The sequence below is a fragment of the Lytechinus variegatus genome, chromosome 3 (genome assembly GCF_018143015.1).
Source record: "Lytechinus variegatus isolate NC3 chromosome 3, Lvar_3.0, whole genome shotgun sequence".
Lineage (NCBI taxonomy): Eukaryota > Metazoa > Echinodermata > Echinoidea > Temnopleuroida > Toxopneustidae > Lytechinus > Lytechinus variegatus.
This window is the reverse complement of record NC_054742.1, coordinates 26,589,945-26,709,391: the sequence shown is the minus strand read 5'-3', so window position 1 is coordinate 26,709,391 and position 119,447 is coordinate 26,589,945. Positions and strand designations below refer to the sequence as shown.

General features: G+C 35.1%; 5 protein-coding genes across 9 annotated transcripts; 2 read left to right on the top strand and 3 right to left on the bottom strand.

The window, feature by feature from the left end:
* Positions 1 to 2,506: 2,506 nt before the first annotated feature.
* LOC121410646 lies at positions 2,507 to 17,139 on the bottom strand. Its single transcript, XM_041602868.1, has 5 exons — positions 17,023 to 17,139; positions 8,491 to 9,897; positions 7,752 to 7,830; positions 6,158 to 6,388; positions 2,507 to 5,115 (listed from the first exon to the last, which is right to left on the bottom strand). The coding sequence occupies exons 1-5, from the start codon at positions 17,047 to 17,049 to the stop codon at positions 2,834 to 2,836; spliced, it is 4,026 nt and encodes a 1,341-aa protein (XP_041458802.1). The 5' UTR covers positions 17,050 to 17,139; the 3' UTR covers positions 2,507 to 2,833.
* Positions 17,140 to 22,628: 5,489 nt separating this feature from the next.
* On the bottom strand, positions 22,629 to 44,269 carry LOC121410645 (DNA-directed RNA polymerase I subunit RPA34-like). Of its 2 annotated transcripts, none has more exons than XM_041602867.1 (8): positions 44,136 to 44,269; positions 36,059 to 36,135; positions 34,421 to 34,538; positions 33,818 to 33,940; positions 32,652 to 32,706; positions 30,038 to 30,178; positions 28,006 to 28,184; positions 22,629 to 23,190 (listed from the first exon to the last, which is right to left on the bottom strand). In XM_041602867.1, exons 2-8 carry the CDS (start codon positions 36,073 to 36,075, stop codon positions 23,086 to 23,088), a joined length of 738 nt encoding a protein of 245 aa, XP_041458801.1. In that variant the 5' UTR covers positions 36,076 to 36,135; positions 44,136 to 44,269; the 3' UTR covers positions 22,629 to 23,085. The 2 variants fall into 2 exon arrangements, with proteins under 2 accessions (XP_041458801.1, XP_041458800.1); XM_041602866.1 differs by having other exon boundaries at positions 28,006 to 28,229; positions 44,136 to 44,267.
* Positions 44,270 to 47,890: 3,621 nt separating this feature from the next.
* On the top strand, positions 47,891 to 71,885 carry LOC121410644 (MFS-type transporter SLC18B1-like). Of its 4 annotated transcripts, none has more exons than XM_041602864.1 (14): positions 47,891 to 48,271; positions 49,222 to 49,734; positions 51,618 to 51,713; positions 53,213 to 53,286; positions 53,595 to 53,742; positions 54,994 to 55,062; positions 57,273 to 57,360; positions 58,095 to 58,237; positions 64,566 to 64,664; positions 65,722 to 65,813; positions 67,590 to 67,685; positions 68,172 to 68,246; positions 68,867 to 69,010; positions 70,910 to 71,885. In XM_041602864.1, the coding sequence occupies exons 2-14, from the start codon at positions 49,423 to 49,425 to the stop codon at positions 71,160 to 71,162; spliced, it is 1,689 nt and encodes a 562-aa protein (XP_041458798.1). In that variant the 5' UTR covers positions 47,891 to 48,271; positions 49,222 to 49,422; the 3' UTR covers positions 71,163 to 71,885. The 4 variants fall into 4 exon arrangements, with proteins under 4 accessions (XP_041458798.1, XP_041458795.1, XP_041458797.1 ...); XM_041602861.1 differs by having other exon boundaries at positions 47,891 to 48,513; XM_041602863.1 differs by having other exon boundaries at positions 47,891 to 48,517.
* A 7,189-nt stretch (positions 71,886 to 79,074) lies between these two features.
* Positions 79,075 to 95,684, bottom strand: LOC121410643 (solute carrier family 41 member 1-like). The gene is made up of 10 exons (XM_041602860.1): positions 95,555 to 95,684; positions 89,802 to 90,366; positions 89,228 to 89,335; positions 88,778 to 88,849; positions 88,241 to 88,385; positions 84,511 to 84,657; positions 83,914 to 84,061; positions 82,805 to 83,013; positions 81,924 to 82,072; positions 79,075 to 81,621 (listed from the first exon to the last, which is right to left on the bottom strand). Exons 2-10 carry the CDS (start codon positions 90,306 to 90,308, stop codon positions 81,436 to 81,438), a joined length of 1,671 nt encoding a protein of 556 aa, XP_041458794.1. The 5' UTR covers positions 90,309 to 90,366; positions 95,555 to 95,684; the 3' UTR covers positions 79,075 to 81,435.
* Positions 95,685 to 98,860: 3,176 nt separating this feature from the next.
* Positions 98,861 to 118,956, top strand: LOC121410642 (protein FMC1 homolog). Its single transcript, XM_041602859.1, has 3 exons — positions 98,861 to 99,024; positions 117,810 to 117,962; positions 118,451 to 118,956. Exons 1-3 carry the CDS (start codon positions 98,941 to 98,943, stop codon positions 118,544 to 118,546), a joined length of 333 nt encoding a protein of 110 aa, XP_041458793.1. The 5' UTR covers positions 98,861 to 98,940; the 3' UTR covers positions 118,547 to 118,956.
* Positions 118,957 to 119,447: the final 491 nt, after the last annotated feature.

Sequence of the window (119,447 nt, the reverse complement as noted above, 5' to 3'; positions counted from 1 at the left end):
ATTATCTCCATTGTGAGCTACTAAAACCAATGTTTCATTGATGGAAGATAAGAAAACACAAATGATGTACATATACATGTCTGTGTATATAATTAAATTCTTAAAAACTTGTTTTTTTTCCCAGAACTACTAATAGTGAGTGGCAGTGGAAATACATACTGCATGTTGTGTGGGCTGTTAAAAGTAGAAGTTACTGGGACTGCTTTATAAAGTTGATTTTAAAATTATTCATGAGTTTACTAATAACTGGGACCAAGCACCAAATGAGATGCCACAAGATGAAGTGTGAATATTGGTCTTGATAGATAACATTTAGTAGACATGATTCATAATGTTCAGGTGACTTGCCCATGACTGGCCAAATGTAAGTCATTGAAGTCATGTCTCACAATTTTATGTAACATTCCCTAACATTTACATTTATTTTAAAAAACCACAAATATCTTTAACATAAGTTGTAAATCTCTTGGCGTGTTGCAAGAAACTATTGTACAATAAAATTGCACGTATGAACTTGTAATCAAAGTCAATTGCAAGACTAAGGATTAACTTTTATTCGCAATTTGCATGATTTTGGATTGAATCTGGACCTACTTTAGACTTGATTGAGAATGTCTAGTAAAGCCCCCTTAGCTTGTAAAATATATTCTTAACGACAAACCACAAGTCAGCAAAATTTAAAAACCTCTAAAAATGATATACAAAGCAAAAGAATACAATTGTAATGGTGATTTTTCAAGTACTGTCTTTTGAAAATAGTATACATGCATAATTATACAGTCAACAGAGCAGTAATTCATATTTTACACTAAGTGTTCATAATTGAACAATGCTCTTTCTACATCATACATGGTACAATCAACATTGATCATCAAAAGTCCAATCTAATGGAATGTACAAATTGGTCAAAAGCAATAGATAATACAGAGGGATTTATCTGATTCTTTTATTCATACATGGTTGATTGCATGATGGTAATACGTTATTGAAACCTATAACACATTAGTCCTAGAAAACATTGGTGTAGTGGATCAAGAGAGAGACAAGAATTCTAACATTAAATGTATATGTTAATTGAAAAGAAGAAATAAAGAGTAGAATAGAATACACTGGTTATGCAAGTTATGATGCCATCTAGTTGATGCTTGACATACTGATAAATTGTGTTCATTCCATGTTGTATGATTAAAAAATAAATGACACATTTTAGGTTGCAAAACAGTATTCTTACCTCTCCTGTAATAGGCAGGGAAACTAAATTATGATAGGGAAAAATAGTATTTTCAAAGAACATTAGACTATGTACACAACAGAGTGGGAAAACATCTAAGAAAACAATTCTGGACTGGGAAACAAAAAACAGTTGGAAACTTGGCATCTCTACATATACAATATACATAGTATACATAAGTTAAATGTACATGCATTTGATATCAAGAAAACAACATCACTTTCAACAATGCACCTATGTTAAAAGAAATAAAGAACTATAAAATGCATAACAGAGGAATGCCATCTGGGCACCGTTACATAAATATTACTATTATCATGGTAGACACCCAATGGTAACTTCTTAATATACTATATTCTGATTCTCTGTTCCACATTGTTACCATGGAAGCTACCATTGGATTACATTTTACCAGAATAGTATAATGCAATGGGCCCTGGGTCTCTGAGGAAAAAAATATCTGAAATTTATTAGTGACAATTTTTGAAAATAAGTACCATAGCTTGAATTTTCAATATCTGCTTAAGCCTGTCATCTCTTACATGTACTTCAAACTTATGTTCTTTTCTGCAAATCAGAAAAAGTAGGGGCTGATTTTTTCGATTTCCTTATTTTTCTGATTTGCAGAAAAAGAGAGTCAGAAGATGGCAGAAAATGAAGGATTAGTATCCCTGAAAAAAAATGTACAGAATGACAATCTCATAATACACAAATTGAAATCAGCTCTCTGTCCTAAAACAAAAACGAAAAAAATCACGAGTAGAAATACCAGCATTACATCATCAGACTTCCTCTGATATTGCCAGGCCTCCGAGGAGTGGGCAATGCCAAAATTGAAGCTAGTTGATACAAATAATTCAAAGAAAACGGTCTCCTTGAAAAACTCTTGACAACATTCATCGGTACTGTCACGAAACAACATTTCTTATCAAGTTAATTATGTTAAAACATTGATTCAGCATGGGACCAGAACGTAAAGATTTGTGATGTATTGCAAATATTAAAAAAAAAACACTCCGATTGGATCTTGGTCAGTGTTTGATCAATGTGCCCATGCAACAATCATTTTAATTGGTCATTGGCATTTAACATTTGCAAACCTGTATGTTACAGTCTAGGAGCCTTGTTCCAGAAACTCTTTGACATTATAACTACAGCACTTGGAAACCTTCATTTTGATTAGCACTCCTGGTGCCCGTTTCATAAAGGACTTGCAACTGTTGTTACTTTGCCAATATGGCAACTACCATAGTAACAGGGCTCAGCAGCCAATCAGAATCAAGGTTGCCATGTTAGTTGCCATAATGGCAAAGTTACAACAGTTGTATCTTTTTATGAAACGGGCCCCTGACCATGTAAACTCTCTCCATGGTTGCTGTACCTCACACTCACATATCAACCCTTTCTGCACAATGAATCAAATTTTATGGCTTTCATCTTCATAATACCTGATATAAACTTGATCAAATTGCCATGTGAACCAAGTTAAGTATTTGTCACACATATTCATGGATCTGTCACACTCTTTAATACTACACAGCTGACAATGTCAAGTCTTTGATGATCACCTTGCCTAACCATAACTAGTTTGGCATATTGATTCTAATGGCTCATGTCTTCATGCTGCTTGATGTGATAATTCAGATCAACTTGCCGTGTGAACTGAGCCGAGCATTTGTCACACTCTAGATACTGTCCATGAACACTGACCATATGAACCATCAGGTCACCTTGCCTGGAATATTCAGCTCTACATTCTGTGCATTCCAACAGACATGAGGTGTTTGTGGAGAGCACATGTTTTCTTGCTTCCATCATATTCTGGAAGTCCCTGCCACAAAACTGACACTTGTACACCACGTTGGACACATTGTAGGAACTACCAGCCTTTTTTGAGGAAACGCATATGTGCTCCTCAATCTCATACATGTCCCCAAAGCACTGCTGACATGCATTGCACTGGAAACGAGATCTTACATCCAGGTGGGTCCGAGCATGTTTGCTCAAGTCTTTGGCTGGTAAGTCTTGCTTCCCACACTTCATGCAGACATCATAATTACGATGGGCATGTTTCAATGGATGTACAGTTTGGACTGTAGGTGCTTCTAGTTTCGAACAACCACCCTTGGATCTAGTCACACGATGAAAATTAAGAGTGGCAGATGCCTTTGCATCGGTAGTGGGTTTTTCTGTGAGCAGTGATTTACCGTATGCCCTGGTATAATGCTTTATAACTGGACTATCCTTTTCCTTAGATGGAGGAGGATTTTTTTTAACTGAAGTATGGGGCAAATTCTGAAATTTGGAGTCCAAATTCACCACCGAGGTCTTTTGGGCCATTCTAACTGTGGATTCTCCTCCATATTCATCATGAGTCAAAATATGACAGGTTAGATCTGAGGGGTTAGCAAACTCTGTCTTACATATGCTGCACTTCAGTGCACTACCTCGTTTTCTTTTGTTACAGTCAATACATAGCCTTTTATCCTTGCTTGCAATTAAACAGAAGCACTTTTTGCAATAAGATGCTTCCTTATGAACTCTATCCATGTGAGCTGTAATGGACGACTTCAGATAGAAGATCTTAAAGCAGATATAGCAATGCCAAGGATCAGTGTCCGTATGTGTTATTTCATGCTTAGCACACAGATATTCAAACTCAAATGTCTTTTTACAATGCTTGCATTTGAATCCCCCACTGATTTTGGCTCTTTTGTTACCGGAATGATGTTCATTAGAACTTGATGACCCTCTTTTTCTCTTCCTAGATTCTGTAGATCCTAAGTGTTCCTGTATATGCATAGCACAATCTACTTTCTTCTCAAAATGTTTGTAGCACACATTACACTGGAAGAGTTTCTCACATTTTTTCTTCCCCCTAATTGTACTTTTATGACGATTAAAGAGGAACCGTGATCGGAAAGACTCTTTACATTTTATGCAATAATAGATGAGATGAATAGCCTCTTCCTTTGGCAGTATTCTAATTTCCTCCCCTCTGTACTCCATACTGGTTGTGTTGTGTGTCATGTGCATATGCCTCTTAGCTTTAAACATGCTAGTGAAAGTGCCATGACATCTGGGACAGACATAAACTAAAGATTCACTCTTTGTATTTTTACTATCTTTCAGATTTTCATCTTTGAGATTTTTCTTTCTAGTCTTTTGATTGTTCAGTTCTTGTTTGACTTGAACCTTTGAATTTTTGACATCTTTTTTTCCCTGCCCATGCTTCCTTGATGAGGGCAATACTGTATTACAAATTTTACCCTTGATGTCAGGTTTTGTATTCTGCTGGTTTGGATATTCTTTCTTAACAGATGTAAATTCCAGCTTCCTACGCTCTTTTTCAGGAGTAGAGGGATCTACTTCCTCCTTCTGAATCTTAGAGACATCACTAAGCACCTTCTTATTTGGACTCTTCTTCATTTTCCTCTTCCAGTAGCAGCGCTTTATATGTTTTTCAAGACCTTTCATATTTCGATATGAAGTGTTGCAATACTTACACATGATACGTGTGACTTTTGGGTGACTGACAAGGTGTTTTTCCAGTAACTTCTTCTTGTCGAATGACTGAAAACAAAGGTGACAATTAAAGACTGGATTATCACGTGTGTGTTTTTTAACTGACTTTCCACTGGGAGTTTCATTCTCCTGTAGGCTTTTCATCAAAGTGTTGGATAAGCATGATCTAAGCTTGCTCCTGGTAACTGAAGATCTTATAGTCTGCTCTGCCTCTTTAGTCAGATTATCATCCATACGACCAGCAGAAGCAAGAGAGACACTGCCCTGAGGAGGTTTATGGTCAGAAGCTACTCCACACGACTCCAAGGGTACATCGATCTCGCTTCCTATTGGTGGCACAGACTCGGCTGTATCAAACACTGCAACAACAACAACAAATATCATTATACATCATTATCAATACCATTTAATTGTCTAACATTTATTTTTATCTTTAAGAATTCAGTCATGTCCTCACTTTCCTTTTTATTACATGAAATTGTCATTTGTTAATATTTGCATGAAAGTGTGTAAAAACATTTTTCCCTTTCAAGTTTCAACAATCATTATTTTACACAGTAAATCAGAAGTCAACCTATTTAAACTTTCTATACGGAGGAATTAGATAAATATAATAAATCTTTTTAAAAAGATGGCACTATCAGCTAAGCTAACCCACTGCATATTCATGAAACATACATGAAACTGTTTCACAATTATAATGCAAAACTTTGTTGTCATATCTTCATGATACCTCATCCAATTTTGTTGAACTCTCAGTGTTTTATTCATCTCTGCTAAAATCACATAATTTTCAGCCCAGAGTACCCCTTTAAGCTTTATAATGGTATATAATTTGTTAAAATTAGATTAATTGACTTGATTTAGTGCAGGCATTGTCAGATTCAAAGAACAGAAAGAAAGCAGGATTTTGATTTTTGTAGTTTGCTCTAGCATAAGATGTACAGTATGTAATCTGCAAGGTCTTATCAGAGAAAGAAATTGTCTTGCATCATTATTGCTCGTATCTTGTTCAGGTATATTTCACAACTCTATACTTTGACACAAGGTAGAGAAAGAAATACTCTTTAAGATTAAAGAGTTTATTTCCTAAATTAGAATTTAGGATTTAAGGCTAAATAACCTTGCCATTGATTATGAATTTTCAGCCGGGTGGTCACATATCATAGGTTGAAAACAGAGGAAAAAAATAACTCAATTTTAGCTAAATTGTCATATGAGTAACAAAATAATGCCATAAAGCCTAAAAACAAGTTAAAATTTTCTTTATTGCCTATCGGCAAATTTACAAATATATTCGGCTTTCAAATATAAAGTTATCAAAGATCATTTTTTCTTAAAATCACTTTTTATTAGTTAAGACCTTTTGCTTGTCAACCCTTGACAGTGTCTTACACATACCTTCAGTGTCCACCCTTGATTCTGGAATCATCTCTGAAGCTATAGGAATTATTCCAATTGGTACAAGACTATTGTCTTGACTGGAGGTAGGGATCGGAATCACCGGATCCACTGGAGTTATACCAACTGGTACAAGACTATTGCCTTTTCCGGAGGCCCGGACCAAATTTGTTGGAGTTATTTGAACTGTTTCAGAGTTGGCATCGACAGTATCTTGTCTTATAGTCAGGTCTGTATCAATTTAATTTGAAATGAGAAAAGAAAAATCACAATTGAGAAGGAAAAGTGCAAGGATCGTTGCATATTATGTTAAAAAACCAAAATTATCATGTTATTATACAAATAAAACAAGGTGGTTGGTGAACGAGTCTCACCCTAGATCCTCAACATCACCATGGTATTACCCAAGGATCATTTGAACCATGTGTGATCAAAACTGATGTAAATATAAAGTGGAGCGATTCACTATAACACCACTGCTGACTTTAAAAACGACTATAATCATTAACAAAAAAAAAACACCATTCATTTGAATAAATGCTAAATATATTGACCGTAAATGACATTAGAATTGTGCAAGGGGATAAGTGATACTTGATTACCCATGAAATATATTCATAAATTTTCAAAGTTATGAGAATTCATCAAATAACCCCAATATGGCCAAAATCCATTGACCTAAAATGACCTTTGTCATGTGACCTGAAACTTGGGCAGCATGTTTACTGACACTTGCTTGCTCAAACCCTAAACTTTCAAAATTTTGACAATTTACAAAAAAAAATCTAGGTTAAGACTTTGTTTTGATTCCGCCAACATAAAGTTCATGAACTCTAAAAGACCTTTGATCTTATTCATGTGATCTGAAACTTGCACAGGATGTTCAGTGATACTACATGTAGATTATTTTAATGTCCAAGTTTCATAACACAGATCATAAATTTTCAGAGTTATTAACAATTTAACAATACCCCCATATGGCCAGAGTTGATTGACCCTAAATGACCTTGGACCTTTGTCATGTGACCTGAAACTCACGCAGGATGTTCAGTAATATTTGATTTCCCTTATGTGATTAACTAGGTCCATATACTTTTAAGTAATGATATTTCAAAAAGTTAACCTTAGGTTAAGATTTCAATGTTGATATCGCCGCTGTTGAAAAAGCGGCGCCTATAATCATCTTGCTCTGCTATGCAGGCAAGACAAAGAGGATGGACTTGTCAGTTGTGACTTCATGCAACTTTTTCTTTGCAACACGAACCTTGCCAAACTTAAATCAAATTGAATTGAATTTTTTAAACTCTGGTTTAACTCTGTTGTCTAATTATGTGTCAAAACTGTTGGGAGAGCAAATGTCAATCTTTAAATAATTTTCAATGTATGATTTTCAATACCGGTATTGGGCAATTCCATTGTTCAGCCTTATTCAGCTTTGTTGCCAAATGTGTTGATATATTGTTGATATCTAATGTTCATGATTAGCGTTGTATTTGGATTAACATAGCTCAATCACAGATCTAATGTGTACATCAAACAGTTGAAAATACAATGATTAGCCTACATGTTGTTGTTAAGGTAAGGTGTTACTTACCACTTTCCTTCACATTCTGCTCAGAATCAGTTCCAGTGTTTGTATTTGTCTTCTCATTATCTAAGTCATCACTACCAACCTGGAAACAGTGCACAAATTTTCATTTTGAGCTAAAAATTACAAATTTTCTAAATTCTTTTAATACCCATTTCTTTAATTAACCAGAAGATATGTGAGAAATATACAGCAGTAAGTTATAATTTTTTTTTCCAAACTAGGGTATCTGCAAATGAAAAGCCATCTTAATTTCACACAATACATCAAACAAAATCTTACATAAGCTTTCTTTGACATGAACATTATGCTTGTTCATTTATTGGCTTTTATTGTCAATAAGTAGCCATATCATTCATTTAAATTTACATGTCATTAAATGGAGCTCATTGTTGATGAAAGAAATACCCACTTTAGTTGACAATAAATCAGACTTCAAATCCTAATTGAGTACAGCATTTCGAGAGCATCATATTTTTCCATATGAAGAAAAGCATCTCCATGCCCATTCAATAGATTAGCAATCAAACAAAATGTCATCTTCAACCAATCAGAAGTGCACATATCAGACATTACATCCTATTTTGCAATGGGCACCTCATGAAGCCTTCCAGTAAGGTCCCAGACATAGAAAGTCAAATGTTCAATTTTATGAAATTCCCCACAAAATACATTTCAAATGGAGATGACTGATTTTTATAAACCTTCAAGAATAGAAATTGTGATGGAAACCTTGTTTACTAACCTCCCATCCATCACTGTCAAAGCCATCACTCATCATCTCACTGTCATCTTCAGGTCCTGGATCCACATCATCATCAGGTCCTCGATCCACATCATCTTCAGGTCCAGGATCCACATTCTCTTTAGGTCCTGGATCCACATCACATTCAGCTTGAACACCAATTAGATCCCTTTCTTTACCAGGTTCAGGGACAGATATGTCTTTGTCCTCTGTCCAACCTAGGGCTGCATCCTCAGGAGCATCAATATCATCTGAAGAGCTTGAGTAAACAGCATTTGCTTCTGATAAAATGGAAGATTCATCATGAACATCATTTGGGCGAGGAGGGTTAGGATTTGCAAGTTCTTTGACAACTTCACAAACAGTTTTATCGATAGGATCTACAATCTCATTAGGAAGATTATTTAAGGAAGGCGGGGCATCTGGAAGAGTCTTCACTTGCTCCAGTTGAACATGACTAAAATCAGCAGTCGAGCTTGAGGAAACAGCATTTGCTTCTGTAAGTTCTGTTAAAATGGAAGATTCATCATGACCATTACTTGGGCTAGGAGGGTTAGGATTTGCAAGTTCTTTAACAACTTCACAAACAGCTTTATTGATAGGATCTGCTACCTCATTAGGAAGTTTATCTAAGGAAGGCAGGGCATCTGAGAGAGGCTTCACTTGCTCCAGTTGAACATGATCTGAACTTGGCGAAGGGTCGGTTACCTGTTCTGCTACAACTGTTTCTTGGGGTGTTTGATTTTGAGAAGTAATACTGGTAGAAGGTTTATCTCCCTTCTCATCATCTTCATCATCACTGATAATAACAATATCTGTTACATCAGAAGCAACTTTAGGTTTCTCTTTTCTTGTTTTATCACCTGGGATTACATCAAGTAGTATGATGCAGTCATCATCATCGTCATCATCAGAAATAATATGACTCTGATTATTAATTGTATCATCCAAATCTATTGGTTCTTCTTTCACTTTGAAATCTACTGGCTCTTGCTTGATGTTTTTGGAAATCGATAATGCTGTTTTCTCTTTGGCTCCTTCAGTCTGTTGATCATTCTGCTTCTCAACAGTATGAACAGTCAAAGAGGGATGATTATTCTCTTTCTCAACAGGATGCTCTGCTCCACATGCAGATGATGAACAAACACTCTGTTTCTCAACAACAGGGCTAGTTACTAGTAGTTGATAATGCTGCTTATCAGGAGAAGGATCAGCTGAATGAATGTAAGTTTGCCTCTCATCTTGAGGACCTGTCTTTGCTTGGGGATGAGCCATATCTATAGAAGGGCTTGCTGACTGCTCATAATCATCTACATGCTCAAGCTGTGGAGAAGTACTGGGCGTCTGTTTGAGTTGACCACGCAAGTCTTCAGAACTTGGTCCCTCCAGGACAATTTTTGCTGCAGACTACAAAGGGAAAAAAGAATAACCTACACTTGAAATCAGAAGTACACCAAGTATAGTGATTGAATTACTGACCAACTTTGTATTTTTAAACATACAAATAATAAAGGGTATTTATATTGTGCACATATCCACCTTGTTAGGTGCTGAAGGCGCTCCTTTATTACTCAGCTAAGATAAGCGTTCACAGCGCACACAGCTTCTTGAGGAATTACTTCCTAGCGGTACCCATTTACCCCACCTGGGTTGAGTGCAGGCTGTGCAGCACATTGTGGATCGGCTTCTTGAAGGAAATTATGCCATGGCTGGGATTCGAACCCATGACCCTTTGTTTCAAAGTCCGGAGACTAATCGACTTAGCCACAACGCTCCACAAATAACATGTCAGAAAGTAATAAATAAGGCTTTAATAGGAGAAATTATAATTTGTAAACAAACATAAGAATATCTTGGTGATTAAGTCGCTGTCCGGCAAGCAGTACATGTAGATGGCAGGTTCGAATCCCTTTGGTTCCAATTTTTTCTGACTTATGACTTTCATTACAGATCGAGCATGCGATTTTTCCTTGACACATAGGATTAATGCCGAAAATTTGTTTACAAAAATAATTTCTCTTAATGCCTCTTTATTTACTATTTTTCACGGCAGACTCAATTTGCATATTAATGAGTCAGAAAGAAGAGTGTCGAGGGTATATGAATTCCAGTTCATCATGATTTAGCGATTTAGCCGTGAACCAGAATAGCCTGGTTAAGTCGCTGCACAGCAAGCGGTAGATGGCAGGTTGGAAACCCTCTGATTTCATTTTTTTTACTGATTTTCATTACAGACAAAGCATGCGATCTTGAACACAGGAGTATTGCTGAAAATTTGTTTTCTTCAAATTGTACGCTCAGAACTTTGTAACATTATATCAAAGAAAGATAACACATTTTTAAAGGGGCAATTGGGGCCAAACATTAATTTACATAACAAAGAGTACTACTAACATACTGGAGAACTTGGCTGATAACAATCTGATAACAAGGCAAAAGCGATTTTGTGTCTCGCCCACTTATGAAAATAACCAGAAATATCGTGATTTGCGAGGGCATGCAACAGAATTGCATCAAAACTTCATTGTGATTGGGATGGAATTAAGATCATGGAATAATATTTGTCATAAGAGCCTTGCACATAAACTTTAATGTTCACCTGAAAAAGACCTTTGACCTTACCATGTGATCTCCGACTGCAATGCAGGTCACCTAAGTACATCTACCATCCAAGTTTTGTTGAAAAGTGACTGATAGTGTTAGGTGTCATAAGAGAGTCTCGCATGCATAGGCGGCGGAAGCGGGGGGGACGTGTCCCCCCCCTAATTTTTGTTTTGATAACTTTTTTTTTTTTTGCTTGTCAAAAAATTCTTGGTTACCAACTCATAAAATGTCAGGTGGACCCCCTCTAAATTTTCTGGCTTCCGCCGCCAATACTCGCATGTTAACTTTAACGTTGACCTGAAAATGACATTTGACCTCACCATGTGACTTCCAACTGTAGCATACAATGCAGGTCCCCCAATTTCATCTACCACCCAAGTTTGTTTGAAAAGTGACTTAAGGTTAGAGATAGGTGTCGTAAGAGAGTCTTGCATGTAAACTTTAAAGGGCAGTGAAACCTTTAAAATAAGTAGTCTTGTGTTGAAACAGAAAAATCAAAGAATAAGAACAAAGAAAGTTTGAGAAAAATCGGACAAATAATGAGAAAGTTATGAGCATTTGAATATTGTAATCACTAATGCTAGGGAGATCCTCCCATTGGCAATGCGACAAGGATGTGTGATATCACATGTGAACTGTTTGATGGACTATAAAATACCCTCAAAATGTCTCTGCTTTATCTTGTGGTGATACAAACTCTTTATCCATGATGTATTCTTTAAAAATCTGTATTTCATGCCCTCCTATAGAAAGAACACATGATCTACTGATAGATGTGATAAAAGAGGCAATTTAAGTGAAATATACACTAAAGTAACGGTGAGTACCAAGAAGGAGTTTTGGCAAATATTACTTATACAATGAAGCAATGTTTGCCAACTACTTTGAAATCCAGGGGCGGTATTCTGAACATCACCAAATACAGAGACCAAAGTTCTAGCGCAATCTGTACAGGGGACTCAATGGCCATGTTATGTACTGGTACTATAAGTTCAGATAAAGGGCAAGTCCAAGAAAAGGTCACCCTAGAAGGCATAATTTCATCTTTAATTTAAGAAGTTATCTTTGGTGGGGTAAGAAAGCCCAAATGTTGAATTTTATAATTTCATTAAGAAAAATGTGATAATATGCATATTTATGCTAATTTGGGGCACCTAATTTGCATAATTGGTAAAATGGGCGTTACGTATGGGACAATTATAAAACTCATAGAAAATAAAAACAAAACTTGTGAGATTTAGTCCAAGGTGGGACATGGACCCCCTAACATCTTATTACTTTTGAGGGAAAAAAAGTGGTGCCATCTAATTAAATATGCAAATTAGATCTTGTCCAAGGATGGAATGTCCCATACGTAACATTTTGAGGATTTTTTTTATGTTATTTCTCATAATACAATACTTGTATTGTTGCATCTCTGGGAAGTTCTAATTTATTAAGTATGAAAAGTTATACCCCAAAAAGTTTTCAAAAATAGAGTTTACTTTTTAATTAAAAGTTAATTAAAAAATTGTTACGTATGGGACAACATGTTACGTATGGGACATTTACACACAATGTCAATGGGGAGATTTGTGTACAAAGTGAATGGAGAAAAACAAATTTCAAGAGTGCTATAAAAGGTGAATATTTACCTTTTCTTTAGTTTTTAAAGACTGATTTGTTATGAATACTGATTAATGAAAACAATTGAAGCAAAAAAATTGTGAAAATGGAAAATATGAAAAGAATAAAAAAACAATAGAAATACATAAGAAATTCGCGAAACCATGAAAAACAAGAAAAAAAAAGTTGAAATGGCTGATTTCCTTTTCAGTCATATCAAATATGTCTCAATAGAACATTTTAAAAGACAGAAACTCCTTTGTTATTTCCATATTTTAAATTATTTCAATTTTTTTAATTATGGGGAAAATTGTGTACGTTCTCTATGGGGACAAAATGTCCCATACGTAACTGTCCCATACGTAATATGTCATTAATTTCTTTAATTAGAGTCTGTAACTAGAGGGATTTGGTTTATGACATGAAACTTGCCTTAGATATACTAGATTATTGTGACTTCTATCACACTAAATTACAGGTTGTCAAATGAAATACTTTCAGAGAATTCTCAACTTGAAAAAATGTTTTTAAAATTGTCTTTTTTCTGTGTCCCATACATAACGGCCCATCTTTTCTCTCTAAAAGGTCAAGGTCATACGTCACCATTTTTTCCATGATTATTCTTCTCCTATATGTCTACCATCATGAGGGTATTCAATCTAATCAAAGTCAATTAACAGTATTTTTCAGGTCATTAAAGCCTCTGAAAATACGCATTTCTAGTTCAGTGGTTGAAGCGGGACATTTTAGCACTTTTTAATCTAGCACCGCTCATGATTTTGCCGCCTTCTATACGCGTCACGTAACTAGGTAACCAAGGGGGCTCCCAGAAGCGTAGCGGTCGGGAGCCCAGGATCGTACGTGCAATTTGGCATACTCACCTGACTCAAAATAATTCTCCGAATAAATAGTTAAAACAGAAATCAAGCACTTACCACGATTATATGGATGATGGTCTAATGTCAATGAGTGGCAGTTTTTCTGACATCTGGGCACAGACTGGAACCTCAAAAAACGAAAAGTTCTCTCCTTCTACTAGGTATGTGACAAAAAAAATGAAAATCCTCAAATCTCAATGAATTTGGTATCATTTGAAAGCCCTTAAAAAGACCTTTCAAATGATACCAAGAACTCAAATTTTCATCAAGAAATTATAAAGTTATTCCAGTTTAAGTCGCGCATATTTATCCAAATTTGTGGTCATTGTCTTAATGTAAAGTCAATGGAGTGCATAACCGATTTTTGTGACCATTTTGTGACCATTTTGAACCCAAGTCTTCAACGGGCTCTAACTTCTTTGTTTTTGAGCCCTTTGAAGTAATTTAGGTATCAATGGAAAGGTGAAAGAAAACTCAATTGATGTGTAATCATTTCACTTGGTAATTTTTCTTCTTATTATGTGTAAAATAATTTCTTTTAATTAATTCTAATTAATTATGCAAATTACAATTACTCGCCTCTTTTTTTTGCCAAAAGAAGGTGATAATGAGAGATAATTTGTATATAATTTAGTTGGCATCAAAACAGCATCATGTAGATTAATTTCCTAAATGAATTTGTTTAAAGTATTGTTTTTGTAATTTCTAATGTATTTCTTTGTTTTTCTGATATAAATTACAATTAGCTCTTTTTCAACTTTAGTATTGTGTACATGTATGTATGGGGTCTTTTTTTTACAAATGAAAAATATCATTCCTTTTGTACATGTACTTTGTATGGTATAAAAATACAAGTGTGCTTTTCTGATGTATTTGATTGTTTCACCAATTCTTTATGTATTTTATTGTTTCAACAATTTGTTTATAGATGGATAATGTAGCTTTCATGTTGGAGACCGTGGGCATTCGATTACAATTTTTTTAGGAAGGATGAGCAGCAGAGTCTGAGGGTGTAAAGATGTAGCATTGCATGTAATTCAAGTATCAAGAAGGAAACATAAAAATTAAGCTTTAATATATGCATTTCTTGGATATGTATGATTACAACAAAGGCCATGTTCGAGCACTCCTTTTTTAATGAAAAATAAGTTCATATTCTAGCGTGAAATCACTGCACATAAATAAAGCTCTGAACAGCAACAAAAACAGGCATCAAAGCCCCAACACTCAAAACAAGAGAACAAAAGTGACACAAAAACTTATACAAATCCCATCCCCATTTCAACTTATGAACACAACCCTCCCCCCCTGCACCCTTCTTGAAAAAAAAAAATAATTATAATAAAATAGAAAAAAATGAATAACATAGAAAAAAAAATAGACAATAGAGCCACCAAATTATTTTGATAATCAAAAAAATACACCAAAGGTTATCAACCAAAAATTATAGGGGGACGCAGAAAACTAAATTTGACAAGCAAAAAAAAAAGAAAAGAAAAAAAAAGGTTATCAAAAAAAAAAAATTGAGGTGGGGGGATCGTCCCCCACCTCAAATTAAGGGCGGGGGGGTACACTTCCCCCAGCTTTCGCCGCCTATGGATGCTGGCAACTCTGACAAGTTAAAAAAAAAAGTTTATCCCCAAACTGTTGTAAGGTCATTTTCACCCCAAAAAGTTTGACCAAAAAAGAAAAAAAGAAAGAAAAAAAATGTATTATTGTTACATGTCCCCCTATTATTTTGGGTAGGGGGACGTGTCCCCCTGGGATTTCCACCCATGAATTTAATTTTAGAAAAGTCAACATTGATATTCCACTGTCAAAAGCAAATCCAGTTTCCAAATGAAACGATAATCAACCACCTAGACTCTCGAGTCACATAACCTTGGGATGATAAAATCTTTCTGTGACAAATGTATGTATTAAAATCAATATCAGAATAATTATCTACGGTATAATGACAGAGATTTCCCAAAAAAGGCACAACATAATCATCAAGTAAGCAATTTACGATCTAGTTCAATCCAGCATGAACGACTCACTATCGACCGCTCCCATCACCCTGCCAACCGCAGGCGCATCGGGCAGCTCGACTGCCGAGAGACCGGCTGTGACAAGGGTAGCATCGCCCTGCCAACCGCAGGCGCATCGGGCAGCTCGACTGCCGAGAGACCGGCTGTGACAAGGGTAGCTGGCATCTCTTATATCTGGACTGCGCAACGTCAGAATCGCGTAAGTTTGGATTTTTTTGATAATTCAAATATATTTCCAGTCAAATTGTATACCTAATCGGATTCTTGTTTTACTTACCATAAAAAAATTTCGAACATTTACGCGTCCAAAAATTTGATGAACTTTCAAGCTCCGATATCCACACTTTAGAGGCGAGTATCCACATTGAAACTTATATGTACAGAAAGAGCACATCGTCAGCTGTCTGTTAAAAGGCACGAGATTGCACCTACTATGTGCGCATGCGCATTAAACCCCATTTTCAATGAGCCGCCCAGACAGAGGCGATGCCACTCGTAGCAAAACCCGCGCGAAAACCGTGCCACCAAAACCAGCGCTCGCGATGCCCCGTATTCGCACATAGCTACTTCTACCCCCGTCTCGATCGGCCATTTTTGTTATGAATTGTAACAAAATGGCCGATCGAAATGGGGGTAGAAGGAGAGAACTTTTTATTCGGAGAATTATTTTGACCATACTTCACGCTTGTCAGGTGAGTATGCCATATTGCACGTACGATCCTACGCGGCCGGGAGCTAGCCCCCCGGGTTAGTAACTAGGTTGCATTAAGTGGATCAAAGATGGCGATGACAACAAATGTGAGTAGACATCCTAAACTCTCTTCTACTTTTATTTCTTCATCGCATTTCTGCGATATTTTTTAACCATAACTATCCATTTTTTGCCAAACGTTGCCAACCAATATTTTTACCCATGTACAGAAGTGTTAACCTCAGATTCTAAACATAACTAGCAGTTTGGTGCATTTGTATAGTTGCCTTTTCGCTCGGTGCATGGGAGCCTATAATATAGACCAGCGCCAGGCATTAGGGGAGTAAAGGTACGATAGTAGACCTACTACGATTTTTACTCCCCAGATGCCTCGGGCTCCAGACTATGCGATCCCAGATGTCCACAACAGCTTCCATGGCTTGATTTTTCTGTGCGCGGCGGCATGTAATGAAACCTTGAGAGTGGAAGCTGGTCAAACTCACACTGACAGTTCACACAGTACAAGGCAATCACAATTGATACTACATGTGTACTACTCACTATTATTACTACATGTAACTTAGTTACGTACCGTACTGTCATTGCACGGGAAGCGACGTCGGGAGGTTACTTAATCGCCAGCCCGCGCCCGGGAAGCTAAACAAAACAAGGGCTGTGTTACGAATTAATTTGATTAAGTTTAACTCAAGTTTGATTCACTTACCATGTCGCGATCGTTCAAAGCGGCCATACTATGAGCCAAACAAATATCTCCAAAAACACTCCGAGTCCAAATAAATATGAAAATCTTGATCCACACTAACCACAAACTGCCCAAACCTAGGGCCCAATGGCAATACATGTAAATGCACGTGCTCAGAGCCTAGCCAAGGTTAGCGCGCGCTGGCGGTAGCAGCACGTCCTCTACGTTGAATCATCCTTATCAGAGGGGGAATTCCCTTTTAAAGGCGGTAAGGCCGATTTTCATAAATGAAAATTCGTATCAATGAAGTTATTTGCTCTAAAGTTAGACAATAATTTGTGAAAATGGTGCATGTAATCATGAATTTTCAATAATTGGGCTAATGTATCGAACCCCCACTTTCCTTTTTCTTATTTTGTGACATGAAATCAAATTTTGTTTCATATTTCATGAATAAATGTCTCCCCTGTAACAAAATGATATTCATCAATTATTATTTTGCATAGTAAATCAGCAATAAATCTTATTTTAAATTCTTTGAGGGCAATAATTCCTTGTCCACTTTTTATAAAATTTCAGAGTTTGGTTTTTACTTTATCTGTTAACATAAAATCATATTCAGCATATTGAGTATCCCTTCAGAGGGGGTACCGACAATAGACAATAAAAAAATTATAACAATTAAAGGGGAATGAAACCTTTGGAACAAATAGGCTTGTGTAGAAACAGAAAAATCACAGAATAAGAATAAAGAAAGTTTAAGAAAAATCGGACAAATAGTGAGAAAGTTATAAGCATTTGAATATTGCAATCACTAAGGCTATGGTGATCCTCACATTGGCAATGCGACAAGGATGTGTGATGTCACTGATGAACAACTTTCCCTTTGGTGGACTTAGTGTTTCTTTTTGCTTTTTCTTATGATGATACAAACTCTTTATCCATGATGTATTCTTAAAAAATATGTATTACATGCCCTCATGTAAACAGAACACATTATTTATGGATAGATGTGATAAAAGAGGCAATTCTTGTGAAATATACATACTAAAGTAATGGGAGAGTTGTTCACAAGTGACATCACACATCTTTGTCGCATTGCCAATTTGTTATCTCCATAGCATTAGTGATCGCAATATTCAAATGCTCATAACTTTCTCATTATTTGTCCGATTTTTCTCAAACTTTTGTTGATCTGTTTCTTTGATTTTTCTGTTTTCACACAAGCTATCTTGTTCCAATGGTTTCATTCTCCTTTAATGATGAAGAAAATGACAATGATGATATTCATTTTAATGTTATGCATAGGGAGCTTATTGGAGTAAAATATTTATGTTTATGAAATGATTTACACAGCATTTGGAGTATATTGTTTAAAAACACAACCCAATATAACTAAGGTGTGGGGAAAAGAACAAAGAATATTGGTTTAAACAATATTCAATCTTTCTAATGAATTCACAATGTTTCAGAAAATCATCTTCAAGGATGGTCAGCCACGATACCAAAATCCTTCTTCTTTACCCATGCTGTTATACTTAGATTCAATGATTATCAACATCTATAAACATCCAAGGTAACCATCTTTTTCACTGTAAAATTTTGTTATATTTTACCATTTTATTTTTTTGTCCATGATTTTATGCTTTCTTAAATTAATGTTTTTAATTATTGAAGTAGAATGAAGTCCAAATCAATCAAATTGATCAGTTTGGTCCCTCTCTCAGTGATTTTTTTAATTTAATTTTTGCTTCTAAAAATACTCTTGGAGCATTTATCTTACAAATTCAGTGATTGTATATCAGAAAGCTTGAGATAAAGATTATATACCCCCAAATTTCAACCCATTCCATGCTCTCTCTCTCTCTCTCTCTTATATCTTACAGTTTCATGCATTCACTTCAATGATTGATCAATTGAAGTTCAACAACATTATCAACACAATGTGTAAGATAAGTGTTGGAATATTAATCTGTAGTTATATTAGAAGTTAGAATGTCTTCTTAATGCACTGATATGATCTGTGGATCAAATTGCAAAGTAAATAGAGTAAAAATTCCTTACTCTTTTCTAATAACAAATGGTAATGCTGAAAGTTATAGAACTATTTGCAAATCAAGTATATATTGTAGGAAAATACTCAAATTTTGGACGTACTTTGTCTTTATCAGGATTTCATTATCGAGTATGATAATCTAGTACTGGATTGAAATAGTTATAAACATTCTTTTAATTTTTATCTCTTCTAAATATCTGGATTTTATTATTTCATTTCAAAAGGGACTAAATCCCCACAAAATCATACAAGTAGTAAAACTCTATTTTATATCAGAATTGTTGGCTGATGATGTCAACTGCTGTAATACTAGAAGCCAATATCAATATTGGTGCATGCAATTCTGATGCATGCATCTCCAATGGGGATATCATTATTCTGTTCTTTAGTCATTCAAATGGCAAAGGAGCTAAAGGACTATTAGAATTTTATGATAATCATTTGAACAGGAGCTTACCAGTTATCCCAGAGTGTGTATGTTGTACAAGATTAGTAACTTACTAGCCTCACATTGGTGCAAGTGGTATATGGCTAGCCACAATATATGCTAAGAAAGCTGAATGCATAGCTTCAGGTAATATGATTGAATAACCACACTTTACTTAGCCCCCTTTGGAATGCAAAATAATAACAAAAATGGTCTAAAGTTCTGTAACCAGATTTGTACCTGGAAATCAGGAGTGGCCAGATTTACCTCAATCTCACAGCAATCACCCCTCACTTCAGTTTACATGATTTAGTACACCTCCACACACTCACCCTCAACCACCTGCTTCTTCCATGTCTTCTTTGACCATCTCCTACTCCTCCTCCTCAACCCATCCAACCTTAAAACAAATACATTCAATGTAACATGGTGCACTTAATTCCCATGTATGAGAAACACATATTTATATCTAAAAATAAATCTTAGTCAAAACTTAATTTAGCCCCACGTGTGAATATTCAAGCTTTTCAACTAGATAAAATCAAGCAAGCACAAACCTGAAAATTTCACCTAAATTGAATGGAAATTGGGAAGGGTATGACATTTCAAAGTTTCACAATTTTCACAAAACAAAGCAAATATTATTCTTATGGCCACTTGGGTTTATTAGAATATAGTCTATGCATCCCTCACTTTCACTTAACCATAATAACTTGAACATCTTGCACTCTTCTTTCAATACACTGGTTTACTCACATATTCAAATTTCTCTGGACAAAAGATGTCCAAATGCATGCATCATATAACACCAATGTGAGGAAATTGTACTTTAGGTTTTCATTCCATGAGAATCCCTCTTGATTTCTTGAATAGATTTAAAATAACAAAACATCTATACATTTTAAAGTTTGAATAGTTTGGTAAACCAGTCTTTTTATTGACCCTTTCTTCCAGAAAATCTCTGAAAAAATGACAACATTTAGGAAAATTATCACCTCTCATTTGTTTCTGATTCACCTAGATAAGGAAAAAATATATTTTGGCCAGCTAAAAATAAACAAGTGCCTCTGGCAGTCTCGCCTGCATTACGCCATTCAATATAGCAGCAGTGCTGACTTTCAAAAAACAACTTTTGCCTAGTTATTAAAAAAAAAAAAATTCATATGATAATAAAATACCATGTCAACTGACCCTAAAAGACCTTTGACCTTGATCATGTGACCTGAAACTCCAGCAGGATGTTCAGTAATACTTGATAACCCTTATGTTGAAATTGCATCAACTGGGTCCATTGTACTTCCTTAGATATGATGACATTTCAATAACTTTATCTTGGTTAAGATTTCAATGTTGACAATGCCGCCGCCGTCAGAAAAAGAGCGCCTATACGGTACTTTCGCTCTGCTATGCAGGCGAGACAAAAACTGTATTTCATTATTTATGAAGCATAACTTTAATAGTTCTCAAGTTTCTTTGACATGAACCTTTTCCTTTTAAATAAATACTGAAGGAATTCACGTGACACAAGCAACATTTGAAGTTTTATTTATAGTCGCATAACTTTAATTTTAGTGTCGGACCAGGCAGATCCGTGTGAAGTGCTCTGTCAAAATTGGCACTCAAAGGCACTACAGCTCAGGAGTCATAATGTACCCGGTACTCTCAAATTCTTAATATAATGGCACATTTTAATAAATCATTGTATTGTATTTTCAACATCATGATTTTCTCCAATATCCTAAAACATACATCTGGGCTAGAATGACACGACTGTATATTTCAAATAATAATTCAGCACTTTTAGAAACAGTGCTCTATACCCAAAACTCAACCTCCCGATATTTCTTCCCTTTTTAGCATCACTTCACTATTGTTGAAAAGGAAATTGTGAGAGAACAAAATGAATATTTATGAGCAAACTTTAATTATGACATACATATTGCAGCTTGTACAAGGATTTAATGGACCTGATTTTTTAAAATAAATTATATTACATTCAAATTGTTTCATACTTTTTACACAAAAGCTTTTCTTGACAACCTGAAAGCTTAAAGGAGGCCAGACAGAAACACCTAATGTTTGCTTACTGGATCACTAACAGATTTAAACAGCTCTATTGTGATAAAACAGATACATACTGCAAGTACAGTTGTGGACAAGGACAGTTGAATTCAGGTGGATGTTTCATAAAGCTGCCTGTAAGTTTACAAATGGCTGAAATACAAAGGGCAAAAATTCAACCTCAAATCTTTTTTAATGTTTTTTTTTTAGCCTGTGGGGGGGGGGGGTTAGCCCCCTAGCCCCCCTGACACTTCTTCATGATAATACTGTGGATTAAAAAAGAACAAGATCAAGGGTTTTTTTTTTTTTGGGGGGGGGGCAATGCAATTTCAAAATATCCCTGGCTACATTGGGTTAATGTTTTGTGAAAGTTTAACCATATTTCAAATAAGTTGGATAATTACAATTAACAGGATGGTCTAGGCTGAAAATATTTATATCTAGATAAATAGAGTAAAATTCACAGAGCAAAATGCTGAATATTTCATCAACATCAGATAAAAAATAACAATTATTGAATTTTAAAGTTAATCAATATTTTCTGAAAACAGTTATATGCATATCGTCATGAATAATCATTAGGTGGGCTGATGATGTCACATCCCCACTTTCTATTTTCTTATGTTATTACATGAAATCAAGAATGTTTTATTTTTTCATACATGTGTAAATGATGTGTCTCCATTATGATGAAATAAATTCTGGCAATAAATAACTAATGCACTTTATCAGTTGTCAATCCAATTGTTTTAGTTCTTCTTAGAAATTTTTTGAATAAACCTAATTTCATATAATAGAATACAAAAGAACAAGTGGGGATATGACATCATCAGCCCACCTCATGAATATTCATGAAGACATGCCTAGAACTGTTCCACCGGAATAATGCAAATCTTTAAAATTCAATAAGTTTGTTATTTGTTATCCGATTTTGATTAAATTTTCAGCAATTCGCTCCATGAATTTTACTCTATTTCTTGAAATATAAATATTTCCAGCATGGGCCATCCCTTTAAATATGGCAAATGACAAGTATATTTAACTAAAATAATATTTATTTACAGACAGAATATTTTTATTTTCAAATGTGCTACTGATCAATGCTGTAAATACTACTGATGTAATGAGAATATGTTATGCCAGCAGGGCTGTTATGGAAAGCAAATATGTTACTGACAATGCTGCGATATGCAAACAAACCTACAAATAGATGAATAACTTTCTAGCTAATGCTATCTGAATATGAGCGAGAATCCCATTCTGAATTTCCATATACCAGCTGTTCTTGATATCATCTGTTATTTTAACAGCATCAAGAAATATCCTACTGAACATTTACAATGTTTGAAATTGTAAAAAAATAAAAAAACGTTCCAACAAGTAATATTCATACTTGTGCTAACTTTTGTTCATTTCCAAACTACCTTTATTTTTAAAATCATAAGATTAAGGCTTCTATCCATCATGTAATTCATGAATAAGATATCAAATAACAATTAATTATCTACCATGATGACCCTTTACAAGCATATTTTTCTATTTATTTGTCTTTACTCTTCTTTTTCTTCTTCTTCTTCCTTGGACTTCCTTCACTTTCATCTAAGACATCATCTGCTTGATCAAGTTTAGAATTTTCTTCTGAAACCTGTAGAAAAACAATGAGAAAAGACTTGTGTCAAAGATAAAAGCAATCACCCATACATTAACCAATCTTAAAGAAATGTACTGTACTGTTTTGTTATGTCACTACCCCTTTGGCATCACTGACTGAATCAATAATAAACAAAATGATTATCAGGGTGCTACATAACTTTTTAGAAGCACTTGCCCAGTTGGGCAAGTAAATTATTAAATAGTTGGAATATACTTGCCCAAAAATCTATTTCACTTGCCTCCAAAATAAATGAAAAAAAAAGTTTTGTAGTTTTATAAACCATTGACCTTTTTTCACTTTGACATGAACTGAACTACTTTGTTATTGCATTTTTTTTTCCAAAGTGATTATGACCAAAATTAGGGTAAATTTATCATATCGACCCTTATTTTGGTTATTCTAATGTGAGAATTGTGCTTGCCCAATTCAGGCAAGTAGTTTTGGTCTTTACTTCAAAACACTTGCCTGACTCTAACTTTTACTTGCCCTGGGCAATCGGGCAAGTGCTTATTTAGCACCCTGGGATTAGTTAACAAAATTAAAATAAACAAAAGGAATAACAAAGTGAATACATCTATAGATTTCTTATGAATTGATAACCATGTATCCTATCTTAATATATCTTTTTAATTCAACCATCCAAGTTCTATTATCCACAGGAAAGGAGATTCGGAAAGAAAAGTGACTCGTCATCTCAAAGGAGATCGAAAGAAGAACGATTCCTCAGGGAATCAAATGAGTCATTGAGGACTTCCTCTGTAAAACTTGTCGGGTAACTTCTACCCATTTGAAATCATAATTAATTGTTCCCATACCATGGTAGACATGGATCTAGTTCTGACAGTTTGTGTAAGATTAACACTGCGAAATAATGACATCACAGCAGAAACAACACATTGAAAATTGCCAAAACAAACACATGTGGGCATGTGTATGAATATTGCTCAGAAAAAAGACCCTTCTACCCGACAAAATTTCATGCTTATCTAAAATGTTACTCTTCAATTACTCATATTATTCTGACACATAATAACACTTTGGAGGTCATGTTGTTGGAATTAACAAACAATTTTTGTCTTTTTCAAAAATGAATAGTTAAATCTATGCATAATAGTTTCTACTTCAGGGAAATGAGAAGAATTGTTTTCAGAAGTCTACAGGAAGGTGAGGTTTATTTGGGAATTTGCTGTATGATGGGAAATCAAATTCAAAGGAAACTAAACGGGCTTTATAGACAGGTTTTTAATTCAAAAGTCTGTGAAATAGTTACATTTATCAGTATTTTCTGATCTGAGTTATTTTTACCTTTCATGTATTTGTATAGCACACCTTTATATATAAAACTTATTCATCAATCTATTGCTTTATTGTAACCAGGGAAATGGCTGAAATTATATTAGCCTCAAATAATTGGGAGACCCTTGATTGAGGGAAATACAAAACACATTACATAGATTTTCTGTAATGCTCTAACACAATGTTAACAGCTGCAAGTTACCCCGAAAAAATAAAACGAGACAGTGTTCAAGTGATATATCTAATGAAACCAAAACCCTCGGGTAATGATCATTTATGTATGAGCATTCCAATTTCAACAAGTTCCACTATTGATTATTCCCTTTCTTCTATTTATCAATATCAAAACCTTCCTTGATAGTATGACCATGGCAAAACTTCAAGAGCTTATAGGATTCTTGTTATTATTAAGAATTTGAGGACAGAATGAATGGAAAAAACATGCACTTGAAAAAAAAATGGATTTCAAGAAATTTAACTGGGACAGGGGCCAAGGAAAACAAAAACTTAATGGTTCTTGCAAAACCTGCTCACTATATCAACAATAAAGTTATAAAGAGAGAGAGTATGTTTGTATTTGATAATGAAACAAAGTTAAGATAAATTTCTAAGTTTATCCCTTAGAGCAATTATTTTAGGGCCTTTTCACACATGAATCTTGAATCATCATTATTCTATTGATGATTGCAATTTGTCAATTCATAAAAATTTGTCATTAGCCTTATTTTTCACTGGAATCATCATTCAAATTACAGGGTTTTTTTTACTGTGTGAAAGGGATCTTAGTCTTGTAAAATCACTTTAAAAAATGAGGACAATATCTAGTCAAAACACACACATACAGTCAGTAGACAGGTCCCCCAAAAGTGGCTTTTTTAAATCCAAGTGATATTCATGACTAGAGAAGTTTTGCATATTTAAAGGACAAGTCCACCCCAACAAAAACTTGATTTGAATAAAAAGAGAAAAATTCAACAAGCATAACACTGAAAATTTCATCAAAATCGGATGTAAAATAAGAAAGTTATGGCATTTTAAAGTTTCGCTTATTTTCAACAAAATAGTTATATGAACGAGCCAGTTACATCCAAATGAGAGAGTTGATGACATCACTCACTCACTATTTCTTTTGTTTTTTATTGTTTAAATTATGAAATATTTTGATTTTCTCGTCATTGTCATGTGAAATGAAGTTTCATTCCACCCTGAACACGTGGAATTCCATTATTTTAACATTTTGTGCTTCAGGCAAGGAGATCCTAATCGTCAAATTCGTAAAAATTGAAATATTGTATAATTCAAACAATAAAAAACAAAAGAAATAGTGAGTGAGTGACATCATCGACTCTCCCATTTGGATGTAAATGGCTCGTTCACATAACTATTTTGTTTAAAATAAACAAAACTTTGAAATGTCAGAACTTTCTTATTTCACATCTGATTTTGATGAAATTTTCAGCATTGTGCTAGTTTGATTTTTCTCTTTTTATTCAAATCAACATTTTCCGGAGTGGACTTGACCTTTAATGAGCTTGATGCAGACCAAAACACCTCTTTTAATGTGGTAATTGTTGCTCTAAATATATATCAAATTTCATGATTTTGGTATCATTGTAAAGAAGAAGAATCTTTCTTTGAGTTCATGTGTTTAGACTTATTTAAAGATTTTGTAATGTGGGTGAAATGTTTGATCTGAAAAAGGCTACAAAGTAATTATTTTCACCTGTCAAAAGTTATTTTTACACTGTATTCTTGTTTAAGCCTAAATGATTTTTAGATCAAGATAAAGCTGAATATATATGCATTAAAATGGTATAGGTTTCAATACAAGAATGGGTTTAATCGGGCTAAGGTCACACTTTTCATTGGCAAAGTACATTAAGCAGCTTGAAAATAAAATACTGCACTCTGATTGGTCAGAGACCACACACTCAACGGTTCTAGTGCTAGATTCACAGCAAGGTCACACTCCCATGTGGTAATTTCATCAAATTACCCACACTTGTTGTTTTGAAACCTAATCCAGCCAATCAGAACTCTAGATTTCATGCTACTCCAAAATTTTAGAAATCTCATTTTGTTCATTGGCGGGAAAAGTGTGATCTTCACCCAATTAAAAGATGCCCCATTTAAATAGTGACATTGTGAGAAAGTACAGAAATTCAGCTTTGTGGCGATATAGAAATCTTTGAGGCTCAAAATAAGTTTTGCACAATTTACAAAAAGAAAACAGATGAAGAAGGCCTGAAATTTAGATCTATCTATAAAAAGGTGAACTTAAATTCCTTCAGCAAGAAATTTATCCATACTGTGCTGCACTCGGCCCAGGTGAGGTGAATAGATACCCGGTAGGATTAATTCCTTGAATGCTTGAGCGCCTAGGCAGCCCAGCTAAAGTCGGGGTAATAATAGCAGGGCCCACTGGGAGAACAGTTTTCGGACCTGAAGTGGCTACCCTAGGTAAATATACCGCTATTATTATTCACTTATTTATCAAAATATTTTATAAAAAATAAGTGACCAATGTAAAAGAGAAACATTTACTCTGTCAAACTGTGCAAAGATATTTGACTTGAGGATAAAGTAGGTAAATTCTCAGAGAAGAAAATATCATGATTCACAAGATTTTGCAAGGAGGATTCAGCCACGAGAGGATTTGGATGAATCTGGCCTATTTGCACAAAAGCACAGGGACCCGAGGACTGACTGCATAACAAGATCGACAACTGAACTTTTTCCCCATCATTAAAAGAAGGGCATATATTTCATCACTTTTATCATGAGTAATAAAAATTCTTTCATCGATACACAGCTGCTGGTCATATGATACACGAGTGCAGTTCTCTGACAATTTTTCAAAGATCGAAAACAAAGTGAAGTCCCTTGAGCTTTACCTAGAGATATTGTCTTGGCAGCATTCCATACATCATCCACAGTATCATCATACACATTAGAACAGTTTACTCTAAACACATGGTTACTTATTATTTCAACCAACTCCACTTGATTGGCAACTACTAAATACATCAACATGTGGCGCAAATATTCACTACTGAATGATACACGGAGTATAAGCTAAAACAACAACAACAATATGTACTTTACTTCTGTCATTTCACCAATCCTTATTAAATTTAAATTAAATCATTTACTAAATCGTAGTATGTTTTATATTTTTATAAGAGGGTATAATGTCACCTACCGTAGCAGTAGCATAAAATTAGAAGAGTCAACATTCCCCCCCCCAAAAAAAAAATAACATCAATAATAAATACAAAACAAATGAATACATGCACACAAAAATCAATTAATAAATGAACAAGTAAATATATTGAATGAATGAATGAATAAATAAATAAAACTAATAAACAACAAATAAATGAAATAAATAAATAGATAAAATAAATAAATAAAAAATGAATGAATAAATGAATAAACAAATAACCAAATAAATAAATAATTAAGTAAAGAACCAATACAAGAATGAAAAAAAAATTAAGCATAAGGTACCTCTTTCTTTTCGTGTTTTCTCTTTGCTTTCTTCTTATTTTTCTTGCTCTTGGTGTCCTGTTCTTCATCTCCATCAGAGATTTCCAGCCCAGAAACCCTAGGTATATGCCCCAACGAGCCATCATCTGAAGCAATCTCTTCTTTGATTGTCTTTTTCTTCATGGGTGAGGACAGCTTCTCTGGATGAGAAGTGAATGGATTATCGGCCTGGTACCTTGGTTTCTCTAGATTAAAATCAGATAATCAATAGTGTGCTATGAATTCAACTCAAAAGTATGCAGAATGGGATATGATAGGAGGAAGACAGACACTGGGTAGAAAGTAATCAATCATCCTTTTCTTGTTAATGGTTATGAATAAAACATATATGAAAAGGGGTATGATATTTCTACTTCAATTCAAAAATCATCCCCAATTGAAACCGACTTGCACACTCTACAGAATCAGAATCAGATTCATTTCACACCTTATTGAAATACACAAAACAAGTGTGTACCAAATACAACCATGATATCAGGAGCAAGTGATGGGGGTGTGAGTGGTAACTCACGAATAAAAACATCTGAAAAAACCTGAAGAGTGTTGAAAAAGTCTCAAACAGAAAGAGCTCCCATAGTTTTGTTCAGAGGAAAGCCAAAAATAAGCTGAAATTAAGCTGAAAATAAAAAAATATCTGAAATCAGCTAAAAATATGAACTCTCACACCCCTGAAGCGAGCAACACAGATGACAATGGAAAACATATGAAGCCTACACAGACTCAAAGCAAGGCAGACAGATATTTATCAACAAGAATACCTTATTCATCATAATTATCTAAAAAGAGAGTTGAGCTATCATTGAACTACAGTCTACAGAGAGTCTGGAGTGCAGGCATATAGAGGTTCCTCAACCTCCTCAAGCTTAGGAGAGCAGAAACACCATCAAAGAAGACATTTCAATACAATGATCACTGGGCCAGTCAGGAACATCAGAGACCCTTGCATAAAAGTTACTATCACAGTAACTTTGCTATTCAATGGTAACTACATTACCATGGTAACAATGCTCAACAGCCAATCAAATCAAGAATAGTAACCTGATCACCTCCATGTCCACTTGAAAAGCACAGATGGTGACTAAATTTATCACTGAAGAAAAAAACATGTCCCCACATCCTTATATCTTACTATATCCTATATTGCAATCTTTTAATATGAAGTTTGATACGGGTCGATGAGGAGAATAACCATCCATAAAGGAGAAAAAGTCCTAGCAAACTTGAAGTAAATTTAGAGGATAGAAAATGAAATGCAAATGCTAATATTCACTAGCCTAAACACTAATAGGATTATCTGAATGTTTAGTCCTGTGACTCTTTTCCTGTGATTGTGATATTAAACGTCTTTTATGATTGTAATATTACTTATTATTCATTCTGCGTCACGTAATATTTTTTACTCAAATCAGAAACATGTACTAACAGAAAGTACTTCATCATTTTTCATAATGCTAAGGGTGAAATCCCAAGCTTTTTCTAAAAAGTGAATTCTGTTCTGTTCAATGTACAAAAAATCAAATTCTGTTCATATTTAGACATGTAAAACACATATAACAAAGAACATATGTAAACGGAAAGAGTTTACATTACAAACAGATATGTTGGAGATTTTCTAATGATGCTCGATTTTCACTTTATTTTGCTTATTAATCTTTTTTGCAGCATTTTGGTTATATTCTTGTTTTCTACCTAAATTATGTATTCTGTGAAATTCTGAAAGAATAGCAATGAATGGATGTTGTAAAAACAAGACAAATAGATTTTTATACTTTGGATGACAAATAGTATATAAGAGAACACAGGACCTTTCCATATTACTGACTCAGCCAGGATAGGTGAAGATAAAATAACAGAAACATGAAATACCGACAGATGGATCAGGAAAACATGTCAAGACAAATAATCCTCTCAAATTGGGTGAAAAATGTCTGATTCTCATATCCAAGAAAACTGAAGATTAACTTTGGGCGACTCTGAATTTCTATGAGCTTACCCCATCCAAATGGTTTGAACCTCTGTATCAATCCTTCTGGCATCTTTGGAGCTTCTGATTGCTTGATTTCTGGAAGGCTCTGGTTTGAAGGGGGTAAACTTGGCGATTCCATGATCACTATCTGACCCTTGAATGCTGGACCTAATATTTTGGAAGATTTTATATGGATGAAAGAAGAGGATTAAATTGATGGATAAGGAAGAGCATATATTTCCATTGAAAATCAAAGTAAACACAAACACACACATGAAAAACATGTCCAGCAAGATTGGAACGGCTCTGAGAAAAACTTGTGAGGATGGGGCCAAGTACAAAGATATGCAATAAGCACACAAAAGAAAACTGAAAAGTACATATTTTGAGAGATATGTATAGAGAATGAGAGAAAGAAAAGAAAAATATAAGAAATAGTAGGGAAGAGGGGAGAGAGTTAAAAATGGGGGGGGGGGGGGTTAAAAACATGATACACTGGACTTCCATAACTACCACTCTAAGCACTGATCTATAATTATCCAAACTTCCTTTTTTTTTCCAAGTCTCAAGTAACCTGTAAGACTAAATTTGTGATGCTTGGGTACAAGGTTCCAAAATCATCAACTGTGCAAGTGTATGTCAGACACCAAACTGCTAAAAAAACATGATTTCATACAAATCCCATGCAAATTCTGTTCCTAACAAAAATATTTAAAAATTCTTTTTACACTTACTAACTAAAATAAATTCATTTCATGTTGCTTAAGATCAGAAAAATATTACTGATAATAAGAAGCAAGAAGTTCAAATACAATAATAATGAAAACATTTTATACCATTTTTTATGTGCACTTGATTAAAATCCAATAGAGTCTCTAAACTGATTGCAGTTCAAGGACTTAAATAAATTTTGAGCAAGGTCTAATTTCAGCCATAAATTAGCATAATCAATTCTTATACAACAAAATGAGTAGATTGTAACATTTTAACCCTGTAGATTATTTCATTCACTGTCATCATGAATATTTCTTTTTTTGATGTTATCACATGAACCAAAGTCAAGATCTTAGGGGGCCATAATGCCCCTTCCCTGACTGAAAAAACTAAACACACACACAGACTATCAGAGTTGGGGCACTATCTTAAATTTTTGTGTAGTATTATGAATATTTATTTCTAAAAAGCTCTACCATACAAAAATACAATTTGAGGACTTACAATTGTTTGAAAGTAGAGTGCATTTCAATTTTCATTTTTTTATGCAAAGAAGTTCCCAATCCCAAAAATTAGTACAAAATCACTTTGACTAATAAAATAAAGGAAATATTCTCCAACGGGGCTGAGGGATTCCCAATATCGTTACAAAGAGTGATCAGTTGCAACATATATGAACATATTTTTCTTGGAAAGCTCCATGGCAAAGTGTGCTAACAATTCCATATATGGTGATGATATGGAATAGCAAAAAGTTGACTTTGTATTATAATTAGGTGCTTCCTATAATCATTCAAAGTATAGTGCTACATGTAAAATGATATTACACCAATCATGTGGCTGGTATATGATCACTTTCTCTTCCATTCTCCCTTAAACAAATAAATGGAGACTATAATAAAGATTTTTACACAAAATATTCATTCTGGATGCAATTCAAGATTAAATACTCAGAGTAAAATATCATATTTTGGGTTGCATTGCAACAGGACAATTTCAATGAGTCAAAATCAAGAATAAACTAAAAAAAAATCTCATAAGCAGAGAAAGAGAGATAGAATCCAATCAATTGGATCAAAGCAAGCAACTTGAAAAAGTGTCTACATTTCCCCCCATGGTTTTTGATGAAGAATATCATGTCATCTCATGTAAAAATATGTGAATATCACTGTACCATAATTCATTTGCAAAGATAGAATGGAATGGTGAGTTTCTTTAAATATAAAAAGACATAATCTTTAAATACCTTTGGAAGAAAATAATTTCATGGACTTCCCTTTTAGGAACAACAATTTTTATTTTCATTTTAAATTGCGTACCTGAAAGAAATAGGATATTCCATGTCATTTCAATAAAACAAATTGTTTCAATACTTCGTGCTGTATTGTCTTTTTGCAACATATATAATCAAACATAGTTGATACGATAGGAAAATGTCCTACAAAATTCCATTATCTACATAAAATAGGTCATCAACACCTACAACATACTACCTCTATTTCTTTTAAACATATAGAAAATAATAAGATGACTGTGGTCACGACAATGTTACTTTCAAGCATTTAATATTTGGCGCAAAGTATGACATCATGTGCTTGACTTCCTTCCTTGTACAAGCCTACAGCATGTAAATATATCAACAAAAAGTACTTTAGTTCATGGTTTGGTAATTAAAAAAACATAATTCATAGAGGTAACTAGAATGATAAGTTTTCTTGAAAATATCTGACCTGAAATTGTAAAAGTAAGTCCTCTAGATTTTGTTAACTTACTTAACCATTATGAGCCCACACGTTTTATATCAGTCCATCAACAAGAAAAAGAAATGTCATGTTCTTGTTAAACATCAAATCCTTGGAAACATATTATACAAATATAACCTATCAAGCCATATTAAGTAACCAAAAAGGAAGGTTGTTTACCATACCTGGTTCGAGATTCCTTCCTTCCTGAGATGGCAATAACAAATATGGAGACCTACCCTTTTAAGTAAGCAAACAAATAAATTGATTTTATGTTAAAACATTGTTTTCCCATTATTGAACAATCATTGCAGTTCCAATAATATAAACTTTTGTCAGTTTTCTCTTTTGAATTTTGTTAAAATACTGTATTGTTAAAATAAATGAATTTATTTGACAATCAAAAGAAAAAATATTGATCTCCCTTACTACATATATGTACCATTAATTATTTTCCCTCATAAAATGATACAAAATGAAGGAAACAAAGTCCAATTTTTTAATAAAGTATAAAAAAAAATTGTGATACAACTTAACAAATAAGCTGGTAATTTGATTATTTAATGCTTTCCCTGATTCATCTCTAATTGAATCTTAAACTTATGAACAAGCAATCTTTAGTGACATAAAATTGATGGAACTTGGGTCATACAAGTGTAAAAAAAACATGGTATGTGAGAAATATTTGGCAATTATCCATATTAGACAATATAATGACTTAACTGGTGATAACGAAAGACCCAATTATTGTGCAATTTCCCATTTCAACTTTCAATAAAAAAAATCTAATGCCAAAATAGGTGGTTTCAGACCGCCTCGAAGTTCGTCAGTTCCAGGTATTCTCTGATCGGGAACTTTACCCCGATCAAAAAATAGCAGGTATTTTGGTAATGTGAAAGCAAACTACGCGTAATTTCCCCGAAAGAAAATACCCGCTAAATAGTAGGTACTTGACAAAATTACAAGAACTTTCGCGGGGATTTTTCCAAGGTCGCAGGTATTTTGGCGATGTGAAAGCAAATTACGGGAACTTTTAGCCCAGCGTGTCGTTGGGCTCGGCGCCATTGGTGGCTGCTGGGCTAGGGATTTTGAATCTCGCGCCTTGCCTGCTTATCAGACCATACTATGCGCATGCTCGTAACTTCAGGAACTTATCCCGAAGGGTATGTTTCGGGACGGTGTGAATGCAGGAATAATTAATGGGTATTTTTTAGCCGAAAACAGTTCCCTTAATTTAACAGGGATTCTTGTGATCGAGGCGGTTTGAAACCACCGACTGAAACCACAATAAAAAGATCATTCTGGTATTAATGTGCCAATACAGAATGCTGAAGCTATTTTTTATTATTACCTCATTTTCTTTATTCTGCCTAACAGAGACTGCTTCATATTTTTTGTTGTCTCCTTCTGAAGAAAACTCTACTGGATCCCCATCAAGATTTAATGTCACATCTTCAATAGCAGAACAATCAAACTAAAAATAATATAAAAAAAGAAACAAAATTACTAGGATTAAACAATGAAGAAAATATATTTTTTGCTCTTTAGGCCTGCTTACAGTATCTTCCAAGAAATATTTTTTGCTATGTCCAATTTAAAACCATTGAAAAAGAAAGTAGATTTTATTCTTGAAAAGTTCAGCTACATTGTACATGTATTTCAAGCTGTATCTAGTGACTTGTAGTAATTGAATCAGAAGTTCCTCTATTCAAAAATGCATGTTATAAATACCCGACTCAAAATACATTAATTGTTTGCTCTGTTGGGCATTTGCTGATATGCTTATTAATGACTACACCTTATTTTGTACGGCTTATATGTTTTTGTTATCTTAAGTTTTAAGTATCTGAATATACTATACTTTATACTTTGATATTTTACATGTATGAGAATAAAATAGGCTATACACTTTTTTTCTTTAATTACAGTTTATCATAAATTAAAATAAGCTTACACCAAGTGGAGCTCTGATAAGCCACAGTTCCTTTCTTGACTTGCTTACATCTTTCATACTGAGGGGGCAGTTATCTTCAGACAAATCAACCTCTTCAAATGAAGGAGGGTTGATAAACCTATTATCATTAAAGATAAGAGAGGTTAAGGGAGATAGGAGAGAAGAAAGAGAGAGATTGAAAGGGAACGAGAAAAAGGGGGAGTCACTCACAACCCATCACAGCACAAAAGTAGCAATATGACTCTATCAAACAGTCTTTATATCATTACATTAATATCACAAAATCATTTGAACTTTGTGAACAAAAGTTTAGCTCAATCAAAAAGCTAATATTGACAGAAAATGCAGAATAGGATAGCATCAATATATCCAGATATCATTTGTATTAGAGAATCAATTATCATTGTTGACAATTAAGTAAAGCTATTGCTCAACCTATAAAAAAAATAAGAAACGATTTTCATATTAATTCACTTTAAAGTTTACTTTAAATTTATTGGTTTCTTTAGTCGTTTGGTCAAATACTTCTTTATTTTATGTTAGACTAAAAGGAAACATAAATGACACTGAATTATCCCAAAGCAATCTTTTATTTTCTTAACAATATCTACATGTAATCTGAATTTTGACTTTCATTTAATACAGGATATGGTTTCACTCAATCCAGGCTAAGTGCTGGGGTTTTTTTTAGCATACCAAAATTTATCTTAGTATCAGGAATAAGGATAATTGCACAAGGATGTGGTAGCATCATTTTTCACTCTGTAATGAGTTTTATACTCATTCCTTGAAAATATTGCCCAAAACTCTGATCGTAATAAGCTAAAGAAGGAGAATAAATGACATTCACAAAGAATGAAATAGGTACCATAAACTCTGAACAAACTCCTTACAAACATTCTGTATTTTAAATCATATAAATTAATACTTTATGGTGGTTTATTTCGATGCTCCAATATCAAGTATATATATATATATATACGTGTAGAGCTGTATTCAAGTGAACAACAATTTGAGCTCCAATATGACAGTCTTGTTGAGGGTAATCTGAATAATGTATTGCTATGTAGGAAAATAGATGAGACCATGATAACACCAAGTACTATTTTACAAAATTTGATGGATGGAAATCTATGGATAATCAACTGCCATTGTGAGTTTAATTGGCTGGAGGCCTGGAAACAAACCTGCAGATATACCTCGCAATATTTTAGCACAATATTTTTGTTAATGAAACATGGCCTGGATTGATAGTTGCAATGACAAGACATAGGATATTACCACTCAAGTTTCATCAAACTATAATTGAAAAAGTCAACTTAAAATAAGAAAGAGTAAGAAAAACAAAGGTGCAGATCTCTAAAAGTGTTCCCAATTGTTAGATGCGATATGAAAATATAGAAGCATGTATCAACGATAAAGTATACATTTAGGCACAATATTTTTATCAGGTCTTAATTACTTTCAAATGCAGAATTAGATCCTTAAATGAAATTCAATGAACTAAACCAAACTGAGCAAAACAAAAAAACATTTTTAGAATGCACTAATAACAGAGAGATTTAAAAAAAGAAAACATACCCCATAAGACAGACCCCTTTCAATATATGCCCTTCCTCTACAGTAGTTAAATCTTACCTTTCAATCTTTGTCATCTTGGTAATAGTTAAATGCAAGCTGCTCTCTAGAGGTGGAATCTCAAGGTCATTGCTCAACTAAAAGGATAAATAAATATGAAAAATGTTACATCTAATCTCATCTACAGTAGATAATTAAATGCCTAGATAATGAGTAGTGCCTGGACTTTAATACAGACCCCATAATGCAATTTATTCAGTCTTGATCTTTACATTCTAGTTAGGGGCAGGGTTGTGCTCAATCACTTTCTCCAATTACAATTACTTTTCAATTAAATTGTATTTTTTCAATTACAACTACCAATTACTTTTGTCAATTACAATTACTTTGTATTAAAGTCATAACTGAAGCACCACCTATTTCAACACAGGTTACAGAAAAATTGAAAAGGTGAAGGTATATGTTAAAGAGCACAGATTCTGCCTATTACACTAGAGATGCTGAACCAGTTGACGTGAAAAAGGTCATGCAATTAAATCAGATTAAGTAAGTTTATTGTAAAGTAATACAGTGCGTATAAAAAAGGACAGTTTTGAAAAGTGAATTTGTCGTAAAAATCTGAGCTAGAAGGTCACACTTGTCACCTGTGTCTGTGATGTTACAAAAATGAAGCCCAGAAAAAAAATCATGTCCAAAAATCATCATTTAGTGCTTTAAAAAGTGAAATATAACGTGTCTGGAAACACCATCTCAATTTCATTCCATACACATGTGTGTTCTATTTAAGCGTCTTTAAGATGCCTAATTACAAAATCGGTGTTTGCCTTGTATGTTTTCAGGATTTTGGGGTTCTAATACTTGTACTTGTACACATGTTTCATCTTGGTTTGAGAATTTTTTAAATCGACACTTACAAAGTTAAATAATACCTTTAAATGAACATAATTTCATATATGCAAATTAAGAAGTTGAGAAATGATAAATGACATCATCAGCTCGCCTACTGTACATTCTTTCTCACAATGACTTAAATATAAATTTTACGAAAGTTATGCAAAACTCTATTTGTTTTCTTTAAAGTTCATTTCTATTTTTTTAATTAATGTTCAATTGCATGAATGATCATACTCCACATCCTGCTTCCCTATATACACCTCAATAGACAGAAGTCTTTCTTTCACTCTACGTGCAAATCTACATGTATATACCACCCCCCCCCCCCCTATCAAACAACATTGATTTTTGCCGTTACTAGATCATTTTCATAGATGTTAAGGTTGATGGTCAAAATATGTTAAAACATGTACCTACTATCAGAATTCAGTCATTAACACCACGGTACAATGTCAGCACAAAGTAAGAATCAATGCATTGCAAATCCAAGCCCTGTTTTAATGGGAATAATACATTGAGCCTATGGGATGAAGGCCCTTACATTGTATCAATCCACACATGGATTACTGTAGTACGTCATAGATTTTGCCTAACTATTAGGCTCAAACCCACTGACCAGGCCTGCAACTGACAACACCTGTGCCTAACAGCACTTTCTGTGCATCCATTCTGCTCATGGTGATAGTGGCTGATCTGTCAGTGACTTGTTAGCACTAACAACACCTTCACTAACAGTGTTTCTGTGCGGCCGCTACTGGACTATAATGATGAGCATGAAAGACAAAACCTAATCTATTGTGAAATTGTGCAAATGAGTAGAAAAAGTAGAATATTATACCAAAGCATACACCGTTCAATTATATAATTGAATGAGATGGATTCTCTATTGCACATGGTCAAAATGTATGCCTCCGTCTAAGACAGACTTCTAAAATTTTTAGAGAATGACCACACGTTGAAAAATGAAAAGACAGAAACACATGCAAGTTGATGTCAGGAAGTACATATTTAGTCAAAGAGTCATCCAAGACTGGTACAATCTCCCTCTTTCAGCAGTGCACACACCATCACTAAACAGATTTTAAAAAAGAATTTAGAGTCATTTTTGGTTTACTATGGGTGAACAGCCCCTTCATCCTTGTCGCACTACAATCAACTTCGGTTCACTACCAAGATGGAGTGTACGTCTTTTTGGTCCGTAAATTCAGGGAGTTGACATTAAATCTAACTTCAGTTTATAATGAATCTACCACAAAGATAAAGTCCGACTGCACAAGAGTTTGGACAACATCAAGATTAAATCCAAAATAGAGCTGTTCCTGATTTTTCCCTCTTCATGTTGAATTATACTTCTTAGACTCAGATTTTAAGTATGTTGGAGTTGTTTGGACATTCGTTTCAAAGAGGTTCAGATAAGAAGGTTAGCAAGTTATTGTGGGCTGTACACTAACACATACCGCACCGTATAGTGCACACACAAACACACCTATAAATTTGAATTTCCCGCCTTTCTTCGGGAACAAGTTCTGGTCATGGCCAGGCACGGGGCTTCATACGCCCCATTCGAAGAGCCATCGGTTTTAGATTCCAATGATGAAGATTATTTTAGAACTGTTACTTACTCCAGAGCCCTAAAACAGAGAAGTAAACGTGAAGGTAGTGTCGAAGTTGAAAACATATCTCTCAAATCAGACAACCCTTCAGAGAACGATACTATATTTAGTACACCAACCCAAGTAAGACAATCAGAATTCAAAGTGCTTATCTCACCCATAGATGGAACCAAATCGCTAAAAAATGTCGATCCAATTACCACGGCTAGACAAATACGAGAAGCATGCCCAACTAGCCCAGGATTCGTTAAAACAACCCCTCAGGGCCCCTCAATAAACGCAGAAATGCTTTAGCAACTCAGAGCTATCTCCCAAATATGTGTCATAGCAACAATCCCAGTAAAAGCAGGAGAAAAACAAGTAGCTGAAAGAGGAGTTATTTACAGAATTTCAACTGAGATGACAGAAAGGGAAATCCTAAATGAATTGAAGCATCAGGGTGTTGTCGATGTAAAAAAGAATAACAGAAAGATCTCAATAAAATGCAGCAGATACAGGGGAAAACAGTGATGAAAGTGGACCCAAGTTCATTCCTATGACAAGTGTCATTCTTAATTTCAATAAGCACAAAGATTTACTGTCAAACAGTCCCCCAAGTAAAAAAAAAATTCTGTTGCCAAAGACTTGGACATGCAATTGCCAAGTGTAGGGCAAAGATGAGGTGTGTAAGGTGTTGGCAAGACCGTAATTTCAAGGAGTGTGGTAAATGAAGATAATCAAACCTGTCCCAATTGTGGAGGAGACCATTCGGCCTCATTTGGAGGATACCCTGAATCTAAGCAGCAAAAAAGATATAGTCAAAGTAATAAACAATGTTACCTATGCAGAAGCTGCATAACTGTTATGGTGACAAGAAAACACAAGACAATTACCCCCAGAAGTTCCAGTTGAGCTACCAAATTATTGCTCAATAAATCACCAGCAAGAGATTTTTCCCCTTCTGCCCCAACCTATGAGAACGGTCCACCCAAAAATCAACCATTTAACCAAACTAGACATCCAACCCCGCAATCCCCTTCCTCAAACACAAAAAGAAACAATAAGAGAGACAAGACCCCTTCTCTGGGTAATTTTTTACCCAAATAAGTAAAATGAGAATCAGATTTCATTTATCACCCAACTCATTCTTAATTTTTACTGAGGGAAAAACTGTGCAAAGAGAATATTTCATCATAAGTTAAATCAGGTGCAGAAAGACTGTTTCAACAAAATGTTTTCAGCAATGCTAATGATGCACTGGGCTAGTCTAAAGCTGATGACTGGTGCACTAAACATACTTCAGTGGAACGTGCAGGGGCTGTTCAATCATGGCCCCAAACTTATAAATTACTTCAATGTGCATAAAGACCTTTATGATATAATCTGTATCCAAGAAACTTCGTTTAGTGACGATCGTATATTAGCTATCCCCAAGTATATGTTTTAATAGAAACAGAGAAAATTGCTCTAGAGGTTGTGCAATCTACATACAAGAATCTCTTCATCATGAATACCCCACTAGTAATAATGAAATTGAAATGCAATTTAGTTCATGTAAAATACATATTGCTGGATCATCATTCTCTATCATAAATTTCTATAACCCATGCAAGAAAATGGATGATGACAGATGACAACTTTTTCCTTTGATATTGTTGGGGATGTCAATTCCCACAATCCTGTTTGAGGCAGTACAAAGACAAACCAAAATGGTAAAGTGGTTGAAAACTACATCAATGAAATAAACTTTGTAATTTTAAATTATGGAACAGGAACTAGAATAGATCCCCTATACTGGGAAAACTTCATGTCTCGATCTCAGTTTCATATTCCCTCAGCTATCTGGTAAGTGCATGCACTTGGGAAGTTCTGCAACACACTTTTGGGAGTAATCAATTTCCTATATCTACCCAAATATTACTGGATCGTTCAAATCAAGGGTACGATCAATCGCTAACCTTTGTGTTACAGGACCAAGGTCAGGTGTACCAAAAACTTCTGAATGAAAGTAAGAAATAAATATGCTAGAGGTCATGAACTTGATATGGGTCACCCGGGCCATACCCCCTGATCTGAAATATTCCATATTAATACCTGTAGGCTGTACTAAAACAGGACCAAGACCCTCATGCTGTATCATCATATTGACCCACAGTACAAACTTCATGTTTTGCTAATATACAGGTACTTGAACGGATTGCAAGGAATTGACTTCAGTGGTATTTGGAAAAGACAGAAATATTCCCAACTTTTATGACAGGTTTGCTCCAAACATAGTTTTTTGGATAATATAATACTTCTAGAGAACTTGATTCAAAGAAGTATTAATGTTGGTGAATATACATTAGTAGTACTCCTTGATATTGAAAAAAACATATGATCAGCTTGATATCAAATGCTTAATAATACAGACTATCATCATACTCATTGGCAGCAGAAGCCAAAAATTTTAGGGGGGACCACCAAAATTTTTTGACAAGCAAGCAAAAAAAGTTATCAACCCATAATTTTAGGGGGGAAGCAGGAAAAAAAATTGACAAGCCCCCCAAAAAAGGTTATCAACTAAAAATTTAGGGGGGGGTCATCTACCCCCCCCCCCTGCTTCCGCCGCCTATGCTCACACTATGATATCTTGGGCTTTTTGAAGGGGCGAATCTCTTATGTCAAGATTGGGCAGGAAAAATCACAATGGTCTTCCCAAGGGTAGTGTTTTATGTCCGTTGCTATATTACAATATAATGATGTATGATATTCCAACTGATGTATCTGTTACAACATCCATATATATGGATGACTATGCTGTCTAGATATTGAGTGCTGATCAGGCATGATATTCCCCTCTGAAAAAAATCTAAAAACTAGCCAAGGTTCGCTAAGTCACCGACAAAGTCCGACATGCCCCGGTCGGGGTTACAAGCTCTTGCATAATATAAAGAAATCGAAAGTAATTTTTCAAGGCGAGTCTGAATGATAGTTTTATCATTTGACTTTAAAAATGAGTAAAAACAGCATGAGAATGTTCTTGGGCAAAGGATTTCATGTTTTGAAAAAGATGAAAGAAATCCTAAATTAAAAAATTTGAAAAAAAATCGGAGAAAAATTATTAAATAATCGGAATTCCGATTTTAGTCGGAAGAATATCATGCCTGGCTGATATACAGCTTATTTCAAAATATTACAAGATCATCTGAATAACTAAATGGGGATTTCTACTCTCGAAGAGAAAAACTGTTCCCATACTTTTACAAAGAAGAAAATCAAATACCCTGAGCTCAAATTATAAGCAATACTTCTCTTACCTTCAAATCTGAGAAAAACAAATTCTTACGAATGGTACTTGATCAAAAACGTTCATGGAAAACTCATGGATCATTTCAAAATATACTATGTAAATGTGAATGTATGTAAAGGCTCCACACTATTTTCTTGGTTGCCAGATCAGCCCACTAAAATCATAAATTTCATATTTTTGGTGGCCTGCAATGCAAATTTGGTGGCCCCAAAACAATAGAAAACATTGCAATTCATCAAAATTTTGTATCCCAACTGGGCCACATGGGCTTTTACTGAATTTTGGTAGCCCCACTGCCACTCTCATTTTTGTGTATCTGAAGTTATAACTACCACAAATTATTCTTCATTAGCTTTCCAGGGGGAGGGGCACTCAAATGATATTTTGATGGGGGTGTGCCTCACGAAACCCTAAAATGGGGATGATATTAGTCTATTAAAGCCTAAGGAACTGACTTTATTACGAAGCCGAAGGTAAAACTTTGACTCATTTTTGAGGTCAATTCAAAACAAAATCAGCTGATAATTGCACCTCTTGACTTTGCCTGTACCCCTTAAAGTTGTTGAACATCAAACCAAATACTGGTCTAACTCCACTCACACGTATATGTACTGCGAGGTTAGTAGTATACTAACTCAAGCTGTTAACACTAGTACAGGTGCCGTGCCTACTGGTCTGCGCTGCGCCGCAAGGCCAGGTCCACCCATCACTTGTTCACTGCAACCATCCTGCCTGTGGGGAATCTACAGGTAGGACTATGCCTGGTATGCCAATGCTGTACATAGCACACAGGTTAAAAAATCATTAAAATATCACTTTTGTGACCAAAATCACTAATGATTTTTGTATTCACCAGAGCGCCAATGAAATCTCTTATCACGCCCATATTTCCTAAAAAATGGTGCAACTCTATCGTTTGTAAGTAATCAAAAAAGAAATTATTACTCCTTTCTTGGCCCCAAATGATCGGGCTTCGAGTGACATCATCTGCATCAATACACACTAAAACACATTGGGGAGTACATTACAGTGCCATATATGCATTTGTGGGTGTGGCTGTGTGCTGATAAAGTTGGTTTCTTGCGAGTATCAGTTTGAGCCAAAATGAAACTTTTCTTTCCTTCCATCTTCCTTTCAATCAATTCTCCCATCAATCCTTTTTATCTTTCTTTCCTTCAATTTCCTTGTCTGTTCCTCCTTCCTTTCATCCGTAATTTCCTATCCCGTTATTCTTCTTCCCATTACTTCTTTACCCCCTTTCCTCCTTCATTTTTCCCCCTTTTATTTTTTCTTTCATTTTCTTGCTTTATTCCTTCCCTCCTTTCTTTCCTTTCTTCCTTTGCCTGTTCTTCTATTGATTTTTTTAATTTTCTGCTTAGACTCTTTTTCCCATTCACTTTCATCTTCCTTTTTATTTTTTCATTCTTACTTATTTCCCCCTTCCTTTCATCCCTTCTTTCTTTTTTTTATACTTTCACTTTACTTCTTTTCGTTCTTCCTTCACTTTTTTTTCTAAAATACTAAATATACCCTTTTTTCTGTCGCCTTTCTTTCATCATCTCTTTTTTTTTCCTTTTTCTTATCTTTATTTTGGTCATGATGGACAAAATAGAAATATAATTATGAGGTACACCAGTACCAGTAGTCATCTTTATATTTGAAAAAAGACAAAAAACTTTCTCCTCCTCCATCTTAATACAGTTTTGATGCACAGTTGACGGATTTAATGAAGTGTCCAAACTGACTGAATTTTCAAAAATATTTGGCTCCTGCGAGTCCTGGACCTGGTCATCAAAAAATAAGGGACCAGGGGAGCGTTTCATGAAAGGACTTGTCAGACGTTTTATCCGACAAGTCCCATTTTATCGGACAGTTACCATAGTAACAGTGCTTCTCAGCCAATCAAAATACAGACAAGTTGTCAGATCTGACAACTTGTCGGACAAAAATGTTGATGAAACGCCCCCCAGGAGCCACTTGCCTTAGTTCAAATGTGGGTCCTGGTCCACAGTGAGTTAATACAAAAATTTGGTTATATCATAACCTTGTTCATTGAATAAGTGCCATGGACCTATGACTGAGTGTACTACAAGATTGCGCGCGCCCGCAAGCTCAGCCTAGCTCCCTCCCTGAGATTCGGCTAAGCTTGCAATCTGCTGCGCGATGCGCTGGCAACAACACACATGTACAGTACGGTACGGTACCTCACCTACCTAGCCCTGGCCTAGGCCTACCGGCATGACCGGGTATTTTTAGTTTGGAACTTTGGTTCAAATAAGGCATAGACTAATCAATAATATATATCGGAAAGAGTTCCTTACAGTACATGATATTATAACGTAGAATAGTATAATAATACCTTAGGTGGCTGAACACAAAACTATTAATTCAGTGCAATTTCTGTTCTTTGGCTCCTTTCCGGCGAGACATTACCCTTTCTTTTTTGTTTACGCACGTGCATGAAGTGTATGAAGAGCCATTTTGTTTAAGTAATTTATTGATTCATGTATTTTGTTTATTTATTTGTTTATTCTGACTATTTATAAAATTAATTATCAATTCATCTATTCTTTAATAATATATACATGTGTATATTTATTTATCTGTTTATTTATTTGTATATTTATTGATTTATTTGTTTATCAATTCACATTCAATATATATGTATTCATATACTTATCTTTTTTTTTCATTTAATAATTTACTAATTTATCATTTTATTACGTGAAATTCATCAATCTATTTGTTTATGAACTTGCAAGGGCAACAGAACGTTTTTCTTTTTGTTGGCGGGAAGGGGGAGGGGCACTTCCATTCACGAGTGGATACCATGCATGCGCGACCATGGGGTCTCGAAAAGCACCCTAAACACGTATTTTCCAGATACTGAAAATGCACCCCTTAACAAGTATTGGAGTGTAAAACCCTACCCTTAACAAGTATTGGAAACAAAACGGTACTCTTGGCAACGGTATTCCCTGAAATGAACCCCTACAAGTAAAGCCATATGTCACGGGTCCTTCGGTCGTCGGTTTTACCTTTACACGTCATTTGGTTTAGTACGACCCCAACTTCCACATCACCTCGCGCAAATTGGACTCTAAACACGTATAGTGTTGGGACAAAAAGGACATCCTTCATAAGACATTTGAATTTTGTTTTATCATCCCCACAAATTTGACCCTAAGCACGTAACTTTCCTAGCGAAATGGATATACCCTTTTCTCTTTATTTTTGACACCCTTATCACGTTACGTACGTAACGTGCCCTATCTTGAAAAATACATCCTTATCTTACGTGTTTTTGGTCGCGCATGGTATCCACCCGTCAATGTACAAGTGCCCCCCCCCCCCGCGAGGCGGCGAAGGCACCTCTTTGAATTCAGATAATAAAAATCTATCGAATTTAGGAGGGATCGTAATTATAGTGACCGATAATTATGAAACTTGCTTGTTAATCTCTATTTCGGCGCCAAATTTGGTATACAGAAAACTCTGTATATCAAACGGTCTATTATTAATATTATTATCATCATCATCATCATTATTATTATTCGTCTTCTTCTTATTATTATTATTATCATTATTATCATTATTACTTTCATCATCATCGTCATCATTATTATAAATAACCTTGCTATACTATTGATTAATCAAGTCGGACGATAGGGACAAAAACGCGAACTTATCACTGTTACCCTCGGTCATCCGTTTTCGGATGTTTTTAATGTTTTGTTTTTTGCATAATAATGCCAGAAGGAGAAACAAAAATTATGTAGAATCGCCTTTACAATCAGTATCAGTGGCGAATGTACATCAAAACAGGTTTCAATTCATTCAGTTTAGGTACAAATCAAAGAGAGTTAACATTTAGCTTATACTAGAAAATGCCATCATTTGCTTTTAAGTGAAATGGGGGAGGGGGGGGGGTAGTGCAGTGACCAATAGGGAATGAGCCAAAAATGTTGAAGGGGCAAGATAATTATGATGTATCTGGCAAATTTATTAAACGATGCGAGCGCGCAAAAATGTTGACATTTTTATTACCATGATTACAAAATTTCAATTTTGTGATAGATTTTGACATAATATTAAGAATATTTCACCCTGTATATCTTCTTTCCTTTTCTTTCTTCTTCTCGAGTTGTTTTCTTTTTTTGGGGGGGCATCATGATGCTACCACTCATGATATGATCCAATTACCCTGCAGGGACCCAACACGTAAATGTATTCAGGTTTATGTAAGGTACTTGAAAAAGGTTTCCACTCATTTTTAATGCTATTTCAGTCAGTGTGTATTAATAGGCCTATATTTCATCAAAATAGATAATGCAAGTGCATGGGAGGATGGAGTATAGGTCCATGATGGGAGTAGGCCTGTATTGCCCATAATTATAAAGAGCGAAACTGTTTTTTGTTTGTACCTGGTTTGTATAAATACTTAAAGGTCAAGTCCACCTCAGCAAAATGTTGATTTAAATAAAGAGAGAAAAATCAGTCAAGCACAATGCTGAAAATTTCATCAAAATCGGATGTAAAATAACAAAGTTATGACATTTCAAAGTTTTGCTTATTTTCAACAAAATAGTTATATGAACGAGTCAGTTACATCCAAATGAGAGAGTCGATGACGTCACTCACTCACTATTTCTTTTGTTTTTTATTGTTTGAATTATATATATTTCAATTTTTACGAATTTGATGATTAGGACCTCATAGCCTGAAGCACAAAATGTTAAAATAATGGAATTCCACGTGTTCATGGAGGAATGAAACTTCATTTCACATGACAATGACGAGAAAATCAAAATATTTCATATTTCATATAATAAAATACAAAAGAAATAGTGAGTGAGTGATGTCATCAACTCTCTCATTTGGATGTAACTGGCTCGTTCATAACTATTTTGTTGAAAATAAGCGAAACTTTAAAATGCCATAACTTTCTTATTTTACATCCGATTTAGATGAAATTTTCAGTGTTATGCTTGTTGAATTGTCCTCTTTTCATTGAAATCAAGTTCTTGTTGGGGTGGACTTGTCCTTTAATCAATAACCGATTGCAGTGATACCCATTTTCATATAGAAATTTACGTTCGATTCGCTTTCGCATTGTTTGATTTGCATTCTTGTCAAAATAGTAACATTTTAATCAATTGCTTCATTCAGGGAAGATAGGGCTTGAACGGTTGTTTTTCCCTTTACGTAACTACAATAACTGATTGCCAATTTTCATATGGGGGGAGGGGGTTGGTACAAAATCATGAATCAACATTCCAAAGGCACTCGAGCACACAAAACAAGCAAACTCTCACACAATATATTATTATTATCAAACAACCCTAATCCTGAACCCCACCTTAGGTTCAGACCACAAGCTGCCACCACGCCAGTCCGATTAAATGAAAGAGTTACCCGACGGAGTATTGAGTGTGTGGTTTATTAAAGGGGAATGAAACCTTTGGATCGAACAAAAAGGCTTGTGTAGAAACAGAAAAATCAAAGAATAAGAATAAAGAAAGTTTGAGAAAAAATCGGACAAATAATGAGAAAGTTATGAGCATTTGAATATTGCAATCACTAATGCTTTGGAGATCCTCCCATTGGCAATGCGACAAGGATGTGTGATGTCACTGATGAACAACTTTCCCTTTGGTGGACTATAAAATACCCTCAAAATGTCTCTTTTTCTTATGATGATACAAACTCTTTATCCATGAAGTATTCTTAAAAAATATAGTACATGCCCTCATGTAGAAAGAACATATGATCTATATGGATGTGATAAAAGAGGCAATTCAAGTGAAATATATATACTAAAGTAATGGGAGAGTTGTTCACAAGTGACATCACACATCTTTGTCGCATTGCTAATTTGCTATCTCCATAGCATTAGTGATCGCAATATTCAAATGCTCATAACTTTCTCATTATTTGTCCGATTTTTCTCAAACTTTTGTTGATCTGTTTCTTTGATTTTTTTTCTGTTTTCACAAATAAAAGTCACAAGCTAAGCTATCTTGTTCCAATGGTTTCATTCTCCTTTAACAACACAGCCAAGAGGCCGGATAAACGGATATCCGCGCGCTGTACAATGTAGCGACAATGCATTCATAATCAACACATCGCCGTTAATTAAAAAAAATCAATCTGCAATTTATTATTTTCGCCAATTAAATTAGGTTTTCAACTGTAAAGATTTCGCCCACACAATGTAGCGTTCCATACAAGAGCCACCGCGCGGATATGGGCGAGGCGAATCTTAGCTGCTTGCTTGCAGGTTCCAGCCCTAGCGTAGCGCCGTGTCGCCGCCTTGCACAGGTATGATGAGGTATCCGCTGTGTGCCGAGCGAGGACAGTAGTACCACTGCCGTGAAGCTGCAGCAGGGATGTAAAGTTGTAGCGCAAACATGGCAAATGGCCATATAATTGGTAGGAATCATGCTGTTGCGGCGATTTAACGTTAGAGCTAATTTAGGATTTCCTTGACATTCCGTGAGTGTAAAACTTGTACTTTTTGTAGTATTATCAGATTATCCACCACCAGGACAATCGACACACAGACATAGTCATAGATCTAGGAATCCGAATTGCGACTTGCGTATTTCATCACTCAATTCCTTCATATTTCGCAATACCGTGGAAAGATAAACATCTCCTTCATGACACCGGTGTGGCATGTGGTTTTTGGTATTGGCTGATTTGGAAGTCAGTTCTGAAGCGGATCCAGAGGGAGAGTAGGTACCATTACCAGTATTACTTATTAATATTACCATGATTACCGTACATACTATATCGCTCTATAAAACAGTGAGTGCAAAAAAAGGAGAATAGTAGTAGGATGGGGGGTCGGGTGTCCGGACACTTTATCTTTTTGAAGCCTTCTTTTTTGTCTTTGGATTACATTAAAAATATGAATTCAATACTGGTAATCATTTTCTATTTTGTTCTTTATAATTTTTCCTAACATTTTGTACTAAAAATTGATGAAACTTCGCTTGTAGATTTTTCCAAATGACTTTCTAAAATTGATCGTCCGGACACACACAACCCGTCCGGACACACAACAACTGGGTATACTACATGTCTAAAGACTCGAGTGTGGACCTAATTCACATTTACATACTTAGTCTTAGTTGATCTAGATCTCTAATTGATCATCGGTCTCGATCATCTACATCACATGTAAGTTGGTCTAGTAGTAGACTTAGTAGAAAAATTGTAACATTAAAAAAAAAGCCAACATTAAATAATAATTAAACTTGCGCCAAATGCACTCTGTAGAGTGCTCAAGACAAGGAGTTTTTTAGGATATAAGAAATTAAGAAGAATTGAAGTGAAATGTTTTAAACATTAATCCCTAATATGTCCTTTTTTTTGTATAAATATTGACAATTTTACACCAGTTTTATTATTATGTTCTGCAACTTCTACTGTATTTTCAGAATTTCATGAATTTGGACTGGAGGCTTACTACTGGAGGCATTTTTGGAATTCATACTATTACATGTATGTACCAGTAATAAATTGATCTACAGCACAGAAAACTGCTGGGCTTAGCCCAATTCCAGTCCCCAAAACAAGTATTTGCAATTGGATGATTCGGAATTAATGGACAGACAGCCAGTGGTGTCAATCAACAAAAAATGGAGAATCACAATAGTAACAATTCTAAGGATATTTGTGTAAGAACAGAGGAATCTGTTCCATCAATTTCCCATACATGTTTGGTAGAGAATCCTGAGAGGACGTTCCTGGAAAATGAAGAACCTTTGATTTTGAAAGATGATGTTGAAAATGGGGAAAAGGAATCAAACTCGAGTGGTGATAATGTTAACCAAAAGGAGAAGCCCAAACGCTACACACGTCATCAGAAGCTCACGTTTGCTGGCTTTGCATTTGTGCTCACAACAGATCTGATGCTGTACTCTGTACTAGCTCCATTTTATCCAGTTGAGGTAATGAAAAATAGCTTGTAGCTTTTATGTGCATGTAAAGTACGGTACTTAGTATAACAAAAACATACTGATAATGCATTGAGAATAAAATAAAAACAATTTGTGATGAATGCACTTGATATAATCTCATACCATACACATTTGATAATGGAAGTCTATGATGATGCAATATAAACCCCTCAAAAAAAGTTTTGCAACTCAGTTTTGGGGGATGATACCTTTTTGGTTAATGAAGTATAAAAGATGAAACTGGTATCATTGGAAAGCTGAATTATTCCTATTTACAATGACATGCCATTTGCTGTGATTATGTAATCATGGAATATGCAATCACCCTGAACATTGAGAAAAGTCAGAAGTGAAATGTTGCAAAATGCATTGATTTCTAAAACAAGAGTCTCCATTTCTATAGAATTTCCACAATGCGGGTGACAGTGAATACACTCGGTCCATCGAAACAATTGGAAACGATGCATTTTGCAACATTTCATTTCTAACATTGCTGCGTATTATCATGTCTGTGTATTCCATGATAACGCTGATTACAAATGACACATGAAAGAAGAATAATCATGCTTTCTAAAGATATAACTTGTACACATGATGATGGCACATTAAGAAATTTATTAGCACGCAAACTTGCAGTTTGAGTTGCAGAACTCAAGCATGACATGGCAACGAATTTTGCAACATTTCATTTTTTACATTGCTGCATATTTATCATGTCTGTGTATTTCATGATAACACTAGCATTACAAATGACACATGATCGTAAAGAGGAATAATCATACTTTCCAATGATATCACTTTTACATATGATAATGGCACACTAAGAAATTTATTATCATTCAAACTTGAGTTGCAGAACTTTTTTTGAGGGGTTTATTAATGGGGAAAACGACTACCGGTACAAGGTACAATGAAAAAAAATTAAGATTTGTAATTTATTTCAAATAGTAGGCATTGTATATTATACTTCAATAATTGAGTAGAGGTGAGGCTGAACATAACTAGCTCTCTTTAGTCTTTTAGCATTTTTTTTTAATCAATTGTTTCTCATGTGTTTCAGACCTTGTGTTTGAGTCAGTTATTGGCATATTATTTCAATGTTATCTTTACAAAGTAAATGTGTACATAAGTTCAGTGATTAATTGTTGAAGATATTTTTTGTCTTCCCTGTTTGTAAAAATTAATTACATTTAATTTGTAATTACCAGTATACAAGTAGCATAGCCTAATGCATCGCATATAGGCCTACGGATGATAAAATGATTTTTTAGTTGTGCCTCATATTAAGTTTTCCTGTGTATATGCAAACTGATAACAGTTTTTATCAAAGTTCTGCAAACTTGTTCTCAAATTTAACTTTTTCCCTTTATATTTCACATTATCTCTTCCTCAGTGAATTATATTTTCCAATGACATTGTTGTGCTCAGAAGGAGGCAAGATGCAATTTGAAAGATAATGAGAAAAACCTGAAAATTTGTGTACAAAACAACTTGAGAGATGTCCACAAAATCAGCCATTTTGAAACTACGTTTGACAATTTGAGGATCCCGATATATACAACGAGAGTTTTCAAGCTTCCATAACTCGCTTATTCTATAACCGATTTCGATAAAACAATTTTTTAGATTGCTCCTCTCATTTTATTCTTCCTGATAGGATAGATTTTCCCCTTGTATTTTGGTTTCCTTTAACCTTGTGACACACACTCGACCAATTTTTGCACAATTCTTCAGGATTAAAAGGAAGCAGACTTCACCTATAGATGAAGGAAAAGTGCTGTACATAATTTCCTTTTGAAATAATGTGGATGTAACATGTACCATGAATTCAAGGTTACCCTAGATCCCACTTCTGGCTTTATGATTTTGTGCAGGCGCAAAAGAAAGGAGTCTCAACTACTGTGAGTGGCCTTGTGTTTGGTGTTTATGCACTGATCAGCTTTATTGCATCACCTATAATTGGGAAATATGTGAGTACATGTACATTGATATGCACCATACATTTTGAAACACTTTGAATTATAGTTTGTTGACCGTCAACTTCCATTGAAATTTGACAGTCTGAATACACTGCTGTGGTTTGATAATACAATAAAATCTCAGATGTAAAGAAATGTGGAGGGATGGGGCTTCATGGCTTTTATTCAAGTTGGCCAAATCCCCTTATGAATAAAGAAAAAAGATAGAGCTTGCACATTGTGCAACTGAAATTTTCATGGAAATAAAAACTAATGAACACTGTCTTTATTCTTATAAGTAAACAAAAATAAAATAGGCTTAAATAACATTTACATCGTGCTGATGATTTGCTGATTAGGTAGCTCATGATGTCACACATTTGCTATTCCTTTTCAAAATGATATAATCGTTTGTTGTTTCTAAAGAACATATCTAGTTTCAATGCCAGGAAAGAATTTTGCTGGTATGGAAAGTGTTAGGCCTATACATGTGCATATTGTGCAGTGAGATTATCTTGTTTGTTTCATGAAATCTGCTATATTGCTATACCACAAACTTTTACATTATTTGCCTTATAGCAGCATGAAAATGTTCCAATATGCACATACATTATAGCTTAATTTACTAAGTATAGGCAATGACCTTCAGGCTGTTTATGTCCTTCATACTTTTGCAATCTTTCTCCTTAGATAATGTGGTATGGCTTAAAATAAAAAAAACAAAAATTTCAACCCAACTTTTTGTTTGTGGACTTGCAAACTTTCAGGAGTAGAAATACCCCCCCCCATTGTCAGTCTAATGAGTGATATGAATTGAGGTTGGTAAAAAAATGTTTTTTTTTAATGCACATAGTCAATATGGTATGGTAATTAATGAAGTTTACATTTGTAAAGTGGGTTGGGTAAAAGATTATTTAAACACATGTTTACAGATGGTAATGTATGAGGATTCCTAAAGATGACTTTTCACTGAGATAAGAAGTGTAACTCCTGAGGTTCAATAGTGTTTTACCTACATGTACTTTAACAGGGTTAGTATTTCTTCTCTATAATGAGAAAATATCTGAATATTATTGTTACATTTTTTCTGTTTTGTTTGTTTGTATATTTGCTTGTTTGTTAGTAAATTTGAATGTTTTTTGAGGGGTGGCTTGCATTCTAAAAAGAACTCTTAAAAATGGAACCTTAACAAATCATATTACTTTAATCTCAGATTCCTGTCTGAGAACACCCTAAAAGGTAATAAAATACTTTTCCAATTTTTTTACAAGTATTTACAAATGAAGTTCAATTATCTTTTACCATTTTTTAAACCTGTTGCAGTTGCACTGTATGATATCATAAATATTGCCTGTCCATATTTGGTAATCATTATACCTTACAAAAGTGGCTTGATTGTTGATTTATAAGTTGATAATTGTTTTGTTTTTAAAAATGGTGATGTTAATTGTGTAATTTGTAAATATGAAATACAGTAACCTTACACTATTTTCTTTTTTTTTTCATTGTAGATTACTGTACTAGGGCCAAGATTTCTATTTTTTAGTGGAACTTTTCTTGGAGCTGGATGCAATCTCCTATTTGGGTAAGTATAATTTTAATTCTTATTTCAGTTGAGTTTATATAAAAAATGTATTTCTTACATGTAATCACTTATGAATATAAGTTTCTATGTTAAGTTATAAATTATTTTTTCGTCTCCCTCACCTTCTCTTTTTATTTCCCCTTCTTGTTCTTCCTCTTCTATATTCTTCTACTTCTAATTGTTCTTTTTATTCATTTTACCCACTCCCCCTTCTCTTTCATTTTCTTCCTTTTGTATGTGTTTATTTTGGTTCAATTCCTTTTTCTTATTCTTCATTATCCAATCTGTATCTTGTCTTTATTTTCCAGTGTCTTAGATGGGATAGAGGATACCAATACTTTCATTGTGTACTGTTTTCTACTGAGGAGTGTAGAATCCCTTGGAGCATCAGCTTCTGTTACTGCTGGCATGACAATAACAGCTACAGTGTTTCCTGACAATGTTGCCCAGATGACTGTAAGTGATCTATTATTTTCCCTAGAGAATCTCACGCTCACTATTGCTATATCCTGAAAACATGTTGCTTTATATTATAATGTAACTATCATTTTTCCTCTCAGAAACCCAGAACAGCATGCAACATTTCCTTTTTAAAGGATCATAATGCCAGAAATGTTATTTGTTACCATTTAAGGAAAGCATGTTTGAAGAATAGATGAATAAGAAAAGACAATTAGTGTGTGTCCATTCCAATCAACCTGATGTTAAATTTCCTTTGTACTTGGCCTGCTTTATATACACATTTTTCTTTTCTATGTGTACCACATTGTAATATGTTTTGCTGATTAGAAGACAATGATTTTGTAAATCTATACTGAAACACAAAGTAATTTACCTTTTACTAGGATTGTTGATATTCAGGAAAAGTTATAATAGCCTAATTTAGACTCTGACTTTATATGTATGCATTTGGTAATATCTTAAAAAAGATTTGTTTTTCTTTCCCTGTTATGAATCACTGAAGTAGGAACTTTGCAATGGTCAGTAATGATTCAACTGAGACAAGATATGTTGTCTGTGTTTCTGAATAACCTTTTTAGGGAAACTATCTGTGCTATTATTACGCTATCTAAATATTTAGAAAACAAGCAAATTACATGTACTTCCAATTAGAGTCATTTCCCTAGATACTGTAATCAAAGCAGGAGATTAGGCGTATACGGTAGTACAACCATTGGAATATTTTGATATGAGACAGCCAAATTTTGAATAAATTATGTTTTGAAAAGTAGTTGATGGTTTAAGATTAAAGGAGATACATGTACAAGTACTTCTATCCAATGTGTTTCAATTAATCACTTACTTTATTCACAAGAAATCCCTCAATGTGGCTCCCAATTGTTTTCTATGTACCATTGGTTCTTATTTTTCCCAAATCCTTTAAATATATCATGAATGTATTCAATGTATTTCTTGGTGTTTTAGGAAAGTAATATCTGAAGCCCATCTGTTTCATATGTGGCTAAGAATGTAAACATCTTTGAACATTTTTCATTGTTAAATATAATATAATTTCTTTGAATTATAGTTGATGTGCAGTAATTTATTGTTATGAAAGTCGATATGCAAATGATGTTTACATCAACTGCAAAATTAAGAAAACACAAATGTTAAGTTATCAAAATGGCAACCATCTGTTCTGCTGATATTCTGCATATATTTGATGCATTTGGGGCAGTGCTAATTTTGTTAATGTGTATCTTACAGGGATTTCTGGAGACATTTTCAGGACTAGGTCTAATGATTGGGCCAGCATTAGGAGGGGTTCTTTATAAGGTAATTCTGAATTAAATTGTGTAACAGTTTTTAGAATGTTTGAAATGGAATTGTTTTGCTTAAAGTAGTAAGCAACAGAGGGATAAAAATCTGTTTAGTATTTAATGAAATCTTTATATATTTGCCATTGATAACTATTAACCCCATCTTCATCAGCCTAATTTTTCAATGTTGATTTCTAATCTGTATTATAATCTGTATTAAAATGTAAAAACTAAAGATACTTTTTTTTTTTAGTGAAAATGCAATAAGCCAGTTTGTAGTTCCTTTCTGCGCATGATCAAAAGATTCTACGATGATCAAAGGAAGGTCAGTTGTACTAAAGTGGTTTAAAATCTAATGAGATAAGCACCAACTTTGATGTCTTGATTATTTATATATCCTTTTGAATAGTGGTTTTCATTTACATCCACAAAAAACAACAGTGCGTCCACGAACGACTGGTATTTCACAGTTTGCCATGCTATAATATGCATTCAAAGTAGGAATGCAACAAATACCTTCATAAAGTGTTCATTGGTGTGCTATTCTAGTCACCTGGTCTATTTGATTTCTTCATCCTGCAATGTAAGGCAAGCTTACGTAATATCTGGCTTTGAAATCTGCCTATCATAATGAAAGAAATGAAAGGTCATTTGACCAAAATTGTCTACGAACTGGGGAGCGTTTCATGAAAGGACTTGTCGGACGTTTTATCCGACAAGTCCCATTTTATCCGACAGTTACCATACGAACAGTGCCTCTCAGCCAATCAAATTCATGGAAAGATGTCAGATCTGATAAATTGTCGGATGAAAATGTTGAAGAAACACTCCCCTGGTCTATTATCAGGATGTTTTATTTCAATTATTTGTGCAAAAAATCTATTTATTGCACCATCCAGCCTATTCAGAGGTGGGGATGTATTCAGGCTTAGGTACCATCTCGTCATATGTTAAACCAGTAAAACATGGATTACAAAATATAGTGTTCTTTGTGCAAACTCCAATATTTTAAAGATAAATTCCAGTTTTGGTAACGATCTCAAAATGACTTTTTACAGAATCTAATATAATGACCACCCTAGTGTCTGTTTGTATGAATAAAAAATATGTGCCAAAGGATTCTGGGAGAAACTGTGTAATTGCTGAGAAATAGGCAAAATAAGCGCGGATTCGGTCACTTCCGTCAGGTCTTTATTCCAACAATAATAATACAGTGTCCCACATGTGCCTATCTGTGTTGGTGATCTTCAGTGTGAACGTTTTTTAGCGTAGATTTCAAGATTTCACAAAGTTCAGTTTATGTAACTGTACCAGATCTTCATCCTCGATGATATACTGACAATTAAGCCTGGTTTTACAGACTTTCTCATGAATCAGTGTTTACTGCAACTACTGGAATTTCTCTTTAAGTTGACAACTTGTACAATTCCTTGGCCAAAGCCCTGCATGGTCTTGAGTGACATGTCTTGGAGTGAGGGAGATTCAGCATTGATGAAAAATGGTTTGAACATTGCACATGAGCATGCAGGAAATCACTTTGAACACACGCTATATAAATTATCTTCCTTTATTTGACAGATCTTTGTACTTTGAACAAAAGTTTCTATTGGCAAAATATCAAAAATATTCAACAATATTCAAAAGCCTCTACCAATGTACATGTAGGTCAGTGTTTGTTGTTGAATTGACACCTTTTCTGTTATCAACTGTGATGAACCACCACCAACACTAGGCCTACAATACAAATATCACTCCCTCTCAAATCCTATGCTATACTTTATTTTGAATTATTAATGCACATAGATTTGACCTTGCTTGTAATAAGTTTCAACATTTAATTCAAAGAATCGATTTGATTCCCATCAATGTAATGCTTATACACCATCATTGAAAACAATCAAGAAGCTTAGAGTTTCATATTGATAGTATAGAAAGGTTATATGTATACTGTATGTGTATGTCCCTTTTAGATACACTTAATGACTAGATACAATGATTTGACAAAGCTTGTTCATTGGGAATACTGCCATATTAATTTTGTAAAAATAATTTGTTGTACATGTATGTAATTGATTATATCTGATAAGTACTGTAAATATTCTGTAACAAAGATGGGATGACTTTAATAATGATAAATGTAGTTAGTGTACTTTTCCAGACAGGTAACATATTTCCCTTTTCTTAACATTTTTAGGAAATTAAGATTGTGTTCTTTTCTTATTTCAGATTGGAGGTTACAAACTTCCATTTCTTGTTCTTGGTGCTTTGGATCTTCTTGTACTTTTTATGACTGTCTTTATCATTCCAGATATTAGTAAGAATTTATCATATTAATATATATTTCAAATGAGTCAAGAGAAATACATTTTTTACTGTTATGAGAGAATGTCAGTATTTTTCCATTCCATTCACACATTAATATAAAAAAATATATTAGAGGCATATTGTAGCTTTCTTTAATTCTTTTCCTTCAATTTATTGTAATGCTGTTTTCAGATTTGGGGAACCAAGTATTTGTTTAGCCATTGGTTTGTTGGTATAAACCAATGTCATTTAAAATCTTAACTGCATAGACTTTAAGTCAACAAAGAAAGAAGAATTAAAAAGAAATCCTGTACAGGCAAGCCAGGCAGTGACAGGCAGTGACAGGCAGTGACAATATTGTGTATGATTATAGTAAATTTACAATTTTACTTAATGATATGGTATTGGTATCCTTGATTTGATTTTTCTGAGCCCTTATACCAAATTGCCACCCAGATATCTGTAAAGACCAAAGAGACATTGTCCTGTTGTGTAATGTATTATTCAAAAGTGGAATTTTATTGTCATCATGGTTATTCTTATCATCACTTGGGTTTTATGCAGATGATGTTGACAGTAATATCGAAAATCAAGATGATAGAGATGATGATGATGATGGGGAGGAGGAGGAAGTGGTAGTGGCATTGATGGTGATTGTTTTTGCTTATATTTTCATGTCCTACCTGTACATATGAGGAAGAGGAGCAAGGAGGATTAACAATTGATTAATGTTTATTCTTGTAGAGCCAAGTGAAGTGAAACCTAAGCCTGGATCCCTGTTAAATTTCATGATGATTCCTGTGATATGGCCCATGGCTTTCGCTCTCGTAATCAGCGCATGTGCAATGACCTTTCTTGATCCAACTCTATCTTTACATCTGGAAACGGTAAGTCATATATTGTTTTCCAAGTTCTTTTTCTTCTTACATGCGCAAAATAATTCAAAACCTAGAATAATGGGTCTTGGATTACATGTGTAACATCCACAATATATATTATTTTTTTGAAACAGCACTTGCTGGAAGAAGTTGAGGGGTGGGGTAAAGGAAGACGGTACCCTACATGTAGGTATATTTTAATGCTGATTTTTCATCTCTGTTCTGCCTATTTCAGTTATATTGCAAATTTGTTATTGTTAATTTGAGGTTTAGTACATATTAAGCAAGCATATTATTTAAAGTTGGGGGTGTAGTTTGGCTATTAGATTACAGGGATATATGTTATGTTCATAAGAACACACTCTAGATTCATATTGGTTACAAGGAAAAAAACTCAGACACAGGGTCACTTTTCTTTCCCCGTATACTGATGTCAGTTTTAGTTTATTATAGAGCTGATTATGACTTCAGCTGAAATGCAGGATCCTACATGTAACTATTACTGACTCATGGCTGGCAGTGTTTTGTCTTTAGAGAAAACTCAATAGAAACTGAATGACTGAAACAAACAGGCACATGTCTTAGTTGATTGGATGAAAATTAAAGAAATGTGTTGAACACATGTGCAAGTAATCTTTCTGTGGTGTGAATCATTGATTTTTTTCTCTTTTTTTTGGAGGGGTGGGGGTGAGGGGCATTTATGTTCTTGGAACTGATATGTTCAAGCTGTATAGACTGCTTTTACAAGTCTGCTAGACTTTTTTCTTCAGGATTTATGTTAGTTTATTTTTGTTGTTATTTTCTGTTTATTGTATTTTTATTATTGTATTATTTATTATTGTTTTTTTAAATCTATCTAATATTATAATTATTATAATTTTTTTTTTTTGGGGGGGGACAATTTTAGAGCATATCATGGTACTGCTTTAAATTCCAAAGTTTTTATTATAAATTTTTACCTGTTACCCATTGTTAGGCACTAAAGAGAAAAATCAGTTGCAGCAGACAATAACAAATAAATGAATTATGGAGCAAAAGGTATTTTGTCCTAAAATTGTCCAAATAGCCCTTGTTTGTTCTGATCCCCCTTCTGCATGGAGGAGTATTAGATTTGTTATGGACAAAAAAAAATGTGTGGATACTACAGTACATCATGAAATTCTGCATTCCTGTAGTTTTCTTGTTAAAGTCTCTCAGTGGATAATGCATAAATGTGATTTTAGAACTTGTTATTGTTGGAACCAAAAGGCATTCTTTATTTTTTACAATCAAATCAGGTTTCCAGAATTGTTTGAATAGTACTTGTACTTTGACATTTAGTGCATTTTTATTATTGATCCTTGACCATCGAATATGACAAAGGATGTTGTTGAAAATATTGGATATGGAACCGGTATTGAGTCCTTTATATTGTAACTAGATCATAGTGACTTTGAGTTTGAAAGATCTAGTAGTATTATCTAGATCAATTTTAGGGATAAATGCCCATCATCGATAGCTATCCCTAGTTTAAATTGTCATAGTTTTTGTCTCACCTGCGAAGCAAAGTGAGACTATAGGCGCCGCTTTTCCGACGGCGGCGGTGACGGCGGCGGCGGCGGCGACGGCGGCGGCGGCGTCAACATCAAATCTTAACCTGAGGTTAAGTTTTTGAAATGACATCATAACTTAGAAAGTATATAATAAAACTTGGCCATAAGGTTAATCAAGTATTACTGAACATCCTATTAGAGTTTCATGTCACATGACCAAGGTCAAAGGTCATTTAGGGTCAATGAACTTAGACCATGTTGGAGGAATCAACATCGAAATCTTAACCTGAGGTTAAGTTTTTGAAATGTCATCATAACTTAGAAAATATATGGACCTAGTTCATGAAACTTGGACATAAGGTTAATCAAGTATCAATGAACATCCTGCATGAGTTTCACGTCACATGACCAAGGTCAAAGGTCATTTAGGGTCAACGAACTTTGGACGAATTGGGGATATCTGTTGAATTCCCATCATAACTTTGAAAGTTTATGGATCTGATTCATGAAACTTGGACATAATAGTAATCAAGCATCACTGAACATTTTGTGCAAGTTTCAGGTCACATGATCAAGGTCAAAGGTCATTTAGGGTCAATGAACTTTGGCCGAATTGGGGATATCTGTTGAATTCCCATCATAACTTTGAAAGTTTATGGATCTGATTCATGAAACTTGGACATAATAGTAATCAAGCATCACTGAACATTTTGTGCAAGTTTCAGGTCTCATGATTAAGGTCAAAGGTCATTTAGGGTCAATGAACTTTGGCCGCATCGGGGGTATCTGTTGAATTACCATCATAACTTTGAAAGTTTATGGATCTGATTCATGAAACTTGGACATAATAGTAATCAAGCATCACTGAACATTTTGTGCAAGTTTCAGGTCTCATGATTAAGGTCAAAGGTCATTTAGGGTCAATGAACTTTGGCCGAATCGGGGGTATCTGTTGAATTACCATCATAACTTTGAAAGTTTATTGGTCTAGTTCGTTAAACTTGGACATTAGAGTAACCAAGTATCACTGAACATCCTGTGCGTGTTTCAGGTCACATGTCCAAGGTCAAAGGTCAATGAACTTTAGCCGAATTGGGGATATCTGTTGAATTCCCATCATAACTTTGAAAGTTTATGGATCTGATTCATGAAACTTGGACATAATAGTAATCAAGCATCACTGAACATTTTGTGCAAGTTTCAGGTCACATGATCAAGGTCAAAGGTCATTTAGGGTCAATGAACTTTGGCCGAATTGGGGATATCTGTTGAATTCCCATCATAACTTTGAAAGTTTATGGATCTGATTCATGAAACTTGGACATGATAGTAATCAAGCATCACTGAACATTTTGTGCAAGTTTCAGGTCACATGATCAAGGTCAAAGGTCATTTAGGGTCAATGAACTTTGGCCGAATTGGGGATATCTTTTGAATTCCCATCATAACTTTGAAAGTTTATGGATCTGATTCATGAAACTTGGACATAATAGTAATCAAGCATCACTGAACATTTTGTGTAAGTTTCAGGTCTCATGATTAAGGTCAAAGGTCATTTAGGGTCAATGAACTTTGGCCGAATCGGGGGTATCTGTTGAATTACCATCATAACTTTGAAAGTTTATTGGTCTAGTTCGTTAAACTTGGACATTAGAGTAACCAAGTATCACTGAACATCCTGTGCGTGTTTCAGGTCACATGTCCAAGGTCAAAGGTCAATGAACTTTAGCCGAATTTGGTGTATCTGTTGAATTACCATCATAACTTTGAAAGTTTATGGATCTGATTCATGAAACTTGTACATAAGAGTAATCAAGTATCACTGAACATCCTGTTCCAGTTTCAGGTCACATGATCAAGGTCAAAGGTCATGTAAGGTCAATGAACTTTGGCCATGTTGGGGTTTTTTGTTGAATAACCATCATATCTCTGTAAGTTTATTGGTCTAGTTCATAAAAAGAGGACATAAGAGTAACCATGTATCACTGAACATCTTGTGCGAGTTAGAGTAGTATGCAAAGTCAGCACTGCTGCTATATTGAACCGCGTGATGCAGGTGAGACGGCCAGAGGCATTCCACTTGTTTTGTTGAAGTGCCATCATATCTCTGTATTTAAAGTGTATTGGTCTAGTTCATAAAACATGGACATAAAAGTAACCAAGTATCACTGAACATCTTGTGCAAGTTATAGTAGTTTTCATAGTCAGTGCTGCTGGTATATTGAATCTTTGGTGCAGGTGAGACGGCCAGAGGCATTCCACTTGTTTAGTTTAGCCTGGCTAGCAGTAGCATGTACATGCTGCCTGAGCAAAATAACATTGTGTATGGTTGGTCACATTGACTTTATAGTCCTGATCAAATAAAAAATAACCAGTTTAATTGCTGCTATCTAACTTCGAGTTGTAATCTAGTCATTTCATATTTACTAGTTTTTGTCTCACCTGCGAAGCAAAGTGAGACTATAGGCGCCGCTTTTCCGACGGCGGCGGCGGCGGCGTCAACATCAAATCTTAACCTGAGGTTAAGTTTTTGAAATGACATTATAACTTAGAAAGTATATGGACCTAGTTCATGAAACTTGGCCATAAGGTTAATCAAGTATTACTGAACATCCTATTAGAGTTTCATGTCACATGACCAAGGTCAAAGGTCATTTAGGGTCAATGAACTTAGACCATGTTGGAGGAATCAACATGGAAATCTTAACCTGTGGTTAAGTTTTTGAAATGTCATCATAACTTAGAAAATATATGGACCTAGTTCATGAAACTTGGACATAAGGTTAATCAAGTATCACTGAACATCCTGCATGAGTTTCACGTCACATGACCAAGGTCAAAGGTCATTTAGGGTCAATGAACTTTGGCCGAATTGGGGATATCTGTTGAATTCCCATCATAACTTTGAAAGTTTATGGATCTGATTCATGAAACTTGGACATAATAGTAATGAAGCATCACTGAAAATTTTGTGCAAGTTTCAGGTCTCATGATTAAGGTCAAAGGTCATTTAGGGTCAATGAACTTTGGCCGAATCAGGGGTATCTGTTGAATTACCATCATAACTTTGATAGTTTATTGGTCTAGTTCATTAAACTTGGACATTAGAGTAATCAAGTATCACTGAACATCCTGTGCACGTTTCAGGTCACATGACCAAGGTCAAAGGTCAATGAACTTTGGCCTTTGAACTTTGAATTACCATCATAACTTTGAAAGTTTATGGATCTGATTCATGAAACTTGTACATAAGAGTAATCAAGTATCACTGAATATCCTGTTTGAGTTTCAGGTCACATGATCAAGGTCAAAGGTCATGTAAGGTCAATGAACTTTGGCCATGTTGGGGTTTTTTGGTGAATCTCTGTAAGTTTATTGGTCTAGTTCATAAAAAGTGGACATAAGAGTAACCATGTATCACTGAACATCTTGTGCGAGTTAGAGTAGTATTCAAAGTCAGCACTGCTGCTATATTGAACCGCGTGATGCAGGTGAGACGGCCAGAGGCATTCCACTTGTTTGTTTGAGTATTTCAAACTCTTATTGGTAAAATGATTTACATGCTATATTCCATGGTTGTTTTCTCATGTAAATACCACTTTTACCAGTCTCTTTATAAGTCATTGTCACTGCGATGGTATGTGACAGTTAGAATATTCCTGTTGTAATGATAAGAAATAGTTTGGAATTGAATGTGCTTCAAGGTGCCATTGATCAAGAATCATTCACTTGCCATTATCATAGCTTGTAAGAAATAAAAAAAAGAAAAGCAAGGCCCCTTTTCAGGACTTCATTACTTTGATAAGAGCATTTGCGGATACATGTAATTGTTTTGATGGCTTCCATTATGAATGAATTGTGTTCATCTGATATGTCAAGAGTGAAGACCCATTTATGATGATAACCTTATTTTAAGGACTTTGTTTATCTTTATTGGTTGTTTGAAACAACCAAGAAAGATAAACAAATCCCGGTAGTCCTTTTCAGGACTACATACTGTTCATGGTGATTACCGCAAACTTCAATAATTCTCGCCACCATGAAAACGCTTTAAAGATCATTTTATTTTAAAGGCCAAACAATAAATTTTTCTTTACTCCAAAGCAGAAAAAAAACATTTGAAAATGTTTTTTGTTCATTGAAATTCAACCAACAATAGCACAAATGGAAAGTGATAATTTCATCAATTCTTGCTGCATACAAATCAATCAATTAGTTTAAAAGGGAAGTTGAGATTATCCTTAGGCAACTTGTCTGGAATCGTTCAGTGTCAATTACTGTCAGGTTACTCAGTTCATTTGCTTTATAGTTCCTTGGTGACCTCTGAGGTTGAGAATCTATGTTAACTCAGTGTGACAGTTACAGGATGGCAAGTTACTCAGTAGGCTATACTATTAAATCACTTTACAAGTCTGGGACAAATCAACATATCTCCTAGTGTTCAATATTTTACAGAAAAACCACAAATCAAATTTGTCCATTTTAGGTTTGACCTCATAAGAAAGCTACCATTTTTTAATTTGCTTATTTCTTTGCTTCTTATTCTTCTATCACTTCACATTTTTTTATCATTATTCCATTTTCATTGACATCTTTAATACCTAGATTAAGCACAGGCCATTAAAATGTATTTCTACTCTAAAAATACTATATGAAATTCCTGACCCATGGGAGGGGTCAAGGAAAACTGACTAAATGCATAATGATTGATATCTGACATACAATAGTACCTGTGATAATATTATATACCCGATCATTTAACTCAATGTTCTTGTAATTTCCCCTTCTCTTTCTTTCTTTCACAGTTTGGTGTGAGCACACCTGTAGCTGGTGTATTATTCCTGCTTATCGGAGGTCTCTATGCATTGACCATGCCTCTGTGGGGCTACCTGTCCGATAAATATGTAAGGTTAATGTAATGTCTGTTTGATTCAACTCTTTAGTTCATTACAAAAGAGGGAAGTGGAACGGAATATGTACCTGAAAGGGTCAGTCATATCTGAATAATTCCTTTCATTGTACTTCTAAATTTAATTACAATTTCAATTGTAATTTCTATCATACATGTAGAATTCATAAAGTACTACTGTATTTTTATTTGTGTTGTTTTCAGGGATGTTTTATGATGTGCAATTTTTGGGGGTCTTGTGTTACGTCATGTTTTTGCTTTCATTATTTTTATACTTACAATTATTAGCTTAATTTTTTGCATATAAGTTTGCAAATCATACTTTTTAGATGATATCATTTATAATTCTAGTAATATTTAGCCATATTAAGTTGTACATAGCCTACTTAGCTTGTTGTACGCGAGCACACATACTATCCAAAATGCTTTGTCCATATGTACGGGTCAGGAAAAGGTGACGTCACAATAAAAATATGATTGATCGCATTGCATGCGCTTTATGCAGATGCAATACATGTAGGGCCGGGCCTACTAGCTGAAATGCACATTGCCACTGCAGATCAGATTGCGCATTTGAAAGGATTTCTTTTCTTTCTTATTTTCATAGATCTAAGTAGGTAAAACCGATTATTGTTCATGTTTTTGCAAACTACTGAGAGTTTAACAACACAAATGGCGAATATTTGTATTCGTGCAATGATGTGACATTTCGCATTTGGTGTAAGACAGAGACACTCTATTCAACTCGGCTAACACCTCATTGAATAGAGAGCATCTTTCTTCACCTTTTGTAAAATCTCGCACCATTCATACCTATTCGCTATTCACACAGTTGGCATATAGAATTTTCTTGTCTTTTATTTCAAATCGTGATTGTGAGTTCAGGAAAAATTGTCATCTAGTCTAAATATGATTTCCACCTTAGGGTTTATATTTTTTTTTCTTGATGATGAATGCTTTTCAATTTAAGTGTATTACTTTTGCAAACACATCGATAAGTGAGCATGTGAATTGAATCAAAGAATTTTGTTAAATATTTCTTGATTTCATAGGGAAGAACACGTATAATGGCAATCATTGGTTTTGGTATGATGGGTGCTTCCTTCTTATTGGTTGGTCCTTCTCCATTGCTGCACCTACCGAAGTAAGTCTGCTTTCTTTATTTATGTTTAAACCTATTTAAAACCTATCTAAAGCTTTGATAAAGACTCAATAATATTATTTATGATATCTTTAAAAAAAATTGTTTAGTGACCATTATAAATTCATTTTTGCATAAGTTTGGTAAAAATTTGAATTTTGCATCTCATGATTTAGTTACCCCATTTAGTAATGTTTTTCCTTTATTATTTTTCTTTGGACACTGATCATATACAGTCTGTGATTGCATATCAGAAGGCTATAAAAATCGTATCTTGAAATATTTAGCCTTTCTTAAACATTTTTTAAAACAGTTCTGCTAACAATAAGCACATGTCATACATTGAGTAAACAAAGCAATTTTATTGCATGAACCTTAGAAACTTGCAATCTAAAAACGTTGATTGCAAGATTTACAGTAATGAATGTTAATCCGGGAGTAGCCTAGATAGGCCTGTTAGCTTTTTGCTACTCCCTCACATCCCATTCATTACCTTATATTTTTTGTTGTGTTTGTTATTTTGTCCAAATTTTACAATTTTCATTGTTATTTTACTCTATTATTATGGAATCATTTGATCAAATAGAATAATGCAAAAAAAAAACTGACACGAACAATGCAGCATATATTAGATTCTACATGTACAGCATAGATGTCGTAAGGCAACAATCCCTTGCTTGAGCAAATAGACAGACAGGTAGCAAATAGAAATTGAAAAGCAAACTGTACTATGGTCTGATTTTATTATTCTGTGTACATTATTTTTAATAAACCATTTGTTTGCAAGGTGTAGATGATAAAAACATATCAAGATGCTGCGTTGTATAAAATTTGTTTGTGGGAAATCAAAACTCCATCAGAGAAGAAGTTTGCTTCATAGATTTAATTAGCATATTTTGTCATAAGAGAAAAGCTTTCAACTAAGTTCTGTACAGTCATATGTATAAAAATCTGCTACACATAAGAATTTCTGTGAAGCAGACGTTAGAAGATGTGGAGGAAAATGCCAAGCAACACTTAGAAAATATCCACTCCCCTCAATTGTTCCTCTCCCCCTCTCCTCTCGCTTCCTTCATAGAGATATATGGAACTAATGAGGATGATATAGATTTAAGCTCATTTTGCTTTGATTACGATTCTTAAGAATTTGAGCATTTGAAAGTTCTTGAATGTATTCTTGAAAAAACTTCAGTCTCATTGAAGGAAACACATTTTCAGGTTGACTAGCAAAGAATGTGAAAACTTCATATTCCATTTCCAACTTTAATAGTTTTTAATTTGCAAACCTTATTACATATGTGCATCAAGTTTTAAACTTGATCAGTTGCTCATCATACATGTGATGTGCGACCCCCCCCCAAAAAAAAAAAAAACATATGTGTATTACAGAGTGATTTTATAATGCTTGGTCTGTATGACCTAGACAGACATGCTCAGTATTTTTATACCTCTTATGCATATCTTGGAAGTAGACATTATAAGTGAACTTAATTCCCACTACCAGACAAAAAATCTATATTATGCTGGAAGTCAGTATTTGAAATTGAATATAAAATATCTTCTGTATTTGAAATTGAATATAAAATATCTTCTTTTCTTCTTTCTTTTTTTTTTTATAAATATTGAGTATTAGGACAAACTGGTTTTGTCTTACTTACACTTACTTACAAAGATATTAACAAGTTAGTTTTAAAACTATTCAGAGATGTGCTTCCACCATAGCAGATGGCCAATTTTGTGTAGTAATCTATTTTTCATTTTGTTTGTGTTTATTTTCAGCTATCTATGGATTGTAATAGTATCCCTGAGTATATGTGGTATCTCCATAGGCTGTGCCTGTATGCCAATCTTCCTTGATATGATGGTATCTGCAAGGTAAACATTTCCCGTCATTCCATTTATCAATACATCTTCCTTTCCAGATCTGTGATGTAACAATTGCAATTGGGGATTATTCTTTTTTATAAGTCCTGATGAGATTCTGTGTTAGTTTGACTGAATGAAATCCTGTTGGGGTGTTGCATTTATAAAAATGAGTGGTTGATATTGGTAAAACATCTATTTTTGATGGGTCATTTCATTTGTGCAAATACTCTGACATCTCAATGATTTTCTAATCAATTTATGTGTACATATAGACATTTCTGCATGTATTCCTTTCATATGTTCTGTAATTATGTTTGTATATTTTGCTGAAAAGAAATAAATACAAGCTCAAATTTGTGTCCAATAATACTTTTATCACCCCTTTCCCAATATATGAAATAGATTTGTCATTTTTTGGTGTCTATTATGATGTATTTTAATTGTATTTTTAGATGGTATGGCTGTATAGTATTTGTTATTTTATTGTATGTTTAGATGGTATGGCTTTCCAGATGATATGGCTACCAATGGTCTAGTGTCTGGATTTTTCAGTGGCTGTTTTTCATTAGGGTGAGTCATTTTGTCTGTTTTATATCTCATCTGGCTTGAATAAGTGAGATGAGATATGTGTATCATTCATCTATCACTTTAAATGACATGTCCACCCTAACAAAAAGTTGATGTGAATAAAAAGAGAAAAACATTTTTCTGGGGTGGACTTGACCTTTAATAGGGCTCTGACAATTACCAGATTTCACTTTTTGTTGCATTATATACAATTGATGGGAAATTTAAAATGTCTACATAAAGTGTAAAATTTATTGCATGTAATATTTTGTGTAATCTTATTAAAAAAAGATTCCCAATCTGTTATTGAATTCTTAAACATATCAAATAAAAATGATATTCCAGTCTCTTGTGTTTTCTTTCTCTCTTCGTTTTGACTGATTCAAATTCAAGGATCCTTTTTTTACACCTATCTACTTTTATCAAAGCTAGTTATTGCATTTGATTGGCTGATGAGAAATTTCTGTTTCTGATAAAAATTATTATAAAAACTGAGCCCTGAGATTACTCTATATAGCCTAAAATTGATCCAAAGCAATGGGGAAGGTATAGTCATTTGATGATATATTCAATGTAATCATTTCCTTGATATTATTATTTGATTTCCATTTTCTCTGTTCTAGGAGTTTCTTGGGACCTGTAGTAGGAGGCATACTGAAGGATAAAGTTGGTTTTAACTGGGCATCTACCTACGTTGCTGCATCTTGCTTTGCGGTCGTTCTCGTCTTTAGTGCATTCTGTTTATGGGAGTACCAATGCGGAAAAGGGTGAGTGAGAGATTTCTAGGAAATGGTTTTGTGATTGTTGACATTGCCGACCGGTTATCATTCACTGACCATGTCAGGGAAATCCTTGAATTTTATTGCTGAGAAGTGAGGAGCATTGTTCCCATGGTAACTGCTAATGAATGACAACTCATCAGCGATGTTGTCCATGAAACGACAAATACTGTAATATATTATGTATTGCGTTTTTAGGCAATTAAAAAAAATTGCAACATAAAGTTGACCTGGTTTTGTACACAGCCACTTGGAAATGTCATTTTGATGTTGATGTTTCTTAAGGCCCCCATTCCACAGAACGGAGACCATTCAAAGACTACTGAAAGACTTGTTCTCTGTGGAGTGGTGGTTTAAAGAATATAATATGTGATAATTTTTTTAGATTGAATTTGAGGCAAAAAAACAAAATACACATATTAGCATAAGTCTTTGAAAAAAAATTAAGCCACTCTCACTTCGGAACAGAGACAAATCCTAAAGTTCAACTTGAACAGTCTGATTTAAAGCCATTCGACTACTAAGATTGGATTACAAAGAAGACTCTTTTTAATTCACATACATCAGATTATTCCACTTTGCTTTGCCAGATTCTGAATTTTATAAAGGCTTTTCAATCAGAAGCAGTTATGTTTGTTTCATTCAGTATATTTAGTGGTGGTACAGATTGACAGATCAGATATTAATCATTCATGATTATTATTCATTCTAGAAAATGTAGAATCTTACTTTTCACATTATGGCAAGTGCAAAAATAAAGAAAAATATGAAAACAAATCGACATCTTTTAAAACAAAGGTAATTGATATAGCAACTTCACATGGCAAGTAGCCAAAAATCACAGTTGGCAGTTCTTTTTTATGTCCTTGGGTCCAGGCAATGTTAATGTAAAGTCAATGCCAAAGTGCTTGATAAGCAATACTTCTGACTCCAACCTAATCAGGGCCCCATAAGACAAAGCTTAGTGAGTAAATATGAGATTTGCAATCGATCTTAATGTACAGTCAATCAGTCATAGAATTGGTTGTACAATCAGTCATTGAGATTTGTATTACGAGGCCCAGATCATATTGCCCATCTGGCCAATCTTCAATCATTATTTATAGATCAATTGCTCATGAGGTGTAGGCAAATTGAGTCAATTTAACTTGTAAAAGACCTTTTCCAACAGATCAAATTGAGAAAGCATATTGCTCATCTATCCTGCACATGTGCGCGCTATCACTGTCCTTCATTGTATCATCGCAAATGCCTGAAATTTTCTGAAGCACTTTATTGCTTGGAACTGGATAATCAAAGCTTCCTATTCGAGCAACAGTAATATGTGTGATTATGTGTCTATTGTAGATACCAGAATGTGACAAACATGAAAGAGAGTAGGGAATAATTAAATCCAAACAATAGAAAATATGACCTTGGTGAATAAAGGATCATTTTTTGATTGAGTTATGGTATTCAAGACATTTTTTCTTGCAACAACTGCTCTTGTGGAATATCTTGATAACATGTGTGTATCTTGATAATCTGATAACATAGGATCCACTTTGAAAGTGGATCCTTAACAAATAATCATCCTTTGATTTTAAGTTTCAGATTACCCTTTTTTTTAAAATTAGTGTTTAAAGAAATGTAATGTTTTCCTTTGAATTCCTCAAATACTGATGTCTACCTTGTAATGGCAGTGTCCTCCCTTTGAGTCTTAAACCTAACATTAAGCCTTATCCTTAAATCACACATTCTTAAGAATAAAACCCTCTATTACAATCCCTATCCTAACCATATGACTTGTGACATATATCAAGGCAAGTAGCAAGTCTTGGATCACTGTGACAGTTTAGATGATTTAAACATAATGTTAATGTACTTTCAATATCTCTTCCCTTCTAGACGAAGGAAACCATGGCGGTATTTTGGAGAGCCAGAGAGAGACGAGAATGAGAACCAGTCAGACACAGAGTCGTTACAAGGCAACCATGTCGCCACAGTCTGCCGTGAGAATGTCTCTGTCAATGCCGACACCCATACCATCCCAACAAACAGCTACATAGATGACTGTGTGGTTGGCTTGGAGAGTTGTAGAGAGAATGGTCCCTGGATTGATAGGTTCTCTGATAAAGAACCTCTTATCATCAATGCATAGAGACATCCAAGGTCTATTGAAAGCAACCTTAAAGCAGGCCTAGACTTTTTTTCGCAAATGACAGATTCAAAAGAATAATGATCTACTTGAATGAGACTTCCTTCTAGAAGAGTCTTGATTCATGATACTTGTCATCAGTGAAATAATGCAAACTGCCATTTCCATGATTTTTTTTATCATTTGGTATGCCAAATCTGTGTATTTAGAAGGTGTGTTATAATCTGCAATGAGTGTAGACAATCAGTGGCTAAGCAGCTGAATAAGAGGGTTAATATTTTCCAAAATTAGTTGATTCCTGCCATCTTAAACGTTTTTTTTACAAGTCTTGCCATTCATAAATGGAAAGACCAGAATGATACTATATCACTGTGCTGCCAAATTTTTATTCTGTGCATACGCAAAATATAATTGAACCATTTCCTTATTTTAATACCAAAGGTTGAATCAATCTTGTTATCAATGACTTCAAAGCAGGGTTCTCCAAAGATCTACGATTGGCATCAATCATAAGATTGTATGTTTTTGTCATGGTTACATGGCACCTTTATTTGATCTAATTTTGATAAAGGGCAATTCTAAATTGTCAACCTTTTGTATATACATTTGACCCACATTTTCTCAAATTTTACTTTCCATCATGAACTGTTCAAGCTATGATAAAGGGAAATAAAAATGAAAAAAAAAAGAACATGGTATAAAAATCATTTAAAGGAAGTTGAATATGTATATATATATATATGTATATATATATATATCAGAAATGTGAAACAGATTCACAAGTTCTTTTATTTAATAAAAGAACTTATTGGCATTGCAAAATTGCATTACTTGTGAATTTATTTCACATTTCTGATGTCTTATTATTGCCAATACGTGGAAAACCAAGATGCTCTTATATATATGTATATATTCAATTTCAATTCAAGATTTTATTCCAGACACTACTACATAAGCAGAGGTCAATATAAAAAACATCATAGTATGCATCAAGACACACATACAGAGATAAACTTAGATTAAACAAAGAACGGGTAATTATGTATAAAGAGTAGAACAAGGTATAATCACACTAAAATGGTACTAGAAATTAACAATGAATACACAAAATCAAAATGACAGCAATGTAAATGAGAGTATATATATATATATATATATATATATATAGATATATATAAACGAGAATATATATATATATATATATAGAGAGAGAGAGAGAGAGAGAGTAGATAAAAACAGAATTTGGATTTGAAAACAAATATAGAAACAAGAGTTGAAGTAAAATCCTGGAATGGTATTGTTTTAGTGACATCCTGTAGACCTTGTTAGAGTAATGCACTTCCTTTTAGGATGTGGTTACCTAAAACCAAAGGAAGAACTTCTGTCAAAGATAAGGATCTTTTGATCTAGCAGACGAAAATTTCCCTGGATTCTGGGAAGCATGGTTTAAATTGAGCTCTTTTTCAGGTACCTCACTGATAAACAGGTATGTCTAGATAATACGCGTATCTGCTAGTTGATGAGATTCTTAACCAGAGATCAATTTATTTAGGCCTTTTCATTGAAAGTATAATCATTTCAGGATAATCTTTACCATATGAGTAAAATGAAAAAATTGAAACAGGTCTCACAAATCTCCAATTTAAGGAAAAATGTATTGTGAAGGCATAATCAGTATATGTGGCAGGAAAGAGTATCTCCCAAATATTTATGTTGTATGTCTTCATGCTTGAATAATCAGTTGGTATTCTTTGAAGTGATGTAAATTTTGATTTGCATCAAAATAAGGCATCACTATAATGAATGAATCCAGATGCCAATGATGCAAAAATCCTTCAGGAGTTTAAATTAGTGAACACATTTTTTTAGGCTCCTCACTTTTTTACATTTGTAGTGTATCTTATGCTTAAATACTTATGTTAGATACTTAATTTGATCATTTATACACTATGTTTATGAATACATTTGTTATGTATATTATGATATTTGTTTTTAAAGTGGAATCAATATATGAAATGAAATATTTGCTAATCAACTTTTAATTAAATTAAATTGATAATTGATACTAAATTGTGTTTATTTAACAAGTATGATGTAAATTATTAAAAGGTCTTGTGAAATGGATTTTAATGCAACCATTGTATGATTATGACATCATTGACATCTGGATTCATTCATTGCAGTCATGCCTTAATTATTCACAAGTCAAAATTTACATCCCTGCAAAGAATACTACATAAATATGGTATCAAATTATTTAGGAGAGCATGCTCTTTCAGGCCATATGTAATAATTTTGTGGCCGTGACATATTTTTTCCTTAAATTAAGGAATTGTGAGGTGTCAAGTTCTTTTTCACTCACAAGGTATAATGCAACATGGAGTATAATTATCTAATTCATGCAATGTGTATACTGACCATAATTGGTTTGATTTTATATTTTCCAGAATAATAGATCTTGCAAAACATGAACTTGGCCACACTTATTAATCATTTATTTTGATGGTAAAATTTTACATTTGTCACTTATATAAAAATTTTGCTAGCGATTTGATGTTTATCAGTACAATATTTTTAATGAATGTACAGTTTCTTAGAATTTTTAATCAAATTGATTATGCAATTGGTACATGTATGTAGAGCTATCTTTGATCAGTAAATTTTATAGGTGTCATTGATTTAAGATGGTTTATTGTAAACCAAGGACACACTACCAACTGTAGATGTGTGTTACAAAGCGATGTATATTGAATGTATTTTTTGCATAATTAGTACTTTGATCAATTAGCAATAACATTATCTTTTATCATTGTTGCAGTGTACAGTTTGGGTTTTGATAAATCCTAATTAAAAGCTTTCTGGGAATATTTTATATCGCAACTCATTAATTTATTGAATTTGCAAAATGATATAGAAATACCATGTGTTAGAAGTGTGTGAAGATTTTTTACAGACTTGTCTTCAGTTCTCATGGGTTCATGCACATACTGATGGAAAGGAACATTAGTATAGATCATGGTGCAATGTCTTGTTAAATTGAAGAGCTCACATATTTTATTTATATAGCATTTGTATTCTATATTTTGAAGAGGTCTGAATTGGCATTGACATACAGTATACCTCTCTATTTCTGTTTCATGCTGAATCAATATCCTTTCATAATAGTGCATGTTCATCGTCATATGATTCCTATCATATGCTGTTTATCATGCAATGTATGTTATTCATATTCTATTCAATTATTTATTTGATATATTAAAGTATCTTGAGGGGGAAATACTGAAAAAGAGACTGCTGAAATCAAATATGTGATAGTTTACAGACACATATTTCAGGCCCATATAAGTATAAAATAGGAAGTTTAAGAGCCAATTTTCATATATTTTTAACATTTCTGTTACTTAGAATTGGGTCTACTGATGTCAGCTTAACATATTAATATATTTTATATATTATTTTCTATGATAATTCTTAATGAAATGCATAGCGACAATAATATGCAAATTGAATGTCAAATAAAGCTGTGCAATTATAAGTTTTTGGTAAACTTATTATTGTTACTACTTTCCAAGGAAATACAACAGGCAATCATAATGCTGTACTTTACAATCATGCATAAAATTTATTTTGTATTTACTCCCCACTGGTGATTGAATTGCATGTAAAAGATCTGTAAAGCCAATGTTGAGAAGTCACCTGTATTTTCGCATATTTTGTACCAGTGAGTGAACATGAAAAATTAAAAATAAGTTGTTTAGAAACTTATAATTATCTTTACCTGCATACAGAATGAGGAGGGGGGGGGGAGCTTTGACAATACCTCCATTTAGTATATTACCATGATATATTGTGATAAAGCATTTGATTACATGTAAATTTACTTAATATGTGAAAGCAAGTTGTTGAAATAAGCAAACATTCCCAATGGTCTTATTGCACAATCAAGTTTTTAAGAGTGTTTATATGTGTGTTTAGTTATTGGTGCAATAGTGATTCGCTTAAAAGATTTTTTAAAATGTGTATTGAAATACTTGTGGAACAATCAAATACTATTTTTTGTAATCATAAAGGATAATGAATCTTTGTAATAAAACTACTCCTTTCTTTGACAATCTGCTGGGAATATATTGCTTCTTTAGGTAGTTTTGTACCCCATTCATTTAATTGCTAATGTTTACAAATTACAGAATGACCCAGGCTTTCAGACTGAAATACACTAAGTGTCCTCACATATAAAGCAACTAGCAACTGAAACCAAATTTTACTGCTTGGTGCAGACTATTTTAGTGAGGATTAAATAATTCCCAAGAGCCGAGGGTTTTGAATATGCAATCCTTCAGAATGAAGAGTATTCTGGTGCTAAAATTAATAAACCATCAACACATGTAATCATGATTCCTCATTTAACATCTACAGGTCTGGAGATGTTGCATCAATAGACCATACAACTCCAACATTTATCACTCAGTATTATTTTCCATATTAAGGGTGAATCTAATTTGTTATATTTTTTGTAGAAAAAAACAAAGCTTTTGTGATGATGTAGATCTAAAAACCATCCCTGGAATTTATTTCATTGCTGCCACATTAGATAAATTGTAAAATAATTGTAAATTTCTTGGGATATATTTTGATACTATGCATAGTTTTATATCCACATGTCATATTTTTAGTATGTGATGAAATAAATGTTGTAGTCTATACATGTACATGTGTTCTCTTTGTTGTTTATGATGTAGCTTGACTTGTATACTGTATGATGATATGTGTTGGAAGTTGTGATATCCACTCCCAATATCTGATAATTGAGCAGGAATGACCTCAGTACCAAGAACATTATGATTGGAAATTAATTCATGTCTTAACAGTTTAAAGGAAAATGAAACCCTTGAGACCTGTGACTTGGTGAAAACAGAAAATGATCAATGGAAATTTGACTTTTGTACATATTTCACTTATAAATATCAGAAGACCAGATGTTCTTGTCGTTAGAGGGCATACATCTTAGTGTTTGTTGATATTTTCTCAAACTGTAATTGGTCTTGTTCTTTGATTTTTATGACTTTCAAACCAGTTTATTTGTTGCAATGGGTTACATTCTCCTTTAAATAATATTTTGTAATGTCAAAGGAAAAAAAAAAACAAAACATAAAACACCAAAATGAATAAAAGATTGAGTACTTGATGATAAAGTTGATTGATATATTTTACTAAATGATATACACCCAATTGAATGGGGTGTCAAGACACATGTATGCATGATTGATATACCTCTCTAATACCAGAGGCCCCTTTTTCATTATTAACAACATTCCTGGAATGCATAATTACAAACTAATAAGATGAATGAAGAAAATAAATATGGCACAGGATGTCTGTTTTCTGGCAGTGGTGCATGATCAGGATTTGAAATTCAAGAATTACAACCTGTAGGGGAGACCGGGATTAGTTGGAACATGGGGTAAGTTGAAACATTGTAATTTTCTTTAACGTCTATAAAATAAATTTATGCAATATTGCCCTCAATCTATTGCTATTAATAATACAACTGTTGTATTATTAATAGCAATAGATTGAGGGCAATATTGCATAAATTTATCTTACAGGCGTTAAAGAAAATTACAATGTTTCAACTTACCCCATGTTCCAACAAACCTCGGTCTCCCCTATTAACAAACCATTTCATTTGTCTACACATAATTGATATTTCACAGGAACAATGCAATACTGCTATCCCCTGTTATTAATTCATTGTAGATTATGATTCTTCGAGGGGAAAGACAGATAAAATCCAGTTAATTAGATATATTTCATTTACTGCTAAGAAAGCATGCATGATTGTGAGCAAGCACGTCCTCTCTGGGGAACAGAACAACTGATTGAAACTACATAAGTAATGTAAAATAGGTTGTTCATTTCATTCTCTTAAAAGATATTTGAATGGCTTTCTTACCATTTGAATATTTAAAATACCCCCAATGACTAAATCTTTAATACAATGTAAAAAAAAACATTTTCAGACTGAATTCATTCAAATATGAGTAGATTACAGAAAAAATAAGTACATGAAATATTCTGTTCCCATACACCAATTAATTTAAAGCAAGAAATTCTCAAAAGGAAGCTTCTAAAAATTAAGAATAAATTTGTCTTTTGAAGACATACTTTGTTTAATATACAACCCTAATATTTGCAGAACAAAACAACAAATGCTACACAAGCCAACAACACATACTAGTTAATGGTTCCATCTGCATGGCAACAAAAACAAGGACAATCTCATATGTCTCTATCACACTGGCAAGATGTTTTCTGAAATGGCTCTAAATTTATGAGTGTTAAGAATTTAGCTGGAATATTATGGAAATGAATACACTTAAAAAAAACACACCAAATGTTAAATATGAATTGCAACTTTTTCAAGGAAAAAAGAAAAGTATCCTGGGTATGCATACTTTCCCTGTAATAAGAACCAAAATGTTGGATAAATAAAGAGGACCAAGCATGCACCTTGGGAATGGATACAGTAAATATATAAATCATGTCTATTAAAACTACTGAAGTCTTCTTCAGACAAGAAGCTGTAAGATTTTCAATTTAGGAATAAAGCACAGCACACTCAGTAACAGCTCATTTGAGAAGTAAACTCGCCTTCCCTGTTTAAAAGAGATATTTTGGTAATATTGCTGAGACAAACTCATCTCATTCAAACATTTTAAGTTGCTTGGTCACAGTTATTAATAACAACTATGCAAAAATCTCTGTCATATCATTTATTCTATGAATCTATCATTATTATTTTGTTTTATTGAAAATAATTTATTAATTCATGTGATCTTATATATTTGATTTATGTATATCCTATCTTATCTATTTCATGTATTTATTTCTATCAAATATATGGTTATTCATTTATTCAGGGAGTTAACTCCCTCATATATATTCATGTGTTATTCTTGTTTGTTGTTTTAGGGAATTTATTCAAGAGTTTGTCATGAGAAGTTTAAATAACCTTAAACAGAAAATACATATATTCATCAACATTTCTATAACAATTCAATAACTTGTAAATCCTTTCACACACAATTCCCAACTAAACACTCTGAAAGGTGAAAAAAAAAGAATTATGTAATGCCAATCAAGGAAGGTTATATAGTCATTTAAAAACATGGTATTCTTATTTACAACAATCCTGATAAATCTCCTAAGATGTTCTCAACAGCATCCCCTAGCATTTATATCTTCATTTTCAGTACATTCACTTGAAGATGTTTAATTCATAAAGAATTAAATATACAAACTTTGTTATTTTACATTCATAATTTTTTTAGAATTTATTATTTCATAAATTCCAGAGTTGGATTGAAATCTGTTATTTTTATACACAACTATTTCCACAGACCCAGTAAGTCAAATTGCTATATTTTTCATTACAAATTATAAACCAATCACCATCAAGCAATATCAAGGCACTTAATTAATCTCACTGACGCAAATCTATTTTTCATTCAGATGTCTACAAATACAAAAATAATCATGTAAGGGAGATATATATATACATCATTTAACAAATTTCAAATAAAGCAATGTACTTTGTATTACCAAAAAAAAACAATTAATGAAAACATTTGTGACCACAATGTATCAACACACAATTTTGATTAATAAAGAGAATTCACACAATTATCACACATTTGAAATTAAACTTAAACAACATATCAATAAGAAATCAAAGACTAGCCAAAGGAGTAATATAATTACTTTAAGAAGTACACCCCAACATCAAATTCACTAAAATAAAGGTGTGGGATCTGTTGATTTGTAGAGATCTATCAAAGAATAATAGACTTATGAATCTATACGATCTGATTTGAATACAAAGAGTTTTGGGGTGAATTGATTTTTGTGAATTTTCATGAACATGAATGAGCTTGTTAAAAAGTTAGTAACATTGCTCCAGCTTCAAACCCTTATCGTTGATTCAGCTGCGAATTCAATTACAAATGCTTTAGTTCAGACAGACATGACGAGAAGTAAGCCAAGCTGTAAGGTATTCAACAAGATCTATCCATGATGTAGCAATAAGGGTACCACCACACCAGGATAATAAAACTTTCAGCAGACATGATCTTTATGTGTCAAATGCACTCCTCAGAGGGGCCACTTCCATTGACAAGCAGATACCATGCGTGTCCATGGGGTTTCAGAATGTCCATGCATGGTGCCTCCACCATGCACTGTTCTCAGACATTTGGTCAGTGAGTTCTCTGCAACAAGTTGGCTGCACAGCACTGCAGGTTGGCTCACACTCTGCCATTTTGTTGCAATCAGATCTTAGTGTATGCTGGGATTTAAACTAAATTTAGCATTTCATTCTCCTGTCATTCATAAATATAACTCTACAAATATCTTAATAATGAATCACCACCTTGTTAACAAAACAAAAGAAATCAGAAAAAAACATGAAAAATACAGTTTGACAGTACATGACAACATATACAATACTGCCCTTCATAACGACTTGTGTCGTCCTTGATCAGATATAGTCAAATGTGGAAGACTGGTGTCTCACTTTGATAATGACAAAGGGATTACTAAATATATACTACTACATTGCACATGAATACCATGAAAACTGAAGTCTGCAATACACAGAATATCTGAAATGATAAAAAATACTCAAATAAAATAATTGTACCACTCTATCAATCTCTTCATTAGTGAAACCTAGAAATATCTAGCAAATCATTGATGGAACTTCTGTGTACAAAATTTATTTAAAAAAATTACAAAATATAAATTGTTATTTACTAAATCAACTAAGTCAAGAAGAGCTTGATATAATCTTCAAGGAAATAAATTAAATCACTGATACTGCAGAAACATGTATTACTCATGATAGAGAGATGTGGTCATTAAGGATGGTTCAGAAAATACATAAAGATACTTGCGTAGAATCCTACAAGAATGGTTTTCAATTCAATAATAAAAAGAAAATACATTCGTACATTTCGTTGCTGCCCGACATTCACTTTAATCATTCAATTTCTGACAATTTTGTTATAAACAGACTAAGCATTAATGAAAAGGATTTCACAATTCATAATTTTCAAAATAAAAGTTTTTCCTCTGGTAAAACTAAAATATTTAATCATTTGTACTACAGAAAATATAAATATATAATTTATACAGAGTCAGTAAAACCGGGTATTCAAAATACTTGAGTAATATTACCCCGCTTAGCTGGGTGGCCTGATTCACTTCCCAATTCCATAAAGGCTGTTTGATCAAGCTCTTTGTAAAGTTAACACAAAACTTCAAAACTTTATGAAAGACTGCAATATGGCAAGCCTCTTCGGTGTCAATTATTCTTAATCACATTCTTGTTGTGCCAAGTTGAAATATGGTATAACTTACACTATATTCATAGAGTACTGAAGTGTGACGTTAATTGCCATGGTGTCATGGCGGGCTGGTTCTAAGGTTGCAAGTGATAAAATTCTGATAGCAGCCATTTTCTCCTATGAGTATCACATGCTTTCATTCAACTGGTTCATTTGTTTAGAACCAGGCTGCCTTGACACCATGGCAACTGACGTCATCGCTTTGGTACTGTATTTAAACTCGATAGTGCAAAGTATATAATTGTCCATATTTTCAATGAGATAATTCAAAGTAATATCAAACTTTACTGGAATTCAATGAAAAACTTTGACCTCATGTTTTAGCACTCCATATTCCAGTGAATCAATACATGCATAAAGCTGTGCATAACTTAAAAGCTTAATGAAACACTCTCAAGTTGACAATGATTACATGGCCACAAGATAACTTCAGGAACGTTATTTGGTACACAGAAATCTTCTTTATAGCTTGAAACAGATGGACTCAGCTTGTATAAAAAAAAATCTTTCCTAAATCAGGGCATATCAACCAATATTTTGATGGTTTATGTGCCTGTCTGGTATGTTCCTATCTTCTAATCCAACAATTTTCCACTTAACAGGTTTTTTATATTGGTATTGATATTGGTAGAAACAAAATTACCAGTAAATATCAGTTTCATATGACATAAATGCCATAAGCATACTTCATTTTATCAATGTCAAGATACTAAAATTCAATATTTGTATGAGCATCATTAAACCAAAGAATGAAATGATTCAGGACCACCAACATGATTGTCTATACATAAAATCCACAGTGACATTGCATTGCCAATCGTTGTAATTCTGCCTGAAACTTGCATCCCTATCGACTTTGAAATAATGAGGTATTAATCTCCAATGTCTAAGTCTCTATCTCCAAGTAACCAGACTATCAGGAATCCAAGAGCAAGGAGAGCGGTACCTAGGAGATCGCCTAAAGCAGTCAGGTATGGGATAGAAAAGTTATCAGGATCGAGTTTCTTTCCCCATAGATAGTAAACCATCCAATCAGCTATCTGAAGCAAGATTACCACCTGCAAAATGACAAGAGAAGTCAAGTGAGTTAGACCCATAACTTTCACTGATAACAGTAATTGTTGCATGATATCTTATCCATCCATCCATCTACATGTATCTATCTCTCCATCCATTCATTGAACTATCTTACATCCATCTACATACCTACTTATCTGTCAATCTACCTACTTCTACCCCAATTTATTTTACCTATCTATTTATTTGTTGGTTTATCTATCTACAAGCTTATCCATTCTTTTCTTTTTTTTACCTAAATGACCAAAATGACAACATAGCATGAAATGAAAAGTTGGCTCACCTGAATGAGAGATACAACGATATACATGAAGGTAACTCTGAGAGTTATAGATGAGTGACCAGCATTCATATAGGAGATATAATAGAGGAAGATAAGCTGACCAGGAATGACCATCATGATCAACACTCGGGCTGACCGGGAATGCATATCTTTATAAGAAAACAAGAATCAAGAGAAATGAAAAACTAATATAGAACATCACATATCAATATGCATATACTGTATAATGCATCAATATAATGTGGGAATTAAAATAGCTAAAAGGGATCAATGCCTTAAAATCCGGTTTGGCACCCAAGAACAGGGCACTAATCATGTGAAGCTTAAAAACAGATTAGATCTGAGAGGCTCACTCCAATACCTGCACAATTAGAAAGGATGCCACTTAGAATCGATGAAAACGAAACAAAAGCATCTAAATATTTGAACAAAGACTAAGCTTTCTATGGCTAAAAATATGTAAAAACATTAGAAATTCCTACTTTTTCCTGAAAAAAGGGAATCTCTTGGAGACACTTGTGCAAAATTCTTTTTTTCAACTTGAAGCTAAAGTTTGGTTTTTGTTCATGATTATGGATGAAAAAAAAATTTCAAAGTAATTTGGAAAGTTTGATTTCTTTGTACCTGAATCTGCATTTATCACCAAATTGATCATATATCAACCCAATTCTGTAGAGAGTCACACGCACTGTTTGTACGTGTGGGCATATGAAATTTTATCTTCCGCAATGGACCAATTTTTCATGTAATTCTTATCATGAGATTTAGAATGCTTTAAAGCTCTGAATTTTTTCCATGTTTCCTATCCCTTTAAAAGATTTGCTGAAAGATAATGTCACATGATTTACATAAATGAAATCAGAATTCTCATATAGATTTACCTTTTCCAAAGAAAACTGTAAAGGGTGAGTTGCATTTCTTGATTCTCTCTGGGTCTGGAGTACCTAGACTACCAATACCATGAAGATGCGTAGATATTCTGCTTGATTGCACTGCGACTAGGTTGCCTCCAACTCCATTAATAACAGGACTGAACACAGCAACACCCTCATTGCTACGGATTGCAATATCCAATACAAGCCCTCCGATGCTGTGTCATAAGAAATCATGAGCATGAGATTAAAATGTGTGCACTACAAATCAAATGATATATGAGGTATGAGTATGTACATGCTTTTCCATAGCTATGCAATATCAACGATGCTATGGCTAACCATCTACACAAAACTACTATTGATTGTAAATATTACGTCCCCATGAAACTGCATCAACTGAAAGATAAGAAATAACTTCCATATGGTTAGGGTTAACTGAATTGGCCTTGTAAACTCATTGTTGAAAACATTTCACAGTAGACACATACCCTATTCAAGAATTAGGGGTTCGGTCTTCTTGTATCAATTAACGTTCCCATACTTTCCCCATATTTAAAAGGTAGGATGATTTCAATGAAGTCTGTTGATAAGATTAGATAGAAAGCTAAGGAGTTCGAAATACATCCACCAATAAGAGCAAAACAATCTTGCTAAATTACCATGGTAACCTTGGTTTTGATTTGCTGCCGAGACCTTACAGGATGGTAGTTACCCCAGAGTGCCCAAAATAATGCAGTTGTGGGTCCTTTATAAAACTGACCTCTGTTCCTTGGTATTAACAGCTCATACATTCTGGGGTTTGTAACATAAAGCTTAGCAATGGATCAGACAGTTGGGGAGTATTTCATGAAGAGTTTTGTCAGTGATTTACAAAGATTTAAAGTAGCATACAGCTCTCAGCCAATCAGATACAAAGTTTTGCAGTAGCATACAGAGTCAGTGAAAATCCCTCTCCTTATTTGTTTCATGAAATTCTCCCTTGATGTGAACACTTGATTCCACATAATGATTAGTGTAATCGAGTATGCTATATCCGCCCTATCCATGAGTAATAGAATTGTATTACACTCAGGCTCCATGACAATGTGCTAGTAAGATTATGACTCCTGACTGACCTGCTAATCATCATGGCAGCAATAACAGGTGACCATCCATTGTAAAGCACATCTCTTGTGTACTCATTGCGCTTAGCTAAGAATGCCCACAGAGGTACCAATAAAAAGAAGAATATAATGATAGTTGGTGCTAACCAGTGCTGCTTTCCTGCAAGACATAGAACACAAAATTGATAAAAATCCCTTTCAAATAACAATATTAATAGAAGAAGCAATATCAAACCAATACAATATTATCTTAAAAGGAAAGATCATTAGATTTAATGCAATGGGCATTCACCTGCAAGCTGGGAAAGTCTAGAAATAATTTAAGCCCTGACACACAAAAGGTTTAAATCAACTGATTCTTCAAAATAATAAAGCAAAGGTCAAGTAAGATCACTGATGAATGTGCATTTTGTTCAACATACAGTAACTACTATCATTACAATCAGTGTCAATGTTTGATATTCAACATGACAGGAAATGTGTGTGCTTTTTCCAGCATTTAATATAGTCACTTCAAAATGAATATGATTAAATTCTACTACTTAAACAATGTTCCTCTTTGGGCAATAATAAGTCCAAATTGTACCACAAAATTGTGGTACTACTCACCGATAGCTTTGAATAGGAGATTACTAATCCAGGCAAGAAGGGATAAAGTGATTAGATCTCCAAGGCTTGCTGCAATAGGTGTAGCTACATTATCTGGGTTGATCTTACACTTGCGTGATAATATAATAACTCCTACCATGATAGCACCTGCAATATATTTCAAACATAATGTTAAGTCGATTGAGATTTACCAAATCTTTAATGAGTTGATAAGACCTTGAATCTGATAACAGTAACTAGCACATCAATTTTCTAGGGAAAAAAATCATGCAAGTATTTTGTAGGTTCATTGAAAAAATAAATTTTGCATTAATTAGCACAAATAATTTGGCAAAACTTTCTAAATGCTGTGTCAAAGTTTGGCATACCTTGTAGAGCTCCATCGGATGAAACAAAACAAAAGTCAAAATCGGTTGAAAAATGAAATGAGAAACATATTTTGTGATTTAAAAAAAATTGCATATATCGCCAAACAGAATGAGTTTTGGAATTCTGTGTAAAAAATTATAATCTCTCATACAGTACTATTTTATCATTTAAATGGAATGTAAACCAAGTTGAAAATTACAAAATTAAAGAATACTGAACTTTGTGGTGAGAAAAAAGACAATAGACACCATTCCAGATCAAGATTCGCTCTCTCATATTTTGGTAAATCTACATTATATTCAATACCAATATTAGTTCTTTAAATTCGGATTTTCTTGTTATTATATGCACTTCTAAAATCTGCAAAAACCCATTTAAAGACCCAGACCAGAGCTACACATGCAAATGACAAAGGGAAAATATGTAAGTTACATAGTACAACAGTGTAAGTTTTATGCATATTCACCGCTTACAGCTGAATAGTTTGCTGAAGAAAAACTAAAATTAACAAGTTTTGCGGAAAATTTGGAAAAAAGGCTTTCCATTGCCTTTCTCTGGCCTCAAATCTGTGACATCATGCTGTTTTAGAAACGTTGTGATTCCATAGGCTTGTAAACTGAAACAAGTGGAATGCCTCTGGCCGTCTCACCTGTATCACGCGGTTCAATATAGCAGCAGTGCTGACTTTGCATACTACTCTAACTTGCACAAGATGTTCAGTGATACATGGTTACTCTTATGTCCTCTCTTTATGAACTAGACCAATAAACTTACAGAGATATGATGGTTATTCAACAAAAAACCCCAACATGGCCAAAGTTCATTGACCTTACATGACCTTTGACCTTGATCATGTGACCTGAAACTGGAACAGGATGTTCAGTGATATTTGATTACTCTTATGTACAAGTTTCATGAATCAGATCCATAAACTTTCAAAGTTATGATGGTAATTCAACAGATACACCCAATTCGGCTTAAGTTCATTGACCTTTGACCTTGGACATGTGACCTGAAACACGCACAGGATGTTCAGTGATACTTGATTACTCTAATGTCCAAGTTTAATGAACTAGACCAATAAACTTTCAAAGTTATGATGGTAATTCAACAGATACCCCCAATTCGGCCAAAGTTCATTGACCCCAAATGACCTTTGACCTTAATCATGAGACCTGAAACTTGCACAAAATGTTCAGTGATGCTTGATTACTATTATGTCCAAGTTTCATGAATCAGATCCATAAACTTTCAAAGTTATGATGGGAATTCAACAGATATCCCCAATTCGGCCAAAGTTCATTGACCCTAAATGACCTTTGACCTTGATCATGTGACCTGAAACTTGTACAAAATGTTCAGTGATGCTTGATTACTATTATGTCCAAGTTTCATGAATCAGATCCATAAACTTTCAAAGTTATGATGGGAATTCAACAGATATCCCCAATTCCGCCAAAGTTCATTGACCCTAAATGACCTTTGACCTTGGTCATGTGACGTGAAACTCATGCAGGATGTTCAGTGATACTTGATTAACCTTATGTCCAAGTTTCATGAACTAGGTCCATATATTTTCTAAGTTATGATGACATTTCAAAAACTTAACCTCAGGTTAAGATTTCGATGTTGATTCCTCCAACATGGTCTAAGTTCATTGACCCTAAATGACCTTTGACCTTGGTCATGTGACATGAAACTCTAATAGGATGTTCAGTAATACTTGATTAACCTTATGGCCAAGTTTTATTAACTAGGTCCATATACTTTCTAAGTTATGATGTCATTTCAAAAACTTAACCTCAGGTTAAGATTTGATGTTGACGCCGCCGCCGCCGTCGCCGTCGGAAAAGCGGCGCCTATAGTCTCACTTTGCTTCGCAGGTGAGACAAAAATGGGTTATATTTCTGTTTTTCAGATTCTGAATTTGATTTTTTTTTTTCAATTTGAAGAAAAAAATGAAAATGACAATTATTCTGAGCTCAAATGGATCAAAACCTACAACGCTTCACTAGATTTTTTTTTACATCTGTTCTTAGCTCTTATTGGGCCTAAATTGCTTTGTCAGGAAAACTTGTTACACATAATCTCAAAGCAGATATAATTCAAAGCTGTGCCGAATAAGCAGGAAATAAAATATGGTGATAACTAGTCAAAAGCCGTTGATCAAATCAATTTAAGATTGCAGAAAAGAAATTTATGATATCTCTATGTGATAGAAGTGAAGAAAATAAATTGTGTAATTTGAAAGGGGGAAAATCACCTACTTTTTCTGTGTACAACTCTATGTAATTTCACCGCTTCTAATAGAACATGACGTCACAGTCTCGAGGCCGGTGAAAGAAGTGAACAAGAAAGTCTATTTTCGAGGCCTGATAATTGGAGCTTTTCTTAAGTAAAATACTGCTGGTATGCAATGAAAATAAATAAAGCATAATGCATTGCATTTCTGTGAATTTCATTTTTGGGTTCGGTCTGGGTCTTTGAAATATAATGTAAGTGACCAAAATGGCCTGATAATTTTCCTTCATAGACTGCAGTGTTAACACATGCCAATGAAACCTCTTTTATCGGGAATTCAGCCTTGGCTATAAAATGTTGTGTTGGAAGGGAGAGAATAAATTAAACAGGATGGAGAAAGTTTGAAAGAGATTGGACAAGCAATAGGAAAGTTATAGCTGCTTTAAAATTGAGATCACTAAGACTATGTAGTTTTTAAATTGGCAACTGGGTAAGTAAATTATGAAAAGGGGCAAGGACAACTTTTCCATAGGCCATGTACTTAACAATAACAATCAGGAAATAGTGATTTTATCCTAAGTACCAGGGTACCCATTCCCCTGGGGCAGTAATCCAAATATAACCTGGGTAGTACATTGTTCTCTGTCCTCATGAAAGAAAATATAATTTGAAATTAAACTTTGGGGAAAATTACATTTTGGTCATTTTATGTATTGGAGTACATTGAAGAGTAGTCCTTGCCTTACATCACTAGTCATCACATCAAAATTGCAGCCAATTTGAAGTCTCCATGGGTAGAGTGATTACCAAGATTTACAACTTCATAAAAAATCATAACTTTCTTATTGTTTGTCGAATATTGTTCAAACTTTCAACTTGTCTAGTATTTCTTTTTCCTATAAAAACAAGTTTTGATTTGGGTTGGATTCCCCTTTAATGGTAGCAAACATATACATGCATTGTGATAATAACCTTGTTCATTTCAAAACTGTAATATTCTTGGAGTTTTTAATCTCTCATTCCAAACATCACCATGTTTCACAGGTAAGAAAATTGAAATCAGTTCAAATAAGATATCACCTAATCAAATTAAATGATAAAGCAGACATTTCTAACATACCCAATCCTGCACTAGCTAGTGAAGCTGTGACCATGCTACTAGCACATAAAAGCAAAGTATGATTGATATCAAACTCTCCATCGGGAATCCATCCAAATATTACTGCTGCTGTTGAAGCTAGGAACCCAACAACCAGGGCCTGACACTGTAGAGGAAAGCAAATTGAATTGCTATTTGAGCTTGAAACGTAAATGAAGGGGCTCAAAGTATTGGCTGGTTTTATTTTCACTAATTAGGCAAGTAAAACATTGTACCTTTCTATTTTCAATCCATTTTCAACAATTCAATTGAAAATAAATCATATTCTGTATGATTATCATGTAATAGCATACACATTTTTGCATTACATCCTGACCTGCCAATAGTGTACATGTAGTGATTTAGTTACAATTACTTGAATTTCATTGTGAAAAGAAATAACATGTGTTTGAGGCAAATTATTTTTGCATATACAAGAATAATCAATCAATCTGAACAATGTAAACTTTTTTTGAGAGAGAGAGGGGGGAGTTGTACAGTGAAAAATTGAAAACTCACCTGTGTCAATGCCATATTTCCCAGGATCATATCTTGCAATTTCTTTCTATCATCCATGATACCCAGATTAGCCTTGGAGTTTAAAATTATATAAAATAATTAGAAATTAAAATGAAAAACTATCATTTCTCATTTGGTCAAATCATATTTGAATATTTTGTGTTTTATAATATCCAAAAAAGAGAATTTACATGTAATCAAGCTGGCCATTAATTTGAACTTTCATCAAACACGGTCATAGTATATCTTGTGCCATGACCATCCTATAGAAAGTAAATTATAATAAATTGTATCATTTTCTGCTGCAAAATGAATAAATATCACTATAAATTTTTTAAATAGGCTCATCAAAAATGTAAAAACATAATAAATGCAAAAACCTTCCTAGCATAGTAAAATGACTACCATAAACGTACCATATAAATTTATTAAAGAAAAAAATTCACTTACAGCAGTTGATAGTCTTGAAGCTAATGTCATTTCTAGATTTCCCTTCAAACCCAGTAATGATGGCACTAGAATAAACAACTCTGTAACTTGAACAAATACACTCCAATGCTGAAAAGAAGAGACAACATATTAAAACTGCAAACTGAAATCTTGCAACACTTACAAATACCTCAAATGAGTAAAAGCAGAAATATGAGGGGAAACAGAATGTTTGGTGTAAAATTAATTTAAGGGTAATAATACATTTACCCCAAAACTTATTCCAATCATTTTACTCTTCCCTACACATACTCTTCACACTGCCTTAAAAGTTGAGAATTCATATTTTTTTCTCACTAATCTACCCCTCCAAATTGCCATCTACTCCCCCCAACATGAAACAAAAATCTCATGACTTTTGTTTTTCTTTAATGTCAGTAACACAAATTGTGCTAAAGTTCAAATTTATCCACATTGTTTCTCTTATTCTCTCTCCCAGCAGTATACATTTAATCATTGTACTTTCACTCTTCAAGAATGTTGATATTGAGTGACTGCTTTCAAAAAGTGTTACCTACCAAGAAGCAGTACAAACCTGAACATGATCAAGAACAAGGCCTGCATAGACTGTTCCAAAGCCAGCAATAAGAAAAGGAAGAAGCACTTGAGCAGCGATGCCACATGAGGATTCTTTGGGATATGATGCATGCTCTCTCTCTTGCATGAAGGTGGACAATCCACCATCACCTTCATCATCTTCATCACTTGATCTTGTGATTCCAAGCAATGGCTCAGTAAAGCTTGTCTCAATTTCAATGCCATCGGGGTCATGGTCTGCATCAGAACTACTATTTGGTGGGAGGCCATTGTGAAGTCTATACTTGGCATGAGGATCACTTCCGTTCCCTCTGTCGTCATTTGTTTGATAATCATCTGCATTCGTTTTTCCTCTATCCTCTGGAAGTGGAAGCAATGACTGGCCATCTAAGGCTGAACTGGCCAATACCCTTGGAACCATTGTATCTCCAATCTTGCCTTTTCTATGCCTCAAATGGGGTACTGGATGCGTAGAGACTGGATTAGTGCCCTCTGACGAACTCATTTGGGTAGACAGGTAGTATAATCATTTCTTGATGGATCTATCAAACTCTCAAGAACTTCTGCAAAGAAACAAGACAAAAATTTAGGAATTGATAGAAATCTTTTCTATTATGAGATCGTTTTTTTTAATGTTTACAGATGAATTGCTCATAGTAGATTATCAATAAGCTGGATGAAGTGTGGAAACAATGCGTTTTGGGTATATAATGACCTCTAAGACCTTCAACCTTTGACCTCTGTAGTCGGACCCCAAAAACTAATGGAATCAGAACCAGGGTTGAAAATACACAGGAGCGATGAGTGATTCCGATCTCATGTGCTTTGGAATCACTCTCGGAACTACCTAAAACTGCCAAGTACTGAGCGACTCCCAACATTAAAATTCACTCCCATCCGCACCCATCCAGTCTCCCATTTACGACTGCATATTAGCAGTCAGACAGCCAGGCCAGCGCAGCTGCAGTTTTTACTTTCATGCATCGTAGCATTCTGACGTGTAACTGAGTAGATTTTTTAGAATCACGGGCGTGGCGCTTCAGAAAAATGCGTATTGAGTTTCAAACTCTCAATATGCCTTGTACTATTTTTCAAATGCTGGTTTCGCCATAACTTTGATATAAAAAAATTTCCTTTTCTACTGGATTAATTTTATAAGATACCATCCTAAATTTGCAAGAAAATAAGAACGTGAGGTTTTAAGAAAATCAGTTTTTTTATTTTAGAGTAATTTTCGGGTACTCCACTTCTCAAATCTGAACTAAGCCACTTGGTGCTCTGGAAATTTGGCGCAGATCCCGCAATTTTCAGATCGAAATTTGGATTTTCTGTGGGGAATTTTGGTGAGTAAAGGTCAGTGTATACATGTATTGGTGCTAATGCAGTTTCAAACCCGCCGTGTTGTGGTGATGATTGACTGTGAGCTGTGTGTTGCGGAGATGATTGACTGAGAACTGTGCTCTGTTCAGTGGCTTAGATCTGCTAGCGTACATGTAGGCATAGCGTAGCCTAGCTTGAGAAATGGTTGACATGGTGACGTTAGCTGTCAGGCTGTGATGCATGTATTTCATTAAATAATTTTCAAGTGAGTTTTAGTCAAAAAGTATATATGAAAAGGATCCTCTGAACACAAATTCTGTTCAAATTTGATAAATTTCATCCTTTTCAATTTGATGGACAAAACTGTATATTGAAAAAAGAAGTTAAAACATCTATTTAATTTAATATACGAGAAGTAATGAGATAAAAAAAACAATAAACAATAGATCTACATGTAAATGGACAACAATAAAGAAAATAATAATTCAACAATTACTAGCAATGAGAAAAAGTAACTAGCAATTAAATAAACAATGTTTAACATTAAATAAATTTATAAACAAGCAGGAAAAACTGCGATGCGAAACCATGCGGCCCATGCGCTGAATCAGTTTTTAAAAAAAGGCTCTCGAAAGCTGAAAATGGCTCTCGTAAAATGAAAAATGGCTCTTTATTTTTCAAAATGGGTCCCTAAAAATAAAAAGTACTTTCAACACTGATCAGAACACCCCCACATGCATACATGTATATGATCCAGACATTTCAGGACTCTTGCTCTTCCCCCAAATCTTTTTCTTATGCCTGTATCACAGCCTATTCTCATACACAATGCCTGATTACCTAATGCCGAGTCACAGTAACTGGCCTAAAAGCCCATACCCCATGGTCTTTGAACTTGGCATCTCTGTATAAATGACCCTCAAAAAGGAAAAGTTCTGTCTCGTTCTTTCTCCTTTCAAAATTGAATACAAAATGGCCAATCGATACTGCGCGACAAACGCGACAGTATCCGGCCGGGCACCAGTTGCGCTTCACGATACACATGCACACATCCTTCAAACAACACGGTTGTGTGTTGCTGCCCTCTACGTTCAAAGATATAACAGCACGATATCGAGGTCTTAAAATCCAAAATGGCGGACTGGCGAAAGTCGTTGACTGCGGATAACGATGTCCAAAAAAAACCAAATTATCGAGGAAATTTCATTTTAATGTTGAATAATGCTAATGATATGAAAGGTGAGGATGTGTTCTTGTTAAATGTCTTTGTCAAAATGTCTTTTGTATCCACATAGATCCGATTAGAACGGATTCTATTGCGTTGTTGGTACAGTGGCAGATACCAATTTTGACCAGCGCGAGCGTCATATTGCTATTCAATGGGTAAACGGAATTGTCACTTTTCCGTGTGTACAAAGTCTATGGGAAAATGAAATTTCCACTTTCTGACATGCTGAAACGGAATTTGAGATTTTCTGAAACGGAAAAGGCAATTTTTTAAACGGAAAATCACTGTCCCTAGACACGGAGATCTAACTTTTCCCTATATTGAGAGTCCAGCTGGTGCCAGGATTCAGTGTCAGGATTCTGTGTCACGATAGACCTTCATCCATATAATCGAGGTAGGTGCATAATTTATTTTTTCCCCTTTTATTTGGAGTGCTATTGCGACCCAATTCTACCCCATGTTGGAGAGTACCCATGTCTGCCTAGTAGTATTGCACAGACGAGTCCTGGGGCCCCGTTTCTCAACACCTTGACAAGTTAGTCATATCTTTATCCACCAACCATGGAGTTAGTTCCATTCGTACTAAACCCGTTTCACGAAGGGCTTCCTAACTAGAATCCCTTGATATCGATACTATCAGTAGAACGACCAGACGAGACTTAGCCTTAGTCACGAAACAGCAAATTTTTTTACAAAATTTGGAAAAACATCTATTCAAAATAATAGCAGAGGCAAAATATGTACCATGTATATTTAAACCCTGAAGACTGGGGCATTCAATTGCTGAGAAAATGAAATTATGAATAATTCATTTCATGACTAAAAAATCACATGTGGACGTTGAGATGGGTACCCCCGGGAAAGTAAATTTTGATAGTTTACGGAAGTAAACTACAATAGTTTTCTTTGTAAAATAATAATAATTACACGTTTATTAATGGTTCCAAACATCATCAAAATATAGTGTAACATAAATTTTTTTAATCTTTAGACCAAACACACGATTTGACAAATTATTTGCATGAATTAGAGATAGAATGTATCCAAATGTTTATAAAGGTTTGAAAACAACAAATACGAGTCAAGTTATGGATGACCTGACATGTCGTGGTAGAATCTTTATCGATATCACAATTCGGTGATGTCGTAATTTTAATTGCTCAGGAAATAAATCCCTGTTCACAGCACATACGATGTGCGAGTCCTTTATCCTCACAGTCGCTGTCTTTGCTTGTCAAAACGGAGCCTTAATAATCCAAAATCACTTCGCTTATAGTTGTGAATTATAACTTTTTAATTTCTTTCTTGAAGAGGGGTAAATATCAGACAATAAATCATCAAACAAGGCTCAATCTAATAAAAAATAGGACGCCGTGTGCTTGAGTGTGGTACTTGCATGCTGTTAGCTAGCCAGTTAGAGCTCATGTTCTCTGCCAGAGCTCTGGGTGAGAATTCTATCAGTAATGGACTAAGTGATGGTGATTTTCTGTTTCAGATAGAGTTTAGATTTCATGTTACTTTTTGAAAACTGTCAAAACACTTTATGATTTCTTCATTGTGATTAATATTTAAGTTATTAATGAATACATTTTCACCAAATTTAGACTCCCAGAATGAAAGGCATTTTCTGTGGAGATCTGCGTTTTCAAAATAACTTGCGAAAAACTTAAGGTACATGAACCTACAATATTATGTACATAGCCTGTGGCTATGTGTCGGAATTTGAATAGACTGAGTAAGATATTGATTTCATTTCTTTAACATAATGTATATGCAATCCAAGTGCACTTCATAGTCACAATCACACACAAACACTCACCCACACCCGTGATTCTAACCATGAAAAAAAACATATTTTTTTTCTAAATTTATTATTTGATCGAATTCTCTCTTTCTCCATCTCTCCTTTATGTTTGTTTTATTCATTAATTTCATTTAGATTTTTTTTGGGGGGGGCGGGGGGTTCATTGTTCATGGTTCATTAAAGATGAAAAATAAATAAGCCTATGTGTGTGTGGTTGTAAAGGGGATGTGGAGTCAGAGTGTCTCAACACACTTAAACATTTAAATCTGATTTCTTAAATGTTTGAATAAGCCATTTGGGGCCTCGATTGGCTCAAATCTGAAGTGTGTGAAGCTGTAGGTGACTGGTGGGATCACTGTTGATTATTGTAAGGCCTGTAAGGCATTCCCCCACCACCGGGAGATAAAAAAAATGTTCTGAGCTGTTAGGCGTCACAGTGAGTCTCGTAATGTCAAAAGGTAATTGCTGATATGCGATAAAAAAAAGTAGTCCCATGAATTTGAAAATACATGTAGCCCCAAGATATTCAGTGGTAGCCCCAATGTAAAAAAAAAAGTAGCCCCCCCCCAAAAAAAAATAAATTTATTCCTACCCTGGTCCTGGAGTAACCTTACGTTAGTAAATGATTTTTACTCTCTAGAAACCGCCTGGCTAGACACCATGATGAAGAAGTATAGACCTATGTCAATTTTTTTCTAAAGACATCATCATGGAGTCCTCAAGACTAGATGGTGGCTGCAGCCTGCACGATAGCAAGCCATCTGTGTAGGCCTACTATGAGGAGAATTAAAAAAATAAAATAAAAATGCTATAAAAACTCCTGAAAACAGACAGCTGCCAGCTGTATAGTCTAGATCAAGCATCATCTGCCAGGGTACCGGTACTCCTTTCAATTACTGTATATAAATATCACAGAAAATTACTTGAGTTTTTGAAAATGAAAATCCCAACATTTCTTGAATTTGAATAAAATTGAAAATTACCAAAAATTCCCACAAAATTCCTGTGTATTGATTATTCGCATGAAAAGTTTCCACCGCAAAATTTCCCAGGAATTTTGCAACCCTAATCTAGCCAATTATTATTGATTGGTATCGTACACATACATGACATAGCCTTACTACATAAGATTAAGAGTCTCTCTAAGTCTGTATATTACCACTAATTGTGTCCATCCATATATACCGGTACGTGTAATCTCTTATACAGGGATCACTCGGTACCCATTATCACCTTATCGTGAAAATGTATCTGCATTGCACGCGAACAATATCGCCGGCTACAAGCATGACAAGACCGGGTCTACTGTTAAAATTCTAGAGTCCAAAAAACGGTACCGGTATTCACTGAATGCCTTGATAGAATTCGACAAATTTGAAGAGAAGAACAACATACTTACTTTTGCTACAAAAGAAGTACCGAAATTCGCTTCGTTTTAGTTGATTTAGAATCTTTTTTTGCGAAGTACGTAGGCCTACGTCTACAACGTCAACGGCCCGGGTACAGCCGCTAGGTCTGGATATGACGTGGATTTCGATATGCGCGAGCGCGCAGAATAGTATGGCGTTCCATAATATTTCGAGGGGGGGGCTTCGCCATAATAATGTATACGTACAGTGCGTCCCAGAAAAAACGAAACCGAGATTAAGCGATGATTTTAACTTATACAATGAATAGGCAAATGATACAATAGACCAATGTAAAGCTTAGAATGTCCTCTACTTGGACTATTCCTCATTCACGCATGAGTGAGCAAAAACAATTTGAAGAAAGGACACCAAAAACTCATTTGGCGCGCAGGGGGCCTATCTGAATTTTAAAAAGAAAATCACATGCCTAAACAAGTTCAATATCTGCTCTTCAATTTGATACCTTAATCACAAAAAAAATGGTCAAGAAGTAAAAAAGTTATGTTCCCTCGAATTTCCATAATCATTAAATGAACGTGTTTTCACCGGTGCACGGAAGCTATCGCATGGTTAATAAGACTTAATGCAAGGCTGATCATCAACAAAACGGAGTGTAGTAGTGGTTTGCATGATTGGCAGCCAGTAGCTGAAATCATGTTTACAAAATATAAGAACATACAAAGATATTTTACAAAGATTACATGAATTAAATAGAATAATTCAATACAAATAGTAGATGAAATTACACAAAGATTATAATGACGGATCTAATTACAAAGGAGTTCTAAGTGTAAGTGAAATTATAAATCGCATTGAATCAAGTATTCCATAAATAGACAGAAGAATGCAAAATGAAATCAAATGGTCAAACAAAAGAAAATCATATTCAGGATGTCAACCTTATTAAAGATCAAGTATTAGAAGGTTAATTACTGATTAATGAGTAAAACAACATAAATGTGTAAAATCTCATTAATGTTGCATTGTATCAAATAAATAAGAAGAAATTAATGGAATGATAGATTTTTAAAAAAATGCATAATTTAATAACCCAATTACAGAACATGGTCAAGAAAAAAGGAAGTTATGGTTATTTGAAATAAGGCTTGAATTTCAATAATTTCACAAAATGAAGAGGTTTTACAGGCGAGCGTTGAAACTCACTCGACACTCTTGAGATATACATATTCATGAGAATCTAACTTATCGATATTTCTGACATTATATTCAGTAATTGTAGGCCCTAACATCATTATCTTGCACTTTTCCTTTACTCTTCTTTCCTTCTTTTCCTTTTTTTTGTTTTGTTGTAGAACTTTTGGGGCCATGGCCAAACCGCCAGTGCTATATGCAAGTGGATTCCGGGGCGGAGCCCCCGTAACTTCTTGATATTCATGAAAGCCATTTTAATCTTTACAGATTGCCGCTATTGTTAATGAAACCAACACACACACACAGACGCACCCCTACAACCCCCTACACCCCCCCACACATATATATATATCTTGTGTATTAAAGATCACCTTAAGACATACCTATTCAAATTGTAACTGATTTTAAATGTATTTTGTTGTATTTCATTTATGATTAAAAGAAAGATGATTCATCCCTTCCCGTTCACTGGCTGCTCATGTGGGACCTGGTGTCCTCAGATTGCTAGAGCTCCTGTGAGATATGTACTGACTGTGTTTACCCCTTAAATTGTCAGTGAAGTACGGGACAGCTAGAGGGCACTGGGTTCCGCATGATGATGGGCTGATGGATGGGTTGGGGTGAATGAAGCAGATGTGAAATTATTATTCTTACATTGTACTTGTCCATGGTTCTTGTGTAGTATTTAAATAAATTTCTATAAAATCTAAATTTTACATTGTAAAAGAGAACTGTTGCTCGGCTAGCGCCATGAGCGTCTACTGACGGTGTGTGCGCTCTACAAATATACACTATTATTATTATTATCATTATATATATGTGTGTGTGTGTGTGTGAAGCTATACATGTACAACAGCTTTGGCAACTCTTTTATTTTATTATATATATATATATATATATATATAGAAGGATAGAATTCCCAAAGTATATACATATAATATATATATACATATATATATATATATATATATATATATATATATATATATGTCAGGCCAGAAGAGATGATGGGGGCTCGAGTCAACTATGATTGTTATATTTTGTTATCAATATTATTTTCATGTACAATTATTGTAAAACAATCAAAAGAAAACAACAGAATGATTGAAGAGATTTGATTAAATCTTTTAATAACTGCGTCAGTTTTACGTATTACTTATTTAGTGTTCGGCAGAAGTAGGTAAATACTTTTTTTTAAGTCACTCGACACCCCCCGTAGTTACCCCACTGGTTACAGATGAGAGCCCCTATTGCGTGGATTGTGGGGCAGAGTCATTGGTGGCGGAAGCCAAAAAATTTAGGGGGTGTCCACCTGAAATTTTGGGATGGACACAGGTAAAAAATTTGAAAAGCGCCCCCCAAAAAGGTTATCAACCTAAATTTTAGTAGTTGCCAATTCAAAAAAAGGTCATCAACACACGTTTCAGGGGGGGGGGGGGTCCACGTGAATTTAGGGGGGGGGACGCATAAAAAAATTGACAAGCCAAAAAAAAAAAAAAAAAAAGTTTATCAAAATTTTTTTTAGGTGGGGACCATACCTATATCAAATAACAGGATATTTCAAGCCTTTGGGTAAAGGGACATTTTTGTTGTCCTGATTGCGACGTATTGCATAAAATATAGGAAGCTTAATGTTACATACAGGCTCCCGGCCCGTTCCTTCAATCCTCGGCGAACCTCGGCAGCCCGGTTGTGCTATTTTTTTTTCTTGTCCCTTTTCTTCATTTATCCAAATTGACTGTTGTCTCATTTCCTTTCAACCTAAATTTCCCTTTCTTGCTAAGAGTCATGCATGCTAATGTATTAGTAGGCCTATTTCAGAATGGTTAGAATGGTTAGAAACACGGGAGCAGATTTTTATTTTATAACTATGGCATTCAGCTGTTAATCATTTAATTTGTGATTTTTTTTTTGGGGGGGGTATTTTCAGAGGCCGTGCAAGCGGTTAATTTTTAACTGTACGTGGGGCTGACCTATGAAAAAACACAATAAGCTAATTTTTAAAAAAATATTTCGAACTCCATCACTGAAAAGTAGGTGGGGTTTCCTTCAACCCCATGGTTCCGTGGCCCAAACTTTTACTTTTATGCCACTCCGGGGGGGGGGGGGTATGGGACTAGTATTATGCGCACACAAATGGCTCTCCATAACTACTTTGGTTGCCATTTGCCCAATTTTAGCCTGGGCCCTAGAATCTAGTCCTTCGAGTTCGATCGGTGTAGCTATGTCTTCTCCTTCCATGCTAAAAACTGATGCTTTGAACGTGCTCAGATGTATAACAAGGGAGCTGAGATATGCCAAGCCACAGGTAAAGATTTTTCAAACCTTTTAATAAATATGAAAAAAAATATGTTTGGCAACAGAGCGAGTAACCCAGCCAGGGCAGGGGGCTCCCGCCGCTGCGCGAGCGGGAGCGCAGCGGCGGGAACCCAGGGCCAGGCGCGTGTATTTGACCGTACTCTCGGACAAGGTCTGATTTATGGTCTAAATATTTCTCCAAATGAATTGTGAAAACAGAAATTATGCACTTACCACGATTATATGGGCAAGACTTCAATATGTCCCCTCCACTAAAATAGAAAAAAAATATGGAGAACCGAGAAGGCCTAGTCTTGAGGACGCAATGATGATGATTTTTTTAGATATGTCATATATTTCTTCATCATTGACGTCTTGACACTCTCCATAGTGCCTTCAGCGAACGACCAAAACAAAGATGGATTCCCCCCCAAAATCCATCCTTTTAAACCGAAGTGAAGAGCATTCATTTAATTTTATTAATTCTTACACCTTCCTACGCCTAATGCGTAGGAAGGTTTTAAATATTACTATTTAAAAATGTAAAAAAATGAAGATTTCTTACCTAACTGATGCCGCGTAGACCCCTCGTTCCACATGTAAACAACGGAAATACAATAGCGTCGACCCTTGAACCGCTTATGTATGACGTACTTCCGGAAAGCAATGCCGTCTCAACGAACAATTTAGAGATAAAAAATCTTATTTAACAAATATTAGAATTTATTTCGTGATCATAAATAATTCATATCAATATATATAAATTATTTATGATCACAAAATAAATTTTAATATTTGTTAAATAAGATTTTTTATCTCTAAATTGTTCGTTAAGACGGCATTGCTTTCCGGAAGTACGTCATACATAAGCGGTTCAAGGGTCGACGCTATTGTATTTCCGTTGTTTACATGTGGAACGAGGGGTCTACGCGGCATCAGTTAGGTAAGAAATCTTCATTTTTTTACATTTTTAAATAGTAATATTTAAAACTTTCCTACGCATTAGGCGTAGGAAGGTGTAAGAATTAATAAAATTAAATGAATGCTCTTCACTTCGGTTTAAAAGGATGGATTTTTGGGGGGAATCCATCTTTGTTTTGGTCGTTCGCTGAAGGCACTATGGAGAGAGTGTCAAGACGTCAATGATGAAGAAATATATGACATATCTAAAAAAATCATCATCATTGCGTCCTCAAGACTAGAGAAGGCCACTCATTCAATGAACAAGGTTATAATATAACCTTGTTCTCAGTTATATCTCCATGTGTGACAAAATAAAGGTGGCAATGTTTGGCTTATTTTCTCTTTTTCTTTGGGGCAAATGCTTGATTTTTTTACACTGACAGTTTCCATTAGACCTGTTAATTCATACCGCTTGGCTCTTATTTAAATTTGATTCTTTATATCATTTTTTCTTAATTAAAAATAGAGATCAAAAAATGAAAATTTTCTTGCCATATTACTTTCCACCAATAGAGGGCGTACACAAAAATATGCCCAAAATTCAAGTTTTTGAGTGCTCTGGTGAATACAAAAATTATTCCCACATTACTAATGATAAATAAATTAAAACTATATGGAAATTAGTAATTTTGGTCACAAAAGTGATATTTTAATGATTTTTTAAAGTGTGTGCTCTATACAGCATTGGCATACCATAGTCCTACCTGTAGATTCTCCACAGGCCAGATGGTAGCAGTGAACAAGTGCCGGTACCTTGTTCTCACTCATTCAATTAGACCAAAAGCTTCAGTCTCTGTATTTTGGCACTCATTCAATGAACAAGGTTATAATATAACCTTGTTCTCAGTTATATCTTCATGTGTGGCAAAATAAGGGTGGCAATGTTTGGCTTATTTTCTCTTTTTCTTTGGGGCAAATGCTTGATTTTTTTTACACTGACTGTTTCCATTACACCTATGATTCATACAACCATGACAACCTGGCTCTTATTTAAATTTGATTCTTTAAATCATTTTTTTCTTAATTAAGAATAGAGATCAAAAAATGAAAATTTTCTTGCCATATTACTTTCCACCAATAGAGGGCGTACACAAATATACGCCCTAAATTCAAGTTTTTGAGCGCTCTGGTGAATGACAAAATTATTCCCAAGTTACTAATGAAAAATAAATTGCAACTGTATGGAAATCAGTAATTTTGGTCACAAAAGTGATATTTTAATGATTTTTTAAAGTGTGTGCTCTGTACAACATTGGCATACCATAGTCCTACCTCTAGATTCCCCACAGGCAGGGTGGTAGCAGTGAACAAGTGTATTTTGGTTGTTCCGCTGAACTACGTTGGCTCCACTCACCATACATAGACTGAAGAGTAAGGGGCCCGTGGGCTACAGACAACATATAGTGAACTAGCGTTATAGATCGCGATTTAAAACTTTTTTTTTTGAGCGAAATTTCTAGTTTCATTATCAGGGAAATATAAATAACTTAAGTAATTGCATACCTTGGACTGGAGTTATTGAAAAAAAATCCACTGGATGATTGAGAAATCTGTCATCTAAGACATTTTCTCCTGACCTGACGGTTTTTCTTGCAAGTTGCCATCTTGAATGACGTCATTATCGTTAATGTCTCGATATATCGCGATTATAACTATTATCGTTTGTCTTCGTGTAGTGTATAGTATCGTATTATTGTCTTGTAGGTGTGCTGGTGGAATGCAATATCGATATATCACATTCGTAAATTGTTGACGCCCTCTCCGTTCGTTTGTAAATATTTCATAGTTTGGCTGCCTTAATTTGGATCGATTTAGCTGTGCTTTTCCCAACTAAACATAGGTAAAGTATAATTTTCTTGCATTTTCATCTATATCCTTTTAAGTACTCTTATGTTAAATAGTTCTATATTTTTGATTTGTAGTTTATACATGTACATGTATATCCTTAGATTGTCACCTCGATGTGTTATATACCCCCAAACTTTGGACTTTGGTCTGACAAAAGTGCTGGTGTTATAACAAATCGGAACCCGCACGGACACTTTACCGTCGGTGAATGGGGATCAGTACTGATGGGATTACAGTACTGATGGGATTACAGTAAAATGTCAGAAATTGTTGAATAAATCCCCAGAAACGACGGTTATTCCTGTCTATCATTCAATGAACAAGGTTATAATATAACCTTGTTCTCAGTTATATCTCCGTGTGGCAAAATAAAGGGTGGCAATGTTTGGCTTATTTTCTCTTTTTCTTTGGGGCATATGCTTGATTTTTTACTCTGGCAGTTTCTGTTACACCTATTATAATACATCTTGGCTCTTATTTAAAGTTGATTCTTTAAATAATTTTTTTCTTAATTAAAAATAGAGATAAAAAAATGAAAATTTTCTTGCCATATTACTTTTCACCAATAGAGGGCGTACAAAAGAATATGCCCAAAATTCAACTCTTTGAGCGCTCTGGTGAATACAAAAATTATTCCCAAGTTATTAATGATAAATAAATTGCAACTGTATGGAAATTTTTAATTTTGGTCACAAAAGTAATATTTTAATGATTTTTTAGAGTGTGTGCTCTGTACAACATTGGCATACCATAGTCCTACCTGTAGATTTTCATAGGCAGGGTGGTAGCAGTGAACAAGTGCTTGTTCTCAGTTATATCTCCATGTGTGGCAAAATAAGGGTGGCAATGTTTGGCTTATTTTCTCTTTTTCTTTGGGACAAATGCTTGATTTTTTTACACTAACAGTTTCCATTACACCTATTCGTCATACATCTTGGTTCTTAAGTAAATTTGATTCTTTAAATTATTTTTTCTAAATTAAAAATAGAAATCAAAAATGAAAATTTTCTTGCTATATTACTTTCCACCAATAGAGGGTAAACACAAAAATATGCCCAAAAATCAAGTTTTTGAGTGCTCTGGTGAATACAAAAATTATTCCCGAGTTACTATTGAAAAATAAATTGCAACTGTATGAAAATTAGTAATTTTGGCCACAAAAGTGATATTTTAATGATTTTTTGTCTCACCTGCGAAGCAAAGTGAGACTATAGGCGCCGCTTTTCCTACGGCGGCGGCGGAGTCAACATCAAATCTTAACCTGAGGTTAAGTTTTTGAAATGACATTATAACTTAGAAAGTATATGGACCTAGTTAATAAAACTTGGCCATAAGGTTAATCAAGTATTACTGAAAATCCTATTAGAGTTTCATGTCACATGACCAAGGTCAAAGGTCATTTAGGGTCAATGAACTTAGACCATGTTGGAGGAATCAACATCGAAATCTTAACCTGAGGTTAAGTTTTTGAAATGTCATCATAACTTAGAAAATATATGGACCTAGTTCATGAAACTTGGACATAAGGTTAATCAAGTATCACTGAACATCCTGCATGAGTTTCACGTCACATGACCAAGGTCAAAGGTCATTTAGGGTCAATGAACTTTGGCTGAATTGGGGATATCTGTTGAATTCCCATCATAACTTTGAAAGTTTATGGATCTGATTCATGAAACTTGGACATGATAGTAATCAAGCATCACTGAAAATTTTGTGCAAGTTTCAGGTCTCATGATTAAGGTCAAAGGTCATTTGGGGTCAATGAACTTTGGCCGAATCGGGGGTATCTGTTGAATTACCATCATAACTTTGAAAGTTTATTGGTCTAGTTCATTAAACTTGGACATTAGAGTAATCAAGTATCACTGAACCTCCTGTGCGCGTTTCAGGTCACATGACCAAGGTCAAAGGTCAATGAACTTTGGCCGAATTGGGTGTATCTGTTGAATTCCCATCATAACTTTGAAAGTTTATGGATCTGATTCATGAAACTTGTACATAAGAGTAATCAAGTATCACTGAACATCCTGTTCGAGTTTCAGGTCACATGATCACGGTCAAAGGTCATGTAAGGTCAATGAACTTTGGCCATGTTGGGTTTTTTTGTTGAATAACCATCATATCTCTGTAAGTTTATTGGTCTAGTTCATAAAAAGTGGACATAAGAGTAACCATGTATCACTGAACATCTTGTGCGAGTTAGAGTAGTATTCAAAGTCAACACTGCTGCTATATTGAACCGCGTGATGCAGGTTAGACGGCCAGAGGCATTCCACTTGTTTGTTTTGTCAGTCATCATGTCAATATTGTCTTTTATTTCCTTATCCTGACATTAAAAACAAGCTGTCTTGTTAAGTTGGGTGTAATTATTTCTTCCTGAATATGATCTGTACAGTACTGTAGCCTAGACAGGAATAGCCGTAGTTTCTGGGGATTTATTCAACAATTTCTGACATTTTACTATAATCCCCATTCACAGACGGTAGTGTGTTTTAGCGCGAGCCTGCATGTGTAATCTGGGTTGACAATTCGGAGTACGGGTTTTGTCCAGATATTAGTTTCTTTTAGATTCTAAATGACATATTATCTTGAACGAAGGCCCACTATTTTTGTAGACTCTAATCTCTCTATTGATGCTATGTAAATTCTATAAAATATCAAAAATATATGTTACCGATGAGTTATTCCCCGGGTTATTCCTTATTTTTTTTAATTTTCTGCCTGAGAGGAAAATATGGCAGCCGTCAATGAGTTGTGCTTTTATCAAGGCTTTCCGATTAAATTTTCATTATCTTGGCCATTCAATGCAAGCGACAAGTTCCGAACGCACGCACATCTACAAGCGCAAAGCAGCAGCACAAATCGCAAAATGGTAAATACGTCTGTAAGGATGACGTCATTCAAGATGGCAACTTACGTTGACCAACGAAAGGATCGAAGATGACAATGTTTCGATCATCATTTGAAAGGAATTAGTGGTAACTGCAGTCTAAGGTACGATATTTCTGAATTTTAATCATTTTTTCGTAAATATGGATGTGATTTTTTTTTCATAATGTGACATTTTATGTAAAAAAAACGATTGGAAAATCGGGTTTCCGCAGATGTTAGATCTAACGTTACTGCTAATACGTTGTCTGTACGTACGGGCCTCCAAGCTCTTCAATCTACTTCAGATACGCCATACTTACCTATTCCCTTAAATGCCATTCGATCGCCACGCTCGAATACACCCGGCAAAAATTTCTATAAAAGGAGAAAAAGTCTGCAACGCAGACTAGAGCCCCGCACGACAAGGAGGGAAACCCCGCCCTATACTATAAGTACCTTGCGTGCGTGGCTCACTTCCTCTTTCTTTTGCCGGCGCCCGAACCTAACGGTTGTGTGGCGCTTACGCTCAGTTAGAGTTTCTATACACCCAAACAGTAAAAGACTTTTCCCAAAAGTAGACAGAGGTCTCAGAACCCACGTCTCGGGACAAAAAGTAGACAGAGGTCTCAGAACCCACGTCTCATTACAAAAGTAGACAGAGGTCTCAGAACCCACGTCTCATAACAAAAAGTAGACAGAGGTCTCAGAACCCACGTCTCATTACAAAAGTAGACAGAGGTCTCAGAACCCACGTCTCATCACAGAAGTAGGCAGAGGTCTCGGTACCCACGCCTCATCCGATCCCACAGCCATAACCAGACGGAGGTACGTTTCAGGCCCCACGTTTATATTATCCACCATAATGAGCCAAACAACTGGATCGAAAGACTCTCCCCGTCAGGGCCCCAATCAAGCCAGTAATAACACTTCCCAGAACAATACGAAAGAGGATGGAGCTATGAAAGATGATGGAGGAAAGAAAACCCCCAATATAGCGAGGTCTAAACGAGGTACAGGGTTCAAAATCCCCCTCAAAGGAAAAGTCAAGACCCCCTCCCAGGCCAAACCCAAGGGGAAGACAGCTAAAACCCCTACTCCGGACGAATTAACCCTCGGGACGTCCGTCACCTTACTGGGAAAGATACCGAAGGTTAAGGGGGCCGAGTTTTCTATGGACGACTCGGATAAATTCGAGACGATTCCCGTCACCAAGAAAGCGAAGATGGGGGAATCAGGGAAGGACGTAAAAACGGGTTTTCATCCCCCTGACGACACGGACATTGCCTCGGCGGCATGGTTCATGAAGATGTTCCAGGCGGCGCAAAAATGTATGAACTTGTCGAATCAGCCGATTGCAGGCGACACCAGCGCCCCTACCAGATCAGCGGCGCAGACCAAAACTCGGCCCGACAGCCCAGGCGCCCCGACGCCGGACGGGCCGCCGAGGCGTGACGGAGTACCGGCGAAGCGGCCACGGCCAGGACAACGGGACATTGAAAGCCGTACTCGGGGGAGAAGCCCGAGTACCTGTCATGCTCCCTCTATTGATATAAATGAGGATGATTCAAACTCTGAATATGGCTACCATCGGCCCATAGCATCCCGCAAGCGAAAATGGGCAGACTCTTTGCTGTCTCAACTTTCCACTTCAGGATCAGAGAGACAGAGCATTGCTAGCGGTCGTTATGAGAAGGAGGGGGTTTCAGTGATTAGTGAGGGTTTTTCTTCAGCTATTTTTGCTTCCAGCCCCAGCTCTCGCCATGATAGCGTAGAAAGCAAGCCTGTTTCGGCTGCAGATTTGATTACGAAATACTGCCCCCAGCTTAAGGCAGAGACTACCGACTCAGAGGAATCTAAGCCTATTTTCTGTCTCGATTCGGAGCTTGGGAGACAATCTGTCAACTTAGCTGCGGTGAAGCTTGACAAACCCTTCTCATCCTGCCTGAATTACCTTAATGACAGGGGAAGGGACTTACGTCCTACCAACAGAGTGGTTAAGAAGCACTTTCGCTTTGGGGAACGAGACTTTAAGCACGCTTTCAAGACTCCCACAGTCCCAGATGCAGCCTTTTGTGTTGGTGATGCTAAGGCTAAGAGATCGCGCTACTCTAATCAGAATCCACTCGGGTCACGTAGATTTAAGCGTATGGAGAGTCAGTTGACCTCTATTGACCAGGCAGCCAGGGCATCTATGCGCCTAGCAACCTATCACACATATCTTTTGACAGCCTTTCGGGAATCTGAGAGACTAGGTATCTCCCCAGAGGATCGCAGAGACATATGGGAGTGTGTTATGAAGATTGCAGAATACCAGTTTGAACAGGCGTCGAGAACGGCCATACTTTGCACGAGAGCAAGACGTTCACAGGTCATTGACCTACTTCAGATTGAAAAAAATGCTACTCGACTACTCGAAAGACTGCCAGCCTGGGGGGATGACCTTTTCAGTGGTCGTTTTCAGGAAGTTTTAGAATCTTCCATCTCTGCCTCTTCCACGGCTGATAAGACAGTGTACAGGTTGTCTTCACATTCTTATGGCCAACGTTCCTCCTCACGTCAGCAGGCCTCTGGGCCGAGTAACCAGCAACCGCAGGGCCCCCCACAACGCGAGGTCAGGGATAGGAGCCCCCAGACCAATCAAAGGACCCCTACACCCTTTCGGGGTCGACGCAGATTGTCCCGCGGTTCTCAGTACCCCCCTAAACACTTGTGACTCCTTGGCCGGACCGTTTTCCCCAGACTTACACGCCCCCGTAGGAGGAAGGCTCATTTTCTTTGCAAAAAATTGGAGCCTCATAACAAGAGACAAATTAATTCTCAGGATAGTGCGGGAGGGATATCGGGTCGAGATCGACCCAGATTATCGGGATGCGTTCGCACAATTAACCAAACCTCTGCCCTCCCCCACTCTCTCGAAACGAGAGAGGCTCTTTTAAGGGAAATCAACGAACTGGAGAGAAAGCGTGCAATTTCCAAGGTGCCCTCCAGCCGAAAGATTGTTTTGTCAAATGTCTTCCTAATTCGGAAACGGTCCGGAAAATTCAGGATGATCCTGAATCTAAAGAAACTAAACAGGTTCATCGAAAACAAGCCATTCAAGATGGAATGCCTCTCCAAGATCCTGCCCCTGCTTCGCCCCCACGAGTGGGCGGCATCTATAGACTTATCGGACGCGTATCTTCACGTTCCAATAGCAAGGTCCTCTCAGCATCTCCTAGGTTTCGCAATAGGAGGGGACACTTACCAGTACCAGGCCCTCCCTTTCGGCCTTCGCTCTGCTCCTCGCATCTTTACAAGGCTCGTCAGGGTAATTGCTGCAGAGCTAAGAAGAAGAGGGGTAAAAATTTTTTTGCTATCTGGATGATTGGTTGATCCTCGCCCCCTCAGAACAAACCCTTCTCAGACACTTGAAGGTCACAATCGCGTTAACGACAAATTTAGGCCTTCTCATAAACTGGGAAAAATCAAGATTGACTCCAACTCAGACTCCGGATTTCCTTGGAGCATTTATAGACATCCCGAGTCAGGTGGCAGCCCCCCTTCCCCTCCGGGTTCAGAGAATGAGAGCAGTCGCGGAGCAACTCCTGTCCAGTCGTCTCTCGACTGCGAAGACTTGGCAGATTTTTCTGGGACTCTTAGCAAGCTTAGTGAATACAGTTCCCCCTTGCAGACTGAGGATGAATTTTCACATAAACAGTTTGGAGATGATTGCGGTGCAGTTAGCCCTCCAACACTTTGCATCCGAGATAGTGGAAAAGTGTGTCCTGATAAAGTCAGACAACCAGACGGTGGTAACATATCACATAGCAGACTTCTTATCGAGGGGGCGCTATCTCCCCTCGGAATGGATGCTCCACGAGGCTGTGGCCAGGGAGATATTCAATCATTTCGGCAACCCACAGATAGATCTATTTGCCTCAACACTACCAGGGACCCAGCACTACTACCCCGAGCCCGACAAACTGAGGCTCACACTGTGGCCCATTACAGGGCAGCAGCAATCAAGGCTGGACTTTCTGAACGGGCTGCCAATTTCTCAGCAGAACGTTTACGGTCTTCCACACGATCAACCTACGACTCCAGACTCAGTCACTATGTGAGATGGTGTCGGCAGGCTAAGACTAATCCATGCAGGGCATCTGTAGGTGAGATTGCTGAATTTTTTATATCTTTGTATGACAAGAATTTGGCATGTAATACTATTCGGGGTTACAGGTCTGCCATAGCTGTCCTACACGAAGGCTTTGACAATGGTGAATCTGTTTCCTCGTCTATTTTTCTGTCACGGTTATTAAAGTCCGTCTTTCTTAACAGACCCAGTAGAAGGCTTCTTGCTCCTGCTTGGAGCCTTCCCCATGTGTTAGTCTCCCTCAGTCAGCCCCCTTTTGAGCCAATGCATAATGCATCTTTGCGGGATTTAACCATAAAAACTGTTTTCCTTCTGGCAGCGGCTTCTGGTCAGAGGCGTAGCTCTATCCATGCTCTTACCACAGCTCCTGGGCATATTCGTTGGGAGAAAAACAAGATTAGACTTATTCCTCATGGCCGTTTTCTTGCTAAGATCCAACGGGAGTCCTCTCTCCCTCTTGAAATTGTTCTACCATCCATAAGTTCCTTTTCTTCAGTTAGGGAGGATAGATTTTGGTGCCCGGTAAGAGCATTAAAGAGAAATTCCAGTAGTTGCAGTAAACACTGATTTCATGAGACAGTCTGTAAAACAAGGCTTAATTGTCAGTATATCACCGAGGATCTAGATCTGGTACAGTTACATTAACTGAACTTTGTGAAATCTTGAAATCTACGCTGAAAAATGTTCACACCGAAGATCCCCAACACAGATAAGGGCACGTGGGACAATGTATAATTATTGCTTAGGGCGTCGGGCCCGACGCCCTACCCGATTCCTGTGCTTATTTGCTGATTTCTCAGCAATTTCACAATTTCTTCCAGAATTCTTTGGCACATGCGTTTTATTTATACAAACAGACACTTTGGTGGTCATTTCATTGGATTCTGTACGAACTCATTTTGATATCGTTACCAAAACTAGCATTTACCTTTAAAATGGTATCTTGATAAGACTAAACAATTTCGTGCTTCCGATCAACTTTTTGTTAGTTTCATTCCCCCTCACAGGGCTGTCTCGCCGGATACTATCTCTCGTTGGATTGTGGAGGCAGTGAAATCTGCTGGTGATCCAGTCATCATTCACCAGAAAGTTAGAGCCCATGACACAAGAGGATTGGCTGCTTCCTGGGCCTTATTCAAGGGCGTACCCATGGAGGATATAATGAAAGCGGCATATTGGTCCAACGCTAATACATTCACATCCTGCTACCTCTCGGATGTCCTCGGTGATGAATCCAAGTTTGCGAGGGCCACCCTGTCCGGTCCCCATCGCTAATCCAAGGTATGAGTTTAACTTTACAAGCTTGTCATTAGTATCTTGTATAATAGAATTGATCTGTAGGGCCTCTTGGCTTTGACCTTTGGCCTGACCACCTCCCATAGTTGTTTCCGTGGGAATCTGGCATTTAAGGGAATAGGTAAGTATGGCGTATCTGAAGTAGATTATGTTGTTCAGTAGTGAACACCATATCTACGAAGTAGCCATACTTACCTATGCTACCCTCCCACCTCCCCTCTTTCTGTATCTGAGGTTCGTTTGCCTAAGAAAGAGGAAGTGAGCCACGCACGCAAGGTACTTATAGTATAGGGCGGGGTTTCCCTCCTTGTCGTGCGGGGCTCTAGTCTGCGTTGCAGACTTTTTCTCCTTTTATAGAAATTTTTGCCGGGTGTATTCGAGCGTGGCGATCGAATGGCATTTAAGGGAATAGGTAAGTATGGCTACTTCGTAGATATGGTGTTCACTACTGAACAACATATTCTATGTATTGGTGAGTGAGCTAGCGCAGTTCAGCGGAGCAACCAAAATACAGAGACTAAAGTTTTTGGTCTAACTGTAGCCATGCTTGCACTCATGTAGACAGGAATGATCGTTTCTGGGCATTTATTTAATTTCTGACATTTCCCCCATGTAGCCTATTGCCTTGCCCTTGGTGAGTGGAGCCAACATGGTTCAGTGAAACAACACCAATGTACATAGACTGAAGCTTTTGGTCTAACGGTAACACTGGTGATGCTCACTCAGCTCAGGGTGTGGCGTAGACAGCTGGCAGCCGTCTGTTTTGAGGAGTTTTTTAACATTATTTTTTTTTCTCCTAGTACAGACGGCTTGCTATTGTGCAGCCACCATTAGGGGGTTAACAATGCAAAATTCCCCTGATGGGCCTCATCGATTTTAGTCTTTATTTCATGAATATATATAACAAGAACTGTACCAAAATCAAGATTATTATTTCGTTTTGGCCCATAATACATCAAAATGGGGGAAAATAAACTTAAAAGGGGAAAAAGCAGTGACTTACATCGGCTGTTGCTAAGCCCTGTTTTATCAAAACTTCTTACATGAACATATGGCCATTAAGTCCCTGTACAGGTCGAGCTAGAACTTCGGTCTCTGTATTTGATGAGTGGAGCCAACGGAGTTCTGTGGAACAACCAACATAACAGAGACCGAAGCTTTTAGTCCAGGATAGAAGAGGCATAACCTTGTTTTTTTTATATATACAATATTTTTTGACGGTTTCTTGTCAATTCGAGGGTGCTGATTACGAATCTGGATGATGCCACTCGTGTAACCTTGAGCGTTTTCCGCAAATTGGCAAAATCCAATATGGCCGCCAAAATATGCAAATTACCCATGAAAATCATAAAATTGTCCGCACATTGGCTGTGAAATGCATGAAATTGTATGACAGAAGTGAAATACTCTCTGAAAAAATGATTTTTAACGGAATATTTATTTTCCTGATATTCAAAATGGCCGCCATAGGTCATTGTATACCTTATTATGTACAATGTGAATAGGGAAAAATAATTTTCACAAAAATGAGCACTAAACTGCCAAAAATCGCGATATATGAACAAAGTAATATATGCAAATCATCATAACTAACGAGATATATCATTTATAATGTCATTTATGGGAACATTGCTGTATTTTGATATCTAAAATAGCTGCCACTGGCCCAAACAGAATTGCGTACAATGGCAATGGGGGCCAAAAAATGCACAAGAGTGATCACTAAAATGCTTATTATGAATATTAAACAGGTGGAATACTGACTGTAAACATAAATATTAACAAAATATATCATTAATATACCATGTATGTGGTGAATGTTGTATTTTGATATTCAAAATGGCTGCCAAAGGCCCTAAAAGTATTATTCACAATGAGAAATGGGAGAAAAGAAATCACAAGAGTGAGCGCTATAATGCATATATATGTGATAAATTAATTAGATACCGTCTAAAAACATATTTTCTTACAAAATATATCATTCAGGTTTCAAGTTTGTGTTAAATACTGTATTTCGACTTTCAAAATGGCCGCCATCGACATTAATTGTATTATGTACAATGCAAAGTGAGAAACCAATATTCACAGGAGTGAGCGCCATAAATGCACATAATAGTGATCTATGAGTAAAATATTGTCAGAAAGCATATAATTTCTATTGAGATATATAACTTATTCTACCACTTAAGTGATAAATACGGTTATTTTAAAGCCAAAATGGCCGCTACAGTCCCTTACGGTATTATGCACAATATGAATGGGAACAAATAATTTCAACAGAATTTGGCTTTGCTTGTCAAATGGAGATGCATCAGTGGAATATTGTCTGAAAACATGATTTATAACAAAATATATCCTATCTTATGTAATTTAGGTGATAAATACTGTATTTCAACATTCAAAATGGCCACCATATGCCCTTTTAGTGAACATTATTTGTCTCCACCCAAATTGTATATTATATACGATAAGTGCCTATGGTGGCCATTTTCAATTTAAAATTGCAACATTTATCACCTTAATTACAGAACATTATGATATGTCCGGTTAGAAATTATGGTTTTAGACAATAATTAGCCCTTACATCACAATTCACAATTATTTGCAATATTTAGAGTCAAGCAAAGCCAAATTCTGTCAAAACTAACTGTCCCATGCATGTTACAATGTACACAATACTTTTAGGACCTATGGCAGCCATTTTGGATTTCAGAGTACAGCATTTATTACCTCCACCATGTCCACGACCAATATGTGATGTATTTAGTTAGAAATAATGTTTAAGACAATATCTTTACTCGTTCATCACAGTAATATGCATTTTATGATTCTCACTCTTGTGAAAATTAGTTTCCCTGTTCGCATGTTACATAATTTAGTTAGGGCTTGTAGAGGTTATTTTGAATGTCAAAATACAGTATTTATCACCCATATGGAAAAAAGAAAAAATGCGATGATTAAAAAAATGTTTTTTTTTCAAATAACGTTTTACTCAAAAAACAGGATTATATGGATGTCATAATCAAGCAAATCCGAATTCTTACAAAATCACATGTCCCAATTCACATTGTAGATAATACTAATAGGGCCTATGGGGGCCATTTTGAATTTCATAATACAGTATTTATCTCATGCCTGACAAAAGAAATGATGTGTCTCGCTATAAAACATGTTGTCAGACAATATTTTACTCATAGATCACAATTACATGCATTTTATGTTTCTTACTCGTGTGAAAATTAGTTTCTCCATTCGCATCGTACATGATGAATATATGCTGTATTTTGTAATTCAAAATGGCCACATAGCCCCTAGGGGCTATGTGGCCATTTTGAATTACAAAATACAGCATTTTTCACATAAATGGCATATTTACAACTATGTTTTTAGTCAGTATTCCACTCGTTTATCTTAATCTTAATATCTTAATATTTTAATGCTCATTCTTGTCTTTTTTTGGCCCCGGCCATTGCCATTGTACATAATACTCTTTGGGCCAGTGGTGGCTATTTTAGATATCAAAATACAGCAATGTTCCCATCTTTGACATAATAAATATTATACCTCATTAGTAATGATGATTTGTATATATTACTTCGTTCATACATCGCAGTTTTTGCAGTTTAGTGCTCATTTTTGTGAAAATTAGTTTTCCCTATTCGTATTGTACATGATAGTGTATACAATGGCCTATGGTGGCCATTTTGAATATCAAGAAAATAAATATTTTGTCAAAAATTATTTTTCAAGATTGTATTTCACTCCTGCCATACAATTTCATGCATTTCACAGCCAATGTGTTGACAATTTTATGATTTTCATGGGTAATTTGCATATTTTGGCGGCCATATTGGATTTTGCCAATTTGCGGAAAATGCTCAAGGTTACACGAGTGGCATCATCCAGATTCGTAATCAGCACCCTCGAATTGACAAGAAACCATAAAAAAATATTGTATATATAAAAACAAGGTTTGGTCAATTTTCTATGGGGCCTATCCTGGACTATTTTGGTGTAGGCGTTATGGTGCATGCTTGAGATGGCACAAAGGTCCATAATATTTTTTTGCACACTGCACAATATTTAAATTTTTAACTCTTCATTGGCATCTGGATTCATTCACTGCAGTGAGACATGCCTTAATTTTACACATATGAAAATTTACATTACTGCAAAAAATACCTTCTGATCATCTAAGTGTTAACACATAACATGCCACATAAATATGGTATTATTTGGGAGAATATGCTCTTTCAGGTCATAAGTATATTTTATTGTTCAAACATTGCTATTCTTATTTCCCTACACAAGGGTTACTGAGAAAAACTTTGTGTTATTATCTTGTGCATTAAATGAGTGAAAAAAAAAAAAGAATTTTAGTGGGAAACAGGATAAGTATTAATCTGTCTAAGAGTTCCATAGGCACATTGCACCCTCCACCAAATAATAATGTGATTTGTAAAGCGCCAAATCCACTCTGTAGCGTGCTCAAGGTGCAAAAAGAGCAAAGAGTTAAAAGTCTTGACAGAGGTGCATATTTTTATGTCTTCAGGAAGGCTATTCCACAAAGTTAGGCATGCATAAGCAAATGGTCTTTCCCCCAAAGTTTTATAAACTTTTGGAATAACAAGGTAGTCAGAAGTGGATGAGCGCAACAATCTGCTTGGTCTGTAGTAATTAATGAAGGAAAGATGGTATTGTGGTGCAAGCAACAGAATCTTAAAGACAATGCGATTTTTGATTGGGAACCAATGCAGTGATGGGAGTGCAGGCCTCGAAATAATCGACGGCCATCGACGGCCATGGCCGTCGATGCCCCCATTACTGGCCGTCATGCCCTTCTTCTTTTTGCTAAAAGTTACGGCCACTAAAAATGTGCCCTTTTTTATATGGCCGTGGTGCCCTTTTTCTCATAAATGTGCCCTTTTTCTGATATATAATGTGCCCCTTTTGAAAGTCTGCACCTTTTTTTCTGAGCAAGGAAAACTTTTCTCCGATCTCAAAAAGTATCCAATACCTAAGGCTTAGCTTTACCAGCGACGTCCAGTGCATGTATGCAGTCTAGTCCGAAGCCGCGCCGAATGATGAGCTACATGTAGCTACATGTATACACCGCTAGTGGCCGGCCGGCCGCTAGCGCGCTTTACATATGCTATGTAAGCTGCAGCATAAGAATGGACGAGCTCTCGATACACAAAATGAGTTCATTGTCTGCGTGCACAAAACAATAAGAAAACACAACCAAGCTCACTTGAGCTGATTGGACCTTCGGATAGCCAATGAAACTTTTGGGGAAACAAAGAAGAAGGCACTGGTTCCCTTATCAGGAGAGGTCATGACTTCAGAAATAAATTGACCCCTCCCCCATCTGTGTGTGTGTGAGGGAGAGAGAAAGATAAGGGTGGGAGCCGGAGAATTCCTTTCATGTTTCAAAACAATAATGCAACCTTTTTTCTATCCCCCTCACACAATGAAAACTACATGACATTCCAACATGCGCCCGTCTTCACTGGTACTTTCTCGACTAGTCTCCAATAATAGACCCAGTTATACTTGTAGGTTCAAATGATAAAAAATCGTAATTTTAAAAGGTATTTCAAATTAAATATTTTGCAAAATATTTTTTTGAGATACATGTGTAGAATCGTGGGCAGTGCCACAAGTGGGGGCGGGGACATGGTGTGGGCAAGGGATGTAATTGTTCAAGAAATGCTCCACCTGGGGTCAGTCTCAGAGAATAGTTCATGAATGAGTTGTTTACATCTTTGGACTCGCTGATCTGGGCTGATTCATTCATATGCAGGGGTGTGGCACTTGGAGGGATGCATGCATAATACCAGAGTACCAGCATGGATTTAGGAAGGATTTTCATTGGAACAATAAACTGAAAGTTTTAATCTCATTTCATGTAGTTTCTTTTGATATAAATATCATGGAGAAGGGGAAAAAGGTCCTACTTTCATTTATTCTAAACATGTGACTTTGATGGAGATTTATTCATGGGGTGGGGGGTCACCATAAAGTAGGTCAACTATTGTGACCTAAAAGACCTGATTCCCGACGAACAATCGAATCATTCGATTATTTTTTCAGGAAATTATTGAATGGTAAAAATGACAATCGTCCCAGGCCTAACATCCATGCACCATAGCGGTCACGCACAGTTCTCAAACTCCTTTGCTATTCGTTATGTGTATAGAGGGCGGGATAAATGACAAACACAGTACAAGTACTTGTTCCATGTATACAATGCATTTATTCCAAGTTCCACTCCCATCATATCAGCCCATATCAGTAAGCGCAGCTACCGGTAGGTCATGGAAGTTGGTCAATTTTTGAGTGCGTGATTTCTGATATTCCAGGAATCTCGATTAATCAAACTAATCGATTGTTTCCTCTGGCGAACAATCGAATGGCGAAAAGGGTATTCGTCCCAGGCCTACTTGGCATGCCATGAGGTAATTTGGATAAAGAATTAGATGAAATTAATTTACTTCTACCAGAGGTCCTTTTACTTGATTTGTTAATATGTACATGTTACATGTTGGATGTCAAATTCAAGACTCAAAGCAATGCAATGATGTGTTATCCTGTCCTGAAGTGATTCTGAAGAATAATGAAACTTTCTTTTAAAACCTTATACAGTGAGTGTTGTCATACTATTAAAGTTCGTTTTTTCTTAAGTAAATAATGTGGTTTGGTAATGAATCTGATGTATAACATCGACTATGGAAAGCCCCCCCCCACGCCGCGAAACTGTAACACGTACAAATAATTTATTACATGCCCCTTAAAAAGTGGCCTTGGTGCCCCTCTGTATGGCCTTGGTGCCCTCTGCTGCCTGGCCTCAGTGAAAAAGTGCCCCTCAAAAAAGTGGCCTTGCCCCCCAAAAATCCTATTTCGAGGCCTGGAGTGATATGAAAGCGTTTATTTGACAAATCGATGATGCGAGCAGCTGCATTCTGAAGCTACATTGTATATAACTGAGCCTGGGGTAGATGGAATAAAAGGACATAACAGAAATCAAGGCATGCACTATCTTCTTGGTGGCAGACTTAGATAAAAATAACAAAAGATTTTCAAGACTTCCGGTTTGTTCACTTCAGATATCTCTATCGATTTTGTAGTGTTGCTCAACTTAGTTGGGACTCTAACTCACCTCATTATAACTGCAATCAAGATCTCTTCCCACTAGATGCTAGTGAGAAGTGCTGATTCCGGAAGAGGTTTTCTAGCAATAATGAGCCAATAGCTTTGACTCTTCTATTCATTCAGACCCTTGGTTTACTGACAAAATAAACTGATGTCTTTGGACATCATATATATATATATATATATATATATATATATATATATTATGGCTAGTTATATTATTTTGAACTTTCTTCATATTTTTATTTACAATTTTAGTGGGGGTGCATATGGAAGTCGTCCTGTCTAAAGTTTGAAATTCATTTATTATAATATCTGTTATTTCAGTTTGGCGAACTCAAAATTAGAAATTCAGAAGGCTGAACATGCTGAACACATTTTTAAAAACAAAAAAGTCCCAGTTTTTGTTTTTGCTCTTTATTCTTGCCTATGGTACAAGTCTGTGGTATCTCGTAGAAGAGATATGTGCTAGACAACAGTGTTATCTTTATAAACACTTATTTTACAATGATCTTCTATTTCTCTTTTACCAGTCATCTCCACGCAACCTGCTAGCCTTTCAGTACCTCATGAAGCAGTACAGACAAAACCAGGTCACCCAAGAACAAGTTTGCAGAGCACAAAATGGCTTGTTGCATAATGCACAGACCTATCTGTGTCTTCTTCGCAGTACCAGGGAATGTGAGGTAATTCCAATCATGTTCAAAGTGTCTTATTTTCATTGATCTTTCTCTGTTTCAAATTATATCATAGGCAGTGCATGATAAGTATTAAATAAAAAAAATTAATTTTTTATTACCATTTTTTTCATCACGGTTGATTTATATTTGAAATAAAAATACAGTTTCTTTGATCCAGTAAAAACAAAATTTTCACGAATCCATTCATACATCGTGTGTGTTCATTTATTATTTATATTTTGTTTGAATATTTATACGTATTTAATACTAGAAACCTGCCAATACCCCACCCCCCCAAAAAAAAATAGGGAAAGTTGCAAATTTAAAGAATAATTGGATGTACAATACATGTTGTAGATTAATTGTTCCATCATAGTTTTAGATATTATTCTGTGAGATAGTTATTGATTCCTTTCCATATATAACAGGTGACCTGCTTCAGAAAAGAAGGTTAATTGTGCCCCCTGTGTTGTTTCCATTTCATTTCCATGCAGGCATTGAGAACAGAGTACTCACACAGTGAAAGAACCGTTCAAGAGAGTGCACGGCTTGTTGGATTAGAACTTCCCAAGGTGCCACCCACTGAATAAAGCAAAATCATGAAGTTATGGAGTAGATGGACTTAAAGAAAACTCTATTTCCTTGAAGATTTGTAGAGAAATGCACAGGACAGTGGCACTTCTGGATGAAGTTTGTAAAAGCCGTGGATAAGGTCAGAAACATCCGGGCCAGGATAGTTCACAGTACCTATTTATTGGACTAGGTGACTCATAAATCCAAGGCCTTCTATTTAAGTATACTTCCCTCTGTCGTAATTGTTATCTAGAATGAATGTTTCATCTAGACATCACTATTGCTCTATGGCGGCCATACAGGGAGTAAAAAACAGCGGTTTTAACATTTTTTGTACCAGCTACATATAAAATTTTCTACTTGCTGTACTACGCCATAGTGTAGAGCAAATGTTACTGAGGTATTATGATGGACAATATTTTTTCAGTTGTGTGGATAAAAATTGCCCTTGATATTGAATTCTTGTATAAACCAAATGATACTATCCTCCACTACACAACCTGTAATTAAGTTGTGGAGATGAACCATCATGGCTGCCGTATTGCTACATGATGTACTGTGCACCAGTTAGTTTATGCATGGACCTACTCTCATGGTTTATGTTCTTCATACCAGGCATATACTGTATACAGGTGAATCTGCCTGTTGAATCTATTGAGAATACAGAATCTATTTGACTATTTGGTGAAATTTTGACATATAACATGTTTAGGTATGGTAGCAAACAATCTGCATATTCCGGTGAGAAAGAAAGGCTTTACTTTCTGCACATGATTATTCTACTTATGGAAGATTAAAGTATGCATTTTACTGTAACCACAGTAACATTTCTGAAGCACCTTTTACAAAAAGAAATACAAAGTGCACTGGAAAAATAAATATATAAAAGTGAGATGATACAAATTATGCAAAATCTCA

Bases quoted from the DNA above. Each gene is read 5' to 3' on its own strand.
- LOC121410646 (XM_041602868.1), bottom strand. From the start codon at position 17,049: ATGGCCGCTTTGAACGATCGCGACATG. The intron at 9,898-17,022 runs GTAAGTGAATCA...TTCCCTTTGTAG, and splicing joins CTTTGAACGATCGCGACATG to TCTGCAGCAAAAATTGTCCT. The intron at 6,389-7,751 runs GTAAGTAACACC...AAATTGATACAG, and splicing joins GCAGAATGTGAAGGAAAGTG to ACCTGACTATAAGACAAGAT.
- LOC121410645 (XM_041602866.1), bottom strand. The intron at 30,179-32,651 runs GTATGGTAAACA...CCAAAATATTAG, and splicing joins AGGAAGGAATCTCGAACCAG to GTCCAGCATTCAAGGGTCAG. The intron at 28,230-30,037 runs GTAAGCTCATAG...ATTTTAATCTAG, and splicing joins GTTCAAACCATTTGGATGGG to AGAAACCAAGGTACCAGGCC.
- LOC121410644 (XM_041602864.1), top strand. From the start codon at position 49,423: ATGGAGAATCACAATAGTAACAATTCTAAGGATATTTGTGTAAGAACA. The intron at 58,238-64,565 runs GTAAGTCATATA...TTTCTTTCACAG, and splicing joins TATCTTTACATCTGGAAACG to TTTGGTGTGAGCACACCTGT. The intron at 67,686-68,171 runs GTAAACATTTCC...TTGTATGTTTAG, and splicing joins GATATGATGGTATCTGCAAG to ATGGTATGGCTTTCCAGATG.
- LOC121410643 (XM_041602860.1), bottom strand. From the start codon at position 90,308: ATGAGTTCGTCAGAGGGCACTAATCCAGTCTCTACGCATCCAGTACCC. The intron at 88,850-89,227 runs GTAAGTGAATTT...TTAAACTCCAAG, and splicing joins CTTCAAGACTATCAACTGCT to GCTAATCTGGGTATCATGGA. The intron at 81,622-81,923 runs GTGAGCCAACTT...GTCATTTTGCAG, and splicing joins TCGTTGTATCTCTCATTCAG to GTGGTAATCTTGCTTCAGAT.
- LOC121410642 (XM_041602859.1), top strand. From the start codon at position 98,941: ATGTCTTCTCCTTCCATGCTAAAAACTGATGCTTTGAACGTGCTCAGA. The intron at 99,025-117,809 runs GTAAAGATTTTT...CTCTTTTACCAG, and splicing joins TGAGATATGCCAAGCCACAG to TCATCTCCACGCAACCTGCT. The intron at 117,963-118,450 runs GTAATTCCAATC...ATTTCCATGCAG, and splicing joins GCAGTACCAGGGAATGTGAG to GCATTGAGAACAGAGTACTC.